Raw genomic sequence first — 144,179 nt, 5'->3', positions numbered from 1 at the left:
GTAAGATAATATAACAGTGCAAAATGCATTATTGCAATCCCCTTTTTTATATACTTGGCACTAACAGATAATGGCAGATAAGGATGAACTGACCCACCCAGTCTGCCCAGTTATCTTCCTTTCTGCCACTTTAGGCAGATGAACATATAAAATTACCCCATACTTTTTTTTTTATTTTTTACTTTATCTTTATTGATTTTCAAAATGTAATATTCAAGATAAACCTGATTAAGGAAACATTACAACTATAGCAAGGAAAAATTAAATCTGAAAATAAAATTGCAAAGAAAATAAGAAATCAGCAAGACACGTTGTAAATATTAGGCCACATTTATAGGAGAGATTCCAAAGCACACAGTAAAAAGGAAACATTTGGCCAATAAAAATAAATAGGCCAAACATATATCAAGTGCCAGCATTTAAAGTGACACCTGCAGACTTATTTTGTAAAATTCCTTCTAGCTGGATAGGATCATCCAAGATGTAGTTAACACTTGAAATCTAACAACACACCTGCAAGGTAACCTTAACTGAAAGGTGGCCTTTGTGTCAACACCCTCTGTTTTTTAATCAAAACAAGTTTACGAAGAACTTGGGTCTCCCTAAGTACATCAGGAAAAAATGGAAATCTTCTTCCCAAGGAAAAAAGATTCTCGTGTACGAAAAAAAAAAAAAAGACATAGAGTCCACTGACTATCACTTTTCCAAACATATACAACTAGTAGAGCTGCCCTCTGAAGAACAGACGCACCAGAGTCTTCAAGAAAACCAGAAAGATCAAATGAGGCATCATGAACATTTTTATCATCTTGAACATTTAGCAAAGCAGATTTACGTTCTACATCAGGAAGTTAATATACCTTAACATCCTCAGGCATCACCTCCTTGGAAACTCTAAGAAAGTCCAAATAGAACCATCTACGCATGTCTATAGGGGGTTCTAATGGATACCAAAGAACATTTTAAAAACACAAATTAAATCTTCTAAATTCCTGTGCAGCAATTGATTATCTTTAATTAAGGAAGCATTCGTATCAGAAATACTGGAACATTTAGTTCTAAGAGACCCCAGTTACGCATCATTTATTTGTTTATTTAACGCTTTTATATACCGACATTTGTTTGCACATCACATCGGTTTACAGTAAACCAGAAGAAATATGGAGGGAAATTACATGTTAATGATTTGAGTAACTATGTCTCAAAGCATTGCACAGAATGTTCATTAACTTGGTCTGATTACTCAGTGATTCCAGCACAGAAGCTATCCTGAAAGAAAGAGTTGACTCCAATTTAGTGATTGCTGTCAGTAAGGCTTCCAAAGTACTGGTATCAGGTTTAACATTACTAAACCACTCGGAGTAGATGTTAATACAGTATCTGAGACTTGAGATGAACTGTTCTCTAGGACAGTGGTTCACAACCTTTTCCCCATCGTGACACACCTGACAGGCCACGCTCACATGTGTGACACACTGCTCATTACAGTTCACGGCGGAAATAAAAAGTAAAGGTCCGGTAATTATTTTTATTGTTTAAAATGACACAAGGAAAAGATACGTATTCTGTCTGAACAGAAATTACATAAATAGTAAACTTCCCACACCAAAACAGCATCAATTTCCAGCACTTAACAGTAACCACCTTATTTAAGAAAAGGCAACACTGAAATATTACCCCAGGCCTTAAGACACCAACACACCTCCTATTAGAAAAATGGACCAAGCCAGGCTGCTATAGAGCCCTACACAGAAACAACACGCCAGCAGAGAACCTCACCTAAATCACATGTGCTGACCTTCACCTAACAAAGAATAAAGAGACCAAAATGCATAACTAGAAACATGCAGACAAAAACTCAATTGGAAACTGCAACAAGCCAGAGTCTCTGTATGCAGTGTAATAAAGGAAAAAAGAAACATTACCCATCCTTATAAAACAAATCAAGAAATATAAAATCAGTAGCAGTAAAACCATACTATCAAAAAGAATAGATTATTTCAAAACACTGATGAGTGGAATATCCAATAATTAAAAACTCATAAAAAAATTCTAGATACCAATAAAATATTTCAAAATAGCAGACACAAAGACCCAGTAATGAAAAATAAGGATACAAAAATGTTTTGCTCTGCATACCTGGGAACGTTTGATATCCAGGTGTCCTGAGATTGTTCTGAATTAGCAGGAGATGGGGTGGTTTGCTTGGAACTTTCTCCTCTCTCTCAGTCACATACCAGCTCTCTCTTTCACACTGGCTCTCAATTACACACCTATACACACATGCTCTCAGTCACTCACATATACACATGCTTTTTCTCTCACTTATATAGGCTCTTAATCACACATTTACACACATGCTGTCTATCTTTTCAGGCTTACACACACACACACAGCCTTTCAATCATACACATACATGCTGTCTTTTTCTCTCACACACAGACTCTCATTCACATGCTTACAAACATGCTCTCTCTCTTTCTCTCATTTCACACAGGCTCTCAATCACATACTCACATGCTCCCTCACCTAAACCAGCTCTCAATCACACACAGACACACATGCTCTCTCTTACATACACACATGCTCTTAATCATACCTACACATGATCTCTCTCACACACAAAGGATCTCAATCATACACACATACTCTTTCACACAAACAGGTTTTCAATCACAAACTTACACATACAGGTTCCCAATCGTAAATATACATTCATGCTCTCTCTCACAGGCAGGCTCTCAATCACAGACATACTCTCTTTCACATATACAGGCTCTCACTCACACACATGCTTGCTTTCTCATTCACTCTCCCTCCCCCCCCCCCCCCCCGGAACTAGCGGCAGCAGCAGCCTCCTCCCAACCCTAACCTCCTTCATTTTCAGTTCTCGTGGAGGAGGAGTCCCATCGGCCGCGGGGGTTGACGCTCTTCTTCATTTTCCTCTGAGCCGCGCTGCACATTCTTCAGACCGCGCCTCTCTTCTGTTCTTCGGGCTGAGTCTGACCACACTAGCATGGTCTCTTCTTCCCGCCTGCACGCACCCGCTGCTCACCACTTCCGCTTCCGGGCCGCGGGGAGGGGCGGGAAGAAGAGACCATGCCGGTGCCGCCACCTGATTTGCCGTGTTCCGCCCGGGCTGACAGCATTTTAAGCCCGGGCGGAGGAGGACCGGGGAGCAGCTGGGTCAGTGGGGGACCGGGAAGTGCGATGACACACCGGTTGAGAACCACTGCTCTAGGACCCTGAGAGGCAAAACTCAGAGCTGTAGATGGCTAGAAAAATGAAAGGCTTCTAGAGTCAATTGTGTAGATGAAGAGGAGGTTATCTGAGGCATAGATGGGGAGGATTTTACCCTTCCCTTCCTCTTCTTCCCCATTTGAGTTCCAAAGCCCCAAAACTAGGGAGGAGATATCCATAAAGGTGTTAAAGATGCACCCTTCTCTGGACCATCTCCAGCCACTCTATTTCCTTTCTTTGAGATATGGCCTCCAGAACTGAACACAGTACTCTCCAGATGAGGCCTCATCAATGATCTGTAAAGAGGCATGAATACCTCTTTTTTCCTACTGGTTATGCCTCTCTCTATGACCACCTCCTTAACACACAGTTTCCCTACCTTAAGATGATCTGACCCTATCACACCAAGATCCCTCTGGTTGGTATACATCAGCTCCTCCCCGCTTACTACATACTGCTCCTGTTGATTATTGCACTCCAAGTATATGACTCTGCACTTTTTTTGCATTGACTCTTAACTGCCGAACATTGTTTTCCCTTCCTCAAGCTTTCTTAGATCACTTTTCATTCTGTCTACTCCTTAAGGGGTGTCCACTCTGTTGCAGATCGTAATGCCATCTGCAAAGAGGCAAACTTTTACCTCTAATGCCTCCTTAATGTGACTAACAAAGATATTGAACAGAACTGGTGCTAAGACCGACCCCTTAGCTACTCCACTTATCACTCTTCTCTCCTCAGAGTGAATTCCATTTACCGTTATTATCATCATCAACATTGTCATTTCATTTATTCCACGCTTTTCCAACTAGAGGGCTTAAAGCATGTTGCAGCAGGTCAATATTTACATTCTTAATATCTCATGTAAATAACGGTTCAGTAGTCATCTCAAGGATATACAGGGATTATAGAAATAATGATAAACTTTTGTTTTATGCTTCACTGCCAAATGGCTCTCAAAGCATGTCACAACATGCATATTGCAGACAAAATCACAATTTAAAACAAAAAAAAAAAAAATCAAAACAAGATCCTACGCAAACTTTCCATCTTCTTCATGTAACCCTTTTTTGTTGGATATGCTTTATTCTAAGGGGCGGATTTTAAAAGTAGGCTGGATTTTAGTAGATACGCGCGGAGCCGCGCATATCTGCTAAAAACCTGGATCGGCGCGCGCAAGGCTATGGATTTTGTATAGCCGGCGCGCGCCGAGCCGCGCAGCCTACCCCCATTCCCTCCAAGGCCGCTCCGAAATCGGAGCGGCCTTGGAGGGAACTTTCCTTTGCCCTCCCCTCACCTTCCTCTCCCTTCCCCTACCTAACCCACCCGCCCGGCCCTGTCTAAACCCCCCCCCTTACCTTTGTCGGGGGATTTACGCCTCCCGGAGGGAGGCGTAAATCCCCGCGCGTCAGCGGGCCTCCTGCGCGCCGGGACGCGACCTGGGGGCTGGTCCGGAGGGCGCGGCCACGCCCTCGGGCCCGCCCCCGGAACGCTCCCGACACGCCCCGAAAACGCCGCGCGGTTCGGGCCCGCCCCCGACATGCCCCCCGACACGCCCCCTCCGAAAACCCCGGGACTTACGCGAGTCCCGGGGCTCTGCGCGCGCCGGTAGGCCTATGTAAAATAGGCTTACCGGCGCGCAGGGCCCTGCTCGCGTAAATCCGCCCGGTTTTGGGCGGATTTACGCGAGCAGGGCTCTGAAAATCCGCCCCTTGATGTCTTTGCTATTGGGAGGAAGGGTGACCTTCATTGCCTAGGTGGTGTAGTGAAATTCCTTTCCCTTGTGTGCCGCTGAAACTCCTCACTAGGATGGTGCTGCAGGGAACTGGCAGGACGCAGTATGGGTGTTCAAATTCAACTTTGCTATGATTTCTTCAGAACAAATGAGCGTCCAATCAAGTAGTTAACTGTTCCAAAGTTACAAGCTGTGCTCACACTGGGATATTTAAAATCTAAACATTTCTTTCTTTCCTCTGTGTCTCTGGTAATAATGTCTGGGATGATACTGGCCCCGCCGGATGGGAATGGCCTGTGTCTCATTTGGGCAAGGACCACTCTAGCCTTGACGGGAATCCCTTTAGTCCTGAAAAGTCATCCCTGAGGTTTCCAAGACCCCAGCCTGTGTCCTTTGTCCTAAGCGGTGGAGATCCAGTTGCGGGTCTCAAGGATCTTGTCTCTCCTCTCTGTGCTTTGCTCTTAGGGCTCCTCCTGATGTAACCTCCCCTGAGGAAAGGTCTGATGTTGGGAAAAAAACAGGAATTCTCAACTACCCAGCTTCTGTAAGAGGAAGGGCAGTAAAACTTCCTCACTGACAAAAAGGAAATAAAAAGCTTTCAAATCCCAAACTTCCTTTAAGGTGATGATTCACTGCAGCCTCTTCACTGACAGGGAAGGCACTCAGATCTTCTAATACCTGGCCTCCAGATCCGGGGCGTCTCCCTCACCAGACTGGACTAGAGTCTCACCTCAGTTAAAAAGAATCCAATAATCTTTTACTGTTTATAAACATCTCTTTAACAAAGATTCAGACTGTTTTTGTCTATGCCACCTCCACTGGGAGGCTGTTCCAAGCATCCACCACTCTCTGTAAAGAAATATGTCCTCAGATTACTCCTGTCTACCCCCTTTCACCCTCATCTCATGACCCCTCATTCTAGAGCCTCCTTCCGTTGAAAAAGGCTCACTTTCTATGCATGGAAACCTTTCATATAGTTGAATGTCTCTATCAGATCTCCCCTATTTTGCCTTTCCTCTAGGGTGCACATGTTTAGATATTTATGTCTATCCCCATATTCTTTAGAATGGAGATCTCTGTGCATTTTAGTAACCTCCCTCTGGACCGACTCCATCCTGTTTATATTCTTTAGAAGGTGCGGTCTCCAGAATTGTACACAGGAGAGAGGTCGCACCAAGATCTATACAGGGGCAATATCACCTCCCTTTTCTGCTGACCATTCCTCTCCCTGTGCAGCCAAGCATCTTTCTGGCTTTTACCATCACTTTATCCACCTGTTTTGCCACCTTAAGATAATCAGATACAATTATCTCCAGATCAAGAATTTCAACTCAGTACTGTATGTCTCCTTTGGGTTTTTGCATCCTAAATGCATTACTCTGCATTTTTTAGCACTAAATACTAACTGCTAGGACCCTAGACCATTCCTCGAGCTTCACTAGATCCTTCCTCATGTTTTCCACACCTTCTGGTGGCTATCCACCCTATTGCAGATTTTTGGTATCATTGGCAAAAAAGTCAAATTTTTTCTGACAATCCTTTTGCTATGTTGCTCATGAAAATGCTGAAAAGAACCAGTCCAAGAATCATTCCCTAAGCCACACTGCTAGTAACAGAGAAAACTCCATTTACCACTACCCTTTGTCACTTCCCACTCAGCCAGTTTCTAACGCGGTCAGCCACTCTAGGTCCCGTACCAAGGGTGTTCAATTTATTTATGGATCTCCCATGCGGAACCGTGTCAAAGGCCATCCAAGTACATTACATCTAGTGCTCCCTCTGGTCACCCAATCAAAGAAATTGATCAGATTTGTCTGACAAGATTTACCTCTGGCAAAACCCTGCTGCCTCTGCTCTTACAGTCCCTAAAGTTCCAAAAACTGCACCCTCCTCTGTTTTACCAGGGATTCCATTCAGCAGGGCTAAAGTCAGCCAGACAAAACTGTATCCAGCTGTCTAGGAACTTATCTGGATATATATTCATCAGCATAGCTGTGCCGCTGAATACCCTGGGTGAGTTAACCAGATAAGTCTTATCTGGCTAACCCACTTACAGGTGATTCACTAAGTAAAATGTGCAGCCAAGCCGCACATTTTACTTTCAGAAATTAGCGCCTATCCAAAGATAGGCATTAATTTCTGCCTGCACCGGGAAAGTGCACAGAAAAGCAGTAAAAACTGCTTTTCTGTGCACCCTCGGATTTAATATCATGGCGATATTAAGTCAGAGGTCCCAAAAGTTAAAAATAATAATTAAAAAAAATTTTTTTAATTGGCCCGCGGCTCGCGGGTTGAAAACCGGATGCTCAATTTTGCCGGTGTCCGGTTTCTGAACCCGTGGCTGTCAGTGGGCTTTAGAACCGACGCCGGCAAAATTGAGCGTCGGCTGTCAAACCCGCCGACAGCCGCCGCTCCTGTCCAAAAAGAGGCGCTAGGGACGTGCTAGTGTCCCTAGCGCCTCTTTTTACCATGGGCTCTAATTTAAATATTTTGTTTTAGTGAGTCACGCGCACAGGAGAGTGGCCTGTGCGTGCGCCAGCTCTCCCGCAAACTTTACTGTATCGGCCTGCATGCTGGGGGTTTTTTTTTTTCTTCTGAATATCTACTTCTAAATTATTGGTATAGGAAAAGCAGCACGAAAAGGTGGCAAGGAACAAGAGACATGCATACAGAGAGATACACACAGCTCACACATGTACTACACTGAAAGGTAAAGAGAGATTATAGACATATATGTACATAGGAAGAGAAAGAGGCACAGAATGTGAGGAAGAGAGACATCCATAAACTGAGAGACACGTAAATTTACATACGTACACAGCAAGGGAGATGCAACAGGGAAGACAGAGAGGTGGGCAGGCAGGCAGACAGGCAGACACCCACTCACACAAAGAGTATTTTAAGGATTCTCAGATCCAGATATTGGCAGAAGATTCTCCCTAGCTAACACCAACGTTTTGAGTACTGGTGGCTGATTTCTTGGCACTGTTGCTGCTATATAAATAGACCGAGCTGTAGGGACAGCCGCACACAGAGAGAAAAGTTTCTGGCTTATGTTCCTTGGAGCCAATGCTCGAAATGAACCTTTTTATATATATATATATATTTTTTTTAATCATTGCTATTATAGAGATTCTGCTCTACCTGCCTATGGGTTGTAGCTCCATCAGTTCCGATTGCTGGTTTGCTTTCACTCATAATTATTAATGATTGAGACATGAGAAGGTTGTACATAAGCAGTTGGTTGGCAAAGAGAGGACTAACACATGTTTTCCAAATGTGCTTCACCTACTAAGGATGATGGGATATGTAGTTTAGCAGATCGTTTTGTTTCACTGGAAGTGTAGCACAGAGACCAGGACCGAGGATGGTGAGACAATTGTTTCCTCACTTCCTTCTAGCTGAAGAGAGGCTGGGATTGGGTTTGCCTGCTCCCCATGGCCAAAGAGAGGTGCGCTAGGCCAGGACTAGGTCATGGCTAGTAGGAGTAGTGACTGGGGCTGACTAAGACTGCAGGGGTTCCTCCTCTTCTGAGAGATGTGGGCTGAGCCATCCTTAGTGTTTTGGTGGCGAGGAGAAAGCTGGATAAGGGCAGAGACCCAGTTGCTAAGGAAGGGGAGGCGAGGGATGCCATGAAGGAAAAAGGGGAACAGAGGAATGAAAAGAGAGGAGAGAAAAGCTGGGCAGTGACGCCCAATTAGAGAACAAAGATTTCTGATGTTTTATGAGCCCTAATGGCAATGTTTTGTTTTGTTTTTATTTTTTTAAGTCTGGAAGGTTCATCTTGCTCCTTTTGAGCTCCTAGGTCAGTCGGAAGACGGCTGAACTGGTGCCAGGAGCCTCCATTTACGACTACTGGGGGGATTTTGCCTTTTATTTCATATCCCCCTTCTCAATTCACTGAAGCCCAGCCATTGCTGGCGGCAATCCAGGGCCAGGAGCCATGCACTAGGGCTCCTTCTGGAAAGCTGCCACCATGGGCCCTAAATCCAGCCTGTAGCTGTCAGCGTTGCACACCGACTAGGACTCCCTGCAAGGGCCGATCCGGTAGCGGAAGATCTGACTGGGGAGGGCTCGTACCCAGATCCTCTGAATGGCATGTGTGCATCATGCCCGGCAGCTCAGTCACCACCATTCTCCATCTAATCTGTGCAAAAGTGAAAGATCCAGCCTGTCAGTCTGTCCTAAATTCTTGCGAGTAGCCGGTGAGCTGAGAAGTCTGATTGCATCACCCCATGCTTTCAGAAGCCTGCTCCTACCTTTCTGCAACCCCCCGGGTATCTGCTGCTGTCGTTTCACATCCCTCGGAAGTTTTGATCTCATCTTCGAAGATCCATCACAGTCATTCCTAAGGCAACTCTGAATCTTTAGCTCGTATGGTTTCCGTCACATCACTGCATGCTTACACTGGTGCTGTGGGTGAATAGGTGGACTGACTCCCACTTCGTGGAAATGAGGGTAAAGCGATAAGGAGAGGAGGACATTCATGAAAGATTGTGTTTTCTTTTTGTTTGCGTTTTTTTTAATTTAAATTTTTTATTGAATTTTTTGCAAAAGATACAATACTATATGCCTAGTTTTACAATAGATATTGCAATTACAGTGAACACGTGAAACATAATAGAAGTACATTGAATTATTTTTTTCCAGTAGAAAATCTCGGAATCTTTTTTACTGACAAGTTTGGAGTAATTCTTATTCTGAAGCCAAAGGTGGAATGTGACTGTAATTCCTAACCTCCCTCCTCCCGCCGCTGTCATCTTATCAATTTTGCATTTAATGTCAAGAAGTAACTGCTTGGACTTTGTATAATTTTCTCTCCTTAAACCTTTTTCATGTCTACTGAGTGGTGCCGTTCTTCTCAAACTCCCAAGCTGTGCAGAGTGAAGAGCGACCCAGACTTGTACATCACGATCAAGCCGGTTTGATTGAGCGTAAAATTACAAAGGTAATGGGATGCACCAATTGGGCTTAATTACCTTCCAAACCCCCAGCATCTCTTTCAAGCCAATCCTTTTATATCTGAATTTCTCAAATAATTGGGATAAGTCGCCATCTAATTTATTTTTTGGGGGCCTTTAACTTCACAGAATTATACCTGAGTTCAGAAAAATTAAAGAAAGAAGCCCTTATCTATTGTACTTACCATGGGCAATTATCTTCATTTTATCCATTCTTACGCTTGGAGGAGTGTCCTCCGTGGCTCCTTTACAGACAGAGATAATTTGAACTGTCTGAGAGTGAACTGTTAATCAGTCCATTGAGTCATGCAGTGATTAAAATCAACTTTCTGTTCCTCTTGTCACATTTTGGGTCTCAGCCAGTTTTTTTGTTAAACGAGATTCCTATGTCTCACTGAGTGAGTTCTGTGGCAGGGACCGGGGAATGTGTGCCACGGTATCTCGGTCTGTAATAGATGGGACACCTGGCTCCGTGCCATAAGGGACGAGCGAGGCAGCACTGGAGTTTTCTGCTGCTAGCCCCAATCATTCTGGCAACTTCTTAGTCTGAAAAATTCTGTAGGTGAGACCCTCCCTTACCCCCCCCCCCCATCCCAGAACTGGCTTACCTGCTCCTTATGACCTGGAGCCATGTTATTATCCTGATAGGGGGTACCTTGTCTTTCATGTCAGGAGGCTGAGGTCCTGGTTTCAGATAAAATGAGTCCCAGATGTAAAGAGGCCTTGCTAGAACTGGTACTGATAAAATAAGAACATAAGTGCTGTGCTGGATCAGACCAATGATCCATTGAGCCCAGCATCCTGTTTCCTACATTGGGACATTAAGAAGTACCTGGCATATCCTATTCCCTATTGCTCATTTCCTTAAGTCTACCTGACTAATAATTGATAATGGACTTGTTTTCCCAGGAACCTGTCCAAACCTTTTTTTAAACATAGCTGAACTACTAAGTCTTGTCCACATCCACCAGTAACAAATTCTACAGCTCGGTTGTGCATTCACGTGAGAATACTTCCTTCAATTTGTTTAAAATGTGCTACCAGTTAGCTTCATGGTGTGTCCCCTAGTACTTGTACTATTTGAAAACTATTCCCTGTTAACTTGTTCGACCCCACTATGATTATAAAATCATATCCCCTCGCAGCCATCTCCTTTCCAAGCCAAAGAGCCCTAACCTATTTAGCCTTTTTTCATACGGGAGTCAAATTATGTGATTTGGGGGAGTAAGAAATCATAAGCTTGCTAGGAGATTACATTATTTTAGTCCAGTTGACCATTTCCTTTCATCGCAAGTTTCCAATGCATGACGCCCAAGTCCATGTGTAATGCCAGCTGAAAGCTTTAGTCAGCAGAAGATCATCTTCCCAAGCGCCTTGCTAAGTTGGGGTATTTTCTCTTGGGGTTTATTATGAGATCCATATTCAGACACAGTCTGGGTAGAAAAGTTATCTAGATAAACTTATCCGGCTAACTTTGGAGGTATATTCAATAGCGCAACCGCACTATTGCATATAGCCGGCTAATTTTAGGATAGATCTTTGGCTTGAACAGGCTTAGCCTGCCAAATCATTCAGCTAACTCTGAATATCAGAGTTAGTTGGCTAACTCAACTCCTCCCAGTTATGTTCCGAGAGTGCGCCTCACTTATCCGGCTAAATTCCAGCTCCCTAACTTATTAGCTGGCTAGAATTTAGCCAGATGTGTGCTCAAATATCCAATTGGCCAGCTAACTTCTGAGTTAGCCAACTAAATGCTTTTGAATTATGGACCTTCTGATAGCCATCTTTTTTTTGGAAATAAACTTTTCCCAGATAATGAGTTCACAGCACTTCTTTTTGGAGCTTCATATCAATTCTTCTGACAACCTCCAAAGAACATTTAGGGCCTGATTCACTAAGCTTTTATTCCCCATAAACACAGATGAGAGGAAAGCCTTAAGGAGTCAAGTTTTTAATCTTGCACTAAATGTATATTACTGATAGATTCAACTCTAGCACGTGCTGCACTGCTGCTATGATCATTTTCAAACAGCCTGCAAAGCTGCAAACTATCAGGCCGATGCAATATCATGACATAAAAAACGTGCACACAAACTGTGCACACGTTTTCTGAATGTGTGCACATCCACCTCTCCTGGGCACTCGAAGCAATAGGCAAATGAGCGTTAAAAGGGACATGCAATGGATAATTTGTGCATCCCTAGCGCTCTGCATCAGGTGCCCAGGAGAGTGGCTGTGCATCCACAACAACCTGGCCAGAGCTCCCTCCCCACCCCCCAGCAGGGCTATTCCCAATTCTCAGTGAAAGGACCAATTCCCTTTCAGGACAGCGAATGGACCAGTCGGTAGTAAGTGAAGGAGTGAATAAATTAATATTAACTGCTCAACACCTAATATTATTTTATTTACTCCTTCAATTGGGCCAGAACTTGGAGATGCTGCTTTCTGTGGTTCCTCCTACTGTTATCACAATGACATTAATAGGAGGAATCACAGAAAGCAGGATTTTTTTCTTTGATGTTGAGCCCTTGAATGCAGCATGATTCTGCTTTCTGTGGTTCCTTCTATTTAGTATCGTGACGATACTAATAGGAAGAATCACAGAAAGCAGGATTTTTGTTTTCGTGAGCAGGCTTTCGTGAGCAGACAGGCGTTAAATTTGCCAGATTAAAATGGATACTTTGGCTGTGTGACAATTTTTGGCATTGCAGGGCAATAGCTAATATTAGCCTCATAAACATGGAATTTGCATGTGGTGAGTGCTATTAACTATGCACTCGATTGGACACGCTTTTTGGATGCGCTAATCCTTGCATTGCATTGGGCGTAAGTCTAGCGCATCCAAAATGCATGTCCAACCACATGTTAAGCAGCGTGCTGATCTGAGCGCCCGATATTGCATCGGCCTGTATGTGGATGGTTTTAATGTATGCATTTTGTCCATATTTTCAGAGGGAAATCACAGGGATATTTTCCTTTTGAAAATCTACATATAGCACATAAATTAAAAACACCTGCATGCTTTTCACCCACCTTATTTTATATAGATGGGCAAGGAGTGGGGTGGGAGAGGGGGAGGAAATAGCCTGTATACTTTTGAAAATTGTGAGCAAGCCTGTTATTTTCCTTCCTTGATCTAAAGATGCCCAAGGGAATGTGCCTATTTTTGAAAAGACATGCAAAAGTACCCACTTTGTGAACCCTACACTCCCTTTTAGCCACTTTTCCTGGGCAAATGGCTTTTAAAATTGCACTCCCCATGTCCAAACTCTAAACATCTGTTCTAGTAATAGAGACCAAATGAACAAAGCTGTAACATTCTTTTGCTAACATCGTGTGTTCTAAGATACTGATCTCTCTTTTCTCTTGTTCCCTTTCCTCTCCTGCTCGAGGCAGAGTTTTGCTTTGATGAAGAAGGCAGAGGTGGAAAATGTCTCTCCCTCCATTGTGCTCTTTTTAGTTTCTCTTGAAACATAAAAAAAGAAGAAATAATTGCCAGCTTACGCCATGCCAACTGTTCAATCATCTCCAATTCTTTTCACGTTGATCTCATCCCCAGGCCTGAAATGCAAGCCTAAGCTGGGTGCAGAGAGCACCAGGAAGAGTGCAGAATGCTCAACCAATGTCTGGTCCAATCTCTTTCCTAAAACACTGTGCAAACCCAGGTCTCTTCCTTACCACAGTGTCTCACAGGAAGGGAGACAATGGTGAGATTGTCCCCCCAGCAGTAGAGTAAACCCAGGGAATTTCTTTATGGGCCGAAAAGGGAGCTATAGTCCTGGCAAGTTTTTCTCTTGTTTGGAAACATGCTGAGCCCCTTTCTTTCCGTATCCACATTTTTTATCTCAATGGACTGTGTCAGTGGGTGATATTCCAGTTGCTAATTTTCAGCAACATGGTCAAGGATTTAAGGAGCATGAAGACTTGGGTCTACTTCAAGCCCAAGATGTGTCTTACTAAAGCAAGGTTGAAGTATATTCATGGAACTATGTGTGTGTGAAGCTCTATCTGCCTTTGTATGCCTTGCATCCGTGGATAAACAAAAAGCAGCTCTGCACTGAGATATCTTCATTCAAGACTTAAACCACCAGGACCAGGACTGAAGTAGGACTCATTCTGAACAGTTAGAACATGATGGAAAAGTTCTGGGCTGTGACTACACTGCAAAATTGCTCTGCAGTAGGCTATAATAGAAAACAGTAGAGATGTGCAGAGGCAAAGTATTAGTTTTGGTTCGTTCATTCATTTCATAGGCCATTCATACCATTTGTTTTTCATTGACGTCAATAAGGGAAGTAATCCTTAGATTCCAATGTAAAACAAATGGACTGGTGCCGAGGCCTGACCCAAGGCCAAGCCCATCACCAAGGCCTAGGCCTGATGTCAGATTTCATTGACAAGGCCTAGGCCTGTCACCAGTTGCCATTTTTAAGGCCTAAGCTTGACACCAGGGCCCAGCCTAAGGATAGGTTCCACTGTCAAGGCCCAACATCAGGGCCTAGCTGAGACCAGATCCTGTTGCCAGACCTGGACTAGGGTTAGGCCTGGTGCTGAGGCTAACTCCTGTTTCCCAGGCCCAAGCCCAAGACCAGGTCCCATCGCCTAGGCCTAGGCCTGAGGCCATGTCTGTCACTGAGGCCTGGGTCTAGGCCCAGGCCTGTACATAATTTCTTGTACACCGGACAGGGCAAATCAGAACACTTTGATTCAGAAACAGATTTCAAAATATAATTTATTCAGCTGTTTCAAGACAAGTGTTCTGGGAGATGCAATTGTGCCCACTATCTATACCAACTAGCATCTCAATAAATCGCTGCCCTGCTCTGACTTATATAATTAAAATCTAACATTCTCGAAGCTTCCAGAATGAATGACGTAACTGGCCAAAGACTTCCTTACAAAATATCTTAGGCCATTGTCATGACAATCTATCATGTATAGGAAATGCTTGTGAGGTCATGCTCCATTCAAATGTAAAAAATCATTCAATACTAATCTTTCCTGATACCATCCTCCCATCATCCAAGTTCCTGTATCACTCTGGCTTTGATGCAAGTATTCTCTTCTGTTCTTCTGTTGTTCTTCTTTGTTTATTGTAAATAACTCACAGTCTGGGTCTTGAATAGAGCTAGGTTTCAATTTTGTAGGTTGGCACCAGGGTTCATTCAACTTGGTTTCAGGTCATTGAAACCAGCATTTGCAAGATAAAGGCTTGCATCCTGATTTCCCTGCAGAACGAATATCCTTGCATTGTGAAGTAAATGTAGCCATTAAAATAGGCCTCTCCCTTGTTGTTGCCAGCAAATCTGTCCCAGAGATTCTCTTCAAGCCATGCTTCAGAAAGCACCCAGAGTTCATTCACCTCTGACAGGCTCCAATACAGCAAAGGCATCTGGGAGTTCTTGGTTTTCTGCTCAGCCTATTCTTCAGGCCCAAGGCCTAGGTCTCACATTGTTGTCTTCCATCCAATGTCCTCTTCAAATGATGCCATCTGCTGGAAGAATGCGCCTTGATGATGTCACTATAGCACCTCCCTCTCTAGTAGACAGTGTCATATTGATGTATGGCTGTACATTTCAATTGAGGTCTGGTAGTGCCAGAGGCCATTTTTGATAATAGTGAGCCCTAGCTGCTAATAGGACACACTATTTCCCGAAAACAAAAAATTCACAAATTTTTTGTTTTCAGAATTAAAAAATGTGGTTCGTTTGTCACATTTTTCATTTTTGTTTCAAGCAAATGCACATCCCTAGAAAACAAGTGATGTGTCCAGTGAGAACGGTTTGTGGTGTTGTAGTACTAATGCAGCCTGCCCTTGAGAGGAGAGATCTGAAAGGTGAGAGGTCACCTATCCTTCTGCTGCCACATAAGGACCCAGATCCCAAGGCAAGCTCAGGAGGGGTACATATTCTCAACCCCCCCTCCCCCATCAATCATTGGAGACTTAGCGCAGGTCCCTCAGGGAAAGATGACAGAAAAAAATATAAGAAGGTCATCAACTTTACTGCAACTTCTCAGCATCTTCTAATAAAAATATGGAACAGTGAGGAAGGACAAATGTGACAATAAAATGTAAATAGAATAACATTTGTTGCTGCTAAAACAGTGCAATGGTGTAGCCATAGGCTAGATCAGGGCTTTCCAAACCTGTCCTGAGGATGCCCATCTGTAGGTTCTCAGGATATCCACCATGAATATGCAGGGCGTAGATTTGCACAGTTTGGAAACCCGGTATCTCAGCATCAGCATTTATGTGATGTGCACCAGGTCTAGGCCTATGCTGAAGAACACGAGTTACAACATATTCATGGTCGATATCCTGAGGACTGGCTGCACTGTTCTTGCGACCTGGATTGTCCATTGTTGGAAACAGGATACTGGGCTTGGTGGACCTTTGGTCTGACCCAGTCTGGCAAGTCTTATGTTCCCAGGACAGGTTTGGGAAGCACTGGGTTAGACAATGGTTTTTTCATTTTTTGCCTCCTCAGCACTCCGGGTTCTTCTCCGGATTCCTTTTATTCCCATTGTTTGGCTTTCTTTGTTCACAGAAAATTCAGAGGAATCATTTTTTTTTTTCGTGAAAAAAAAAAAAAAAAGCGAAACAGGACAGAGCCTTCATTAAAAGGCCAGGGTAAAACTCAAAGTGCAGGAGGGCTTCTAAAGCAGGATAGTGCCTGGAATTCCTGGCTTAAGACTGTTAAGGCAGGGCTTCCCAATCCAGATGGGGGGGTCATAACATTTTCAGCTGGGGTCTCAAGTGCCTGAAATGGCAGCAGTCTTCAGGTGCCAGCAGCATTAGTGGCGGAAGGCATCACAGGACCTGTGAGCCAGCACGCGCTCACAGGCCCTGCAGTGGCTCCTCACTCGCATGAGTTTCCGTGGCAACAGGAAGTCCTGCGCGAGGAGGGATGGGGGCCGTTGTAGAGCCTATGAGTTTGTGCTGGCTCACAGGCCCCATGACGACTCTCATTACTAATGCAGCTGCTGCCACTTGCAGATCACCGTCGGGCTTGGGTCAGCCATGGTGTGGAGGGGAGGGCTATGTGCACGTGCTGCCACTGCTCTTCTCACCTGCCAGTGAAGCTAGCCAAGAGAAAAAATAATTGCCCCTGTCATCAGCCTGCCATCTCTTGCCACCATTTGTCACCCATCTTTGACATGGGCTCAAAGAAAAACATTGCTGCTGACCCTGGCCGGAGGGATGTTTGGAGAAGGGGAGGAATCAGAATCAGGAGGAGTTTGAGTGCTGTATCAGCTGAAGCGGGAACGGCTGCAGAGGTTGAGAGAGGGAGAATGACAGAAGAACAACTGGGGGAACGTAAGAGAGGAGCTGGGAAGTGAGAAGAGATCAACTGCAGGGATGAGAGAGAAGGATTGAAGGGGAGAAGGTGGAAAAGGGGATAAGAGTGAGGGAATGGGAGATGGCGCGACAGGATCAGTTGGGGTTGGGGATAAGGTCGGCTGGGGGGATGTGAAAAGAGCTGTAGGCATGGGGTGGGTAGGTGAGAGGAGAGGAGCTTGGGGATGTAAAAGAGGATCAGGTGGCGAGGAAGAGGTCAAGAGGTCTGCTGGAGGGGTGGAGGTTGAGAAAGGAGATAAGCTGGCATGCGGGGAGAGGGCCCACCACCCCTGCGAATTGGTTTTGATCAGCCTCTAGGATCATGTGAATTTTAAACAGGGTGGCATTACTAATGGATCGGGATGCCCTGTGTTAAGGTGATTTATATTGCTTCTCCAAGCACCCTCTGCTTTTTTTTTCTTTTTTCTTTTTTCTCTTCTCTCCCTTCCCCCCGTTCTGACACATTCTTGCATGCACATATGCATCTGACTCACATGGTTGTGGGCAATGGAATGACTTTCTGCAATCAACCTAAACAGAAATAGCCAATAGCGTTTCTTATAGCTTTTTCCCACGCCAGTCCCACAATGCCTGTTTCATACCAGCTTTGCTTGGCATGTCTATTATTTACTTATTTTTAGTTTTTTTGTTTTGTTTTTTTTGCCAGAATCATACCCTTTTGTTATTTGCTCTGGAATCCCTGGTTCCCTCCTGTGTGATTTAACAGGGCTCACAGCCTCCAGCCCAGATGGTCCTAACACAATTAAAGGTTTAGCTGAGCAGACGGAGAATGATGAAGTTTTCCTTCCCAGGCTTGGATGTTTAATCCCACTTAAAACCTGCTACACTTTGGCACTCACCTGTGTTTGCCATTAAAATACGATCTCTGCTCCAGATTTGCTGCTGGCCTCAGAACCCGGGAGGTTTGATACATGGAGGGTTTTGATTGAACATCCTTGGATGGCAGGCCGTTTATGAGTTAGATTTATTATTAGCAAATGCCGGAGTCATTGGTCGAGAACTGAGAGCAGTCATGAAACAGATCAGATAGTGCAGGCTGGGAAGAGTACTGGAGACAGGGGGTGAGAACAGTAGTGTGCAAGATTAATTACAGACAGAGATGCATGAGACACCAGTGTATGAGTGTACAAATAGCAGACACTAATCTATTTGGGTAGAGATGACCCACTTCCGACATTAATGGTACCAATGACCCAATATGTGAATGGTGCAGGCCAGCAAATTGGGTCTGTAAATATTCACCAACCTTATAAAGATTCTCTATCCAGCTACTTTATTGAGGTTGCTTAATTAGATTTTTGTTGACTTAGCACAATTGTGCTTTTTTTAAAATCTTTTATTGAGATCTGCTGCTATGGGTTTCTCAGGCAATCACAATTGGCCTATTTTGTGCAATAGAACCATGAGACTTAATTTGCAATTATCTAGGGATTTTTAATTTTTATTTTTTTTTACATGGCAGTTGCCTCCTGTTTCTTTTGGCTTCTAACCATTGGAGTGAAAGCCCTCGACCAGGGCCACAAATAACTGACAGCTCCTGCTGGAACTCAGAAAATGTGAACTGAGAGGCCCAATGTACTGAAGTGTACTAATACTTGTGCCCATGTTAACATGTGTTAAAAGTAGCGTCAGGGCCATCCTTCGAGGGGGGCGCTAAATAAAGGTGACCACTCACTGGGGGAGCCCTTCACTGCCGGGGGAGCCCCATCCCTAACAGTTTCCTACCTCCAGGGCACCACTGGCCCTGCACCCTCCTCAGATCAGCCTTGAGTACTGTTAGTGTGCACTCTAGTTCACATGTGTTCACGGCACTTTTAATATGTGTAAATTAGTCTGCAAGAGTTCTAATGCAAAACCCTATGTTAATGAGGTAATGGATGCAAAACTATATAAAACAGTTCATTATCTATGTTAAAATGTGCAAACGTTAGCACAGGGCTGTTAACACAAAGAGCTTAACTACACAGAGGTATAGTTAATGTATTGTACATGTCGTAAAAGCTTAACTTTAAAGCAAACCTCATTTGCATTTCATTAAAAAGGTTGTTCATGTAAGCTAATTAATGCATACATTTGGCCCCCTAAATGGAGTCACCTCCTCCTCAGTGGCTGCCAACTGATATCCTCAGCTCAGGTGGGAAAGGAGAAGCCGAAACCTGGCTGGGTCCTGAACTCCGATCTTCAGAACCGCGGAGTGGCTGGGGCGACCTCCCCGCTTATTTGCCTGTGATAACCTCTTAATGAGATTCACAGTTCTCTGTGGACGGTTTTAAGTTTTGTTGGTTTTTGCCTCTTGCTGACTTCCCGTTTAGAAACTGTACCGCATGTTGTTGTTGTTGTTGTTTTTTTTTTTCCACTTGAGAAACATTTTCGGGCCTAGTCACTCTTAAGAAGATGAATCCGAAATAGAAATATAACGTAAAATATCAATAGCAGGCACAGAGCACTAGGTAGCCACAGAAAAGTCCGTGGGAACGAGCACACAGTGTGTAAAGCTTTAATGGGGATTTTTCTCCACGTAAAAATAATAAAAAAAAATAAAAATGCATGCAGAATGTAATTAAAGGGGCATCCGCAGTGTGACCTGCGAGCTACGTAATTAAGAACCAGTCAAACGCTGAATGTGCAAATGCCCTGCTGCCCCAGCTCCCAGCGGCTCCAGCCATCTGTGCGGGCAGCAGCCTCGCCAAGCTTCCCTTTGCTTTCAAAGGGGATGAAGAACGATTAACACAGTAAGCGCAGCCTTTCTTAAAGAGCCAGAAGATGCCGAGAGAGAATTGTGAAGTCATTCGCCAAATGGGGGTCCCTGCAGCCAGCTGCAGGCAACAGGATGGGACTCGGAGGGAGGATCGAGAGGGCACCAGTACAGAGTAAACCCTGTAATGGTGTCCAATTAGAAGAGTGCCCGATGAAGAAGTTAGGAGTCAAAATAAAAGACGCCCCAGGAGAAGCGATTCCCCTCTCACCGCGAGAGAGAAAGGATTCTTCTGGGGAGCACCGCATGCCCTAGCAAGCAAGGTAATTATCAGCAGTTGCAGAATGAATTATTAAGACCTCCCTGGTGATATTCTTTTTTCATCCATTGCTGACAGTGGGAGTCCAGAGCAACGTCTAAGTAATATAATAAATAAGAACCCGAGAGACGCGAGCAGTTGGGCACAGGCAGGACTGGGAGAATCTTGCACCGGGGCAGTGCTGCTGACTTCTCCTCTGCTGCATCTGCAGTGCTGCTGCTAAAACTCGCCTTGCGTCCTCCTGAAGCCCCAGTCCTCTGCACACGAGCCTTCCCACCCACCCACCAGCCTTAGCCTTGGGCCATGCTCCTCGCCATAATACGTACGCGTTTGCCACCAGGACAGATAAGAAATAATCTCCGCATTTTTCATGCTGAAAATTCGTGATTGCTTTTTCTCGGTTCTTTTGTCTGGACCCAGAAATGCAAATTGCTCAGCCTGCTCTGGGGTTTCTTTGTTAGGATTTCTTTTGGATGGAGGGTCTTGAAAGCATCTCGATGATTTTGTTGGCTTGTTTGTTTGTTTCTTTTTGTGAGAGATGCCGATAAAAATGAAACAGTGTGGGGAGCTGGAGAGGATAGGCTGGAAATTCGTGTAGGCTTGTTTAATTAGAACTTCTGTTAATAGCCTGTAAGATTAATTTATACACTGCCTGGAAAGCTGCTGGGACCTTTAATGGATGCCTAATTAGACATTAATTAGACATTTGCATGAATTAAAATGGTTGCCAGGATGTGGGCAATTTTATTACAATAATGCAGAAATGGGAACTCACTGGAATGAATTCCGGATTTGCATAGGAGAAATGCTCTTTCTTTATTGCGGAGAAGGCGGGACGAGCATAATGAAAGGGCAGCTCCAGTGCAAGCCTTGCTTCCGAGCCCTTCTGCTACCTACCGCCCTTATCCAAGGAAGCTAAGCTGGGACCCACAGCACAGCACCGCCAGGGGTTTGACACCACAGCCTCCTACTCATAGTTCCAGGAATTTCTTTCTTTAAAAATATTTGTTAATCGCTTTACAGTTTTCAGTGGGATCGCCCGAAGAGGTGCCCAACATGAAAACGTCCCGACCTAGCACCTCCTGGATCACTGCCCCACGCGCGCTTTCCTGCCTGGTTTTAACATTTGTACGGGAGACTGCTTCCCTAGCTCTGCTCCTGGTCATAGGAGTCCTCTCTATTTCCCCACTGCCGAAGCTGATGTGGCAGACAACATTTTTTATTTTTGTAATTAATGGGTGCACCTTGGGCTTGAAAAGCCTGGGAAATACCGTGCTGTGCCATTGTACACAACTCTACCCGTGTCCCTGAATGCAAACCTGCCATGTCGCTGACCTTGGTCACATATATTTATTCCTCTTTGTGACCTGCTTCTGCTGACTCTGGTCACCAGGCCCACGACCCCCCTCTCCCCCCTCCCACACTCTCTCTTTCTTTCTCTCTCTGCTTTTGATTATAAGAAACATCATCATTATTATTATTATTATTATTTTTTTGGCTTTGGGTTGAACCAGAATTATCCGCATGCCTCATTTTCCGTAATTGCTAAATTGTTTGTATCACCAACAAAGGGAAGGGACAAAAATCAGCCAAGAAAATGGAACAGGTGCAAAAAAAAAATAGCCCCAAAAAGGAAAGAGGAACCGGTTTTAGCTTCCGCCCAGTCACTCTCATGATTGCAGTAGGAGCAAATTCCCAGTCTGATTACATCGACTGGATAATGGCGCCCTTTGTACTCTGAGCAAACATGATCATTATAATTATTATTATTTATTGGACGGCCTATAATCGCAACAGAAGTGTCTAGTCTCCTATTAGCCTCTTTTTATGCTGCTGTCTCCTATTCAATGCATGAAAATAAACCAGAGGGTTGATTAGCTTCATGCTTGGGTAATGCTTATTCGGTAACCGTCATGCATTCCTGCTGCCCGGGTCATGGGATTCACTATAATCGGTGTTCTCTTTTTAATCAAGGCCTGAATTAACCAAGAGAATCGTCTGTAGCCAAAGCTGCCTCTTGGCAGAGGGAGACGCAGGCCAGTTGGAGACACTGCTGAGGCCACCAGCTTGTTGGCTAGCAGGGGCTCAGACATCTGGTCTGAGAGCAGGAGGGCATCAGGGCACTTAAACGGATTAGTGAAGCAAGAACAGGCACCTGTGAATGTTTCTGTGTGTCCGGTGCTGTGGACATGTGTCAAACGTTTCGTCTGCGAGGTAAGTACGTGTTCGGGTCAGGCTACGAGCACACATGGGGGGAGGGGGCAGTTTTCCCACAGCCTGCCTAGCTGCAAACTCCGCAGGAACTTTATAACCGGTGCACTTTACCCACATTTTGAAAGATGAACTACCTGTGTTTCCATTTGGCACAGATGCAAGTGTTCCTGCTGTTCGTGTAGATAGATGAGTTGGAGGGGATGGAGAATGCTTTTATAACATGCTTTTATAACATGCTTTTATAACATGCATGCGGCTGCGCGCGCATGTTATAAAATCCGGCATAGATTTGTATGCATCGTGTTGCACGCACAAATCCACGCCCGTGCATACATCTTAAAATCCGGCCCTGTATGCCTAGCTTATTATCAGGGTGGATTTTTGGATGATTTTCAGACCAATAAAGTGGACCAATAGGTATATAAAATCAGAACAACTTTCAAGCCTATCCATGGTACAGAATTTCAACATGTAAGTCTTTGTGTGGAGATTAATGCTAGTACTTTATAAAGTGTTTACCGTATTTCTACTCCAAAGGTACACATGCATATTCCCAATGCAATAAAATGCATATGTTCTTTACCCCTTTTATAACTGTGTGTGTGTCTGTTTTATGTATGAAATATTTGTCAAACTGTATGAATAGACACCCAGAATTAAATGCATACCATTTTGAAAATACTTAATTGTGCAAGTACTACTCCAGTTCACCTAGATCCTCTAGCACTTCATCCTGAGCTCCCACCAATTCATCCAAGCCTCCTGCTCCAAAACTTCAGCAAACAGACAAGTCCGATTTCACTTGTATGTGTCAGATAGCAAGTGTGAAAGTGTATGAACAAGTTTGCTAATATATATGCATATACCTTTTACAGAAAACTTCTGAATCCCCTCACCCCCAGTGCTCCTAAACTGCCTCTCTCTTTTTGCCCAGTAAAATACATGCACAAATCTGAAAGTCTGTGCATACTCTCAAGGGCTATAAAATGACATATACAACCCTTTATGCCAATAGTTCTCAACCTTTTTTCTGTCGGGACACACCTGGCCACTCAGATGATTCTCACATGCGTGACACTGAACACAAGATCGTCACGGGGTTAAATGTAAACATATACTCTGTATCTACAGGAACTGCCCCGACCCCCCCCCCCAACAGTGGGTGCAGAACAGAACTAGGACATTCCATGTTCAATTTACCATTCAAAAAAGATATTTCTGGTGTGATCTCAGTAACAGCAACATAAACTCTTTCTCCTACCAGGCACAATAGCCCTCCTTATGAAAAAAACAGTAATTTACCACCAATGCATGTCCCATTGAGAAAACGCAACAAATGCCTACATGCTAGTAAAATACCTCACCTTGGTCACACACATAGAATCAACCTTCACCAAATATAGAAAGACCGCAAATTACAAATATGGAGACAGAAACTGGAATGGAAACCCCCCAAAAACCGCTCTGCATGCAGGGCAAAACTGGAGTAATGAAAATAGAAATATAGCACCTAACAGACTCTCAGGATCTGCAATAATGCACACAAACTAATCTGAATTATGGAATATACTCAAACAATAACAACCCTACCTATAAAAACGCAACACCACAAATATTTAACCAGGCCCTAAACACCAATACACCTCCTATTAGGAAAACAAAACAAGCCAAGCTGCTATAGATCCCTACATAGAAGCTTGCAGAACACCCGTACCTGGGTCACACACGCAGAACACAGAAGACCCTCACCAAATTCAGAATAAAGTGACCATCAAGTTAATGTTTTTGTTTTTTCATTGTTGCACTGCATACACTCAGTCTGGCTTCTTGCTGTTTCCAGTTCAATTTTTGACCCCACATTTCTATTTATACATTTCTCAAGAAATATAAAATAATAATTCTAAAACTAGAATAATAAATATAATAAATGTTTCAAAACAACTGATAAATAGAATAACATCCAATCATTAAAAACTCTCTAAACACCAATAACATATTTCAAACAGCAGACACATCACATAATACTCAATAATTAAAATGGCAGTCAGTCAAGAAAGATAAACTTAAAAAGCTACCTTAACTTACCCTCTCCAACAACTCTGCTACTTCTTTCCCTTGTAGGCCATTAGCACATACCAGAAGCAGCAATGGCTGCTGAAGCTCTGTCCTAATGCTCCTCTTCCTTAGGGTCCATGACTAATCTGTGACACACACACACACACACACACACACACACACACTTTCAGTCTCTCACACACCAGTCATCTCCCCGACCAGTCTCTCTCTGTCCTCTCTCTCTCTCTCTTTCACACACATACCAGTCACCTCCCTGACCAATCTCTCTATGTGCACGGAGCAGGAGAGAGACCTTGGGGTGATAGTGTCTAACGATCTGAAGTCGGTGAAACAAAGTGACAAGGCGATAGCTAAAGGCAGAAGAATGCTGGGCTGCATAGAGAGAGGAATATCGAGTAAGAAAAGGGAAGTAATTATCCCCTTGTACAGGTCCTTGGTGAAGCCTCACCTGGAGTACTGTACTCAGTTCTGGAGACTGTATCTCCGAAGGGACAGAGACAGGATGGAGGCGGTCCAGAGAAGGGCGACCAAAAAGGTGGATGGTCTTCATTGAATGACTTATGAGGAGAGATTGAAGAATCTAAATATGTATACCCTGGAGGAAAGGAGGAACAGGGGTGATAAGATGCAGACGTTCAGATACTTGAAAGGTTTTAATGATTCAAAGTCAATGACAAACCTTTTCCGTTGGAAAAAAATCAGCAGAACCAGGGGTCATGATTTAAAACTCCAGGGAGGAAGACTCAGAACCAATGTCAGGAAGTATTTCTTCACGGAGAGGGTGGTGGATGCCTTGAAGACCAAAACTGTGAAGGATTTCAAAGGGGTGTGGGATAAACACTGTGGATCCATAAAGCCTGGAGGATGGGAATGAAGAGAAGAGGTATGGGGGTGGCTTGTGGGAATGAAGGCTACTACCTGGTGATTAATACCTTTATTCAAGAAACATTCACACGGTTAATGCGACTCCAACTTTGCTCTATGCTTCAACGGCAAGAGGAAATGTGGAAAAGAGGATTTGCATTCAGGCAACAATCAACAAGGTAGCACAGTCTGGGTAAACAAATAAGCATGGGAGTAGCTTGCTTGTTGCGGCGGTTACTACCCCAAACCGATTAAGCCTGATACTTCGCTTTCAATGCATATCCAGTGTAGATCTCTGCTTCAACGGCAGGGGGGAATGAAGATAAGAGGATTTACATTCAGACAACAACCAACAAGGACTGAATTGCACATTCTGGGTAAACAAATAAGCATGGGAGTAGCTTGCTTGTTGTGGCAGTTACTACACCGAACCAATTAAGCCTGTTACTTCACTTTGAATGTATATCTAGCACAGCTCACTGCTTCAATGGCAGGGGAGAATGAAGAAATATGATTTACATCCAAATAACATTAAACAAGGCATTGATCTGAGCAGTATGAGTATACAAACATCAGGGTAATTTGCTCGATACAACGGTTACTAACCTCAAACATTAAGCCTTATACTTCACTTTGATGCAGCTCCAGCACTGCTCTCTGCATCAATGGCGGGGGTAGAAGGAAATTAGAATAAAAAAAGTTACCAATAAGGGCCCTGAACTCAGCGGTCGGAATAACAGATAAGTATGAGAAAATAAGTGTGAAAGTTTGCTGGGCAGACTGGATGGGCCTATTGGTCTTCTTCTGCTGTCATTTCTATGTTTCTATGTTATGTTTCTCTCTCACACACACCAGTCACCTCCCTGACCAATCTCTCTCTTTCACACACACACCAGTCACCTCCCTGACCAATCTCTCTCTTTCGCACACACCCACACACTAGTCACCTCCCTGACTAATCTCTCTCTCTCTCTCTCTCAAACATGCTTTCTCTCTTTTACTTACACACACAGTCTCAATCACACACATTCTCTTACACACTTACACACCTCCTGGCTCACTATCTCTGTCTCACTCACTCACCGCCATCCCCAGCACACTTGGCAGCTACAGCACAAGGCAGCTGGTATGCTGCTATTAAAGCAGAGTCATGACAGCCTGGGAACTGCAGCAGGAGTGACTCCTGCCTGGACCTGCCGTGGTAAGAAGGCAGCACTCAGCTATTTTCCTGTGCTATGGTCATCACGGTGCAGAGCAGTCAGCTGAGAATGTGGCCATGGGGATTTCCTGCCACGCGGCTGTCTGGGAAATCTGGTGATTAGCTGCCCTGGATCTGCAGCAGTAAAGGACTGCCTCAGAAAGGAGACAGAAGTGCTCCCATGATCGCGGGAGGTGGAGGGAGCCTTGGGATATGATTTCTGCAGTGGCAGCAGCAGCCTGGCCCTCTCTTCTTCCCGAGCGCCCGGTCAACATCACATCCTCTTCCAGGCTGCAAGGGTGGGAAGAAGAAAAGGCCATGAACACTGCTGCCTTTCCCCTCCAGGCTTGAATGTGCTGATAGCCCAGACAGGAATGGCAGCAGTTTTCGTTGAAGAACTGTGTGTGTCTCGCCAGGGTGAAGGAGAGGGAGGGAAGAGCAGTGGGAGACCAGGAAGTGTGCAACACACTTCCTGGTGCTTGGTGCTTGGCGACAGACTGGTGTGTCGTGATATGCCAGTTGAGAACCGCTGCTATATGCCACTTACACATGCATATGCTATTTTAATGAATAAAACCCTTTTGAAAATTCACTCTCTTACTGTCAGATTTCATCCAGATTATATCTTCCATTTTTGGGTTGCTAGATATGCACAGACGGTCAGAGGATCAAAGAGGTGGCTTGAGTGTCAGCGATAGATGCTCTCCCCCTATAGTGCAGGTAGAGCACTATGCAAAATCCGAACTCTGATTTCATCCTCAGATACGTAATGATTTACTCCAGTCTTTCAGATTTACAATACTGAAGGTTCTGTTTGGTCTTTGTGTGTTTGCTGTATTAGTCAATCTCCCTAAATTCAGTATTTGCACAGTGTGATGGACTCCTTTCCTCACTCCTCTGTGTTAGTCACACTTTATACTCAGGAATAATAATAATCATACTAGTCTGATTCATCAAAACATCAATTTCCTGCCTTTCCTGCTTCCTTATTGATCTTATCCTTTCATCTTTTCTTTTTTCAAATTATAACCTGTTTGTTAAGTCCTAGCACAATATGAAGAATATTGTTACAAGTAGATATACAAGTGCAATCATATTGGATAACAGTCTGAAAGACATTTCTTCTCCATTTTCCCATTTCTCTCACACTTGAATTCTTCACTTCTTGTAATTCTTTGCTACCTCACTGATCTAATCCTTTGCAGGTCCATATTCAGTAAATAGTCGCTGAATTTACCAGCATCCGTTTTCTTAACCTGCACACAGCCACGAGTTAGGAAAATGGACGCTGGTAAATTGAGGGTCCGTTTTCCTAACCTGGCCACCACCAAGACTTTTTGTTTTCATGTTGCTGCTTTTGTGGTTCCTCCTACTTAGTATTGTGACAATACTAAAAGTAGGAGGAATCACAGAAAGCAGGGTTTTTTGTTTTTTTAGTGAACTTTTGATGTGCGGCAAGACTTACACCAGCTCCAAGGCTGGTGTTAAATTTGCCATGTTAAAAAGTGCACATCCGGCGTATGGCAATTTTTTGCATTGGGGGTAATAGCTAGCTAATAGCCTAATTTACATGGCATTTATTTGTGATGAGCACTATTAGCTACATGTGAGTTTGAACAGGTGTTTTGGATGTGCTAATCCCCTTATTGCATTGGACGTTAGCCTAGTGTGTCCAAAATGGTTAAGCTGTGCACTAGCCTGGGATAAGAAAGTATATGTATTCCTGCATTACAAACATATGGGTATACTTTGGAGGCAGACAGTTTTGGAAAGCAGGCTGTAGGAGACCAGCAGTAGCAGTTCACAACAGCAGAAGATGCAAGGTGGTAAGGATTGAAATTTAGAAGGAAGTCAACAGTGATAATAAAACTTTAAACAATTATCTATGAAATTGAAATTTAAATCAATACTAATATCTAATCTTAAAATAAACACATAAACTTGAAAACAACTCAATATTCAACAGTATTGCCTAGGTTTAAATAAATATACATCATTGCAGTAAGGCTGTAGCAGCAGGTTCAGGCACTCAGAAGTGTTGCCCGACAGATTAGAGCAGTCCATGGATGCATGTTTTCAATGGCAGCAGCTGTCATGGATTTTGCATTAAAAGCCAGGCTTTCATATATCTTTTGAAATGGGAGTAGCTCATCTGGGAGAGATGAGAGAAAACAAGATTTATGCGCACAAAGCACAATTTGTTCACATAAAAAAATAAAAATCGTGGACAAAGCATGCTCTTTGCCATAAAACTTGTTTTCTGCACAGAAAACTTGATTTAAGCACAAATTCTGTTTTATGCACAAACATTCTGAGTACATGACCCCTCACACCATAAACTTCGGGTTCAGCGCCATAGACTACCATTAGCTAGAGTAACTTTACTCCAGTTCTGGCACAAGGTCAGCCTATGTGCCTCCCTGCATTTAGCATAATAACTAATGTTTTCATTAACATGGGATTTAAATGAAGGAGCACTAATTTGTGTCAAAGTTTTATTATGGTCCGTGCACACTTTTTTCTTTTTAATTTTGCAAAACTCATTGGTGCATCAGGAGTAAAATCTGAATACCAACCTATTATACTGTGGCTTAAGTTTGCACCTGAAGCAATGGAGGGTGATGTGACTTGACCAAGGTCACAGGGAGCAGCAGTGAGATGTGAACGCTGGCCTCCCTGGTCCTCAGCCTGCTCCTCTAACCACTAGGCTGCTATTCCACTCCCAAAGCAAGCTCGATTGTGATGCTCCATGGCATGTTTCCAATTTATCATCCAAACCCTGAAAATCTACGGAAATAAATAATAAATAGTAACAAAAAAAGACTTAATAGAGTTGTGCCTGGGGTGGCCAACTCCGGTCCTCCAGAGCCACAGACAGGTCTGGTTTTCAGGATATCCACAATGAATTTGCATGAGATAGATTTGCATGCGTCGCCTCCATTGTATGCAAATCTATCTCATGCATATTGATGGTCACATTCTGAAAACCTGGCCTGTTTGTCTTATCTTTAAAAATAGAAGGGAAAACACCTCAGAAAACAGAAGTAAGAGGCGACCATGCCCACATCTATGTACAATAATTGTTAATGGACTTGTCCTCTAGAAACTTGTCTAAACTTTTTTTTTTTTTTTTTAAATCCAGCTATTCTACTATCCTTGACCATGTCTTTGGGCAAAAAATTACTCAGTTTAAATCTGCTACCAGTTAGTTTCAATGAATATCTCCTAGTCCTAGCTCTGTTTGGAAATGGGTTTTACCCTATTAAATTTTAAATCTTAAGCCTGATTGTCCATCTTCAGCCTCCTTAACTAATTTTAACCATTGCTAGGAATAGTAGTAGTAGTAAATTGTTCCAAACCCCTTATAAACATCTATCAGAACTCCCTCTCAGTCATTTCGTATTCAAGCACAAGAGACCTAACCTGTTAAATCTAATCATAGGGGAGCTGTTCCATCCCATTTTTCATTTTCATTGCTCTTCTCTGCACCTTTTCTAATTCTGCTGGATCTTTTTTGAGTTGGGATGACCAAAACTGCATTCAGTCCTCCAAGCGTGGGTGCACCATGGATCTGTAGAGAGGCATTATGATATTCATAGTTTTGTAATGTATTCCTAACATTTATTTGCTTTTATTTTAATGCTGAGCTGAGGATTTCAATGTACTGTCCACAGTGACTTCAAGGTACTTTCCTGCATGATAACTCTTAATGCACTGTCCAGTATTGTATGCATATGGTTAGAATTATGTTCCCTGTGTGCATAACCTTGCATTTGTCCACATTTACATGTCATCTGCCATTTTGATGCTCAGTTTTCCAGTTGTGCAAGGACTTCCTGCAATTCCTCACAATGGACTGAATTTTCAAATGCATATATGTGTGTAAAATGCTATTTTACATGCAATTATAGGACTTTTGAAAATTTTCCTGGGGGTTGTACACATAAAAGTTTATGCAGAAGGAATTCCATGTGCACTTTTATGCATAACTTGAAAAAGGCATTCCCTGAGTTAGAGTTATGATGGGGAAACTATTTTTATGTGTACTTTCTAAAATTGAAAGTACTGTATGTGTATGAATGTATGTGTGAACATTTATACCTGATCCCATGCAGATGTAAATGTACACATGTATGCTGTGCAAGGTTTTGCATAAGTAGACTGATGTGCATTAGTCCACTTTGAAAATTTTGACTGAAGTTTCGTTTTTTTTGTATACATGTACTTCAGCCTTAAGTTATAAAATTGTGCTCAGTGAGTTTTATGTTTTAACTCCTATGAATAATTTGGGATCATCTCAGATTTGACCACCTTAGTCATTAGTCCCTTTCCCACATCATTATTGAATATGTGAAGCAAACTTGGCCCCAATATAGATCCATGGGGGCACTCCACTTTTGACTTCTTTCTACTGGGAAATTTGACCATTTAATCCTACTCATTGCTTCCTATCTTTCAGAATTCTGGATCAATACCACCAGGTCCTTGTAATTTGCTACTATTTAGTCTGTCAATTCATACTAACATCTCTCCAGATTCATAGTATTTTCTGCCATTCCTCTGAATCACCACTTACAAATAATGGTTCCACTATGGTTATCTCCCCAACAGGGCTGAATTTACAGGTGTCATGCCTTTAGGTAGGGGGAGTCTACTAGAAGATCTGGAAGAGTGGTACCCTTCCAAAGATCCCCACATAAAATGTTTCTCCTTTCTGTTGCAGAAGTGGCATCAGTTCTGGTTAGAAGAGTCACTTCTGGTTTGCAGATGTCAGTGCCCTCACAGACAGGTACTGTTATTTAAATGCATAGTCTACCTAATTGGAAATTCGCCCCATATTGTATTGTAACTCTGCTCAGAATTTTAGCTCTTGTTCTTCAACCAACCTTGATCTTTTTTTTCCATATTCTAGAATTCAATAATTATCTCATCTGAAGCTTTTGTGTTCTCCCTCTCCCAAACTGCGATAGTACTCCGCTGAAATTTAAATTCTCCACCTTGGAACAAAAAGCCTTACCTTTTAAATCATCCTCCTTCTTTTAAAATTACTTTGTTCTGAATTCCTGTGCTTATGAACTGGATACAGGGACCGAATGCTTGGGAAAAGAAAACAATAAGTAGACAATAATAATAAGAGTTGAAGTCTTGATAGAATACGTTGAAAGGCCCTGGCAAGTTTTGTTTGTGTGTGTGTGTGTGTAAGAGAAGTCCTGGAACAAAGGCTCAAGATAAGAGATAAGAAAGGATGGCTGTTCAGATAATCCTGATCTCCAAATGTGGATATCCATTGTTGGCTGAGGAATAGTAGGAAAGTATTCTTTGGTATCAAAGTTCTCAGTGGAGCTCAAAAACCAGTAGGAATTGCCCCCAGGTTAAACCATCTCTCTATGTAGTGTCCAAGCAGTGAGCATGACATGACAGAAACAGTGTAATAGCCATGACTGTCACTTTTATTTTTTGTAATCTGCTTTGGGGTCCACGATGTGAAGTGGGAGATCACACTTGAGTTCTAAATAAATAAGTATGCCTGCTCTTGTCTGGTCCAACACACAGGAGGCTAAACACACAATTTCTGTGGCCAGAAAACTTAGCCACAGTGTCGTCCTAATGAAAACCTTTTTATCTTCAACCTTGAAAACATGCGTAAGAACAAATATACATGAACATAGAAATGCAGAGCCACTAATGTGCAAGGCAGCACAATACTCATTTCTGTCATGTTTTTAAGGTTTTCTGAAGACACAGCAAAGCATTAGGCAGCTCATATATGGTTCTTGCTTAGATAAATGAGATGTATGAGGCTGCCAGTTGATGTTTACTTTAAGGGTTGAACTTGTAATCTTAAAGGAGAGCTGCCCTAAGAACAAGAGGAGTTTTAAATTAAGTTCTCATACTTTCTATTCTTCTTAAAAATTGCAGAAAAATTCTTCAAAAAAACACATTCGTATGACCAATGCTTATAACTTAAGACGAGGTCTGGAAAAAGACCACTTTTTCTACTATTAAGTAGACAATACCGTCTTTTATATGATGGTCATATGTTTGTTTCACAATGATGGGTCTATAAAGTACTGGTGAATTTTGAATTCCATTGTTTGATTGACTATTCATCCTTTGGTTTCATTTCCACTAGTGTCGTTCAAACCTTTTTTAAACCCAGCTGTACTAACTGCATTAACCACTTCCTCTGGCATTGAATTCCAGAGCTTAGTTATGTGTTGAGTGAAAAAGAATTTTCTCTGATTTGTTTTAAATGAGCTACTTGCTAATTTCTTGGAGTGCCCCCTAGTCCTTATATTATCTGAAAGAGTAAATAACTGATTCACATTTACCTGTTCAAGTCCTTTCATGATTTTGTAGACCTCTATCATATCCTCGCTCAGCCATCTCTTCTCCAAGCTGAACAGCCCTAACCTCTTTAGCCTTTCCTCATAGGGGAGCCGTTCCATCCCCTTTATCATTTTGGTTGCCCTTCTCTGTACCTTCTCCACTGCAGATATATCCTTTTTGAGATGCGGTGACCAGAATTGTACACAGTACTCAAGGTGCAGTCTCACCATGGAGCGATACAGAGGCATTATGACATTTTCCGTTTTATTCACCATTCCCTTCCTAATAATTCCTAACATTCTGTTTGCTTTTTTACTGCTGCAGCACTCTGAGTCGACAATTTCAATGTATTATAATATCCACTATGATGCCTAGATCATTTCCCTTGACCTCTTTCACCTCCCTTCCTTCTTTATTTCCTTGCTCCTGTCTCTGTGCTTCTTCCTCTCCCTTCCTTCATCTGTTTCTCTCACTCTTCCACTCTAGGACAAGGTTGGTATTTAATTATTTGGAGAGAGTGCCAAAAGGGTCAAGGCAAAATTAGGTTTCAAGACGTGTGGCAACTAAATTCACCTTTCACCGCTTGTGAAGGATGGGAGGGGGGTTAAGGAAGGGGAAGCCAAGGCAAGGATACTGTGAACTATCTCCAGAAACATTGCACTCAGTACCATTCTCCTGGTTGTTCACCATTTTATAAAATGACAAAATACCATCCTGAAATGTATCCCGTGTAGTTAATAGCCTTTGTGTTGCACTGCTAAGCGCTGTACTTGGTTTCCTTTCAGCCTCCTATTACACCAGTTGTCAGTTAGCAGCCAGTGATCCTTCTTCTGGGGAGTTGTGCTGTTTGAACGAATGTGGCTTCCTCGTATGCTTCTGATGATTGCCTCTTTGTTTTGAATTATTTAGCTGCCAGCATCAATCTCTTTTTCTTTCCATCATGAGCTGACTCCCAACTGTCCAGGCTTGAAAAGCTGAAAGTTCTATCTGTGGTCGCACAGTTTTCAGTCATCAGCAAGGGGGTGCGATCTCTCCCTGCCTTGCCATCAGAGGAACCTATCCAGAAATAACAGGTTTTCTTTTTTTTTTTTTTAAACCTACTTTGATCTTTTCTTGAGCCTCATTAAAGTAAGAATACATTTTTCCTTTCCATGTGAATGTATGATGCTAGAATTTACTACAGTCCTAACATAGGGATCAATAAGGGCATCCATGCAGCACTTACTGGAACCAAAACAGTTATATAAATGACCCATCCAAGATGCACCGAGTTCCTAGTATTCCTACCTCCATCTCCACCACATTTCCAATAGAAATTAGAGTTCACAGGCCAAATTGTTATCTTTCATGTTTTGAATTTTTATTTACATTGCTTAAAGGCACTCCAGTTGGCGATCTGGAAAGTGACTGATAAATGAATAGTTCCTTGTTTGTTGCAAGATGTCCAGAGTATAAAATACCATTCCAAATCAGGTAAACATTCAGTTCAATAATCAATCAAATGGTTTTAGAATGAGGCCTTATGTAATGTGGGGTAAATTTACAAAGGCCTAGGTACCTTTTATGAGAAGAAAACCAGCCATATCTAGGAAATTGGTATTTTTAGCACCTGAACATAGGCAGATTTTTGGTAGGGATGTGCATTCATTACATCTGTTTCACTGGGAACGCATGCACCTCACCGAATTTCTAGTACAGGTGGGAAAATAGATATTTAGGGATGAATTTTGAAAGCCCTATGTGTACCAAAGCTGGGAGGTACGTGCAGAAGTTGGGCTGGTGCGTGCGCCCTGCGTATTTTAAAAGGCACCCGCATACGCACGCATCTCCCAGTACGCACACACATAAGTCGAAAAAGGGGACATGGGTGTTCCAGGACTTTAACAGGAAATGTGCACTTACGTATTTACATGCACAAGTTGTCACAGGGGTTCCCTGCCGCGTACCTTTACTACTGCTATGAATGGCAAATAAGAAATAAAATAATAATTAAAAAAAGGCTAGTCAGCAGAGTTTTAAGGGTTGGTGTTAACAGGCTAAAAGGGAGGCTATTGAACTAGGGGGTTAGGAAGTCCTATCCTTTACCTGGGTGAGCTGGGAATGAACTTTGGAAACTGGGAATTGCAGCAGCACAGGTCCCTTATGAAATTCCCCCCACTTAGGCAGCAGAGGCAGCATTTCCGTACACATGCGCCCGTCCATATAAAATTGCGGGCACACATGTACATGCATTCAGACTATTTTATACCATGCGCATATATGCGTGTATGTTATAAAATGGGCACATTGGTGCAAGCTGGCATACGTGCGTACATATGTGCCTGCACAGCTATTTAAAAGTTACCGTCCCTGTGCATAACTCATTATTAAAAATACACGCATACTCTGTTTCCCACGTGTACTAAAAAGTCGGCAAGGTATGCACGTAATCACTGAAACAGATGTAACAAATGCACATCCTTACATGCTGGTATACACAAGTACATTGAATTTCCAAAAAAGTACGTGCATTGTAGACACGCTGCCAATGTGGCTAACTTACAATATAATATTGAAATGTGTACGGGTAGCCCCATTCTTTTCACTGTATAACAATCTGACATACAGGGTCTGATTTTCAAAGCAACTTACGCACCCCCCCCCCCCCCCCCATTTTATGCATGTAAGTGGTGCTTGGAAAAAAAACCCACCTGGCTCAGTGTACATAAAAGTGTGCACATAACCAGCTTTTGGAGTGGAGGAGCAACCTAGTGGTGAGAGCAGCATTTTAAGATCCAGGAAATCTAGGGTTTAAATTCTTCTTCCACACATATTTCTTGTCACCTTGGGCCAATTATTTCATCCTCCATTGCCTGAGGTGCAGCTTAGACTGTGTTAAGACCTTTTGGGCGTAGAAATAACTACAGTACCTGAGTTATAACTCTCCTTGTGCTCAGATTTGAAGAAGATGAATAATTAAAGCCAGATCCACACTTTTACACATGCGGGAATGGGCATTCCAGAGGGTCAAGTTGGGGCTGGGATATGATTTAGCGTGCACGCAAGTTACCATGTACAAGTTACACCCTGCTTGGAACAGGTGTGGAGACTTCCATGCAAGCCTGGCCAATTATAAAGGTTTTTCAAAGCAAGTTGGTGTGTCTACGTTTGTTTTGAAAATCCTTAGTAAGTCTGTACACGCAGACTTTGTGATTAAGAAGGTAGTTTGATAACTCCGTGCATAGTGTTTGAGAATCAGTTTATTTTATGTGCACTTAAAATTATGTTCATATCTTTGCAATTAGGCACCTACTGAAAATTTACCCTTATATGTAGGGAAGAAACTCTACATCAAATATGAATAGGGAGATTTCTTCTCAGTTTTTATTTTATTTTTCCTGTGAATTTCAATGTTATGACAAAAATTCAGTGGAAAACATGACTTTGTTTTAACCATCAGGAAAAAAATCAGTGGAAAGTCACTTTCCTCTGTTTTTGGTGGGGTTTTTTTGTTATAATATTGCAATTCCCAGGAAAAATAAAATAAAAACTGAAAACAAAGGTCCCTAAGTAAGAGGCTTCCATTACAAGCATTTTCCATCTATCAGAGACAAGAGATGCCATTAAAAAGAAAGTACATCCTGTAGGGATGAAACTGACACCCATCCCAAGAGTGAAGTAATCATCAGCTAGATGAAGTAACCACCAAGCCAGGGTCCATACGAAATATGGGAGGCCTATTAATAGCTTGCAACAATCAATGGGAACAAGAGGCTCCTATTTGTTTCCTTTGAATTATACATTCTCTCTTTTGTAATTCCACAACAGGAAAGAGCACAAATACTAACCAATTAGATGTAAAAAAAGAAAACAAACAACAACAAAAAATTCCAACAGTTATACATATCATCCATCCATCCATCCAATCCATTCTACAATGTTTGAGGCGAATAAAGCCACACCCAGCTCTGAAAGAAAAAGAAAAAAAAAGGGAAACATTGTCCTAACACCTAAACACCACAATCTAACGGAAGAGGAGAAAGGGTCAGATTGGTAAATGAGGAAACTGACAATTCTCCTGCCTTGTGCAGCAGGTGCTCTGCATCTGCTCCTTGCGTCATGTGACGGCACAGGAGAGAGAGGGAGACTATCACAGCACGTGGGCTAGGCTGGGAGATGTGGGTTTCGCTGTGAACTCAGCTGATGTGCTGGACTGGACTGGAGGGTTAAAATCCAGACAATTTCCAGACATTTTAGCCCTCCATCTGGCTTCCGGATGCTACTTTTACATTCCCTACTGTCTGGAGAAAACCCGGACAGTTGGCAACCCTAAGAAGAAACAATAGAGGTGGAATGAGACAGAGGTTTATAAAACCATGAGTGATGTAGAATAAGTTAATAGGGAACAGTTAGCTCCAAGCAGTCTTCCCTAATACTATTTGAAAGGGAAATAACTTGTAGCACATTTAAAACTTATGTAAGAAAGTCATTTTCCAGTCAACAGAAAATGAAGTTGAGAAATTTGTCGGGGGATATAGTCAAGACTAGAAGCATAGCTGGAGTTAAACAATGTTTTGACAAATTTCTGTAATGGGTTTTGGACATTTTCTGGAGGTCAGGTCCATTAACAAATATTAATTGGGGAGACCTGGGGATCACCGCCCTCTTACTGCTAGGAGTGAGCAACGGAGAATGAATCTCCTTATTAGGATCCGTTAGTACATTTATTTATTTATTTATTTGGCACTTTTATATACCAATATTCTTGTAAACAAGTTACAAATCACCTCGGTTTACATTCTAACAATAACCATTTGCACAAGGATGCATTACATTGAACAGGGATCTCAAAACTTGGAACCAACAAATGGGGATAACGGGTAGATAACTTGGTTAGAGTCTTAAAGCTGAAAAACATTTGATGGCATGTCCGTCCTTAGCAGCGGCTTGTTAGTGATGTGGATCAACTAACCACGCTGCCTGACATGAGCCCGAAAGGTCATCCGGGTTGGGCAAAGGCTTCTCAAGAAAAAAGTACATCTAAGTTGTCCAGATCGGCTGCCCTGACGGACAGGATGCTGGGCTCTATGGACCATTGATTTGATCCTATGTTTGCTCAAAATCTTCCCATTCCATTTGGTTTCTGCACAGCCAGTGTCTGGAAGGACTGTGCATTCTCCTTCCTCAGTGAACTCACTGTCTAGCTTTCTTTGTCTTCCCACATCTTCATGGTAAATAAAATGTAAGACATCGTTATTTTAAGCTATTCTTTTTTTTTTTTCAAATGCATAATGTTGTATATTACTGTTTTCCCTTTCTGGTAAATTTCAGTACATTTGTATTTCTTTCTACCACATTTGCATTTTATTTGAGATCCTCCTACTACTCTACAAGAAAGGGAGGCATTTAAATTGTTCAGTGACTTGCACAGAAAATGCAATGCTAAATTCCAGGCTCACAGCTGGCTAATGTCCGACTGAAGATGCCTTCTTCCAACACTCGGGTTGCATGGCTGTCGTAATTGTCGCCATCCCATATCCAATCCAGACACCAGCTTGTGCTCAGCACGAAGAACGGACAAGAAGGTTGCATTTGCAATCTACCCAGAAAAAAAAAAAAGCTCCAGCCATGGAAATACTTGCAATGCAAAGCACTTATGCTAGTTTCCCATTTTCTAAGAACCTCTTCTCCGGGTCAGAACAGAAGAAAGGCAGTGCCACGAAGCCTTATGGGTTTCAAAACACACATCAACCAAACAAAAGTATTCATACAGAGGCAGAATTGCATACTCAGAATCAAAACTGTAAACACAGACACATAATCCATTTACATAAGTAACCACTCAAGCTAACTAAATGGTGTACAATGCACATTGACAAGTCCATAGAAAATACAAACCTTTATACTGTAGCAAAACTAGACCTTTCTCCTACTCTCTTTCACAGGGTCCAATCTTCTCTCTTTCTCTCTCTTCCTGTCTCTCTATCCCTTTCATTATTTACCACTGTATTTTGTTTATTTATATATTTTTTTCTTTGTCTGCGCCAGCCTGTCTCTCTTGCTTTCCGTGTCTGATGCTCCATTTCCTCATTATCTGCTTAAAGTAGCTTTTCCTCTTGAGCACTTCCTGGATGGCCCTTGAATCTTTCTATTATACTTTACCTGTTTACTCCTTCGTGAGCCGAGTCTGTGTCTCTGACGGAAACTATTTACCTCCCATCCACCACTATGCACATCGCATACCCTCTCTGCACACTTCCTGAAGGCTCCTATATTTCTCGGTTCGTTGTTCTGTCGCTCTACACGTTTCTCTATTTTTCCATTTCAACTCGTAACATTCCCCCCCGCCCCGCCCCCACACAGCACACACTTATGTTCCCCATCTCATACCTGGCCAGGTCCCCATTTCCATTCTTATCCACAGACAATCTTTGCATCCTGGCTTCCTCCTCCGCCCACACACCCCTTTTCTCTCCCCATACAGGCCCTTTCTTCTACTCGCCATTTGCATCTATTCTCTCTCTCTCATCTCCATACACCCCTTTCCTCTTTAATGCTCTCACCATCCTTCCTTTTCTAATCGTTTGCCTTCCCTCTTCTCTGCATAGCATCCGGCCTCGCCCTTCTCTATACAAACAACACGAGGACATGTTCTTCTGGTGGATCTGAAAAGGTAAATTCTAAAAATAGCAACCTAATCCCACGGAGCTCCTTATCTGCTGCAGATTAAACATATTAGGCCTAGGAAACAGATGTTCCGCTCCAGACGAGGGAGATGATATTTTTACAGTGTTTTTCTGATATATCAATGTCTCCCACACTCCTTTGGGAAAGGGAATAGACTCCACAGAAGGCACTTTATATTGACTTGCAAATTCTGCAGCACCATCAGAATTGTTGAGAATATATTAAGTGGTTGGAGATACTCTGCTGGGATCTGCGGGTATTAGCAGTTATTTTATGTATTCATTTATTTCCATTTGATATTTCACCTTTTCCTAGGAGAGGCACAATGGGTGCCTCCCGCACTGAGGGCCTATGGGGAATGGTCAGCTAATGGTTGTGCAGTGGTTTTCAGCCCCCTATTCTGAGAATCAGTCTGCCAGCCTCCCTCCCAGTCTTCCTCATCTGTGCTTCTCCGGAATCCATGCTGCACACCTTACCCTGCGCATTGGGCATCCGCTTTACCCTCTATCTTGTGGCTTTGGATCCAACCTGGCTGTGCCCCTCGTTGATATTGTCAGGGTACCCATGTTGCATCTTTTTCCCTTTTACTAATATTTCCTTTAGATTCATGCCCCATCCTCCGATTCCACTGGCATTTTTTATAAACTGCACAGGATACCCCTCCTTTCTCCTCTTACTGGTTTCCCCTTTGATGCCCATTCTTTCCCTGGCCAAGCTGGCCAAAAGTTCTTTTTGGGCCGAACGAGCCGTCCGGCGCGAACGAGCCGGGAATCACGTGACGCCGGCGTCACTCAACGTGCCACCGACGTCACATGCTTCTCGCCAAGGATTGCAGAAATGGCGTCCTCACTCCTCGCTCCATCACCAGGGAGTTGTGGTAAGTCGGGGGGGGGGGGGGGGGGGGGGGGGGATTAAGGAGGGTGAGGGGGTTTATATTTTTATTTTGGCTCAACAATCGCGATTTCCCACATATCGAACATATCTATGTTCGATATGTGGGAAATCCGATCGTTTATGTCGAATCAATTTTTTAAGTAAAAAAAAAATATGAGTTGCGTTTTACTAATGCGGTTAATCCGAATGCACACCCCTAGTCTCTAGTGAATGCCATGGCTGCTTGGTTGCTGGTTAATTAGCAATGTTATTTGCTGATTTAGAGAGTTCTACAAGTGATTTATTGGGATTGATTGTCCAAGGCAGCAAAAAATACTTCACTTTTTTTTCTTTTTTTTTAGTTCAAACACTAGCTAGTGGCTATGAAACTCAATACTAGTTGTGCAGTTATATGTTTTAACCATTCTTACATGTGGGAATTACCACGCCTGATCAGATAAATGGAGATTAAATGCCCCCCCCCCCCCCCCCCCGAAAGACTTTGTAGCAGACTAACAAAATGTATGTAACCTTAGCCATTTAGAGCACCACTGTAGTGGTGAATCTCCAAGTATCTCTAGTTCTTTTTTACTCAGTTCTATTTTAATCTCTGTGTTCCCCTTTCTGCTTGTGATTCTCATTTTCTCTGTTTATCTTTCACAGTCTGTGTTTCTCTTTTGCTAGCAGTCTGTAAGTCCATTTATTCAGTTTATGTATGTGTGTTTGTCTTTCATTCTCTCTCTCTCTTGCTCTCTATTTCTCACTGTATTTTCAGTTTTGGAGGCAGAACAGTGCAATAGAATTTATTACCACATCTCTGTTACTGTACCTCCAGACCTGGGATAGACAGGTGAGAGTTATAGGAGCACAACAGACTTTAGGGTATGGTACAGGGGTGGCCAACTCTGGTCCTTGTGAGCCACAAATAGACCAGGTTTTCAGGAAATCCACAATGAGTATGCATGAGATAGATCTGCATACAATGGAGGCAGTGCATGCAAATCTATCTCATGCATATTCATGGTGAATATCCTGAAAACCTGGCCTGTTTGTGGCTCCTGAGGTCCAGAATTGGCCACCCCTGGTATAGTAGGTGTAAGGAACAGGGATGTTAGCTCTGTGAAGTGACTGGACAAATTAATATTTTGTAAAGATGTTTTCCAATAGTGTACAAAACCCACTTGTGGTGCAGATATGACTTCCATAGTCACTAATTCCTGGGAGTCAGCCATGAACTTATGTTTTGCAAAAAGATACATTATATTAGCAATTTCTACAAAGCCTTTTGTGATTTGTCATATGACTCTGCTAATGGTGACATGCTATTGGTGTTTACTTAATAACTGAGACTCCTAACACTTGCATTCTCAGTCAGGTGCCTGATTTTTTCTCTCTTTTCCTTTTTTTTTCTTTTTGCCCTGTTGTTTCTATCCATTTCCCCAGGTTTTTAGCTCATTTGGAACAGATCTATTTTGGGCTGCAGCACTACAGGCTTTAATTGCAACTGTCTGGGTTTCCCCCCGGTGATATATCCCCTTCTTTCTGATTTACCCTAATCATTACAGCAATGACCCTTGGCCAGGGGTCACAGACTGCAGCTTCCTCTGATTCCAGTAATGTGGACCCTGAGTCGGACCACTTCTCACTACAGCTGAGCCATGGCTGAAACCTCCTTCCTAAAGGCCTATAAATGGTAGCTGCTTCCACAGCATCCCCAGCCCTGGTTGGCCCAGGGAGCAGAGTCTTGTCCTGGGAAAAGGATCCCAGGTCCTCCACATGGCAGTAAATACAACAGTGCCTGCCACCAAGCTACTGGGCTGACCTCGGGTGCTTGATTTCTAAATGGAATTTTATCATTCTAGTATAAGGAACTTTATAGAAAATAGGATAGTTATTGCATGGTGAGTAACTCTCACATGTCACAGTGTCCTGTTGATGGGGTTCTTCCGCAGTGCTTTCTTCTCAAGCTGAATGGTTTGTGGCTGCTCTGACTTCTGTATTTTCTCAGGTTTGGCTGTTCTGAAAATTTGAGATGGAGCAAGTCACTATGGCAAGCACATAAGAAACAGTTCACATAGACGGTAAGAAATTAATGCCCACACTAAGAGGTCAATATCCTGTAACAGTGATAAATTCCACAGTGAATATTATTCAATACCCATTTATTACTCATGAAAACACTAATAGCTCTTTAAATTTTTAAACACTATCTTTGGAAAATGTTAACAGAAAAGAAGAGAAATGAAGCCTGACATGTTGGATGGTTCAGCACCCCTGCGCTCACGTCTTCTGTATCTAAGTTGGAATCACCTTTACTCACAATGTGCACATATTCTGAAGGTTTCAAAAGCAGATTTGGAGATGTTTAAAAACAATAACATGGAAGCAGATACCTGATGGAGCTTGATTCATCTAAATTTTTTGGCCTCTAGCCAATAATAATATTGTCATATTATTGTTACATTTTTTTGACAGAGTGAATATTTATATTATTATTTATTTGATATGCTTATAGTCTGCAATTCTGGAAAAATGCATTGTAAATTACAAAAGGCACACAATAAAATATACATAAACCTTTTATATAAATATACTTATATTATATTTATATTATATTATATATATATTATATATATAATATATATATTATATATATATATTATATTTATATAAATAATATACCTAAAATATACATAAAAATTTTAAACTGGCAGGCTTTCCCAGTTATTCTTCACTGTTAAATTACTATCTCCTTTTCTTCTGTTCCAAGTTGAAATATGTCCCTGTTTTATTGTAACTGCAATTTTCCCTTCTTTTAGCACTTGTTAATGTTTTTTATCACTTTATTGTTGTTCACTCCTTGTTATTTGTAAACCGGCATGATGCGATTCCCTTCGCGAATGCCGGTATAGAAAAGACTCAAATAAATAAATAAATAAATACCTAACATAAACTACTTATCAAAAGAAATTAAAATAGACAAACAGAAATTTCTAAAACTTAAGTATTAACTAGAGGATTCTGAAAAAGCTACGTGCACCAAAGCCAGGAGATACACGTGTGACTTGGCCTGGCATGCACCATGCAGATTTTAAAAACCACACAAGTATGCACATATCTCCTGGTACACGCACAAATCAAAAAGTTCAAAAAAGGGGCAGAGTGTGCATGTGGTCTGGGCCGGGCATGGGCATTCAGAGTCTGTAACCTGAAGTATGAGCATAAGAATTTATGTACGCAAGCGCACACCAGGATCTCCTACTGCATATCTGTACTTCTGCTATAGTAATAAAATAACAAAACTAGTCTAGTCAGTGGGGTTTTAGGAATCAGGGCTAATAGGGTAAAAGGGAGGCAAGTTAGCTGGGGGGGGGGGGGGGGTAGGCAGTCCTCTCCTTTACTGGGGTGAACTGGACATGAATGGGAAAACAGGTAATTGAGTCAGCATGCATATCTACTAAAATCCCCCCCCCCCACACTTATGCGATTGAGGCAGCATCTGTGTGCACATGCATCAATATAAAGTCATGTGCAAATGTATGCACATATAGCCAATTTTATAATAGGCACATATATGAGTGTATATACACATGTATGTTATAAAATTGCTGCATCCAATTGTGCAAGCCAGCAAACGTGCGCAGGTCTTAAAATTCACCTCTTGCTTTAAAAGAAACACGTTTAACAACTATGGATAAGCAGGGGAAAATGTTATAAACAAACTTCCTGAATTTCAAGTAACCCAACTCACTGAGAATCTCAAGGGGAATAGTGTTCCATAGCTCAGGGCTATACACAGAAATAAATTCAGTCTGGGTTAAATGTAATTTATACTCCACAATGGAAGGAACAGTAAGCAAATACTGTGACTGAGACCATAAGCTTTGCTTAGATATATACAATGAAACCTTGTCTTTCAAACAAAATAAATATACATATGGATAAAGGCAAGCCAGTTGATATGGTGTAACTGGATTTTCATAAAGTGTTTGACAAATTCCCTCAAGAGAGACTCTTGAGGAAAGTAAAAAGTCATGGGATAGGAGACAATGTCCTATTGTGGACTGAAAACTGGTTAAAAGATAGAAAACAGAGAATAGGGCTAAATGGTCAATTTTCTCAATGGAGAAAGGTGAATAATGGCATGCCACAGGGACATTGGGACCACTGCTTTTTAACATATTTATAAAAGACCTAGAGATGGGAAAATGAGTGAGGTGATCAGATTTGCTGATGATACAAAAGTATTCAAAGTTGTTAAATCACAAGAGGACTGTGAAAACTTGCAAGAGGACCTTGCAAAACTGGGAGACTGGGCATGCCAATGGCAAATGAAATTTAAAGTGTGTAAAATGATTATAAATTGTACTGTAGCTACACAACTCAAGGCTCCACAGTGGGAGTCACCTACCAGGTGACCAGTGGGAGTCACCTACCAGGAAAAGGATCTAGGCATCCTCACAAAAATCACCAACATCCTCCGCAGATTTCAACACCCTTCTCCATCCACCTCCCCTTCCCCCTCCCTCCAACCTTCCCCCACTTCACCCACCCTCCAAACCCTTGACCTGACTTCCGCTAAAGAAGTGGAATCTATTCTCAGAAAACTTAAACCAGCTTCCCACCCTTCAGACACCATTCCCACAAAATCCCTCCTCTCCATCCCGAACACTATATCCAAACCCATCGCAGACATCATAAACTCCTCCCTCTCTTCAGGCTCTGTCCCAGATGCTCTTAAACAAGCTATTGTCAAGCCCCTCCTAAAAAAACCAACACTAGACCCTAAAGACCCCGCTAACTTCCGCCCTATCTCTAACCTGCCCTTCCTATCCAAAATTATGGAAAAGATTGTAAACATCCAACTTACAGAATATCTAGAAAGCAACAACATTCTGCATCCAGCCCAATACGGCTTCCGTAAATACCTCAATACAGAAACCCTCCTGCTCTCCCTCACGGACCACTTACTCATAGGCATGGACCGAGGCAACTGTTACCTCCTCGCCCTACTCGACATCTCAGCTGCCTTTGATACCATCAACCATAACCTCCTCATCAACCGGCTATCCGAAATAGGCATCTCAGGCCTAGCCTACTATGGTTTAAATCCTACTTATCTAACAGAAAGTTCTCCGTCAAGATAGGAAACGCCAACTCCACACTCTATCCCTTGTCTCAAGGTGTCCCACAAGGCTCCTCCCTCTCCTCCACCCTTTTCAACATTTATCTCACACCTCTATGTCAGCTCCTCACAGACCTCGGCCTCAAATTCTACCTCTATGCAGATGACGTTCAAATCGTCATTCCCATTCACAACTCTCTCTCAGATGCCCTTGCCTTCTGGAAACACATGTCTTGCCAACATCAATGACTTCCTCACCAACATCCACCTCGCTCTAAACTCCTCCAAAACAGAGCTGCTCCTTATCTCTCCTCACCTCCCTCCCAAACCACCGATCTCCAACGATCCAGCTTTCAACGTCATAACACCCCAACCCACAGTAAGAGACCTTGGGGTTATCATAGATCAACAACTCAATCTCAAAAAACAGATCAACTCCATCCTCAAAGAAGGTTTCTTCAAGCTTCACATCCTGAAGAAACTCAGACCCCTCCTCCACTATCATGACTTCCGCACCGTCGTCCAAGCCACCCTTTCCTCAAAGCTGGACTACTGTAATGCCCTCTTCCTTGGCCTACCCTCCTCCACCACCAAGCCCTTACAAATGCTCCAGAATGCCATCGCCAGGGTCATCACCAACTCAAGGAAAGCTGATCACATTACCCCAATACTCAAAGAACTCCACTGGCTCCCCATCGCATCCCGAATTCTCTTCAAAATTCTAACCATAGTGCACAAGTCCATCCACTCGCCTCAATTCCAATTGGTTGGATGAACCCTTTCGTCCTATACGCACTGAATGACCCACTCGCACTGTCAACAAAGGCACCCTCTCCATTCCCCCTTTGAAAAAAGCCCACCTCTCCTCTACTAGGGACCGTGCACTATCCATTGCAGGCCCTAAACAATGGAACACCCTCCCTACCACTCTCAGGCTAGAGCCATGTTACGCCAAGTTCAGAAAAAACTTAAAACATGGCTCTTCCGACAAGCCTACCCTTGATTAAGTACACCGACTTCTGCAAGTATCTTGCCTACGCCTTGTATATTCCTGTAAATAGTCCGTTGCAGTTTTTATTTATTGCTTTAATTCCTCCACCTCCTGCTCTTTGTATACTCCTCCTTGTTCGCCCTCCCTGTTCATTGTAATTTCTACCTTTAAAGTTACATTGTAAACCGGTATGATGTATGCATACTAATACCGGTATATAAAAGTTTTTAAATAAATAAATAAATAAATAAATAAATAATATAGTGAAATAATCTGCTCAGTGTACGGCAGTGGCCAAGAAAGCAAATAGAATGCAAGGAATTATTAGGAAAGGAATGGAGAATAAAACAGAAAATATCATGATGCTTCTGGTCAGCACATCATGATGCTTCTGGTCAGCACATCTCAAAAAAGATATAGCAGAATTAGAAAAGGTACAGAGAAGGGCAACCAAAATGATAAAGGCAATGGAACGATTCCCCTATGAGGAAAGACTAAAGAGGTTAGAACTATTCAGCCTGGAGAAGAGATGACTGAGGGGATATATGATAGAGGTCTATAAAATAATGAGTAGATTGGAACTGGCAAATACAAATCAGTTGTTTACTCTTTCAAAAAGTGCAAAGGCTAGCGGAAATGCAATGAAGTTACTCAGTAATACATTTAAGACAAATAGGAGAAAACATATTGTTTTACTCAATGCATTATTAAACTCTGGATTCATTGCCAGAGGATGTAGTAAAAGTTGTTAGTGTAGTTGGGTTGAAAAATGATTTGGACAAGTTCCTAGAAGAAAAGTTAATAAACCATTATTAAGGTGGACTGTGGGATATCCACTGTTTATCCGTGGGATAAACAGCATGGAATCTATCAACCTTTTGGGATCCTGCCAGGTACTTGTGACCTGGATTGGACATTGTTGGAAACAGGATATTGGACCTTTGGTCTGACCCAGTATGGCAAATCTTATATTCTTTTTATCTTAGATGCTCCATTGAATCTGAACACTCTGCTCACAGGCATGCCAAACACCAGTTCAAATATATATGCAGCTTTTATTCACTGGAAGCACAGATATATGGTAAGATAAGGAGACTGCACTATAGGGAGAGGAGAATGTGCTGAGGGGAGGAAGAAGGACAGTGGTGGAAGAGGGATGGGGAGAGAAAGAGAAAGAAATTGTGGTGGAGGAGAAGGAGATTGTGCCAGTGGATGGGATTGAGGTGGCAAAGGAGAGGGTGATGAGGAGAGGGGAAGGAGAGTGGGGGTGGGATGAAGGAGATAATGCCAGCTGGGGGGCAAGAGGAGGGTATGCTGGGGAGAGAAGTAGAATGTACTGGGGGTGGATGGTAAAAGTATGCCAGGGTGGGAGACGGCAAGAAGGAGAGTGTACTAGGAGAGAAGAAGAGTATGCCAGTGGGTGGAAAATGTGTCAGAAGGGAGAAGGACAGTGTGCTGGGGGGGGGGAGGGAGGAGAGGAGAAAGAGAAGCACAATATGTTGGGAGAAGGAAAGGAGAGGGGAAGAAAAACAGAACATTAGGGGGAAAGGGGAACATCTTAGTGGGGAGAGGAGAGAATACCAGGGGGAAGGGGACAGGAACAAGCTTCTTGGTTGTTAACCACCTGTAAAAACTGGCAAGAAATGAACAACCAGTATCATTGGTGTGCACACAGGAACCAGAATCCATGTATTTTAGGCCAAAGAAGATGATTAATGGTAGGCTTTGAGTATTGGTATCAGTAAAAATCTGTCAGACTATCAGTGAAATTTATTTTGCAAGTCAGTAACACCAATGATACTGTGGTGGCTGGGGATATTGCTAGGATTCCGACAGAGATCCATTAATCTCAGAGTGATACAGGAGGTGTGTAGAAATAATCACTGTCCATTTTCTTTGTGCATAGGTTCTGCAGTGGTGCTGGCTGGCAGATAAGGTCATGGTATTAATATAATTTTGAAAAAAAAAAGCTATAGGTTTCATTCCTATTAAAACATTGCCTTCCATTTTCCAGGTGGATCACATCAAGTCAACACTCTCACAGAAATTGCATACAGCCCATATGCAAGTGCCTTGAATCAGTGGAAAATTTAAGGAAAAAAACATTTGGTCCACAATGAAAACAAGGCAGTTTCTCACATCAAATTCTGGGAAAGGTGTAATTGAATAATACAGAGAATGTTAGCATACAATGCATGCCTCATGCACTAGAAACTTATATAATCATGTAGCTTTCTTGGTCTTCCTGCTTTGAAGACCCCATGATATCATTATTCTTTAGGACTGGGATTTGGATTGAATCTTCCTTGATCACCAGTGCCAGGTGTTTGTTGACTGATTTGGAGTTTTTCATGCAGATCTGTTACAATACATGAATTTTTATGGCAACGTTTTCATGTTTGCATAGTGTATGACTGCACATGGATGCATGCATGCATGCATTTGCTTGAATATCAATAATCTCTGTATGCCTGTCTGCACCCTATGGGGTAGATTTTAAAAGGGTGCGTGCGGATGTACATGTGCGTGTGCTACCCGGGGCGTGCACATGTACACCCAATTTTATAACTTGAGCACGCAGGCACACGCAAGTTATAAAATTGAGGGTTGGCGTGTGCAAGGGGGTGCACAATTGTGCACCTTGCGCACGCTGAGTCCTCGCTGAGCCACGCTGCCTTCCCCCGTTCCCTTCCCCCCCACCCCACCTTCCCTTCCCCTACCTCCCCCACCCTTTCCCCCCTACCTTTTTCTTTTTTTGGTTTCTATTTCAAAACTTACTTCAGCCCTGGGGCTGAAGTAAGTTGCGCATGCCGGCTGACTGCCAGCGCACAATCCCAAGCACAGCAGCAAATGGCCGCTGTGCCTGAAGCCTTTGGCCCCTCCCCCACCCCGCCCCTTTTTCCAAGTCCCGGGACTTAGGCCCGGCGCGCATAGCCCTTTGAAAATCCAGCCCTAAGTGCAAAAAAACCCAAAAACAAAACAAAACAGAAATGGAAGGAAGGAACCTTTTATAGAGAGATAATGTCATATTGCCTCCAAACTTGAGACATGCCATTAAGTAATGTTAGGATGGATCTTGGACAGCCCAAGAGAAAAGCTAGGTAGTTGGTAAGAAATATGGTGATTAAAATTCTACTGAGGGACAATACAGTATAGTTGGATGAGAGGCAAATAGATAACATGGCAAATGTCTCCTTACCAGTGAGCATTGCTCAGCACCAATATTATAGTTAGCAATCCATGTGCATGTGTGTATGTGTGCCTAAGCACACACACACAAATACATGATTGTGATTGAAATTTATGGTGTGTTTATTTTGGGAGAGGATTGGAGTGAGGGGTGGGGACGTAGGAAAGGACAATGTTGTCTCTTATGTGTTGCTCTTCAACTTGAGACACCCCGGCATCAAGTAATATTAGGGTGGATCTTGGACAAGTCCCCCAAGAGAGGATCTGATGCACTTCATACATCAAGAATATAAGTAGAATAAAGGTGAAAATGACAAATCTAAACTGGAAATAAAATGAGTTAAGAGGACCTGCACCTCCTATCTGGAGTGTAGTCCTTGTCTCTTTGTCAAAAACATAGTTCCCAGTTCTGATTCAAATCTTGATAATAACTACATTTCTGTTCTCTGCCATGAAGGATCATGATGATTTGAAGGTTGTAGTACTGAGGTTAAGTGCTCCCTGCTTGCTGACACAAAGTACATTTTCTCTTTTCCTCTCCAGTTCTGCCTCTCACAGCATCTTTGGCACCACGAGAACACTTGGAGCTAAGCATTCCCAGTCACTGGGGCAGAGATCTCAGATTAGAGCGATCCCAGGGAATAAATAACGGGTATGTGCTGGACCCATCCCTACATTATCCCTGCTGTTTGTCACAGGGGCTGGAGCTTTCTGGCCAGTGATGAGTGGTATGAGGAGGGGGTGCTCCTGGGACCTACTTTTTTCATTATTTTATGAAAACAGAGTATTGTATCATGCAAAGCAGAGCAGCAAGTAACTCTTGTTATATAAAAACCATTCACACCAACAAAACAACATTCAAAACTACATTCATAACCCGTACAATAAAACATATAACCCCAATAAAACATACTTTTTCATTTGTATTTATGATTGGTAGAGTAAATGACTTTGGGAAGCTTTTAAATGTGGTAGATAAGTCTCACATGGCATGTTTAATGAATTATAATTTGTAAACATTTGTAATAAAAAGTATTTGGAATATTTTTTTCCCTTCAATTTTCCTGTTTTGCTACTATTGCACCCAGTGTAATAAGACAGACGTAAATAATGAGCATTATATTTCAGTGCACATTTTCTTAAGGCACTCGCTAAAAAAAAAAAAGCTAACTCCCTATTGTGGATTGGTAACTGGATAAAAGACAGGAAACAGGGTGCAGGACTAAATGGTCAGTTTTCCAAATGGAGAGAGGTCATTTTTGGAGTGCTCCAAGGGTTGTACTGGCACCTGTGCTATTTAGCATAATAAAAAAAATGATCTGGAAAAGGGAACAGTGAGTGGTGATCAAATTTGCAACTAACACAAAATTGTTTTGAGTCATTAAAGCAGCAGCAGATTGTGAGGAACTTTAGAAGGACCTTGTGAGACTAGGAGACTGCGCATCTTAATAGCAGATGCAATTTAATATGAACAAATGCAAAGTAATGCATGCAGGGAAAAATAATCCCAATTGTAGATACATGACGCTAGGTTCCATGGTAGGAGTCACCACCCAGGAAAAAGACTTCTGAGTTCTTGTGGTCAATGCCTTGAAATCTTCAGCTCAGTATGTGGCGGTGTTCAGAAAAGACAAATAGAATGTTAGGAATTATTTGGAAAGGAATAGAGGAAAAAACTGAGAATATCTTAATGCCATTGTACAGATCGAAGGTGCAACCACACCTTGAGTACTGTGTGCAGTTCTGGTTCCCCAATCTCAGAAAAGATACAGGTAGATTTTAAAAGCATTGCTCACGCAAAAATGGCCCCATACACACCTATGTGGGCCGTGCATGAGTGACACAAATTTTAAGAAGCTGGAAAGTACGCGTGTACATACTTGTGCGTGCATGAAGAATAAGGAGGCAGAAAAGGGCCAAGGCATGGGTGTTCCAGGGAGGGGCCAAGACTTATGCATGTAACCCCTGAATTTTGCAAGGCTGAACATGGCATGCGTAAATTTACTAGTGGTTCTGTGATGAGGCGAAAGTCTGGAGATTTTGGATCGGGGCAGGGGGGGGGGGGTGGGAGTGGAGGAGACAGAGAGATACAATCTGCCATTCTCTATATATCTTTCACTATAAGAGGGACACTTTCAACTCAGGGTGGGTTTTGAACAGGCAGTGTTACATTGGTCTGCCTAGGATGCAAGTATCTGTAGATCCTTCTTACACTGCTCCCCCCCCCCCCCCAAACCCACCCTGAGTTGAAAGTGCCCCTCTTACAGTGGGAGATATATATAGAGTGTCAGATTCTCTCTCTTTCTCTCTCTCTCCCTCCCCCCCCCCCCAATGGTCATTTGTGAGTACATGTGCAAAGACTCACCCATATGCGTGTTGGGGATATTTTAAATGATACATGTGCACTTGCATGCATGATATAAAATTAAGCATGATTTGCTCATGTGCCCATTATGTGCATTTATGGGTACATGTGCACTCCTTTTAAAATTTACCTGGAAAAGCATGGAAAATATATCAAATTACTAATTACATAAATAGAAGTTGTTTAACGGGGAAGAATCAACATGGTTATTGCAAAAGGAGGTCTTGACTTCCCAATTTGTTTGATTTTTTTGAAGGTGTAAATAAACATGCAGATAAAGGGGAGCCGGTTGATAGAGTGTATTTGGATTCTCAGAGGGCATTTGACAAAGCCCTTAATGAGAGACTCCTCCAGAAATTGGGAGTTCATGGGATCAGAGGCAGTGTGCTAGTGTGGATTGGTAAGTAGATAAAAGACAGGAAATGGAGGATAGGACTAAATGGTCAGCTTCTGAATGGAGAAAGGTCATTAGTGGAGTTTCCCAAGGGTCTGTATTGAAACTGCTATTTAGCAAACTCATGAATGATCTGGAAAAAGGAACAATAAGTGAGGAGATCAAATTTGTTCATGACACAAAATTGTTTTTGAGTTGTTAAAATGGCAGCGGATTGTGACGAACTGCAGAAGAACCTTGTGAGACCAGGAGACTGGGCTTCTAAATAGCAGAGGCAACATAATATGGACAAGTGCAAAGTAATGCAAGTAGGGAAACATAATCCCAACTACAGGTGCACAATGCTGGGTTCTGTGTTAGGAGTCACCACCCAGGAAAAAGACCTCAGAGTCCTTGTAGACAATCCTTTAAATCTTCAGTTCAGTGTGCAGCAGCAATCAAAAAGGCAAACAGAATGTTAGGAATTATTTGGGTAGGAACAGAGAACAAAACTGAGAATATCGTACTGCCTTTGTAGAGATCCATGGGGCAACCACACCTGAGTATTGTGGGCAGTTCTGACAACCCCATCTCAAAAAGGACATAGCAGAACATAGAAACAGTACAGAGAAAGGAGTTAAAAATGATAAAGGGGATGGAAAAGCTTCCTTATGAAGAAAGGCTAAACAGATTAGGGCTCTCTAGCTTGGAAAAGAGATGACTCAGGGGGTATATGATTGAGATTTATAAAATCATGAGTGGGGTGGAAGGGATAAATAGGAAATGGTTATTTACCCTTTCAAACAACACTAGGACTAGGAGACACTCTATGAACTAGCATTCAGCAGAATTAAAATAAATTATAGGAAGTATTTTTCATTTGGTGCACAATCAAGTGGAGGAATCTGATTGGTCAAGGCAACTATCATAGTGGGGTTCAAAAGAGGATTGGACAAGTTCCTAAAGGAAAAGTCCATAAACAGTTATTAGTCAGGTAGACTTAAGAAAGTCAGCGCTTATTCCTGAGAGTGAAAAAGATCAATGATTTGGCATCTGCCAGGTATTTGTGACCTGGACTGGCCACTGTTGGAGACAGGATGATGGGATCAATGGACATTGGTCTGACCCAGTATGGCATTTCTTATATTCTTATGATGCAATAAGTTAATAGAATGCAAATGCACTGGAAATTTTAAAAAGTGCACAAACCTGAAAATGTGAACAACAACAACAACAACAACAACAACAACAACAAAAGAACAGTGCACTTAAATCATGTTTGAAGTGCACAAGCCATGGTAGGAAAGTGATGAGTTAATACGGCCATGATCTAGTTCGGAGTCTTGTGTTGAGGATCAATGGCAGTATGAAAACATTAATCCTATGGATCCCATGGGCTAACGTGGTGCTAATATACACCTTAAAAGTCACGTGTTCAGTTTGATTAGAGACAAGAAAGTATTTCCTGAATCTTTGAGGTGAATCACTTTAAACTTCCACTTCCATCTGTCAATTCCATTTTCCATTAATCATGGCTGATCCTGTCATAACTCCCCAATGCTGATTTATGGAATAGGAATACTCGGGCCCAGCTACAGGGAATAGAGCCTGTGGGGATAAATTAATGTATAAATCGTGAACTATAATATATTGTCGCTGTTATAAAATAATATGTTGTTATGTTCTACAACTTTATTAAATTGAACCCCTTTTATGATATATTATGTAATGTCATAAAGGTGCTGTTCTGGTTTGCCTTTCATATTGTTTATGGTATATACTTTTCTTTGGACTCCACTTGTCTCAGTTAATAAAATGTGTCTGTGTTTTTGTGAGAAATGTAAACAGTTCAGATGCGAGATATCTGTCCTGTGGTGTATGACAGGCCACAAGATTACATCTCGGGCTGGACTGAATAAAATGTAATTGCATTGGTTCAATCTGCCTTCATTTGCAATCTCCAGTCCTACCTACTGTCAGCGTCCACGTGAGAGGAGAGTATTTGAAGTTATAGCAAATTACAGTAAGCGAATGTACATCTTTCATAAATTACAAACCTGCTATTTTAAGTCTGTAGAACCAATAGAAAGGCAGATAGGGTTAGGGAAGCAGATAAAATAGATGAAAGGCAAATTGCAGGCAAGAAATGTTAGCAGTCAGACAGTGAGCTCAGGGAAGGAACTGGTAGGAAATAGGATTGACATCAACTGAGAAGGAGTGGAGGAGTATCCTGGTAGTTAGAGCAGTGGGCTGAGAGAAGTAAGGAAGCCCATGGTTCAAATTCCACCACTGCTTCTTGTGACTTTGGCCAAGTCACATCACCCTCCATTGCCTCAGATACAAACTAAGCTTGATGTTACCCAGGTAGAGAGTCCATCAAGCTAGGTTGAGAGAACCTTGCCCAAATCTCATCTTGGAGTGAGTTTCCTCACTCCGAAGGCCAGCAAATCTTCACAAGAGACCACTGTTCTGTTCGTAGGTGTCACTTAGAATGTCAAAGTGGCCCCTAACCCCCTACACTCATACTGCACGGTCACGGCAGCTATCGCACAGCCTAACTCATTTGAAAGAGGTGTAGTTAAAATCGGCGTTACGGCTGTGCGATAGCTCTTTGCAGACAGGCTAACCCAGCCCACTCTCCGCCCCTAATTCCTCCTATTTTTGGAATTTGCATCGCACCATACGATATGGTGCGATCGCATGCGGTAAACACGTTTTCACATGCATTAAGGGCTTATCGCATGCGTTAAAGGCCTATCGCATGTAAAAACAGGGCTTTTCACATGCGATAAGCCCTTAACGCATGCGAAAACGCCTTACCGCATTTTGAAAAATGACCCCCTTAGAGCCTCATTTACTAAGTATTGTCCCGCAGTCACAGAATGAGAAAAAACCTTTAGTAAATCAGGCCCTTAGAGTGTGAGCTCTCTGGGGACAGGTAATACCTTCAATATCTGAATGCAATCCACTCTGAAGTGCCTGAAGAAAAAAAATCAAATAAATAAATAAGGTACCATACGTAGATGAACTGGACATTGGGATTACTATGGGAAATCAAAGAATATGGGTTTAAAAAGTGATTTCCGGTAGGCAATAGAATCCTTCCCCCAACACTGTGCAATTTTGACTTCATCAATTGTCACTAAAGATTGCTCACATACCATTCATATGTCGACTCCCACTTTCTGCCTCATAGTTTTTTCTCGTTCTCTTCCCTCCTCCCTCCAGTTCTCTTAATTTATTCTGCTTTGGTCTCACATTGGCTTTACTCCATTTGACACCTTTTTTTTGTCTCAATCTTCCCTTCTTCTTTTCCTTTTGTCGTTCCTCATCTCCCACCTCCTCTCCTCCTACTCCCATTTAGGTAAATAGTCGAGATCTAAAAGGGAGAATTGACCAGAGGTATGTTTTTGTTTTTTTTTTTTTAAATATCAGTGCAGAAATCATAATTTGTAAGATAAGAACAAAACCAATCTATACAGCTGCCGTGTTAGGAACAGCAGCTGTATAGACTGTGTGACTTTCTGCAACCTTCCTGCACTGCTTCGTCCTCTCTTGCCTGAGATTTACAAAGGGGAAGTGGGAGAGATACTGAGAGAACATCCCAATCTAGATTTTCCATTATTCAGTTTTAAAAGTAATGATTTTGGCTCTGCTGTGTATTGTATCCAATATCATAACATCTTTGCATCTCTGGACAGCTCCTTTTATTCACAGGAAGCTTGTCATAGAAATTATAACTCTACGGTGCAGCACTAACGCAGTGATAATAACTCTGAAGATGCAGTATAGCTGCAGTAATTATATAGCCCTCTTGCTACATGGCTGGTAACAGTAAAACTCCACAGATGCAGTAATGATAACTGTAGATGCTTTGCTAATAATTGCATGCCCACCTTCTTCATTAGCCAGCACACAATAAGATGATTGTGAGTGACACTTATAGCTACGACAAAGCAAATTGCAATATGTATGAGTAAGGCTCCATGAAAATGAGGCCAATATTATGGGCAGGGATGAGACTTCATTAAAAAAATTATAATGTGTCACTGCAGACATAAGTTTCTGGATCCATACGGCTAGGAAATGGGGACTCCTAGGTGGAGACTGGGTGTTTGTCATTTTTTCCCTCAATCTTAATCCAGATCTGATTAAAAAGAGTAAAGATAGCATAGGCACACTTGGCTCTATCAAGTGCAGTTACTGTAAGGGGCTGCCATTCTGAGGCACACCAGGTTGGATCACAAATGTTTTAATTCTGGTATCCAAGCCCAGGACTTTTCAGTACTCTTTTTCTTACCTCTAACTTTCTTGGAAACCTTCCAGATGTTGGCTTGTGTATAAAAATATAGCAATTTCTACAGAACCAAGATACTATTGTGGAAGGAATCACAAAATCTAAAGCAACAAATACAAATGACCAAATAAACTCTTTGCTTATGATCTTTATATATTAGAAGATGCAGAAGGAGAGATGTTTTCCCACGTTTAGCTGCTGTCTCTTTTCTGTGATGGAAGGATTTTCCCCCAGGACCTTAAATCCTTCACAGTTGAGTCATATTAATCAATAGCGACTGGACCTGTGTGAACTTTGTTGGACTATAATACTTTGGTAGATGTGACAAGCCACTGACACATGGGCTGTAAGATGACAATGCCCCCAAACATGATGGCAAACAGGATTTCAGTAATTGGTGCATTGCTCTTTCTCACTGACTTTCGGCACAGGAAGATTCTGAGTGACAGGGAAATGATAGAGTCAATTCTGTAACCTGTAAAAGGGTTGTGGGATAGGAGAACGGTTGCAATCAGGAATATGTGATTTTGTGTTTTTCTGCCTCAAAGCTCCATGGAAGAAGGAATGGTTGTGTGGATCCGTACATCAATGACAATCAGGACTTCTCCCTCAGCTCAGTACAAGCACTGAGCAAACAGTTATGTGTTGTGTTCTATGTATGTTTTTATGTATTTTGCAAATTTGTTTTATTATGAATGTTAATTGCAATCTGCAATGTGTTTGGAAGAATTGCAGAATATAATAATAAATAAATAAATAAACACAAGCAGAAATAAGAAAGGGAGGTTGGAGACATAACCTCCATTTTCTACCCAAAATATATTACCAAGATTTTGCAGTTCATGTTGGTGTCCCATCAAAATGCACTTTCGCTGGCTCACCAGTTTGGCTCTGTGGTGACAAACTACATGCTTTCTCTTGAAGTAAAGTTTTGAAGTGATAAGGGTAGCTGAGCTGTGGAATTAAGCAGATGGGGAAAGGAAGCAGTAGAGACTTACCATATATACAAGTTGAGAAATTAAACTCTTAAAATTCATCCTTAAAAACTAGATTGTCTTATCCATTGGCCAACCCACATTAGTTATACTGATAAATATCCCCGGTGGTGGACTTCTTCGTTCCCTCCTCTTCCCAATCCCATAATTCATCCGCTGCTATCAGGATGACGACAGGACATGCGGTTGCTAAGGTGCATCCTCCCTCCTCCCCCGTGGTGTCCTAGTGTGGCACTAAGATTCTTTATCTTTTACCTTTCTTTATCTTTTATTCAAATTTATTGATCGCTTACAATGAGACTAGGCAATGTACAAATAAAAACATGCATAAAATACCGATTATACATAACATCAACCTTTCAACAAAGGACAAGGACAATCAAAAACCAGATGGGAAATGCTTGAGGCCTGCTTAAACCACCATGTTTTTAGTAATGTCTTGAACGTTTCTAAACTGTCTGCTAGGTGTAACGACTCTGGAAAAGAGTTCCAGATAACAGGGGCCACAACAGAGAAAGCACAGTCTCTGGTGCTACACAACCTGGTGTACAGTGGTGAGGGTACATCCAGAAGGCCCCTTTGAGAGAAGCGAAGTTGTCATGTGGGGCAATACAAATGTAACAATGAAGTGCACCATGGAGTGACAGAGGCAGAAATCAGTTTGTAAATAGTGACTGCAACTTAGTTCTTAATCCGTTTGGAGATAGGTAGCTAGTGTAGGTCTATTAAGTACAGGTGTAATGTGAGCCTTTACTCCCTCCCCCTCTCAATCCCTTAACTCACCTGCTTACTGCTATCAGGACAATGGGACTTGCTTTTACTCAAGCTCATCCTTTCAGGGCCTGATTGGCACACTTAGAACCACATGGTTCAAAGTGCGACACTGTGATTCCCGCAAAGGAGGAGGGAAGATGCAACTGAACAACTGCAAGTCCATCATCCTGATAGCAGCGAGTGGAGAAGTTAAAGGATTTGGAGGAGTTGTGGGAGAGAAGCTATCCTACTGCCACACTGGGTCACTGTGGGAGAGGAGGGAAGATGCACGTGAGCAACCTCAAGTCCTGTCATCATCCTAATAACAGCAGGTGAGTTAAGACAGGGGGAGGGAGGGAAGCAGTCAAGTATCCAGAGATAGCCATGAGGAAGGGAAGGAGTCAAACATCCAGGGATAGCCATGGGGGAAGGAGAGAAGGCGTCAAGCATCCGGGGATAGCCATGGGGGTGGGAGGGAAGGAGTCAAGCATCCGGGGATAGCCATGGGGGTGGGAGGAAAGGAGTCAAGCATCCAGGGATAGTCATTATAATAATGACTCTCAGCAAAATGAGCTCTAAGAAGAAAAAGAGAGCATCGTACACTGCATTGCTTAAACTGAAGGTTATTGAATGTGCAAAGGAGGCCAATAATTGTGTAGCTGCAAGAGAATTTGATGTTAGTGAAAAATTCATCAGAGATTGGGAAAAAAATGAGGAAAAGCTGCAAAAAATGTTGAAGTCAAAGAAAGCCATAAGTTTCAAAATTGCACCTTTTGATGGAATGGAAAAGGATTTGAATGACTGGATAATGGAATGCAGACAGAATGGCTACATTGTGACTCACTCAAGCATTCGGATACAGGCACTTCCAATGGCAAAAGAAGAAAAGTATTCAGCGACTGAAGGTCTGGAAGAATTTACAGCATCGGCTGGTTTGTGTTCACGGTTCATGAACTGATATAGATTGTGCCTTCATCAGCACACAAAGATTTTGCAGAAACTGCCTAAAGAGCTTGATGAAAAGGTCTGTTCGTTCCATAAATTCATTATTCAGCAGAAAATAAAGAATCATTTTGATATGAATAACATTGGTAATATGGATGAAAAGCCGATGACATTTGATATGCCTTAAAATTGAATTGTAGCTGGTGTTGGAGAGAAGGCTGTACTTGCAAAAACAACTGGTCAGGAAAAGACCCATTTCATGGTGGTCCTTTCTTGCCTAGCAGAAGGCACAAAACTGCAGCCGGTGGTAATATTCAAGAGGAAAACATTGTCCAGGAACCTAAAAATTTCAGCAGGTGTAACTGTTCATGTTCACCCTAAAGGCTGGAAAGATGAGAAGGGAACAAAATTGCATCTGAGTTATGTGAGGGGTAGATGACCAGGTGTGGGGTTAAAAAAAAAATGCCTGTTGCTATTGGTGTGGGATATATTCTGCACATATCTAACACAGGATGTGAAGGATGATGCAAAGAAAATGGCAAACATGTCAGCAATGATTTCAGGAGGTCTGACATCAATGCTCCAGCTGTTAGATGTTTGTCCAAAAAAGCCTTTCAAGGACCAAGTGCATCATATGTGGCAACAATAGATGTGTTCTGGTCAAGCAAAGTTAATGAAAGGAGGGAACCTGATGAAACCAGACATTAATTTGGTAGTGAAATGGTTAGAGGATGCCTGGGATTCAATGCCTGTCTTCATAGATGGTGTCATTCCTGAAATGCAGCATAGGCAATGCTATGGATGGATCAGAAGATGACGCCATCTATGAAGACAAATACAAATCAGCATCAGATAATAATTCAACAGATGGTGATAGCGAAGACAACGTTTACGCCAATGACATCACCAATGAACAGTTCCACCATTTATTCAGACATTCTAATGATGAGGAATTGGACTTGGAATGAATGGAATGAGACACTGTATTCTTCATTTGATAAATAATTACAAGGGATTTTCTTAAGTTGTTAAATGAAAATGTTTCTTATGACAACTTTATTCGTCATTTAATAAATAAAAGAGATTTTCTAAAGTTGTTAAATGAAAATGCTCCTTATTATGATTTCACTTTGATTTCATGAGCCCACTAGGTTTTACCTTCAACTTATCCACAGATCACAGCAATTTTCTTAATTTTTTGGCCCAAAAAACACCCTTGACTTATCCATGAGATCAATTTATACACGAATATATATAGTAAGTAGTCAGCAAGGAGGGCTGTTACTGTGATGGGAAACGAGGAGCAGAAAACAAATTGTTTGTAAAGCTGGGAGAGAGTAGAAGGTGAGTGTGTGGTTAAAAGGGAGGGGAAAATGAATTTACTAGTGAAGTTTCAGGTCAGGCATCCCAACAGCATCCTTTCGAAAGGTAGTGACTGAATTTCTCCTTATCAATGACACTGACTGGACAGTTATCCAATGATAGTCTTCTTTCATGATGCAAAAGAATAGTACCCAAGAATTTCCTTAGCAAGCATAACACAATACGCTCTTGCTTAAAGCCATTAACCCAACTCTCTTCATCTCAATGGGAGTAACCCAACACCCTCTTTCTCAAGATTATTGATCCAGCTCTTTATTTTTTATATACGTCACTGTATTTTGTTTTGCTGTGGGAGGGATAGAGTTTTGTTAACTATTCACATTGCACTTTATTATTCTTGTTACCTTGGGATTTTGCGTCCTTCAGAAATAAGGTAGAACTCACCTTCTTTTCTGTAATAATGTATTAAAGTTACATTAGCATTTGATAATTTTAGTTTGGAAATTTGCATATAGATTGAACTGCACAAACAACCCGGTTCCATAATGAGACTGCTGTGCTTGCCATCAGATCTGGCTCTTTATTAAATGGTAGTGGGGGACCTTAGTTATTGTTACATCAATGAAACTCCATATTACAATCATTGACTAGGGACCATAGAGCTGTGTTCATGTGTGAACATGTGTATTCAAATATTCAATCATGTGTGCTGTTCAGTTAACTGAATGCACTTATTTATTGAAGGGAAATGCAGATGGAGAATCCCCCAATGTTCCAATAATCTTGAGAACCTATGCCCCTACCACCACCACCACCACAAAAAAAAAAAACCAAATTAATTCTAATTTTACTTTAATAAAAAGCATTCCTCGGGTATAGAATCATCAATCACAGCAACTTCATTAACATTTTAACGGGGAAGAACACAGATCCTCAGCAAAGGAAAAATCTTTTCAGTTCATATTCTGAAGTCCATAGCTGAGTGAATGTAGGTGAAATACACAGATGAAAAATGTTATAGAGGATACGCGTCCTTATCAGAAGCATAAGTAAGACCCCCCTCCCTCTGCCCCCTAAGGTGCAGAAATATCTCATTTTTCCCTCTGAGTCCCAAATTTAAGAAAAATGAGCTCTGACAAAAAAAAAAAATGCCTGGAGATCTCCCCACTCCACTGCACCATTTCTTTCTGGTGCTATTTATTATGCACTTGTAGAGATTGGAAGTTGGCATACTTTCAAGTTGCAAGGGGCTCCGAAGCACATTTATTTTAGGGCTAAGTCTCTGGAAATGTAAAGGATACCCATTTCATTAACACTACTAAATAACCTTCTAAAGCTGAGTTCTTCTCTGTAATAAAGGACGTTATTTACTGCTCTTTGATGCAATTCAAATTCGTGCTTACTGACAGTGAAACAATGAAACAATGAAACAAAAAGTTGTCTAGTGAGGTCCAAACCTTTCCCTGCTTATTCGGTCCAGGTCATCAAGGGCAGATTGAAACAGACCTGTCCTATCACAGTCAGGCTCCCTAACAAGTGTGAAAACAAGTGCATTTGGCCTTAGGATGTACACAGCAAAAGAAGCAATGCTTTACACAAATATGACATGAGATGGATGGCACGTTATAGATGACCTATTTTATTGAGGCATGAGCTTTCAAGGACAGAGTCCACTTCGTCAGATGCTTTGCACAAGCCATCTCCTCTTGTTCTTCTAAGCAGGGCCGGTGCTATCTGTTTTTCTGCCCTGTGCTGCTCCCCATTCTCCCCACAGATTCTAATGGAACCCTTCATGGGATTTTCTTTTTTTTTCCCCCTAAAATAACTTTTGATCTCTGAATACAGCGTATAGTTGTGCTGGGGTTAGAGTAAGGTTGTCAGGTTTCTAGTGAGCAGATCTGGAACACTTGTTCACAGTAGTGCCTGTAGTGATCAAGCAGTTCATGTGGGAGCTAGAGGGTTGTTGTCTCAATTGTCCTTTAGAAAAAAAATGGAAGCAATCTTCTTTCAAAATATACTTAAAATCAAACTCTTTAAATTTTATCACCACAAAATATTTCAAACCCAGATCAAAAGCCTCAGGGCTGGTGGGTATGCCCTGCATATAAGAGAATTATTATGCATCAGAATAAATAATGAAATCCAGAAACATCCAGCTGTTATCAACATTTAAACTCTGTGTGAGAGACATGTCCAGGTTAGAGACTTTGAACTGGGTCTTGGGATATTTTGAATTGATATTATTAACATTCTCTATCAGATAGTTTCCAATCTTTGCTGTCTCTGGCTTAAATAATATTCTGCTCAACATTTCTCTCTCTCTTTTTAAATGCTCTGTTCTTTCTGTTCACTTTCTGGTGTCATTTTTGCTCTTCTGTTTAAGTTCCCTCCCTTCTTTGTTTTTTTCTCTTCCGCCTCTTTCTGCTCTCATCTTCTGCTTCTCACCTTTCTTCTCTTCCTCCTTTTGTTCTCTTCAGATGTTTCCTGCCTGCTTGCCTTTCCCTTGTTCTCCTCATTTTTCATGTGGTCTCTCTTCCATTCTTTTCCCCACATTATCGTCCTGGATACCCCTCCCCCTATCCATCAAATCCAGACTTCTCTCCTTCTCCCCTCAACCATCATGGGTCTTTTCTCCCTTTCCCTCCAGTCTCCTTTCCTCCATCCTCATTCCTCTCTCACTCACTTTCCTCCCTGGCCAGGGTACAGTTCCCTGTTTCATTGACCTCACCCAGTCTTCTCTCTCTCAAGCCCTGGTCCTGTCTCTCTCTCCTTCCCTCCATTCTGTGCCCTTTACCCCTCTCCTTAATCGCCATGTCATCTCTCTCTCTCTCTCAATCCTTAGAATGTTCTCCACACATTCCCTCTGCTTGACCCCAGAAAGCTCATCCCATGTTTCCCTCCCAACCCTGGAAAACTCTCCCATCCACCTCCCACCTCTGGAAGGTTCTCCTCACATTCATCTCCTTCCCTTGAAAGCTCTTGAATGTAGATTGAGAAGACCATGGTGACTGGTGGGATTTAGGGAAGGGTCTGGGTTGAAATCTTGAATGTCGGTGTGGGTTCTACTGGATTTTAGGGTCAGCTGGTTGGGGGTTGTCGATGCTGATTTGTTATTATTTTATGTTTGATTATGTTTAACAATTAATGTGATTCTCTTTGTCCTTGTATTTCTTGAAAAATGTGGAATTAAATTGAATTAAGATCAGTTGCTTCTTGGCTGTATAATAAAGGGGTATAATGCCTTATTATTTGCACCCATTGGGGCGTGAAGCTGTTTGGGGCCCTGGCCATTAAAACTGGATTTTGTTCCTCCTGCCTCTCTCAGGACAGAGTTGGAAGAACAGGATTGGATGGAAATCCCATCACTGGTGGCGTTAGATTTGGTGTCGCTGGTGACTGCCATTCACTGCTATGAACCTTTTCTATATTCATGGGTTTCCTTATTCTGGCTGAGGGGTAGAGAGACCTGCAGGACCAGGACCATTCGGTCCAATTTTGACTTTCCGCTCTTTCTTTTCGTCATTGACGTAGCACTCAGAAATGTTCTCTTTGACGTTTGCTATTAACACCTTTTAAATTAAGCAAATTAATGCAGCAATTTAATAGCACCTCTCCTGTCTGGCACTTTCTAAATTTACTCTGACTGTCAACAGCAGTGGTCCCTGAGAGATCCGGGGTGGAAAGACAGAGCAGCAAACTGATCTCCTATTGATCAGAGGCTGGGGGGGGGGATGCGCAGACTCAAGGCAAAACCGCACACTCTCCATTTAATGTTTAATAATCCCCGAAAGATTTTCAGTCGCTGAGGACCCAATAATCTCATATTAAATGCATCTCATTTGGAAAAGTCTGTCGGAAGCTGGAGGATCTAAGCATGGAATCAATCTTCATTATTCAAATCCCCCCCCCCTCCCCCGGGGCAGATAAGGGGCTTTTTTTTTCAGGCAGGAGTTCAATCATCCAGGAAGGAGTCAAATCATTGAAAAAGGTGCTGTAAAATCCCTTAAGCTAAAGAACGCTGCAGAACCTCTAAGACATTCTTATTTATTTATTTTCCTGTAAGCAAGAAAGCCCAGAGCCTTCCCTCCCGGAGTGGCTCCTCACCAGGTTTTCTTCTGCTCCGTGCTACTTCCGATTAAAAAGAGAGCCGGCCACTCTCTGTGACACATGGCGACGGCTTGGCCGCCTTTATTCTGCCCGTGCAATTCTGTGCCTTCCACTTCTAAATGCCAGCGGATCGCTGGTGGGGGTGCGAGCTGAGGCCTCCAGGCAGCCCCCTAAGAGAAGCCAGGCAGCTGGCAGGAGAACAAGGAAGGTCGCAGAGGAGAAAGCAGGCACTTCGCCGTCCTGTTTTCTTCGCACAAAACTCCTTTTCCCCCCTGTCTTTCTGGGAGGCACGGGAGCTCGTTAGAGATTGTCACAGGTGGCCCGGGTGACATTTTCAAGCTATTCTCTGCCGTAGGCTTCACCTATTAATTCACAGGACCTCTTTTCCTTTGGCTGTGCTTTCCGTGCCATTGATGTAAAGGTTGCTGCAAAGGTGACCGCTGTCTATTAACAAAGGCTCGCAGCCTGGGAGAGGATTTCCCCGTTATTTTATTATCTCATTTCATTTGCAAACATTCTCTGTCCTCCCCCTCCCCCTCCTTAACTTCAAATCTTTCTGTTCCAAGCCACAAAATACGGAAGATTGACAGCATCCCAGGGTAATTGTGAAAAGGATCCTCCCATGCTGGAGGTTGGATCTGATTCATGGAAGCCTTTTTTTTTTGGACAGTTTATCAGGCCGATGCAATACCGTGCGCTCAGGCTAGCTCACCGGTTGATGTGCGTACATAACCCCTTATGCAATAAGGGGATTAGCATGTCCGAAACGCACGTCCACCTCAAACCAGTGCATAGCTAATAGCGCTCATCACATGTAAATGCCATGTTGATGAGGCCCTGAAGCAAAAAATAAATGTGCACCCGACACGCACATTTTTACTCTCAAAAAATAACGCCAGCCCCGGAGCTAGCATTAAGTCTTCAGGAGCCCCAAAAGTTAACAAAGAAGCAGAAAAAATACTGCTTTTCTGTAATTCCTCTGACGTCATATTTTGGCAACATTAAGTTGGAGGAACTGAAAAAAGGAGTAACGCGAAAAAAAAAGTCTTGATGGTAATCAGGTTAGGAAAACAGATACTCGTAAAATTCAGCGTCCGGTTTCCTAACCCGTGGACAGCCACTTGTCCTGGGTGCCCAATGCTGAGGAGGCACTAGGGACGCACAATTTCCCCTCGTGCCTCCTTTTTAATGCAGCGGCTCATTTGCCTACTGCAGCCCGCACCCAGGAGAGGTGGATGAGTGTGCCTTGAGGAAGTGGACACTCAGTCATGAGCGCCCATTTTTCACTCACCAATATTGCATCAGCCTGTAAGAGTTTCATATAGTTGTTTGGTTGCTGTTGTTTTAGGGCAACTGGGACTATAAAACCAGGAATGCTACAAGAGAGAATTAAAATTCAACAGTCTGTCACCTCCTCCATGGCTTGGAGTTCTCTGCTGCCCTTATGTGAGACCCTTCCCTGTCTGGCTGTGTAGCGTTGTATGGCAGCATGCAATTAAGCTCTTTACCTCCTAGCAGCACTAGGGACATGTTATTTGTTACATGGTGCTGTCACTATGGCCTTGTAAACTGAATGCTATTACATGACAGAATTCCCAGTTTGGACCTTCAGACTTTCATCTCAGCGCCTGGGAGTCCTCTACAGGTCGGATTTCTAGGGCAACTGATTTGCATGTACAACACGGCTGGTTTGCAAATCTGATTTGCATCTCATCTCAGCCGAGGGATCTCCCGCTGCTTGCAGACACTACTTGGGTGCTCAAATTCAGTCTCCCCACCCTCTGGCAGATAGAGATTAAAGAAACTTTATTGGCATGATCATTTGTACATGTGGTGGCAAAGTAATACATAAAGTAGTTGAAAAGAAATGAATAATAATACAAAGTGCAGAATTGGATATTAACAAAGACAATTCCCAGTTTTGGTGATGTTCAGTATTGTTCTCTCTATCTCTGGTCATATGATATTTCTGGCCTGGTGATGATACCATATATTTTTCTTCTATAACTGCTGTTTCTCCTCTTCCACCCTGGAAAGGAGTTTTTCCTTTTTATTCTTTTGTGGAAAGTCTTTCATTTTCTCGCCAGCTCTGGGAAATGTGCATCTCTTATATCTTTGTATTTTGTGCCATACAGGAGGAAAGGCATTTCAGTTTTTGTTGTTCTGCTTGTAGAGTCAGGCTTCTTGGGGTTTATTATGGTTACATATTCTATATTTGGTGAGGGTATGGCTTTTTTAATGTATATTTCCCAGGTGAGGCAAGTAGATTCTCTCTAGAGATTGATTCAGTCCAGCTTGTTATATTTTCCAATCTGTTCATCCTAATAGGAGGTGTTTTGGATTTATAACACCTGCAAAGCTACATTTTCCTAGGAAGGGTAGCTGCTGTTTGACTACAGGGATTTAGTGCTGCTTTGGTATGGCAGGTTTGGTACAAAGGTGTGGAAAGCAGCAAGAGGTGAGACAGTGGACGTGAAAAACTTTGTCATGTGACATGTGGGAATAGTGGAACAAAGGTAATCACCAATAAATGTTGATCAATATGAACTGCACAGAGTTTAGCATAAAAACTGTTAAACATGATATTTTAACATGCTGTTTTTAGTTTGCCTAGTAACAAGTAAAAATAGAGACAGGAAAGGCTGCTGTAGGCAGTTTGATAAGCTCAATTCCTAACTATCTGGGAGAGAGAGAGAGAGAGAGAGAGAGAGAGAGAGAGAGAGAGAGAATGAACCTCTAGGTTGCACACATAGTAGTCAACTATTTATATCACTATAAGAGGTCCAGCTAGTAACTCGAGGTGAGGTTTTGGTGGTGGTGTGGGGTTTTGGGGACAGTTTTACAAGTAGATTGAGACATACGAGCAGCACAGTACACCTCAGTGAAGATTTGATGTCAATTGGAGTGAGGAAAGTCTCACAAAGATGAGATTTCTAGTTCTACACTGTTCTCTTGCCCTAGCTTGATAGAACCCTGGTAGAGAGTCCATCAAGCTAGGGTGAGAGAACACAGTACAAATCTCAATTTTGTGAGACTTTCCTCATTCCAAATGACATCAAATCTTCACTGAGGTGTACTGTGCTGTAGGTATGTCTCTCTCTGCATGTAAAACTGTCCCCAGAACCCTAAACCACCACCAAAACCTCATCTCAAGTTACTAGCTGGCCCTCCTATAGTGATATAAATAGTTGACTACTATAAAGGCCTTATAAAGAATCTCTCTCTCTCTCTCTCCTTCCATGCCCCAGTGCAGTAATTCTAAAATTATCATACCCATGCCCCTTTTTCTTATTGTGGCATTATCCATGCGAAAAGTATGTGATTTTCATGAACATAGGCAGTAGGGGCCTGAATTTAGGTACTCAGCCTTTTTTTTTTTTTTTTTACTATTGGCATCACAGTGTCTGTTTGCAGAACTGGAAGTGCAGGGTTACAAGGGTTTTGTCTCATGCTGTATAGCTTTAAGTTATTGACAAAGCTCAGCCATCAGTCCCTCTACTAGGGCTGATACAATAAGAAAGGCATTGAAAACAGGTGCTCGTATTGAGCACCCATTTTCCTAATGCACACATAGTCACATCCCCTGGGCACCCAATGCAGTATTTAAATGATGGATTGCATAAAAAAGGACATGCTGAGGAGAATTGTGCATCCCTAGTGCTCAATGCATTGGACGCCCACAGTTGCACTGGGCACTCAGTACAAGCATCTGTTTTTATCCTGCTTCTTCTGGCTGATTTTGTTGAGGTTACTGAAGATGCCCATAACTAAGCACCCCTTGCTATGGGCATCTAAATTGTGCATCCAGAAGAATTTTATTTTTTTAAATCAAGCCAAAATACATTTATTTTTCAACACTACAAGCAGTAAATTGAAGTATCACAATGATACTAAGTAAGAGGAAGCATAGAGAACCCTGTTTTTTTTTTTTAATTTCTCATGAGCCCTTGACTCACAGATTGACTTTACGCCACCTCTGGGGCTGGAGTTAAATTTGCTACATTAAAATGTGTGCGTTGGGTGCCCAGTGATTTTCTGCATCGGGTGGGGGGAATAGCTAATAGATCATCTACATGGAATTTAGATGTGATGGGTGCTATTGGCTAGGCCTTTGCTTGGGCGCGTATTTTGGATGCGCTAATCTCCTTATTGCATCAGGTGCTAGTCTAGCGCATCCAAAATACATGTCCATCCAACCTGTGTGCTTGGGCACACTTTATTGCATTGGCCCCTCTGCCTCTCTTTCAGAGCTACAAACTCGATTCCATGTCTTGAGGAACACTGTGAACAAGCCCTGGTTGTTGTTTTTTTTAAATCTTCCCTTTCAAATAATTCTTTTGTTTTGTCAATACATATACATAACAGAAATGCTTCAAAGTTTTTGGCGTTAATTGGCTGCTGTGTTTTCTGTTTGTGTGACAGAGGGAAGACAAATGCAAGCTTTTCATTTCATCTCCCTGCCAAATTAGAGCTCCCATAGGGAAATAATCCCAAATAAAGAAAACTGCTCCAGCTCCTCCTGCAGACCTCCATCCCCATTTTATTTTCATGTCTTTTTTTACATTTTAATGGATCATTAAAAATCCAGAGAAGGTGAGGTGACTGTGAAGGAGAGTTGTTTATCTCTCACCTCGGTCACACAGGCAGAACAAAGACAGAACCTCACCAACTACTGATTTAAGTGACCACAAACTAGTGATAGAAATATGCAGACAGAAAAGTGAAATGGAAACCTCAAGAAGCCAGACTTTGCATGCAATACAACACCAGAGAAATAGAACCAGAAATACATTTTCTCCTCTGCTGTGCAAAATACAATGATATCAGAGATGCCCATTTCCCAAAACTAACAGAGAAAAATCAAAGACTTCCCAGAACAGAATGAGCAGGAAAAAAAACTCTGTATAATCCTGGGGGAAGAGGAGAAACAGCAGCTAGAGCAGAAAATATGTTGTAGCCTGCCACCAGGCCAGAAATGTAATCTAACTAGGTGCAATATAGAACAGCACCAGACACCTGGGAATCGTCCTCATTTTTGTACTCTCTGTACCCTGTAATTTCATTTTACTGTTATTAACACCGTTCTGTATTTTTTTTCTCTACTTTATTTCAAGTACTTTGTTTATTACTTGGGCAACACATGCATGCACATTGTCAGGCCAAAACGGTTTCCTGGATCTGAAGTCAAAGGCAGCTTTTGGGACAAGCAGTTCACCAAGGATACAGCAACTCTGGTCTAGATGCTTACAAGAAGCCCAGAAGAGGGAGGGATACCCAGAATCTGTTATTCTCATTAAGGGACCTATGGACTAAGAAGATGACCTTCAGCACTGTTTGTCAGCCAGACATATGGTGGGGTTTGAAATTTCTGTGTGCTGACCAGCCCTGAGATAGGCAGATAATGTTTTAATCAGATAATGTTTTATCCAGCTAGGTCAGCAATGGTGTTCTAGGGTGGAGCTGGTTATCTGGCTAACAGGCCGATACAGTACAGTGCGCTCCGGCAGAGCGCACTGCTAACCCGCGATTGGATGCGCGTTTTCGACATGCTAGCTATTACCCCTTATTCAGTAAGGGGTAATAGCGCGTTTTCAACGCGCGTCCAACCCCCCCAAACCTAATAGCGCCTGCAACATGCAAATGCATGTTGATGGCCCTATTAGGTATTCCCGCGTGATTCAATAAGTAAAATGTGCTGCCAAGCTGCACATTTTACTTTAAGAAATTAGCGCCTACCCAAAGGGAGGCGTTAATTTCTCTCGGCACCGGGGAAGTGCACAGAAAAGCAGTAAAAACTGTTTTTCTGTGCACCCTCCGACTTAATATCATGGCGATATTAAGTCGGAGGTCCCGAAAGTTAAAAAAAGTAAAAAAAAGAACCCGGCTGGTGGGTTGGAAACTGAACACTCAATTTTGCCGGCATCCGGTTTCCGAACCCGTGGCTGTCAGTGGGCTCGAGAACCGACGCCGGCAAAATTGAGCGTCAGCTGTCAAACCCACTGACAGCCGCTGCTCCTGTTCGAAAAGAGGCGCTAGGGATGCGCTAGTGTCCCTAGCACCTCTTTTTACCGCTGGCCCTCATTTAAATAAATTAAATTACTGTATCGCGCACACAGGAGAGTGTCCTGTGCGTGTGCTGGGAGAGCGGGCGCTGTATCGGCCTGTAAGTTAGCCAGAAAAATGCCAGTTTTCACTGTTATCCAGCTAACACTTGGGCCGATACAGTAAAATTCGTGGGAGAGCCAGCACTCTGAGGCGAGCACCCACTCTCGCAAAGCGCACCCAGGCCACTCTCTTGGGCACACATTCCAGTATGCAAATAAGGGCCCGTGGTAAAAGGAGGCACTAGGGACACTAGCACATCCCTAGCGCCTCCGTTTTGACAAGAGTGGTGGCTGTCAGCGGGTTTGACAGCTGACGCTCAATTTTACTAGCATCGGTTTTCAAACCCGCTGAAAGCCACGGGTTCGTAAAACGAACACCGGCATAATTGAGCATCCATCTTTCAACCCGCAGACCGCCGGCCGATTTAATTTTTTTTAAAAAACTTTTGATTTTTTTTTTAAATTTTGGGGCCTCCGACTTAATATCGCTATGAAATTAAGTCGGAGGGTGTACAGAAAAGCAGTTTTTTCTGCTTTTCTGTACAGTTTCTTGGTGCCGGCAGAAAATTAATGCCAGCCTTTGGGCAGGCGTTAATTTCTGAAAGTAAAATGTGCGGCTTGGCTGCACATTTTACTTTCTGTTTCGCGTGGGAATAACTAATAGGGCCATCAACATGCATTTGCATATTGCAGGCGTTATTAGTTTTGGGGGGTTGGCCACGCATTTTCGACGCACTATTACCCCTTACTGTATAAGGGGTTTAAAATAGCGCGTCGAAAACGCGCGGGCTAACAGTGCGTTCCGCCGGAGCACACTGTACTGTATTGGCCTGACTGCCAGATAACTTTAGGACTGGCAAAGAGCAGTCCTAAAGTTAGCCAGATAAAAATATCTGGTTAACTTTATAACCCAAACCACCAAGTGGAGAACACCAGCCACACAATCAGCACATCAAGGAAGGAATTAGTGAGGTGGTCTAGCAAATAAGTTCTCTTACAGGACCATAACCAAAGTTCAAAGGAAGCAGGAGAACTAACTTATTTCAAACACCTCAACAAGAGTTTCTTGTAGCTCAAAGTTCAATGAATACAATTCTGTCCTCCCGACATGTACATGTTTTGCTGAAACAGCTGTATGGGTAGGGTCACAGTGCTGCATGGGTCAGCAGGTCAAGATTACTGTCAAAGTATCTGTTAATAGAGTGTCAGAGCAACTGTGTGTCCCTCCTGATCCTTTGAACTCTGGATATGGTCCCATAAGGGGACTTATTTGCTATGACACCGCACTAGTTCCCTTCCTTAGGTTTATAACCCAACACCTCCCTGCAGCCCACAACCGGTCCCCTGGTATTAAGTACCAGGCTGAACATCATTACTGCAATCTCTTCCAGTGTTTCTCCACCACTGGTCTCTAGCAGCATTTCTGCCGGTTCATGGAAAGACAACGATTACAGGAGGAAACAAGAGCTGACCTGTGGCTGCACACACTGCACTGCATTCTGCATCTTAGCCAGAACAGACTTTTCCTACCCCTCTTCCCTGTGAATCTTTTAATTTATTAATTTATTTTTTTTACAGTTGGGGCTATTGCTGAGGCCCCATCCACAGGAGGGGAAGAGCTGCAACGGAGTTTTACTGAGCTAGCATAAGAGTAGTTAGGGTCTGCTCAGGGCCGGCGCGTCCATTAGGCGAACTTCGGCGGTCGCCCAGGACGCCGAGCCGTAGGGGGCGCCGAGGAGCCGCCACGTGGTGCCACAAGCGGGGCCTATCCCACTCAGGGCAAAGAGAAATAGAGACTGTGTGCTTCTCAGGGCCGCTGTACAGAAAAGAGAAAGAAGCAAGGGGGGAGGGGCATCACAGGGCCTGAGAGCAGAGCAGATGCTGATTCAGTCTCATGCAGGCTTGTTAATATTCAGCTTCTACTGCTCCCCTCCCAGAGATTAGACTAGCCCCAATTGAAAAAAAAAAAAAAAGTTCACAGGATGGGGGTATTAATTGTTGTAGTGGTGCTGGCTGGCTGATTGCCCTGGGGAGAGAGAGAAAGAGGGATTTCTCTTTTCAATAATCAGCTAAAGGCTGGCTGAGAGGGAGAGGACAATACTGGCTGGGAGAGAGAAGTGGGGGGAAAGAGGCAGAGGGCTTTTCTCTAATTTTTTTTAATAAGAGCAATTTTTTCTTTTATAAAACAGTTTTCTAAACCTGGCTAGATATCTTCTTAAAATGACCCAGACCCGCTGCAGGGCTGACCCATGAGATGAAAGACTTGGGGGGGACGGGGACTGAATATATCTTCCCCTGCTCCAGCTCATTAATTTTCTGAGGGAACCCCCCCCCCCAGCATCATAACCAGTCCATGTAGTTTAAGGAAGGTGGCTAGCCAGTCCCTGGCATACAAAAGGTTGAGAAACACTGAAAGTTTTCTGGAACAACCCATAATCTAGCAAGCCTTTAATATTAGTAGGGAGCTAGGTCCTTAGCTCATGAACCAGATCTTACATCTGATCTTAGCCACAAAGACGATGAAGAGCAATGTCTACAGTACCTAACATTTCATGCAGTGTTTCTCTTGTACTGCTTGTGTGTCTGCACTAGATCCTGTGCCTCAAGAGCCACAAACAGACCTGGTTTTCAGGCTATCCATAATGAATATTCATGAGATAAGATTTGATGCATTGTCTCCTTTGTATGCAAATCTCTCATGCATATTCATTATGGATAGCCTGAAAACCAGGCCTATTTGTGGACAGTGAGGACCGAAGCTGGTCACCCTTCCCCTAAGACCTCTTCCCAAGCAGTGTTCCCTCATGTGGTAAACAACAGGCTCTATACAGAGAAAGGTGAACACAACCCTCTCTCTATTCCCTCCTCAGTGCTCCCCATGCTACAAATTCCACAACAGTGTAAAGGCCAGGGAGTCTTTCCTGGGTCGACTTCTCTCTGGATGACATCCCGATGCACTGATCTCACTGCACCGCTCTGAGTTCTTTGAATGTGTTACCCTTCCCAAAGCACTGCCTTGCAGTGTCGGGCAGCTGGAAGGACAGCACCTATAAGAGTGCAGTGCTGCCCTCTAGGGGCTGCACAGGATGCAGCACACCTTGTAGGAAAGGAGCTCACCCCCAGCACTGCAGCCCCCTATGGGGACTGGGAAAATAACACCTCCCCTAGCACTGCAGCCAGACAGCAATTCTATTTCTAGCTGCTCACTTCTCACTTTTCTCCATCTTTCACACGCTCTAACACTAGTTGCTTCCTTCAGTGTCTCGGTTTCTCTCTCTATCTTTATTGCTGTATTTCCTATTGTATAATCATAGATATTGTTTTAATCACTTCTCCTCTCTTTGTATGCTTCTGTCTTTGCCCAGATCTTTCTTACCATGTCTCTTTCTCTCCCTCCCATTCTGTCCTTTTCTCTTACTCTGCCTCTCCCTTTGCTCTCCTCTTTCCCATGAAGACAGAAAAATAAATGACTTTTAACTCTTGCACCAAAATTTGGTGGAACATACCAGTTCATTAGATGCCAGCATCTGCTGTTAGTTTATACATCAGAAGCATTAGCCATGCCTGTGTGAGCAGTACTAACCTTTCTGAAGCTTATTAGTCACAACCAAAGTTCAGGTTATTGAAGGAAGGGGGGGGGGGGAGGGGGGAGAAAGCAAGCTACAATTACAGACCCACTGAGCTGAATCTTTGGAATTCACATTATGCTCTGCAAGCAATTAACTGGTTCCTCTGCAGTGCACTCTCATTCCCCTTACCTCTTTTGCATGACATTTTGTGGCTTATACAGTTATTCGCAAAAGAAAAGAAAATCCAACGCGTTATCATTTTAGGTCAGTGGCCTGTGCGTGTATCCAAGCGTCTTCATGTCCTGAAATCTGTGTCCTGGAGCTGAAACGAGAGGGCATTGTTTCAGTAGATCAGGATAGGAGGCTTAAAGGGAGCAGGCCCCGGAGTAAGATTAGAAAATATTTGTTCACTGAAAGGGGAGGGGGGATTCATGCAACGTCCTCTCAAGGGGTTGCTGGTGGTAAAACCTGGAACAGAGTTCTAGAGAGCTTGGGATCAGCACGGAAGATCCTTAGTTGTGAAGAAGTGAGGGCAAAGCCAGAAATCAACTATGGTTCATGACACTGCAAAAGGAAGCAAACTGGGCAGATTGGATGGGATGTATTGCCCCTTTCTGCCAACATATTCTGTTCTTCTGATGCACAGGCATATGCAAATGTAAAGAAAAAAAAAGAGATAAAATATTGACAGATAAAAGGAGAGAGAATGAGCGTGAAAGAGAAACTGAAAAAGTGTGAGAGAACTGCCTAATTATCTCTTTTAACATACATGATTCTGCGTCTGGCTGCACACATGATTTCCCAGGCTTGCTATTCTGGGAGTGAATGGTTGGACCACGTGCGCTCGCTCTGCCATATGTTATTGTATAATTAAGCTGAAGCTTTCTCTGAAGCTGTCCCCCAGCCCCCTCCAAGGGTCAGACGCTCACTTTAATCTCGCAGCCTGGGAGTTGGTGTAGACGCTACAGATCTTTTTCTTTCTAGGGGATCTGGGTTTTACACACTGAGAGCTGAATGGCACAGTAATTCAGAGGCAGGAAGGTGGCCGAACTCCACATGTAAAGCACAAGCTGGCACATCTTTGTTCTTTCCATTTCAGTTTTGTATTGCAAAGCCCCCTAGAGCCTGTCGAAAAGATTGGAATTGACTCCCCTTCTTGTGACACGAAGACAGGTGATCTGATCACACTGCTGTGAGGAAAAGGGAAGATAATGCAGGAATTGCAGCACGGTCCACGACGGCGGCACCGAATGCCCGCTTGTAGGCTGAATTCTGGGAAGGGGTGGGCAAAGACATCTTTGCCTTTCTTTTGTTTCTCACCTGTTTTCTTTTTTTTTTCTTTTTCTTGTTTGTTTCATTTATTTGAAACAAAACAAAATGAACCCCCCCTTCCAAAAATAAAACACAAACTTGGCTCTGTCCTCTGCAAAAAACATCCCCCCTCCCTGAAAAAAAATCCTCCTGAGCCCTTCCCAATTGCCTCCCAGCTGCCCCCAGACCCTCTTATCCCATGAAGTCTTTAAAATCTATTTAATTCTTAATGGGGAGGACGACCCATTCGGCACCATGATTACTTGCTTAGAATATAAGAAATTGCCTTGCTAGGTCAGACCAAGGTCCATCGAGCCCAGCATCCTGTCTCCAACAGTGTCCAGTCTGAGTCACAAGTATCTAGCAGATCCCAAAAAGTACATCTATTTCTTGTTACTCGCTCCTACTATGCTGGTTGACTTGACCATATCATCTGGCAGCAGAATGCACAGCTTGACAGTGCGCTGAGTGTCAAAGTACTTTCTGTGATTTGTTTTAAATCTGTAAGTTGTTTGTTTCATGGAGTATCCCCTTGTTTTAGTGTTATCTGAAAGGATAATTAACTGTCCTTTATTTATCCATTCTACCCACTCATGATTTTATACCCTGTCCCCTCTCAGTTTCTTTTCCAAGCTGCAGAGTGCTGAACTGTGTAGCCTCTCATCACAGGAGAGATGTTCCATCCCCTTTATCATCTGCACCTTTTCTAGTTCTGCTGTGTTTTTCTTGAGATGAGGTGACCAGAGCTGCACACTATATTCGAGGTGCATGGACTGATACAGGGGGGCCATATGATGTTTTCCATTTCATTCTCCATTCCTCTTCAGATCAATCCCAACATTCTATTTGATTTCTTGAGTGACACTGCTCACTGAGCTAACAATTTTAATGCAGCGCACATAAGGACTATGTGGTCCTTTTCTGGAGTGGTGACTCCCAATATGGACCCAGCATTGAGTACTTGTAGCTGGGATTATTTTTCCCTTTAAGTATCACTTTGCATTTTTCCCCATTAAATTTCATCTGAGATTCAGATGCCCAGTCTTCAGTTCCTTGCAAATCTATTACTGTTTTAACAACTTTGTCATCTGAAAATGTGATCACCTCACTCACAGTTCCCTTTTCCAGATCATAATGAATTTGTTAATCCATGTGGTACTCCACTGTTGACCTTTCTGCATTTGGAAAACTGATCATTTAGTCCTACTCTCTCTTTTTAACCAGTTACCAATCCAAGACAGGACAGTGCTTCCTATCCCATGACAGTTTGTAGTATCCTGAGAAGCCTCTCTGAAAATCCAAGCACACTCTATCAACTGCCTCCCCTTTACCTGCATCCCTTTTATTTACATACAATATGGCGCCCGCCTGAGTCAGGATGGTGCCTTTTTGTATAGAAGGAAATATTTAATAGAGCCGGCCTCAGGCTGCCAGGGTCATTTCAAATAGCAGCAGCAGGGCAGGAGCCATGGAGGATCTTCCAATCCTGCCCCTCTGCTGATAAGATAAAGAAAGCTGTTCAAGGCCCTGAGAAGAATTAGAAGTTCACATATGGTTATGCTGAATTCTTGCAAGCTGCTAATTAACAGCTGAAGTTTGAGACTCGGAATTGCAAAATCGAGGCACAAAGTAGAATCAGCAAAATAAGGGATCGATTTCTCTCCACTAAATATAGTCCAGGGGACCATCACAGGAATAGTTGTGAACCATGTATTCCCCTGAAGAAGCCTGCATGGCGAAACAGAGGCCTTTGTAGAGACCGAGTGAATACAGGATATAGAGAAATCGGGACAGGGATTACACAGGATACTGGAAAAACATCAGGACAGAGTCGATATAGGCCACAGATATAGCTGTGGAATCTGCATGAAGTAACAGAGAAATGCATGAGACTCTATACAGCACTTCTGAAAATATTTACAAAGAATCCTTTTCTTGTGGTTCAATTGTATCAATGCTGGTGCCTTTTATGTGGGTTTTTTTTTTTTTTTGCTTTTTACAAAGTAACTTTTTGAAGTCTAGTCGTATTGAAATTGCTTCCTTGAAAGCAATTTGTATACACTTTGGCAATAAATATGCTATGAATTCATAACATGGAAGAGATTTTAGAAGTGGTGTGAGTGAGGAATGATTGTCAATCAATATATGTTTGTGTTCTTGTGTCATTTTATCTTTTGATATTTTTGGATGTTTTGTAATAAAGCAATAACAAGTATTTTTCATATCAATTAAGATAGTGGTGGCGTTACTTACCTACAGTTATATACTGAAAACTTGGATGCAGTAAGGAAGAATAATTTATGATTTATTAACTTTTCTCAGATGCCCGAAGTTGCCCCTTCGGGCATCTGAGAAATGTTCAAGAGATGCTTAAGATTCTGGATGAAAGTGGGGGCAGATGGGGAGGCTCAACATCGTTGGATAGTTGAAACCTCTCCCAGTTCCTCAAGACATCACAGGAGAAGGAGGTTTCTTGGGCCACTCTGCTGGTAACATTTGCTCCGAAGCTGGACTAAGAGGAAATTCTTAGGCTTTCCTTCTGAAAGTGTGATGTGTTGTCCTAAAATAGGAGCATTCCCAGATGTTTGCAGGGCCATACAGTTAAAGTGGAAACAACATATTTCCATGTGCTCTGAGATGGTTTCCCTAGTGGTACAATGTCTTAGTAAGTTAACAGGGATAGCACACCCACAGCACTTAATGGTCTTTGTAAAAGGTATGCTTCCCCTTCTCTTCCAGAAGTTTCTTCTTCATACACATATTTGCTGTTTGAGTGTTATGGTGGTTGTGTCTGCTGAAGCATTATTTGAGGGGAGTAGGAGGAGGCTGAAAGGGCCATGTGGTTTTGCATGGATAAGCAGGTCTGGAGGCTCAGGGATCGAAGGTGAGTGGGAACCTCCAGCCTGCAGAAGCTCCTCAAGGAAGGTGCATTGGTTGGAGGGGACAAACTATCCTTGATCTCCTGGAGTAAATGATAAGTGACATGAGGATTTGCCAGGACTATATGGTATGCAAATGCTTCTAGCATCACTCACTCATTTCTGTCATACTTCAGGAGATCCCCAACCTGGGTGATTCTGGCTGAGATGAGCCTTCAGCAGACTGCGGGAAATTTGAGCATGTCACCAAGGAAGAGATGTAGCCCACCAGCTACTCCTCCTGCCTGTGATGGGCTAAGGTGTGAACCCTTTAGACCACTGTCAGATTGGTGATGCAGCTCTGGATCCAACAGGTGGCAGCTGACAGAAGATATTGGGGGGGGGGGGGGGGGGGAGGGGGGCAGAAGCAAGGAAGGGCTGTAATCAGGCAGGCAAGGGTTGGGGAGGGCTGAGTTCATTCACAGAGTGGAACACCAAGGCAGGGGCAGGTGGCAAGCAGAATGAGGTTAGAACAGTCAGAGTCAAAGCAAAAACTGGAATGGAAGGCAGTGAATATTCTGGTTCGGGGATAGCAGGACCTGTTGTGCAGGCAAGTTTGAAGTGAACTGGGCTTCCTTAAATGCTTAGAAAGTGCTTATGTCATCAAGCTGACTTCCTGTTTTCAGGCCATATAAAACTCAATACATCCTGGGCATGTCCCTAATCAGTTGCAGGATGCAGGGCAGAGCTAGAACACCAGAGGCCATGCTGGAAGGCTGTCAGGGAACTCCTGCCCAGAAGAAGTCTGAGCTAGAAATACTGGGGTCAGGACAATCAACCAATGCCAGAACATACTTGCCACTAAGGACCTTACCCTAAGGAAAGCAATTGATGCAGGCACATCCGTGACCTCAAGTGAGCTGACGCCTTTTCTTTGCGCTCATATTAATTGGCAGGGGCTATGGCTTTTGCAGTTGCCAGATGGACAGCAAGATATTTTAGAGTCTCACTAAGAAAGGCTGTGGGGAGCATGCCCACCTGTCTCTCTTTACGAAGAGCCCAGAACAGTTAGCCCAGATGATCTTTGCTAGGAATGCTGCAGAATAAATACATCTTTTCCCACCTTTCCTCATATTCTGTCTCTATGATGCATCATGCTCCCTCTCTGGCCATATGCTAATCTAGTTTAAAAACTCACTTTTGTGAAGCTGCTTTTAAATCCTAACCACTTCTCTACAATAAATACACTTAGCATAGACTCATTTGTCATGTACATTTGTCTTGACTAGAGTGTAAGCTCCACAGGGCAGGGACTATATCTAGTAGCACTCTAGATATATAATTAGTCCCTGTATGTAAAGGGGTAAAACCAGGACTGGATCAACCTGTTGGCAAACCTACCCCACAGGAGATTTTGTAGCTATGAGAAGTGGGGTGTGAGGGAAAGGGGTGGGAGAAGAGGGGGGAGATAGAGGGGGAACTGAGTCCTCTGATCACAAACCTGTTTGGAGGGAGCCCACAGCCAGTCAGGTTCTCAGGATATTCCCAATGAATATGCATGAGATACATTTGAATATGGTATACAAGTCCTGCAAAAGACCCATTTTCTCTTGTGAGAATTCCTGCAGGAAAATCCATCCCTCCTGTTGCCATGAGACCCTTTGATAATTTTTCTCAAGTGACATGGGCTTTGTGTCCTTAATCAGCTTTCTGACCTTCTTAAGTCGTTAGGGTTGCCTCTTTTTTTTTTTTTTTCTATGCACACCTCTGGCGCTACGTGCAGGGAAAGCGAGATCAGGGACCATAAATATCATGCGGATTAAAGGCGTTTTTCAAAAGATCATACACAACGATCAATGACTTCCTTTCATAAGGAGGTTATTGGGATTCACAGAGAGCTGAGCAACACCAAGCATTCCAGCTATGAGAAAAGCGAGACGGGAGGAGGGAAGGAAAAGAGGCAGAACTAGAAAGGTTGGAGAAAGAGATTCCAACCCTTGCACAAACATTCAGGTTCCCTGTGCACAGTATGGCGTGGCAGCCTCGCGGGTCTCTCAGTCCCATCACCACGTGCTGCTCACTGCGTGCTGCAGAATAACTCACTCGGGGCTTCCTTTTGTATACGTTTTCCTACCTTGGAGGGGAGGGATTTTGTAACCTTGGGCATAAAAGAGCCAGCAAACAAGTACACAAGGTATATCAATTTTCAAAGTGGGCTTTCAAAAATTATCCTGCCAAATCTACCCGCACAACAAGCTGCGCCCCTGCTAATGTACAGAGGGCAGGATGAATGAGAGGACTCAGTTGTTCTCTGAAAAAATATTATCAACAGAGGCTAGAAGTCTACTGAAAGCTACGCTTTGACTTATAAAACATGAAGTGATATGGGCCCATGGCATTTGAGAACAAAACTGGCGATGCATATTCTGCAGGGATGTGAATCGTTTTTTGACGATTTAAAATATCGTCCGATATATTTTAAATCGTCAAAAATCGTTAGGGCCACGATACAATACCAATTCCCCCGATTTATCGTTAAAAAATCGTAACTCGGGGGAAGGGGGAGGACAGGAAAACCGGCACACTAAAACCCCCTAAAACCCACCCCCGACCCTTTAAATTAAATCCCCCACCCTCCCGAACCCCCCCCCCCCAAATGCTTTAAATTACCTGGGGATCCAGCGGTGGTCCAGAACGGCGGCGGTCCGGAACGGCCCCCTCAATTGAATCCTGTTGTCTTCAGCCGGCGCCATTTTGCAAAATGGCCGCCGCAAAATGGCGGCGGCCATAGACAAAAATGATTCGACGCAGGAGGTCATTCCGGACCCCCGCTGGACTTTTGGCAAGTCTTGTGGGGGTCAGGAGGCCCCCCCAAGCTGGCCAAAAGTTCCTGGGAGTCCAGCGGGGTTCAGGAAGCGATTTCTTGCCACGAATCGTTTTCCGTACGGAAAATGGCGCCGGCAGGAGATCGACTGCAGGAGGTCGTTCAGCGGGGGTTCCGGACCGCCGCTGAACGACCTCCTGCAGTCGATCTCCTGCTGGCGCCATTTTCCGTACGGAAAACGATTCGCGGCAAGAAATCGCTTCCTGAACCCCGCTGGACTCCCAGAAACTTTTGGCCAGCTTGGGCGGGCCTCCTGACCCCCACAAGACTTGCCAAAAGTCCAGCGGGGGTCCGGAACGACCTCCTGCGTCGAATCGTTTTTGTCTATGGCTGCCGCCATTTTGCGGCGGCCATTTTGCAAAATGGCGCCGGCTGAAGACAACAGGATTCAATTGAGGGGGCCGTTCCGGACCGCCGCCGTTCTGGACCACCGCTGGATCCCCAGGTAATTTAAAGCATGGGGGGGGGGGGGGGTTCGGGAGGGTGGGGGATTTAATTTAAAGGGTCGGGGGTGGGTTTTAGGGGGTTTTAGTGTGTTGGCTCACGATTTTAACGATTTTCACGATAGTTTACACACCCAAACGGCAACAATACGATTCCCTCCCCCTCCCAGCCGAAATCGATCGTTAAGATGATCGAGGACATGATTCACATCTCTATTCTGCACTGGTCTTCACGTTCCCACCTTTTGGAGCTAGTCACATTGGAGAAGGTGAGAGCAGTTAGCTCAGCTCAGCAGTCCCTTCCTTTCCTTGTTCCCTGCTAGGCTTGTGGACTTCACCATGCAGGATGTGCCTGTCCACCAGTCTTCTTGCTTTTCCATGCAGGTTTAAGACCTGGCTGAGTTAGCCTTTTGGAATGACGCCCCCTGCCTTCTAGAGGGATTTGTTGAAACGCCAAAAAAATGGAATTGTGAGGGTTTTGGCGATTTATTTATGTATTTAGATTTATTTATTTAGATTTAGAATTATAGCTGGTTGTAGATAGTGTAAAGGGAATATTAGCCTATAATTAAGTTAGTTTGTGATTTTAAATGCCGTTTATTATATAGTGTATTATATGAGGTGATTTGTTAGAAACAACGAGCTAAGCATGTTATCACTTCTTAATCCATATGTGTGGAAACAGTTATGGGTGTTTTATATTATGTTATTATTATTTGTGATAGCTCCTATGTTCTATGGCTGTTTTATGTTGTAATAACTGAATTATATTACTGTTGGAAGCCACCTTGATTGTTTTCAGAAAGATGGGGCATAAATACTGGAAATAAAATAAAATGCAAAAGTCCTCCGTCGCCCCCCCGAGAATGCCTCTGCTCGGTCCAGGCAGACTTACATAGGAACGGGCCACACGCGTGTGAGTTTCCCCGCATGTCGGGCGGGCAGTTCTGTAAAAGGCTATTTCTGGCCGCAAAGCACGGTTTTATCCCCAGAAGTCCCTTTGAAAATGACCTTTCCCCGTGCACGTAACAAAACTCTGTGGACAATAAAAGACCTTAACTGGGACGTGTGTTGGGGGAGGAGATGTCCTGATATCTTCATTCTGCAGTGTGCAGCATAAGTGTGCAGGAAGAAATGTCGTATTAATATACCTGCTGAGCCAGGATTTCAAGCTTAAATAAACTAAATCCCCGAAGAACCACCGCGTTCACGCATGAAGCTAAATTTATAACTTGCTGACTTCCCTGCAGATGCTCGAAACTAGGTTATTCTCACACCCTGGCATTCTCGGAAAGTGACCTTAATGCAGCATTGCTCGCTTCTAATTCATTTGTGACCTCCTCCTCTTCCCCTTCATTCTGCCTCTCCCCCCCCTCGCTGTCTCTGTCAGTAACTGTCATTCGCTCTGAGCTCTCCCCCTCTCTCCTTGCTTCCTACTTTCTTTTCTCCCACCCCTTCTTCTCTTTCTCTACCCTACGTCTTCTCCTCTGCAGTCTGTCTCTCTCTTTCCCTTCCTTTTGCTCTGTTCCGGGATCTCTCTGCCTCCTCTTTTTATCTGCCTTCTCCCCTCTGGCTTTTTCTAGTTTCCTTCATTATTCCTCCATTTTGTTGAGAATTTGCATTAAAAAAAAAAAAGTGTCGCACACGGAAGAGAAATTGCACTCAGAGGAGCTGAAAAGGAGCAGCTGATATGTCTTCGGAAGTGGAGCAGGCCCTGGGGATATGCTTGGACGAGGGCAACCTGCTCTTCACAGCTCTCCGACTGAACCAGCCATCACCCCACCACAGTCTTATTCAAAATTCAGCTGCATTGTTATGACCGTATAATCCTGCTTCTTAAGTCACTACATCGGCTCCCCATCTGCTTCCACATACAGTCCAAGCTTCTCTTGTTCACCTATCAGTACCTTCACTCCCTCATTGCCTCTCCCTTTTCATCTCTCCCTATACCCCTCATTCATCAGGCACGTTGCTCTTGTCTGCACCCTTATCCTCCATCACTAACTCAGGGCTCCACATTTCCCATCTTCCTAAACTGGCCTATCATGGCCACTCTCCAGCCATATTCAAGTCCCACCTTAAAACCCACTTTTTTTGAGGTTGCTTTTATATCCTCTCCCTGATCATGGCTTTGTTGATTTTAACCATATTTCTATAAAACGTGTTAAGAAGCCTCATATTTGTCTTGTCTGTGGGCCTTGACTAATTTGCAAGCTCCAGGAAGCAGGAGGACCCTCTCTTATGTGCATCTGTACAATGCTGTGTATACCTAATAGCATTATATAAATGATAAATACTGCTACTCTGAAGGTCTTTAACAGACTGATGCTATTGACTTTACTATCCGGAGCCTAAGCTCATGACTAATCTAACTAGAAATTAACTCTTCACATAAATTGTCCCTGTGGCTGTCCTGATCAGAAGTTAATCCTGTTTACCTGATCAGAAAATAACTCTGGGGCAAATTAACCAAGATTGCCAGTTACACCAATCTGACCAGTCCTGGAAATAATGGAAACTAGAGAAAAGTCCTATTCAGTATAACCCTGCGATTATTATTTAAATTGCTAACCTAACAAGATACTAACTAGCTCAGAGGTTCTCAAATGTCCTTAAGGGCTGCAACTGAGTCAAGTTTTCAGAATATTCACATTGAAAATGCATGAGATCTAGTTGCATGCACTGTCTCCACTGTATGCAAAATAGATCTCATGCATATTCATTGTGGAAATCCCCAAAGCACAACCTGGTTGCAGTCCTGGAGAACTGCCCTAAACTAACCTAACCTAACCCAGGTGTGGCCAGCTCCAGTCCTCAAGAGCAACAAACAGGCCTGGTTTTTTGGATACCCACAATGAATACCCATGAGATAGATTTGCATACAGTGGAGACAGTGCATGCAACTAGATCTCATGCATATTCATTATCGGTAGCTTGAAAACCAGGCCTGTTTGTGGTTCTGGCCTAATCCTTCTGCCTAACTAGAAGCTAAAGGCCTGATTTATGACAGATCTCCTGCTTTATAAATAGGGACTTTCATTTTCAGTTTTATTTTATTTTGCTTGGGAATTTATCAGTGTTTATTGCAACAAGGAGAAATCATAGGGAAAAAATGACTCATTTTTTCTTGTTGTAATAAACACTAATAAATTCCAAGGAAAAATAAAATAAACATTGAAAACAAAAGGTCCTGATTTAGTGATCTACTGTATAAACCAGGCCATTACAGGTGCCCACTTTAATCGGGGGTCCAACCCTGGAGTGTGACCTCTTTGAATCATGAAAGATAGATTAAGGCAAGGACACTGCTTTCGTGGGAACCAGGGGCATGGGGAGAGCAAGTGACTTGCCAACTGGCTCCATGTCAGAAGGAACAAATCCATGCCTGGCTTTACTCCCAATGCATGCATGTAGTTGTAGTTTTGAGTTCACTAAGAAAAGCAGAACTACAAGCCCCAGCATGCATTAGAGTAAAAAAAAATCAGCACTTAAATAGCTTGTTCCTTTTTGACATGGAACCAACTGGCAAACATATGCCCAAGATAAGAAAGTCAGTGGTAGAGAGGACCTCTGAATCCTAAACCAAGATTTTATTCACTGGATCCTCTTTATTCCCTGAACATAGGGTTGTCAATTGGCTCCATCTTTTTTTTCAGGACAGGTTGATCCAGTCCTGGTTTGGCTTCCACTACCTGCAGGGAACTTATGGTTCTGCTTTTCTTGGCGACATCAATCGACAAATCAAGAACTGCACATCCCTGCAGGCCATGGGGTAAAACCAGGACTGGATCAGCCCCTCCTGGAAAGAAATGCGTCAAGTTGGCACTGGCAACCCTCCGTGAACCTAGACAAGTTTTTTTCCCCCCTCTCCGGTTCATGGAACAGGAGAAGCTCTGTCACTAACCTGATGTTTGCTGGCAGAGGATGTCCGGATCCGGGGATCTCCTAGCAGATCGAAGAAGTCCTAATCTGGGTGAGGTTCCTTAGGCTGGCACTGGCAGGGCTTTTTCTGGGTCCCAGTGCCGAGCATGCTGGCACAGCCCTGAGAGGGAGAGGGGAGCAGCCGGACGCCTTCCTCCGTGTGTGTGAGTGGCAGGAGCCCCTCCTCCCCCAGTGATCCCTGAGGCCAGCGCTGGTGCCGGGCATGCGATGGGCGCCCCGGCCTCCGCCTGAGATGGACTGCAGCCCGCGCGGGGGGCTCGCCTCGCCCCCTCTTCCCCTGCCCGATCCGCCTCGGTTCTTCTCCTAGGATCGCGGAGCGGGAGGAAGCGGGCGGAGCCTGCAGCAGGGCAGGGAACACCTCCCCCCCACCGGTGCCCGGCGAAAAGGGGCTGGAGTGACCGGGGAGGATTCGGCGGAGGACTGCGACAGCTCGGACACGGTGGTGTCGTCCCGCCCCCCTCCCCCCCCCGTACTAAAAACAATCGGGTCCCCAGAGGCAGAAGGCACCGGGAAAGGAGAAATCCCCCATCCCCCCCCCCCATCCCCCAAGTGCTGGGATGCGCCCCTGCTTTCCGGCCGTCGCAGGGAGGTGCGATGGGTCTGCCCCTGGGTCCGATCAGCAGGCGAGCGGGGCCACCGATCGCAGGGAGCCGCTCAGGTAGGACCGGGAGAGGCGGCTCCGATCCTGGGAGCCCTGCTCCTGTCTCCTAGAGGAGACTTTTGCGAGGAAAAAAAACCCGCCCTTCCGCCTGCTCGGGGCGCAGGAGCACCGCGACAGAAACGCTAAGCTGCAGCTCCCGAGTCCGCTCTCGCCTTCCTTTCCCTGGCACCGATGGCTTCCCCGAGATTGCTGGGGGGGGGGGGCTGAAATGACGGCGCCCCGGAGCTCCTGAGGGGATCCTGCGGAGGAGGAAGCCGCGGAGGTGCCCGCCCCGCGCAGCCTGGAGCCCGGGAGCTGAGATGTAAGCCCGCAGCGCGGACCTCTCTCTAAAGTTGGCCCGGAAGGCGGTAGGGGTTGCATGGAACTGGGGAGAGAGCCAGGTGCCCGGGGAGGGGAGAGACCTCCTCGGCTGGCTGGGGCTTGGTTATCCCCCCGGCTCCCGGCTGGTGTGGGGGGAGAGGTCCATCTTCTGCCTTGAGGGGAGCTGCCATTGCCCGAGCCGACGTCTGGAGTGAGAGGTCGGGGGGGGAGGGGGGGGGCTGCCACCGTCCAGGCCCTGCACCCGCTCTCGGCGACGGAAGAGTTGGCGGTGGCTACTGCTCGCCCCCTCCGCACCCGCAGATCGGATTTGCTGAGTCTGGGTCCTCCTCGCCCGCCCGTGGAAGGTACAGTACAGATCTCCCTTTGCCTCTGATTTTTCCAGCTGCAGCCTCTCAGGACTCAACCAGTTTGAAAGGCAAAGGGTTGGGGGCAGGGGGCGAGAAAAGATTGTGGCAAAGAAGGAGCCAGAGAGCCAGAAGGATCACAAACTAGAAACGGGGGTGGGGAGGGAATACAGGACGGAAAAGCAAGATCCAGGACGGCAGGGAGAAACAGAGAAATGCACGGAAGGAAAGAGAGATTAGACCGGGGAGAGAGGAGCGGACAAGGATGGGAAAGTAAAAAACAAAACAAAACAAAAACAAAAAAAACCCCAACCAATCAAAAAAAAAAAACAAACCCTCCTCAAAACCCCCGAGGAACAAGAGGAAAGGCAGTGGAGAAAAGGACAGGCGAGAGGGGGCAATCCAAGCCCATGGCAGCTTGTTCTGGGTGATTCGGGATATGCGACCCGTCCATGTGGCTTTAAATGCAGTAAGTGGGGTGCAGCTTTCCTTTGCGGGGGAGAAGACAGCGGAAAACTTGGACTCGTGCAGCTAAGAAACTCGAGGAGGTGGCAGGGCAGGTGTGCTGCATGCATGCACGGACTGGATGTGTGCAATGCATGCCATCAATTCAATTCCTATTTAGAGGCACAGAAATCGAGTCAGTGCCGGTGGTTTGCTCTGAAACCTACCAGGGAGACCACGAGAAGGCGTGAACCAGACAGAAATACCCGTTACTGAGGTTTGAGGACAAGTATGGGGTTTTTGGGGGTTTTTTTGGCAGAGCATTTTTTTGAGAATATCTTTTGCTTTTCAAAGCTGTGTTGCCACCGACCAGCAGCTTCTCCGGATCAGGTGCTTAGTAGAACGGTCCCCATGACACTTTCACTGCCGGAGAGCACAAATGATCATCTCCTCACAATCATCGGATCCCCCACCCCCACACAAACAGACACACACACACACACACTCACTCTCTCTCTCTCTCCTGCAAGGAATATCCTTAAGCACTGGTTACATGATTCGTTGCCTTCACGTTTCTTGGAGGTCTGGGCACTGGAAGTGTGTTTATGTGCTTATGCATGCATCTTCTCTGTAACGCAGCTTCAGCTATAGCGCTATGTAGCACCAGCTCTCTAGGGTGACAGGGCCACCGCACGGAATTTCTGTAACGTTTCGCCGTTGCTCTAGAGCCGCGTTATTATCTTTGTAAAGTTGCGCTATTTACGTCAGAGCCTATGCAGGTCCTTGATCCCTTCATGGTTACATTTTTCAGTTGATGTGAGTGAAGAGGCACAGACTGAATGGACTTACCTGGTTCCCCCCCAACTCCTTGGAGGGCATTTGCAAGCTCTGCCAAGCTATCTGTCTTGAATATTTCATTACGAGTGGAACATTTTTTTTTCTCAGTGCCTTTCACCGTTGTTGGAGGGAATTAATTTATGCTAATGTTTCAGCCGAATGAAAACAAAGGGATACAAGACCAACCTCGGGAGGATAAAAGGAATATCTCATGGCACCGTGCTGGCATTTAAAACATTGAGACTCTGAGGAGAATGGAAGACCGTGGCAGACTTCCCTACCCCTTTACCCAACAGGAGTTTTTCTTGCACCGGGCTGCTAAGCCTCTCTGGGGACTCCACAGTCAGTCCGGTTTCAGGATAGCCGCAATGAATATGCATTTATTTATTTATTTATTTATTTATATAAGGGATTTTTATATACTGCGGCACGTTTGGAACATCACCTCGGTTTACAGTAGAACATAATGCAGCAACGGGCTTTACATAAAACATGCATGGCATGAATGTGCATATAATGGACCTCCAGTGCATGCAAATACATGCCATGCATATTCATTGCGGCTATCCTGAAAAAGCGACTAGGGGAGGGGTCATCAGGACCAGTTTGGGAAGCCATGGAAAACGAGAAATATGATGGCAGACAAAGGACATAGGGTCAGTCTAGTATGCCATCCACACAGCTGTTCCACTCTGCAAGCCCTCAGAGATCTGGTGGGCTTTTCCCATGCTTTCTTGGTCTCCATCTCCTCAACTGGGAGGCTTTTCCATGCATCCACTGCCCTTTCTGCAAAGAATGTTTTCTTAGATTACTCCTCAGTCTACTCTCTTTCACACTCCTTTCAGAGTATACTTTCCCTTGAAGGAGACTCACCTACTGTGCACTGGTACCTCCCAGGCAGTCAGGTCCTCAGATACCTCAGTTACCTGCTTATCAAACACTGAGCAGCCTCCCACATTCATTCTGGTGCTATTCAAAGCTCTCAAATGCAAATGTCATTGCTTGATGAGGCCCATAGGAGCCTGGTGCTCAAAGTCAAACATTTGGTCTTCCTGGGAATTAATTCTATGGGTCCCACACCATATCTGATTCTTTCCTAACTGGGCTAATTTACTCTGGTGAGTAAATTCAAACCTATCAATTTACTGAGACTGCTGACATTTATCTGATTCCTATTCAATGTAGGATAAACTTTACTTGACGGGTTTGTAGTTGTGCTGCCATCATCTGGAAGGAGAATGCCTGATCTGGCAGGTGGAAGTCCATGTTGAGTATATTGACTGTAATATAATATATTACTGTAATATATGGCCAATTCCAGTCCTTAAGAGCCACAAACAGGCCTGGTTTTCAGGATATCCATAATGAATATACATGAGAGAGATTTGCATGCACTGCCTTCATTGTATCCAAATATATCTCATGCGTATTCATTGTTTGCAGCTTTTGAGGACCACAGTTGGCCAGCCCTGTCATATAGCACAGTTTGTGATTTTGTTTTGTCACTTCTCCAGGCTGGCTTGCCTATGGACTCTGTTGATACATCCCAGGGTTGGCAACCTGTAATCTTCAAGTGCCACAAATGAGCCTGGTATTATGAATAATCAAATAAGAGTTGTCATATACAAACATGACATAATTCTAGATATCCCCCCAAAACAGACCTCACTGTGACATTTGAAGAGCAGAATCCATGATTCCTGATCGTCTTTTCTCTGTTTCTGGCTCCTCACAGATTCCAGCAAAAAGGAGGAGGTGTGAGAGGGGGAAATGATGCTGAATTGTGTTTGCACACTTAAGGGCAGCAGGCCAGAGGAGGATGCAAGTTGCAATCTTGCAGGGGGTCCAATCACCTACATCTAAGCAGGCTTGGAGAAAAGGGATCCAAGGCAGAGGGAGGGGGAGTGGGGGATTTAACTTGGAAAGCACAAAGTCAGCCAATGTATACAAGTCAATAAGGCTTAGGCCCTGTGCAGTATTTCCTTTTCTTTAAGTCTCTGCCTTTGAATACATTTTTTTAATTTTGTAGACACAGAATGGGGGAAGAGTCTCACTAAATAAAACCCTGTGTGTAATATCTTGGGGATTGCAGCTGGAAACAGGGCTGGTGAAGATTTGAAACCTCTGTGCTAGCTTACACCACATGCTCTGAGCCTCTGCCCTTGTGCTACCCAAAAGTGTGTCCTGATCTTGTCATCCTCCCTTCCTTTCTCGGAAATGTCAGCAGCAACTGTTCATGAAAGAATCTCAGTGGGACCTGCTAACATTCAGTAAGCTTTCATTTTGTTAGAGGCCTATGAACTGAAGTTTAACATGCAGCATGCACAAAATATATGCGGCTATGCATAGAGGCCCCAGCAGGCACACTTGTTTGCAAACAAGGAGGAGCAGTAAAATGGGCTCCTGCATTTCTCCCAATAAGGCAATGGGCAGCAGAAACATCAGCGGAGGAGTAAGACAGGCCGTGATAGGGCTGCCAGTGAAAAGAGGGAGCCTGCTCGGGAGAAAATGGGAGCAGTCAGTGTGTGTGTGTGTGTGTGTGTGTGTGAGAGACAATCCATGACAAGCTCAGGGTAACTGGAAATCTGGGGATTTTTCTATCCTTATTTATAATTATTGGGTGTTTAATATGTCTGCTGTTTTGAAATATGTTATTGCTGTTTAAAACATTTGTAAAATTGTTATTGGATGTTTTTCTGATCATCAGTTCTTTGGAAATAGTCTTTTAGTAGTATGGTTTTACTATTATAATTGATTTATATTTCTTGATTTTATTGTTTAATGATTTATGAGGACTGGTGATTCTTCTGTTTTTGCCATTGTTGCATTGCATACAGAGTCTGGCTTGTTGCAATTTCCAGTTTAGTTTCTGTCTACATGTTTGTATTTATACTTTATGGTCTTTCTGTTCTATTTTTGGTGAGGGTCTGTCTATGTTCTGCATGTGTCACCAAGGTGGGGTAGCCTGTTAGTGTGTAGTTTCTGTGTAAGGATCTATTGCAGCCTGGCTTGTTCTGTTTTCCTAATTGGAGGTGTATTGATGTCTGGTCAATATTCCCTCAAAGTTTTGACACTTGGAACCCATATAGTTGACAGACTGTGTGTGCAAAAATGTTCTTTTTGTGCAACCTTTTAGAAGCCAAGTTCAAATTTGTGCACTATGAGCCAGTACAATGTAAATAATATTGGGATTTCTTGTGCATGCTCTGTTTTGCTGTGTGTGCACACATATGCGCATAGCTTAGAGGGAACAGTGGGCTTAGTATTACATTTGCAGTGTTGCCTTTTCATAGATAGGGCTATCCTTTTGAGTGCTGGCAGTTACTACTGTTTTGGTAAGAAGTTTACTATATCGTAATTGTAATTTAGTCTACTCGAGGCTTTCCAAAAGCCAAATCCACACCCAACATGTGCTATAGTAGGTCCAATACCATATCGGTTCCAACACGGTAACTTTTAAACAGCCACACGGGCTTACATGTACAGAGACATGGCCATTTTATAACATATGTACATATATGTGCGCATGATATAAAATAAGCTGACCACACGTATGTGTGCGCACAATTTTATAGGGAGGTGCACATCTGCATGCAAATGCCTTCTCTGCCACGTACGTGGGGGGAATTTTATAAAAGATGTGTGCTGCCATATTGTATTTCCCCAGTTCATCCAGTTCATGAATAGCACTTCCAAACCCCTCTAATTTTATAGCCACCCTTCCCCCCCTGTTAGCCCTGACCCTTAAAATCCTGCTGCCTGGCCTACATTTTTTTTATTTTACTACTTACTCATCCTCCATAGCGGAAGTACATTTTTGCAGCAGGGGATCCTGAAGTGCGCCTGTGTGCACAAGAATTTGCACACACATGTTTTGGCCAGGTCCCGACATGCCCAGGCCCTGCCTAGACCATGCCTATGCTCTGCCCCTTTTTAGAAACTGTTTGGAAACTTGCATGCACAGCGGGAAATATGCGCATCCAAGGACGGCTTATAAAATCCACTCGGTGCGCACCCTCCCGAACTTTTGTACGTATCTCCCGGATTTGGTGCCCACAGGGCTTTTAAAATCTACCCGCAACTGTCTTTTTTTGCAGGGTTTTCTGGGAGGCACCACAGCCGCGCATGTATTTCTGTGCAACAAAATTGTGCTGGCTACAGGGCTTGCGGGCACCATTTTTGCATAACTTGTAGGTAGGGCAAGAGCACCCAGGGATTTCTGCCCAGTTCAGGCATTTTGGACTTGCGGATGGAATTAAATAGGTTCAGGGGGTGTGTCAATTTTTAAAGTTTGGATCACCAGAGGGAGAAGGGCTTTATAAGGCAAGGAAAGGGGACCTAGGACAGTTTCTATTTTGTGCCGGTTATTGGAAAAACAACAATTCTGTGTTAATAAAACTGAACGAGGAAGGGGGGGGGGGGGGCAGCACAGTAATTGCTCACACAGGGCAGCAGAAAAGCTAGTACCGGCCCTGGTGTGCATGCTAACAGTGTTCAGATTAGGATTGCCAAAGGGCTCTGGATTTTTAGGATGGGTGGACCCTGATTTTAACACATTGCATGCAGGGGCTTGTAGTTCTGACTTCCCTATTGCATTCCCTTAAAAAAGCAAGATACAAGATCCTGCATGCATGAGGTACAACCAGGACTGGATCAGCCTGTCCTGAAAATCTGGAGCTAGTTGGCAACCCTAGTTCACATGCTCTGTGTGTACATACACAGTAATACTTAGTGCAGCATTCACATTACATTTTTACCAGCATGCAACCTGAATAGATCCCTTTGTCTTCTGCATTCACTGTTGGCTAAAGAAATGTCTGTCATTGCTATAAAACTCTTCTGATTCAATCATGTGTCTGTCTGTTAGGTTTGTGATGTAATTATTATATGTTTTTTAGACTGTGATCTGCGTAGAACAATTCATTGATTGTGGTGGAGCCTAAACATTTTAAATAGATAAATACAATAAATAAGTCTGCTACATCCCACAGTTAATTCCCTTCTTGGTGACTTTATAGAACTTTACGGTATGGGATGTTCGATTCCAATATATTATTTAAACAGAACAGAATTTAGTAGAATTTGTAATAATTAGGATTACCAGATGATTTCTAGTTTCAGGCCACCAGAGAAAGCTAATCCTCTTATTTACCATCCCCGTAGTTTAACCCATACCAGGATGAGAAATCATAAAACACCAATATTTTATAAGCTCCATTGGTTACCGGTTGAATGGCGTATTAAATACAAAATGGCAATGCTGAATATACGTTTTTGTCAAGCAGCTCCTTGCCATGGATTAATGCTATATTATGCCTTTATAACCCTACATGAACCTTGTGAGCATCACAGGGTGGTCTTCTCAACACTGCTTTAATTCAGCCGATCCAGTTAGTGGAGAGAGGGCTTTTTCCAGTTGCACCTCTGGAACACATTTCCATCCCAGCTGTGAGTTAGGTTATGTCCTAAGAACATTCAGAAACAATTGAAAACATATTTGTTTTTTTTACTGGCATTTCCTGAGTTTGTTTAATTATTGTATAATTTGTTTAATTATTGTATAATTAAACAAGCAGCAATTAGCGCATGCAGTAGAGTTGTGGACAATCTAGGCAGGATCTAGTGTGAGTCCAGTTTTTTGTTATTGTAAGTTTGTTTTATAATTTGATAATATATGTTGATGACGATGCATTGTTGTCTTATTGTATTTATTGTTTTTTAAATATATGTTGCCTTTGTTTTATTTTTTTTGAATTTTTTTTTATGTATGCTGCCTCAAGCAATGGACAATATGCAGCATATACAGTAAAAGGCAAATTTTAAAAGTCCTACTTCCACCAAATCTTAGTGATACATGCAGAAGTCAGGCTAGCACACGCTGTGCGGATTTTAAAAGGCATGCAAGTTTGCGCGTATCTCCCGGTACACTCACAATTCTTTTGCAAAAAGGGGGTGGGATGTGGGTGTGGTCTGTCTGGATGGGGCTGGACATTCCTACATTTCTCAATGAAATCTGTGTGTGAATACGTACACGCACAAGCGTGCACCCGGCTCCCCACCATGTAACTTTACTTCTGCTATGGATGGCATGTAAGTCCTGAAACAAAATAAACTAAAGAGGTTAGCAGGGTTTTGAAGGTTGGGGCTAACAGGGTAAAAGGTAAGCTAGTTAACTAAGGGGGTTAGGAAGTCCTTTCCTTTACCTGGGTGAACTGGGAACAAACTTGGGAAACTGGTAATTGCATTGGTGCACATCTCTACTAAAATCTCCCCACTTACACACACATGCATGTCTGTATAAACTTGTGCACACATGTATGCACGTACAGCCTATTTTATACTCTGCACACACTTATGCATTGAATATATGTTATAAAATGGCCGTGTCTATTGGTGCGAGCCGGCATATACACATACATATGCACCCATGCAGTTGTTTTAGTGTTACTGTGCCCATGTTTTATTTCAATAAATACTATGTGGTAGCCATGTAGAAGTAGCATATACTATAGTAAAACCTGGTATATAGAATTTACCATATAGTTTATACATATATGAAATATACTACTCTTCATGGTATAGTAGTAGTAAATAGTAATGATATTATGCTACCTTATGCTTATAGGTCATTAAGAAAGGCTAAAATAATCCTGATGTTAAACTTATTTACCACCTCACATCAAATCCCATATTTCTTTGGGAAAATCAGAACTAAGCATTCCTACATGCAATGGCAGAAAACAGGGATCCACTGAATCAGTAAATGGGGCAATTTTCAAATAGGTCCAGGGTGCTTGCAGGCCCATGGAGATTCCCTTTGAAAAATCAGAGCTGACCAGCTGTGCGGGTACAAAATCTACAACTCTAAATCATGTTTGGGGGATGTCAAAATGAAATCCCTGGGAGCTACCACCATCTCCACCTGCCCCAGCCCCATTGCTTTCTCAGCACAGGTAAAAGTACAGTGCTGGGGCCTTTAGCCACAAGGAGCCAGGGGGGAGCAAGTTTGAACTCTCAATTCTACCTGGGGAACTACTTCATTATCCAGCTTAAATCTTTCAAAAAATTGTTCTTAAAATGAAATCATCTGGCAGCCCAAGGTATAAGGTAATGTGTGCTTTCACTTCTTTAGTCTCCAGACAGCATGGTATCTGAGGGCAGTTAAACACTGGAAGACGTTTCCTAGAAAGAGGATGGAGGTGAGTTTGTAAGAAAAGGTCAGACAGACCTCCAGCCGGAATGGTGTAGGTAGAATGGATCCTGTCTGAAGGCAGGGGGAGCTTTTAGATGACCTCCTGAGGTCTCTTCCGGTTCTGCCTGCCTTTGATTCTCTTGTAGAACCACAATTATGATGTAGAAAATCTATAAAGGCGCATGAAACGTGCATCTATCCTGCTTACATCACAGGTTACAGCATGTGGAGCTATTTTTCTTAGATCAGGACAAATCACTTTTAGAGAATGACTTTCTTTTTACCCACTAATGAACTAATCTGGAAATGTCCAATGTTAACCGGGAGACGGGAGAGATTGGCAGATTGGTCGAAGGAGGTAGATCCTAAAGACTGAGGAATAATGACATCAGAGATCATTACAGAAGATAAGTCGGTAGATAAGCAGGTAGATGAATACTATAGAGGGCAGTTTGCCTAATTAGGACAGTGCAATCAATTTTTCCTCTTTGTTGAGTACAGGATTGATTGTCCCAGCAATGTACTTTTTAGACACTGTTGCTTTCCTCTGAGGGAAACTTTTCAATTGCAGACAAACCATCTGGTCTAATTTCTGTCACTAATACACAAGCTCCTTTCCAGCTAGTTATCTGCTGTTGGTTGATATTCCTGATATAATATTCATCTCTGGTTTTCAACCTGTGAGTCAGGATCTAAAAAAAAAGGGGGGGGGGGGGGCTGCAAAACACTTGCAAGTGGGTGATGAGATGAAGGGGATGGAAAAACACAAGACAGTAACTGCAGTGCACTCCTAAGCTTAAAGCATTACCTGTAAATATGAGGCATTTCAATTTTACAGCATTTCCCAAGACACTGTAGTGGGAATAAACAGTTGTAAAACTGCACTGTAAAAGAATTGTAATCTGTGCTGGATCCTGCAATATTATCATTGCTTGGATATCAAACAGGAAATAAATGTGAACAACTGGAACAGATAGATGCAGATTCAGTATCTATACCTTTCTATATGGAGATCTACAGATAGACATAGATGTAAGGTCAATAGATAAATAAATAGACGATAGATGCAGTATTAATAGACACTGTATGTTACTACTGCTGCTAATTCTGCTCCTACTGCACATTTCTATAACGTTACTAGGCATATGTCCTGAAATATAAAAGAGACAATCCCTGCTCAATGGAGCTTACAGGCTATTTGAAACACACAAACAACAGAATTCATTTTCTAGTAATCTTCTTCTTTGACGTCTGATGAACAAAGGTCACAAGGAGGGACGTAGGGGAGATAGTTAAGAGAGCAGAGTAGCATGGTAGATTTTGGTAGATTTATAAATTTATGGTAAATAGATACAAAGTAAACAGATGAATAAATAAGGAGGAATATAAATAGATGTAATTCTGTAGATAAATATTGTAGAAGAATATACAACAGTTAATAGATAGGGTGATGCAGTTATAGGTAAGTTAACCTTAGAACATGGATCCCATCTTCACAACTGAAGAAGGGACCCTGATGCTTTTGTAAGCTCCTGAACATCATTATCTTTGGATACATGTGATGGCCCAGAAAGTAAATGGTATCATGATGCATGGCAAAAAATCCACTTTTATCTGGGACCAGTACCACCATTAGCACTTTATTCCAAAGAGTTAGAAAGATGTTATACAGGTGAATATTAAAAGCCCGGCATACACCAAAACCAGGAGATATGTGCAGAAGTTGGATCAGTAGATTTTAAGAGCTGCCTGAGTATGCACGTACATGCCACTATGCACACAAATGAAAAGTTCCAAAAAAGGGGCGGGCATTGGGCATGACCTGGGCACCTTGAAATGTGCGCATAAATACTTTTGTGCACAGGCATGCGCCGGGGTCCCCATGCCACATCATTTTATTATTATTGTTAATGTTTTTATTATCTCATGCATGTATTATTTATGAATGTCCGAATTGTGAACCGCACTGAACTCTTGTTGTGGAAGTAGTGGTATAGAAATATGTAAATAAATAATTTACTTCTGCTGTGATAACAGAGTTACACGCATACTTTTATGCACACAGGCCTTTGGTTTACTTTCAAAAGCAGATTTATGTTAACAAACTGAGGTTTATGTGTGTAAATCCTTTAGAAAATTATCCCTGTACTATAGATAAAAACTTTGCATAGATACAAGACCTAGATGAACAGAGACACTATGCATATATTAAATAGATAATATAGTATCGATAGCTAGACTATTATAGACTTATTAATATTTTCAATTACATATTGGTGATAGATAAAGCATATGGGAAATTTGTAAGATACTTTGGATGGCTAGATCTTGTACTGCAGTTCAGAATAGGATACACAGGCAGATATCTGGGACAGCTCTTCCAGAGGTGAATATTATAAACCGGTTTTCCCTTTCCTTCTCACTGTCACATTCACTTTGGAGTTCACATTTGCAATATTTCAAATTCAGTGTAAGTTGACTCCCATTATGGGATATGATACCTAGGAAACAGCTACTGCTGTGACACTTATGACCAGATGTACTAAGTATTTTGTTTTTCATATATAGGAGATCATTTCAAAGGATTTACATACATAAACGTAGCATATATCACAGCAATTTTCAAAAGTTCATTTACGTGCATAAAACCTTTTAAAAATTCAGCCATATGGAGTGAATTTTCAAAAGAGTAACTTAGTAAAAGTAGCTGTTTTCAAAAGCCTATTTGCATGCATAAAGGAGAATTTTAAAAGCCGGGCACGTACCAAAATCGGGAGATGCTTGTGCCTGTTGGACATGTGCTTATGCACCATATTTTAAAAGCTGCCTACATGCGTGCACATCTCAATCTAACTCAAAAAGGGGTGTGGTGTGGGTGTGCGCCTCCTGGAGTAGGGCAAGAGATGTGCACATAAATACTTATGCACCTGGGATGTACACCTAGGTCCTCTGCCATGTAACTTCACTTCTGCTATGGAGGAGGTGTAACAACAACAACAAAAAAAACCACCACCAGCCATTTCTGAAGGGTTTAAAGGCTCTGGGATAACTGGGAGGACTGCACGCTGTTATGAAATAGCCATGTCCATGGTGTGCAATGACGCACATGTGCACCCCTTTAAAAGTTACCATCATAAAGTCCACTTACGTGCATGAATCCTTTTGAAAATTACATCCATAGATGGTTACTTTTAAAGGGGCACCTGGGTGCACATGTATTGGTGTACAGTGGCACACGCCCAGAGATGCGGCAGTTTTATGACATACACACACATATGTGTGTGCCTAATTTTGCATGTGAGTGCGCACTGTTGTGTAAAGTTAGGTTTGAGCCATGCAAGTAAGGGAATTTTAAAACAGGCGCACATCCATGCCATGACCAGCTTTATCAGTTTGTCCTCCAGTTCACCCAGTCTAGAGTTAGGTCCTCCAACCCTCCCCAGTTCTTTAGCCTGCACTCCCCTCAGTTACACCAGACCCCTTGAAACCCTCAGAGAATTCTGGATTTTTAAAAAAAAAATAATTTTATTTTCTATTTTCAAAATTTTCGCAATCATTCATAAACTATTCTTAATGAGAATTTGGTACATATTCTGAGACACCAATTTACATATATCCAGAAGAAAGGAGAATAGGCAAATTTCCCTCCAAATACACACCTAAATATAGGAATTACGGAGGCAAGAACAAATTGAACAAAAATTTAACATTTCCATATATATTAACATAAAGATAGGTGAGCAACCATCATTTGTTTCGCCGATCATTCAACAGGAGTTTCTTAGGGATGTCCCAATAAAAAATCCTTCAGTTGTTTGGGGTCAAAAAAGACATAATTATTCCCTTGGAATCTTATGCAGCATTTACATGGAAATTTTAAGACGTATCGGGCACCCATATTGATTACCCTTTGTTTCATAGTAAGGAATTCCTTCCTACGTTGCTGCATTACTTTGATTACATTAGGGTAGATCCACAATTTTGCTCCATAGAATAGGGCTAATCTATTCCTCAAGAACATTTTCAAGACATAATTGCGACCTGAAATGAACGCAAATGATATTAAACTTTCCCATGTTCAGATTAATCTCACTGGCATAATTATTTAAAATATATATGAAGGAAGTATTAAAGATACCAGAGATGGCGTTGCCTGTTTGCAGCAGAGCATACTACTTGCCTCAAGGTGTTCCTGAGGCTGCAGGAGAAAATATACCATCTATGGACATTTCTGAGATTTTGGAATTGTCTTTAGAAACAGAGTTGAAGGAAAGAAAAGCAATGTTAATATCATGGATTTTTTTTTTTAATTTACCCCTCCTCCATAGCAGAAGTAAACTTACATGGCACTGGACTTGGGTGTGGGCACCCATGTGCATGGGTACTTGCACAAACATCTCTTGGCCAAAGCCCTGAATGCCTATGCCCCGCCCACAACATGCCCCTTTTTTCTCCAGTGTGAGATGCGCGCACATGGGCACACATCCCCCACTTTATGAAATTGGGAGGACATGAACATGTGCTAGATGAGTGCTCATCTCCCGATTTCAGCACATGCATCTCTTTTAAAATTCACCTCATAGTGTCTATAGGGAAAATGTTTAGTTCATTCATACAGTCCTTTGGGGATGAATTTTCAAAGCCATTTGTGCTCATGCAATGTGATTTCTTGCATATACCTGGTGAATTAGAAAACTTCCTAGTTTTGTGTGCAAACATTGAGCCCACATCTCAGTTTTGCATATGGTTTTGGGCATGCAAAGAAAGGCATTTTGAGGGCGCAGTTTGGATTCATGTGCATGCTTTTGATTTTAAAAAGTATGAAGTGAATTTTAAAAGTCTGGCGTGTACCAAAATCAGGAGATACCCTCACAAGTAGAGCTTGGGCTTGGGCATGTCTACCGAATTTTAAAAGCTTCCCAGATGCTTGCATATCTCCCACAGCACATATCTCAAAAGTTTTCCAAAAGGAGTGGTGACTGGGTGTGGTCTGGATGAGACATGGGAGTTTTTTGGTGTGGCCAAGAGATGGGTGTGTAAATACTTAATGCACCCGGGCATGTGCCCAGATCCCCTGCTGAAGAGGTTAGGGCTGTTCAGCTTGGAGAAGAGACAGTTGAGGGGGGATATGATAGAGGTCTTTAAGATCATGAGAGGTCTTGAACAAGTAGATGTGAATTGGTTAGTTACACTTTCAAAAATAGAAGGACTAGGGGGCATTCCATGAAGTTAGCAAGTAGCACATTTAAGACTAATCAGAGAAAATTCTTTTTCACTCAATGCACAATAAAGCTCTGGAATTTGTTGCCAGAGGATGTGGTTAATGCAGTTAGTGTAGCTGAGTTTAAAAAAGGTTTGGATAAGTTCTTGGAGGAGAAGTCCATTAACGGCTATTAATCAAGGGAATAGCCACTGCTATTAATTGTGTCAGTGGCATGGGATCTTCTTAGTTTTTGGGTACTTGCCAGGTTCTTGTGGCCTGGTTTGGCCTCTGTTGGAAACAGGATGCTGGGCTTGACGGACCCTTGGTCTGACCCAGCATGGCAGTTTCTTATGTTCTTATGTTCTGCTATGGAGGAGGTGTAAGTGCTAACTGGAGGGAATGAAGGCTATTAAACTAGGGGGGTTTGGGGGACCTAGCTCTTAACTGGGTTAATTGGTGGAAAAACTGGTGAACCTGGCAATGATGTGGTCGCCCATCCCTTTTAAAATCCATTTATGTGCCCTCTTAAAATTAGGTGCACATGTATGCACAACCAGATTATTTTATAACATGCATTGCATATACGCATGCAAGTTATAAAATGACCATGTTTCTGGGTGCACGCTGACACACACGCACCAATGTGTGCCCATATGCTGGTTTGAAAGTTACCATCCCTGCATGTAAATCCACATGCACATGCACAAACTATACCATGCCAGGAGCAGGTATAGCTTTGGGTGAGGAAGTCTGTACACATACTTTGCAAGAGTTTTTTAGAAACAAAAGTTTGCCTGTATTTTTGCTTTGAAAATTTGTGAAAGCTTGTGTGTAAAAAGCACACAAGGACTTTCCTGTCTTTGAAAAATGACCTTCCCTGTGTCTTGTGAGCCCCTCTTCCAGTCATCTTCCGGGAAAGCTATTGCACGTCTCTGCCTTTTCCCTCAGTTTCTGACACCCTGGGTCTTCCTCCATCTCTCTCCCTTCCTGTTGTGTTTCTCATCCCTCTCCTCTCCCTTTCCCTGTCTTCCCTTGCCCCAGGATTATTTTTTAGAGTTATTCATTATTGATTCCATGCAAACTTTATACTGGAAGCTGCTACTCTGCATCTCGCACATTGCCACTCATTTCTGTAAAAGTGTTTCTGTCGGATTTTGACAGCCCTTCAAACCTAATTGCTTTTGCAGTAGCAACCAGTGGTGCCTGTTTACCATGTTATTTGTTTATTTATATTAGTTTCCAGGGTGAGATGGGGTAGTGTGTTTAATCTTAGCACTGTGCAGAGCCATAGCCAGGTAATTTGGCAGCTAAGGCCAAGTAAAAAGTGCAGCCCCCACCCTGTACATAACACATGACACCACAAACTAACAGACTCTACTAAAAAGTTGTGGTGTTTTTTTTAATTTTAAACATAACACTACTATTATGTGTAACCTATAAGTAGAGACAAGTGTGATCCTGGTCCCAAAAATGTGGCCCTTAAGTCTGTATGAATGCGATCCTTAACCTCTACCCAAATAATTAGTCATCTCTACCTTATTAAGCAGTAGGGGTTGAAAAGGGAGAGTGTGTCCTTAAGCCAGGATGATATCACACCTTTTTTGTTTGTATGGAATTATATGATTTATGATTACATTAAACTGTAAAGCAAACTTCCTCCACTAACAAGCGCATTATGATGCACCACAAAACCCTGCCAAAAACACTCTCAGAATCTTTATATCAAACCTGACGTACAACAACAGCATTAACACCCTGGACTCACCCAGCAATAATCTTAATGCAGGGCCTGTGGGTTCCAAATTTTCCTCTTCCCTTCCTCTTCCCTGCAAGACAAGAGCAGAGGAGCTGGATTAGGATGAAGAGTGGCTCTTTTCTTCTTTGCTCTGCCTGCTTCAGCCTCTGCTTCACCCAGCTCCTCTTCTGCTGGCTGCCCGGTAAAGAGAGGGGGTGGGAGACTGGGGCAAGAAGACGAAGAAGGCTGTTTTCTGCCAAGTGAGATTCCTTACACAAGTTAGACTGGGCAGAGGAGAGCAGACCAAAGAAGAGCTACTCTGCTCCCTAGCCCAGTCCCTTCCTTCTTGTTCTTTATCCCCCTCTGGGCTACAGAAGCAGCAGCATCATGTCACCCTTCCTATGGCCCAGGTCATGTTGGCTATAGGATAGCTACAGCTCTGACACTGCAGTTCACAAAATGGTGGGGGCCCTGTCAAGGCAGGCTAAATGTTCTCCTAGGAGAGGCCCAGAAAAAGAAACCTAAAAAAAAAAAAAAAAAGAGAAAGATACAAAGGTTTTGTAATTTTTTTTTAATGGGGTGGAGCGGTTAATGTACTTGCTATAGCATCACCAGCTGGGTCAAAATTAGAGGTTAGATGAAGGGAAAACACTAACTGGGTGAGGATCATGGGGTAAATACTGCTTTTCTGTGGTTCCTCCTACTTAGTATCAGGATGCACATGAAAAAAATGTTGCTAGTGGTCAGGTTAGGAAAATGGATGCCCATTAATTGAGCACCTGTTTTCCTAACCTGTGGCTGTGAGCAGGTTAGGAAAATGAATGCCCATTAATTGAGCATCCGTTTTCCTAACGGGCACACAGCCAGTTCTCCTGCGTGCCCAATACCATGGATCCACAATTAACCCTAGCGCATCCTTTTTAGAATGACCCCCCTCATTTAAATAATGCATCACATGCCCAGGAGAGGTGGCTGGGCATGCATTAGGAGAGCGGGCGTTCAGTCATGAGCGCCTGTTTTAAGCAAGTCAATATTGTATCAGTCTGAGTGAGCAGTAACTGAGAGGGTTAACATTCCACAACCCTCCCCTTCCAATGTTTGGGCTAAGAACTTTGCTATGTGGCTGCATGCTTTAGGTAAAAATCAATCAAATCTACTCTCTTGGGCTCTACACTATTCTCACAAGAACGTGACCAACAATTTAGAATGAGAGGAGCCCTAGGGAAATCTAAACCACCTATGTTATTAAATTCCTCCTCTAATGCAGAATCCTAGTACCTATATTGGTCTGGAAAAAAAACAAAACAACAGATGCCTTGTGGATTGTGATATCTTATTGGACCAACATGAGATTAGTCCATCAGTGTTGCAGTATACGAGCTTTGGAGGTAGCACTGGTCACAACTTCTGAAGAAGAAATCTATGTCTTCAACATTCATGTTCTACAATGTATCCCAAATTTATTGTCCTCCCATCAGCCGTTGACCTCTGCTCAACGGCTGATGGGAGGACAATAAAAGGGAACCACATAGGGGCAGGGTGAGAGCCTCAGCTTCAATAGTGTCTACAGTTAGGGAGAACCATCATAACTTGAGTTGTTGGTAATGCTCAACACACACAGAAACGTAGTCACAGAAAGTCTACCTGCTTCCAGTGGGAATGAAACAGAGAATACTTACTTGTCTGCATACTGTATCAAGGTGGTTGTGGAAACACAATTTAAATTAGCACATAAAGGTAAAACACTGACGAGGTCAAAGATCTTCCTGAAGGTCAATTAATAGCAAGCATGAGATTCAGCCTATAGGGGTTTTCAGGAATCATTATTCTGTAATTTAATTTGATTCTCATTCTTTGAGTATGGGGGGAAAAAAGCTTAGTGAATCAGGTGGAACTTGCCTCTGAAGAGGAAAGACCTACCTGAGGCAAAAGCTATAGAATTATAATTACAATGTTTGCCATTGAGAAAACATGTTGAAAGTATAGAATGGGGCTTACTAGAAAAGTAGGAAAAAGAACTTAATTTGACATTCAAGCCTATGAAAACATCAAGTGAAGTAGTCTTTAAAGAAGCTTATAAATTTGCTGTTTCTGTGATCAGAGCTACTGTTGTTTTTGTTTTTCTTTTTTATTAATGTAACTGGACTCTCTTAACTTCTTCCCTCTCCCAGCTCCATCTTTTGAGGTACCATGGAAAAACTGGTCTTCTATGTGCTGATATTAAGCATGTCTGTGAGAGCCCAGGTCTGTCCCAAGAGATGTATGTGCCAAAACCTGGCACCTTCCCTTGCCATCCTCTGTGCCAAGACAGGGTTGCTATTTGTGCCAACTGTCATTGACCGTCGGACAGTGGAGCTTAGACTGACTGATAACTTCATCACAGTGATTCGAAGGAAGGACTTTGCCAACATGACCAGCCTCCTTCACTTGACTCTTTCCAGAAACACCATAAGCCAAATCATGCCTTACACATTTGCAGATCTGAAGGGGTTGCGGGCTTTGCACCTGGACAGCAACAGGATCCTTAGCATCGGCAGCGATCACTTCAAAGGGCTGATGAACCTGCGCCACCTAATCCTGAGCAACAACCAACTTCAGCACATAGCTCCTGGCTCTTTTGATGACTTCATTGGAATCCTGGAAGACCTAGACCTCTCCTACAACAACCTGGCCAATATTCCCTGGGACATCATTGGGAAACTGAATAATGTCAATTCACTCAGCCTGGACCATAACCTGATTGACTATGTTCCTGAGGGAGTGTTTACCAACCTACTCAAATTAGCTCGGCTCGATATGACATCCAACAAGTTGAAAAAGATCCCGCCGGATCCACTGTTTTTGAGGATCCCAGTGTATGCCAAGTCAAAGGGATCTCCTTTGACTTCTTTGGTTCTCAGCTTTGGAGGTAACCCCCTGCACTGTAACTGTGAGCTACTGTGGCTTAGGCGCCTTACCAGGGAAGACGATTTGGAGACCTGTGCCTCTCCCCCTGATCTGTTGGGTAAATATTTCTGGACGATACCCGAGGAAGAATTTATCTGCGACCCTCCAGTTATCACCAGACATTCAGGTAAGGCATCAGTCATGGAAGGAGAAGAGGTTTTACTCAAGTGTAAAGCAATCGGAGACCCAGATCCCTCAATCCACTGGGTGTCACCAGAGGGAAAGGTAATCTCTAACTCATCCAGGACAATCTCGTATGATAATGGAACACTTGAAATTCTCATCACCACCATAAAGGACAGTGGTGAGTTTACCTGCATTGCCTCCAATGCAGCTGGAGATGCAACTGCCTCAGTGGAATTACACATCAGTCCTCTCCCTCATTTTGCTAACACAACTAATCATGTTAAACTTCCAGAGACAGGGCCCTCAGATATCCTCATCTCTGCCAAGTCTAGTTCCCCTGGCAGTGGGAATGAAACCAGCATTCAACAAGACAAGAAGGTGGTAGCAGCCATCATGACATCTTCCACGGCTCTCATTCAGTGGTATCCACAGAAGAATATCCCCGGTGTCCGTATGTACCAGATCCAATACAACAGCTCCTCTGATAATACCTTACTATACAGGTGAGTGGAAGTGCCTTAGTTACAATATAGTAATTGAGTTCCAATCAGAATAAACATTTATGCTGAGTCAAAGGTCAACCAACATTTATCAAATATAATTATGAAAAATTGACTTTATTATATAAAGCAAGAGAGATTAATGGAGAGGAATTCTTTGACACATAGAATGATGGAGGTGCATGCCAGTATTTAATAAAGAAAGAAATACACATGGTTTTGGCCACTAACTTGATTTGTGACATTAAATTGGAAGGATGTAAGTTGATTTACATCTCCAAAGGTGCTGAGGCAATGCTGGGCTCTGACAGGAAATAGAGATATGGCAAGGTGAAAAATGGGCAATCACACTAATGCAGCATAGAAAGAAATCTCCCACATAGCATGGTTCTTTTTTTTTTTTTTTTAACTTTAGTGCCAGAGTCATTGAATTTCAGTCAGGAAACTACAAATCCTGGGATTGGCAAGTTGGGAAAATTAGCAGCATGTAACAGGAAATGCTGAGCCATCAATCTCATGCACCAGAAGGGACCACCAAGAGTTTAGGTGAAGCTGGGTGTCCTCTTTTCTGGAGGACAAAGAATGAAATAGTAATTGGATGCATGGCTCAATAACTGATGCTGTTCTGTTTCACAACCCCTTCCCGGTATTAGTCAGAGTTTGTATCAGTAAGATGCTATTTATTTCTGCTTCGATAGCTAATTACTCGTGAATACCATAGCCGGGCTCTGTTTTGAATGTCTGCAGCTAGGGAGTGCAGAGCTCACCGGCATTTTTGACACTGGGTCAAAGGGGTGGGAAGGGGGCAGGGCTGGGGGTGGGATGGTGGTCCGGGGCGGGCCGGGGGCAGTCCCGAGTCCTCCGGCACAGCAGCCATGCCTGGGGATGGCGCGACGGCACCCGCAAGTTACTCCTGCCTCGGGCAGGCATAAAGAAGATTACAAAGGTGGGGGGGATTTAGGTAGGGTTGGGGGCGGTTTAGATAGGGGAAGGGAGGGGAAGGTGGGGGGGGGGGGGGAGCGAAAAGAAAGTTCCCTCCGAGGCCGCTCCGATTTCTGAGCGACCTCGGAGGGAACGGGGAAAGCCATCGGGGCTCCCCTAGGGCTCGGTGCACCCCCTTATGCGCACTGACCCCGGAGTTTATAAAATGCGTGCGGCAGCACGCGCATGCTATAAAATTGGGTGTACATTTGTGCGCGTGGGGTAGCGTGCACAAATGTACCCCACGCGCGCTGTTTTAAAAATCTGCCCTTATGTGCATAAGTTTTCTTCAAAAATTGTTCAACAGGTCCACAGGCTTTACACTTAGGCAAGCTACTGAACAGTGCCCCCCAGGGTAGGGGTGGGGAGTGAACTTACATAGCCATTTATATTCATAAAACAGGTGAAGGCATGTAAATGGCTTGTTATAAAAGGATGCACATAACCACATTTCATATATACTTTTATATGCACAAAAAAATAGGCATTCCAGTTGTCAGTGGGGGAGGAGGTATTTGACTATGTACTTTTGATTTTAACAGTTTTATCTTTGTTAGTTTGTGCATAATTTTCAAAATAAATGTATGATCATAGGATTTCTTTGAAGAACTTGTGCAGGTAGGCAGAGTACAAGGGCGGACCGGCCCACCAGGGGATTGGGCATCCCCTGGTGGGCCGGTCGCTCCAGTCACATGGTCTGCCATGCGTGGCCGTGACAGAGCCATGTTCGGCAGACCATGCGATGTGTCCTGGGCTGGCCTGGGTGGTGAATTCCCGGGCCGGTCGTCCTCGGGAATCCGCCGCTGGCAGAGTATAACTAATGTGGCTCATTATAAAATTACCCTCATTAAGGGTATGCACAAAATCAAGTTTATGAGTATACTTTTATGTGCAATTTTGTAACAAGTCATTTACATGCATAATAACTGTGATTTACACACATAACTGGTTTTGAAAATTTCCCCCAGAATGACTACATGACGATGTCCATAAGAATGGGTGGCTTATAAAAGCGAACCTGCCATTGAACCTATTCAGCAATTTTCTATATATCAGATGGCTTAATAGTCTAGGTGTTATAGCACTATTTAAGCATCTAACTTGGCATCACACTTAGGCATTCAATCTGACATTTAGTGTCAGGTGTACTACTAAGCATTTTTCTCATAGTCAAAAAATAAAAACCTTTAGCACATGTGGCCTTCAGACTGAGGTGGAGGCTAATGCTGATTGTGAAAAGCTTTTCTGTCTGCATAAGATTTATAGTCACCTAACATGATGCCTGAGCCCACTGCATGTCTTTGGAAATGCACCCCTTTGCACCTATGGAACAATTAAGAACATCTGGTCCTTAATTTCTAGTTTGCACTCATCACAGCAAAAGTCAAAATGGGGGCAGCCGATATAAAATAAATTGCCTTTCTTTGCACTGCACGCTTTGGTGGACAGAGCACATCCCACCAGTTCTTGGTAGGTCTCCCTTTGGTTTTAATTCCCATTCCTTGGCTTGTTGAAGGAATACTGTGCACAGAGTTCAGCTTTCATCAGTTGTTCAATAGTTACTAAGTGATTGCTCAGTCCAGGGGTAGACTGACAGTAATTTGGATCCCTGGGCAATAAGGGTCATTGGCACCTAACCACCCATCTGAGGCTAGGGGAAGAGTGCTGTGGGCCCTCAGGCACTGCCCTATTGCATGAATGGTCAGTCCACCCTAGCTTAGCTTTTTATGGAATGCCTGATAATTTAATTGATTAATCATTTTTTCTGTACATTTTGATCAAATATACCTGCAAATTGCAATTCCCAGTAGAGTCAATGACTCCAGTCCATATGCATCTTCTTTGTACTGTTTGTTCTGCTAAATGGACATTGGATAGGTAATATTTTTTTTAAAAAAGCACTTTCATATCTAAATTACAAGTTCTAAGGCAGATCACGTTGGTAACAAGGGAGAATCATTATTATTTGCTAACCTATCATGATATGAGCCATCAGTTTCAGTCTGATGCCCCCTACAAAGAAATCCACCCTACTGAAAACCTCAGACATGCCATGCCATGACAATTTCAGCAGAGATGTGAAATGTTGAGTGGACAGGAAGATGTAACTCCCCTCTCATTCCTTGGTGTTGCTCTCCTAGAGAAAACAAAGCATTGTGCATATGTGTAAATGTACTTTATGTGTCTGCATGCATGTGTCTTGTCTTGCAACATTTGACAAGCTATGCTTGCAAGTTTATTTGGTAATGGTAATGGTAAATTTATTGCTTATACCGATTTTCAAAACCATCAAAACAGTGTACAATGAAAAGCAGAAGCTTACATACAATAAAAATAATAATAATAAACCCTGAATTTAGCATAGCAAAATAGACACAGCAACCTAAAACTTACAAGCAGCACTAAATATATAATAACATATTATGATTATAATGCATACACATGGATGAGTATGTGTGTGAATCAGTGCATTTATAACACAACCTGTGAACATTCAGGGCAGTTTGTGGAATTCATGCTTGTGCATGGACAGGAAGACCTTACTTTCTGCTGCCTTTGCTGCTTTGTGGATCTAGATGGAGGATTTCAGTTTTCACCACTATCAAAAAAAAACCAAAATTCACCAGAAAATTACAATGCATCAAAGAATAAAAAGAGTACAAAGGCAAATCCAGAAAAGAGCACATCAAACTCAGTTTTGCTTCCAACTCAGTCTTCCACATAATTAATCTAGTTTGCCTTCAATTACAGCCAGCGCTGGGCACCTCCACTTTGAGTCGATCTCGTCTTCTCATTATCCTTTCCAAATATTTCAAGAAAAGGGAGGCCTCGTTAATCATAACAATTTTCTTGCGGAAGAGTGGATTCTGAGGAAGCAAACTGCATTAATTTAAATTACGGAGCTGCTCTTCGCTTGGATATAAGAACCCGTTAAACATCTCTTTTATGCTAATGTGTGTTTCTGAGATTAAAAAAAAAAAAAAAAAAAAAAAAGTCACAGCTGATTGTTTTGCTGGAGCCTCGAATGCGACATACAGGCGCGATCAGTCGTGCACATTGCAATGACTGGAGAGTCGTTTTCAATCAATTGGCTTCTCCCATGGCTTGCTTTCTAATTATAGGTCTGGATTTCCGCCTCTTCAGTGCTGAGCTCCACATATTCATGCAAGCAAGACAGCTGGATTCAAAGACGAAATAAATAAACAGCTAGATGGATACCTAAGAACAACCTCGGGCCCTGCAGAAGATCTCTAATGTGGCCCACGCAGGACCCTGGTTCCTCCTAGCTTTACATCTTCCCGGGATTCTTCTGCCGTTTCATTTGCCTTTTTTGCTGCTTTTCTTGCATTCTCCGGGAGCTGAAAGTTAATTGTTTTCTATTGCCTTCCATTTATAAGTTAGGACGGGTAATAAGGACAGCAGCATTGCCTCATACTGAGGGATTCATGGTTTTATTCCTTTTAACAATTACTAGAAGAAAGCAATCACAGTCTAAATGTGTGAAAGAGCTTAGGAGAGACAGTTGTTTCGGAATTGGAAATACTTTATTTGGTGAAAGAAAGTTGGAGGGGTTTTTTTTTTTGTGGCGCCATATGGTCTCCCTTAGTTATGGGGTCCTTCTGCTTTATCACATCCTACTGCTGGCACTCAGTGTAAAAAAAAAAAAAAAAAAATAAGCGAAATATTGCAGTTGGCAGCGAGGGACCAAGCGCCAAGCTTCATAAGCTGAAAGATTTGGCAAAGGAAACCAGGACTGATGGATTTAGCCATGGCTCCTTCAGAGTTAGCAGTCTGTTATAATGCATCGCTAGCCCCTTCTCCCCTTGTGTCCCCACTGTAAGGGTAGGGGGCTGAGGGGGCTTGCAGGTCTGTTCTAAGCAACAGGGAGGGAGATTACTTCTAGGCCCCTGAGGTTTACGCGCTGGGAGCCCGACAAATCAGTTTCCATACTCTGGATGGTGCTCCACAGTAAATGCTACCAACATGAAACGTCTTCGATTGTCAAGGTTTGGCAAACAGAACATTTACTCGGTGATGAATCTGCACATACATCCCCCACGTCATCAGGATTCCCTTGCTTCCTGAATGCAGGACCTCCTTAATGGCAGGTTGTGGGAGCCTCTACCCTCCTAGGACACCCCTTGAATTCCAGTGGCTGTGCTCTGTTTCTTGGCAGGGCAGTCTTCTCACCTTTCCCATGTGAATACCCACTCCCCTTCTCCCAGATGGTGCAGCCCCTAGTTACACCAAGGCTCAGAGCTGACTTGGGATGAATCAACCAATGGGACACTCTCAACATTTTGATATAAACCACTCATAAGCCAGGAGGAAGGGAGAAGGTCTTTCCCTCACAGATCTCATGAGCCAGGGAGTGGGTGGGGTGCAGGCAGTGCCGTTGCCGACTTCCCTGGCTCCAGTGGCCATGGGCTGCATCGGAGGGGGCAGCAGCACTGGCTTTTCTTTAACTCCCCCGTGGCTGCATCAGAAAGGTCACAGTGGCCTGATGACGTGACCAGGGCAGGTTCTCCACCTGTCCTTGCCTCCTCCTGTCATTGCACATTGGGCCCACAGAAGCCAGAACTTTGCTGCCAGGGTTAGGGCAACTGTGGGGCTGTGAGGCCCAGGACAAATGGACCCGATTCATTTCCCCCTAAGGATGATCCTGCACTGGCAGCTGGAGACAGGTTTTCCTCTCTGGCAAAACTCTTAACGAGTGAATTTTTAATCCGTGGCGCGCGGCCGGGCCTTTCACGTGCCGTGCGCATTTTAGAAGGGGCCCGGCCGCGCGCGCAACTCCTGTTATGTGCAGAAGTGCCGGGCCAAAGGAAAGGGGCAGTCCGGGGGCAGAGAGGGGCGGGGATTTAAGGCAGCGCGCTCAACTTGCTACTACTGCTCCTGTTGAGGAGCAAAAGGTATAAAAGAAACAGGGGTAGATAGGATAGGGATAGGGGGTAGGGAGGAGAGGGGAAGGGAGATTGGGGTGGGGGGTAGGGAAGGGGAAGGCCGTGATGTGTCGCCAGGCGAATTTGCAGAACTTTACCCTCCCCTTTGAGCGCACGGATTATAAAATCTGGCGCGCACGTGCATGTGGCCCGCTCGCTCACACGTGGACACATGTACGCACCTATGAAAATCTACCCCTATGAGCAAAAAGCTATCATCCACACTTGAGAAATGCTCACGTCCTCTGTGGCCTCTCTGTATTGGGGATGAGCATTAGTTTGAAGGAAATGGGATATTTTAGTATAGTTGTGTGGAAGGAATAAGAAGTGGTGCTGGCTTTGTCTGTAGTCACCGTTTCTAAGCGTACCGCTGGCAGGGTAGGAGTGACCAGGGACCGCTCGTGCCCTGCGAAGAAAGTAAACTCTGGTAAGAGGATTGGGGAAAGGGTTACAGGTTGATTTTTTTTCTCTGACATGCCCGGCATTTTTTCCATTTGTTTTTTTTTTTTTCCACTTTTGCTTATTTTTTTTCAATTTAAATAAACAAAAGAAATAAAGCAAATGAATGAAAAAATACAAATCCAAGATGACTGTGTATATATACAACTAGGGGCGGATTTTAAAAGGATTTATGCGCGTAACCGCTCCTGTGCGCGCCGAGCCTATTTTGCATAGGCGGTGCCAGCCTGGGGGCGTGGTCGAGGCCTCCGGACCAGCCCCCGGGTCGGGTGATGGCGCGCCAGCAGCCCGCTGGCGTGCGCAGATTTACGCCTACTTTCAGCAGGCGTAAATCTGCCAACAAAGGTGGGGGGGGGGGGGTTTAGATGGGGCCGGGGGGGTTGGGTTAGGTAGGGGAAGGGAGGGGAAGGTGCAGGGGGGGTTGGAAAGAAAGTTCCCTCCAAGGCCGCTCCGATTTCGGAGCGGCCTTGGAGGGAACAGGCAGTGCGCATGCGCACCCCCTTGCGCGCGCCGACCCCGGATTTTATAAGATACGCGTGGCTATGCGCGTATCTTATAAAATCCAGCGTACTTTTGTTCGCACCTGGTGCGCGAACAAAAGTACATGCTCGCATAAATTTATAAAATCTACCCCTATATGTCTATTTGCCAATTCAGTGTCTTAAGACTTCATGATGTTAGGATTTTTGAGAAGAAAAATATGGGAATGGAAAGCATATATTTACTTTGCCATCCTTACCTCTGCAAAACAAATGAGAGAAAGAGCCTAGAGACACCTGACCCAGGTCCACAGCTTCTCCCTGCACACAGCATCCATTGCTGCTAGGGGTGTGCACCAAACGTGTTTGTTATGTTTCATTTCTTTTCTTTTTTAAAATTTGTTTTCATTTGTTATTTTTTTCATTTCATCTATTTAAAATGAAACAGCAAATGAAAACAAATCAAACAGAAAAGAAAAATGACTCATTTGCCTGCTCCCTTCTCTTCTACCACCGCTGCCACCATTAGAGCTCCCCACAGCAATCTGCATTCTCTCAGACCCCATCTGTAGGTTAAGGCAGAAGAGCAATCCTCAGTGGCTCCTGCCCCGCTGGGTCCCTATCTCAAAACGGTGCTGGCTTTTCTTGAGGCTGATGCCGTTTTGTTGTGCAAAGTTATTTCTGTTCCTCCCACCATATTTTGAAAATGAAATGAAATGAAAACCAATTTTGTTTGTTTTTGTTTGGTTTTCAAAATGAGATGAAATGAACCTGCATCCCTATCCCCTGTCTCTAATCTATGCCTTTCTGCTTCAGACTGCAGAAAGAGAGAGACTGATTGCTCCTTGACCCACTACATCACAGGACTTTCTAGAAAACTCTAGGGATCTCTGCATTGTTCACAGCACTGTCCATGCTGGCAACTTCCTGAAGGGTTCTCTTACAAACAGGTCATACCAAGTCTTTATTTCTAAAAAAATATGTTCGGTTTAAAGGCACAGTTTATTTAGTGGGGAATCTAAGAGTTCCCTACAAATGTATCCATGCATTTCAGCTGGGTCTGTAATATCCAGACTGGGTGGGGCCTACCATGTTATATGTCTTATATGATTCTGTATTTGAGCATGGGTTCCGAACAGAGAAGAATATATTTTTTAAACCTAGCTATGACTCAGAATCAATTTGCTCATATTGTCTTAAAGTCAGAGAATGGGAGCTTTTATAACAAATTAGGTCTTTCATGCTGGTCCATTTCGATTCAACTCATGCCAGCTCCTTTATTACCTTTCTGCCTTCTTTTGCTCCCCAAAGCATTAGAATTGCTAAGAATTAGCGTGTCTATTACAAAACAACCTCAATGTTCCCAAGTCCCCCGATTTAATGAAAATGGCCCATTTTTCCTGAAGTACATTGTCCTGTTATGCTGAAGGCTGAATTAAGCAAAAGGAAAAATGAAATGTTCTGCAAACTAGTGCCACGGGTAATTCTACCAAATTACCATATAGGCAATAGGATTGTACAGCAAGTATTGATATAAAAGGGCTCCATAATTGGCATGTCAAGACTGTAATGGCGACAAAGCTTTTTAGCTGTCACCTTCTGCTAGTCCTAGGAAGCCCGCTGCAAGCCTCCAGTGGAAGAAGTGGAAAAGGTCCAGGCATAGCACTGCGTGCTGCCGCTGAACCTTCTGACAAACCATTCTTTCAGATGCCCTCCCCTCCCCCCCGTACCCCCACCAATTAGTAAATTACTGCAAGGGGACAGCTTCTCCCAGTTTTGGGGAATCTCAGTTTCCTGAAAAGGTCTGTGCAGTGACAGAAGTATGGCTGATCGTATTTCTACTATCACGCTTCAGCCAAGAAAAAAGATCACAAGCAGTTCTCAAAACTATGCACATCTAGTTCCAGGTCTGATTAATCTGGATGTGAGCTAGGCATGCTCGGTAACAAATAGATCATGGATAACCCACAGGCATAACATTTGTTGAACTGTAAAGTTTTGAAGCAGACATTTATATCATTGGTAGACCGTAACTGTCAGGGTATGATTAAAAAGAAATCCTGACTGTATTCAAATGGGCAACAGCAGAAGAGGTATCCAATGTGATATTAGTGGGTACCTAGTTCACATCTAGATTAATAAGTGGGAACTAGATAGACATTGGGGCAGATTTTAAAAGCCCTATGCGCGTAAATCCAGCTGGATTTCCGCGCGTAGAGGAGGTTGCGTGCGCTGAGCCTATTTTGCATAAGCCCAGCCACGCGCACAAAGCCCCAGGTCGCACGTATGTCCCAGGGCTTGAAAAAAGGGGCGAGCATGGGCAGTCTGGGGAAGGGGCGTGGCCAGAGGCCTCCATAGGGCCATTTGGCTGGCGCGCGCAACCTACGCCTACCCGGAGGCAGGCGCAACTTATAAAATAAAGGTTAGGGGGCATTTAGGTAGGGCTGGGGGGGGGGGCAGATTAGGTAGGGGAAGGGAGGGGAAGGTGGGGGGGGGGGGCAGAAGGAAAGTTCCCTCTGAGGCCGCTCCGATTTCGGAGAGGCCTCAGAGGGAATGGGGAAAGCCATCGGGGCTCCCCTAGGGCTTGGTGCACGCAAGGTGCACTAAGTGTGCATCCCCTTGCACGCACTGACCCCGGATTTTATAACATGCGTGCGGCTGCGCACACATGCTATAAAATCGGGCGTACATTTGTGCGTGCCCAGTTGTGTGCACAAATGTACACCTGCGCGTATGTCTTAAAATCCGGCCCTATGTGTGGCTTACCAGGATCAGCATTTGAAATGATAACTATCGCCCACTCACTGACCATGGCGGTTATTTTGAGACCATGCCAAGGGGCTAGGTCCTAGGCTTATAATTACTTGGGGAAGACAGTAATGCCTCTTAATAAATTTCAGTCCACCATGGACATGTTCAGACAATCCTGGATTTTCAGTTTCCAGCTCCAAGAATTCTGTTATTTGGAGACGCTTTGGGGGGGGAGCAAATATGGCTCATGGGTGGCATTGACTTAACAGGTCCACTCTCCCCCCCTTAGCCCCCTTTTTCTTTCCAGCCTCCACCAGTATCAGTAGGGGACGTTAGGAGGGCCAGGCAGGTAAATAAAGGAAGGTGAAGCATTTGCTCTGCCCTCCTTTTACTGAAGTAAGTCAGAGGGATTGCAATTTGAAGGACTGCAGTTTTGTGCTTGCCTGGATGTCATTGCTGGAAAGGGGCAAACAGGAAGTGGTATCAGTAAAATTACAAACACTTTTTGAACAAGGGGCTGGGCTGCTTTACCCTAAAAAGGCAAAACCAGCCAGGAGTTACTCAGCTGACACATAGCACCCAGGCTGCATGATGATCCTTGGGTGCCACTTAAAGTAGCAGGTTTGCAAGTTGTGGATAGTGGTAGGATTCACACCAGTCACTGGATGTAAAGAGAGGCATTTCAACTTCTCCTCGAGAGCCCTCCTAACCAATCAGGCTTTCAGGATATCCACAATAAATATGCATAAGATACATTTATGTTCCTGCTCATTACATTTGATATAATGCACATTTTTAACAATCTATATGGTTTACATAATAAATACATAATTCATATCAAATAGAACATAAAGCAAACATAAAATATAAAATCAAATCACAATATAAAAAAAACAAACAAATCTTAATTAAATAAATAACACCTGTAAAGCACTTTCATTTAAATATTAAAAACTTGAGAAAATAACCAGGAATTTACCTTTTTCTTAAATTTCAAGTAATCTAGTTTTAACTGAATCTCAGCTGGCAAGAGTTCCACAATAACAGATCTTGATAACCAAACAAAGTCAGTCTAGTTTGCTCTAACAGTATATCAGATGGCAATGGAAATCTCAAAAAGCCTTGATGGACAGAATGGAGAGATCTTGATGCATACAATGGAGGCAGTGCCTGCAATCTACCTCATGCATATTCATTGTGGATACTATAGCCTGAAAACCTGGTTGGCTAGGGGGTAATTGAGGGCAAGGTTGAAAAATGAAAACCCCTGTTGTAAACAGCTGTGGCTGCAAGGTTATACCCAGGTGCCACCAGGAAAGTGCCTAGAAGTGGGATTCACACTAGAGGCTGGCTCTGAGTACTGGGGAATACAAGGTGGTTCCCGGACACTGTGAAGTCAATGGACATTTGGACTTTTACAGAACTTGAGAGGTTTTGCTAGGCTGGCTTGGGACTCTTCCTTCTGGTTATTGTGTTTAATGTTTTGTTGCCAATAAAGCTGTGGCCCTGTTTTATTCCACACCTGTGTATATGACTGTGTTTGTGAAGGTGGTCACACCTTCAGGGGGAGGGGGTACTGCAGCTGCAGTTTGTATTCTGACAGCTGGACAACAAATACCAGAATGCTAATGGATGGAGATTTAATATTTATACTTTTTATTGACACAAACAAACAAAAAACCCATGAACCTCAAGTATCCAAGGTACATTATTCCTTCTGCACATCAAACAGCGCTGCACAGATCAAGTATGTTTACAATTTTCACCCCATAATCGGGCTGATACAGTAAAAATCGCGGGAGAGCGGGCGCTCGTCCGCTCTCCTGTGTGTGCGATTCAGTAAGTTAATTTATTTAAATTAGGGCCCGTGGTAAAAAGAGGCGCTAGGGACACTAGCGCAACCCTAACGCCTCTTTTTGGACAGGAGCGGCAGCTGTCAGCGAGTTTGACAGCCGACGCTCAATTTTGCCGGCATCGGTTCTCAAACCCGCTGACAGCCATTTGATCGGAAACCGGACGCTGGCAAAATTGAGCGTCCGGTTTTCAACCTGCGTGCCATGGGCCCATTTTAAATTTTTTATTTTTTTTATTTTTAACTTTTTTTAACTTTTGGGACCTCCGACTTAATATTGCCATGATATTAAGTCAGAGGAGAGGGTGCACCCCGCAATTGACAAGAGTTCAATTCAGAGTATTCCTCATGCCCCAGTTCAGGAATAAATTCTTATAACAGTATGGAATAGTGATCTCACTCTTTGTTTTCAACCTTTAGAACTATCTCTTCAAGAATTAGCAAACAACCAAACACCACAAGTAGGATGTTCATTAAACACTTGCATTTTCTCTATCTTGACAACCACAATAAAATAAAATAAAATAATCTTTCCTGGGACAGGGAAGTTTTCTACTTCTTGGAAAATGGGGCTTCAGGATAGTCCTGCTCTGATGATCATTTCACTTAAGGAGTTGTAGCAGTTTGTGGATTATTGCACAAGTACACACTTTAAAACTAATTTCTCTTAGCTTCTGTAATATTAGTCTATGTCCTGCTGGGTGACCTTAAATCACTTGCAGGAAGGAGAACACTGCAAAGTTAACTGGACTCAATGTGATCCGCTAACTGAGACCCACATATTTTTTTTTTATTTTTTTTGCTGTACTTTTAATTGTATACCAGGCAATATAATAAATTAGCAGAACCACGAGAGCCTGCTTGCTGAAATGAACTAATGAAACTACTTCCCCTTTCAGAATGATCCCTTCTTCCAGCAAAACTTTTCTCGTCAAGGATTTGGCGGCAGGCCGGGAGTACGATCTCTGTGTCCTGGCTGTTTACAATGATGGGATCACCTCCCTGACGGCAACCAGGGTTATTGGCTGTGTGCAGTTCACCACCGAGCAGGAATACAATCAGTGCCAGTCCATCCACACACAGTTCCTCGGGGGCACCATGATCATCATCATCGGAGGCATCATCGTGGCCTCAGTCCTGGTCTTCATCATCATCTTAATGATCAGGTACAAGGTCTACAACAGCCATGATGAGCAGCAGAAGGCAAAAGTTAGCAACGTCTACTCACAGACCAATGGCAATCAGCTCGGGTCTAGGTCCCAGTCCACCTCCAAGCTCCAAGATGGGCAGGAAGGACAGACAATGCAGAACTTGAAAAGATCTACCAAAGACTATGCGATGGTGGCTTTAACTGGTGACTCTGATAAAGTTTCTGTTACCCAGATTTCTGATATGAACATGGAGGAAATTCCCTCTCCAAGGAGAAGGCAGCAGTCAAGAACTCGTATAGACCTTCAGGGCAGTTCCCATCCATCCGTCAAAGACACCAAACTAGAAGAGCCAGGTAACATTATTTTCTCTCATCCCACACTTCATTATACCCATAAATCTGTCTCCTGCCTTTCTATTTATCCATAAATTTGTCTCGCTGCTCCTCTGCTTCTCCAGTTAACCATAAATCTGTCATTTTCTCAAGAAAATAGGACTCAGCAACAACACTGTTTTTATTATCAGTTATACAGCCTGGGAATTTCTAGGAACTTAAAAACAAAGGTCAAGTTGAAGGTGATACAAATAAATAATAAATAAAAAGGTATTTATTATTATTATTATTATTATTATTATTATTATATCCAAATGGACTAAAACAGAAACCCATGCTACTATATTAGGAACTTAGGAAAAAAAAACCCCAAGAGAAACATTGAAAAAAATATCATTACCCTTTAGGGCAGGGCTTCCCCATCCTATCCTGGGGAAAGCCCTGTTGGGTTTTCAGGATATCCACAATGAATATGCATGAGGTAAATTTGCATGCCACGGAGAGTCAGTAGATGCAAATTTATCTCATGCATATTCATTGTGGACATGCTGATAACTTGACTGGCTGACGGATCACCAGGATAGCTTTGGGAAGCCCTGCTCTAGGGAGAACTTCCCACATGACACAAGTTTTCATTAAGCTTGTCACGGGATTGCTTACAAATGCATAATCTCCCTAGGATTTCCAGTTTACGAGTTTGGAATGCAAAACTTTTTTTTTTTTTTGTTTATAATCCCAACCAGTTTTATTCTTGCGGACTATATGGGTAGTATATAATGTTGGGTCATCACCATGTCCATGAGTCAGTAGGGTTGCCACCTGGCTCCAGATGTTCAGGGCAGGCTGATCCAGGTATGGTTTTACCCTGTTGCCTGCATGAACTTGTAGTCTTGCATCTATTTGAAGGCATAAAGATAACTTGAGTGTGGTGGCTGCCAAAGGCAGGCTTTTGTTAGGGAAATCAAAAAGAGCACCAGAACTACAAGCTCTTGCAAGCCGCAAGACTGGATCGGCTTGTCCTGAAAATCTGGAGTCAGTTGGCAACCTTCTGGGTCAGGCTAGAGGCCTGCAGGACCAGTGCGATGGTACTATGTGCCCTAGGTGAACCTTCAGCCTTGCACCCCCCCCCCCACCCCAATTCATTTTCAGAACCTCAGGACCCCCCTTCCCTAAGATCTTGATAATTAAAAGCAACAATCATAATCACCCTACTACAACCCCTCCCAGAATTATCCTGTAAAAATGCACAATTGAACATTAGACTTTTAAATAGTAAGCTTTGTTTTGTTTTGGTTAATATAAGTGTGTTTCAGAAATCTCGTCAGTGTTTGAAAGATTCTGTGATTTTTGAAGGTAACCTGCAGATAAAATAAAAAAAAACACATCAATTTATCAATTAAAATAAATCCATACCACATAAGCTAAAGGTAGTCCCTGAAATGGCTGGCTGTGCTGATCTCGGATGTTTCCCCTTGTTATATAAAAAAAAGTCAAATTCTGGTGTCACCTCAGTAACAGTGACACAAACACCTTTCATTACCAAATCCTTTGTGATGTACACAAAACACTGCAGAAAAGATACAGCCCCTGCTTATTGTTGCTGAGGTGTTTCATGTTTCATTTTTGTGTTATGTTCTATGTTTATGGTTGTGACTCTGGTTTTGTTTGCAATTGTTTGTTTACTTTGCCTATTTGTAGTTTAAATGTTATTTTATCCATATTTTATTTGTAATTCGCTTAGCATGGCAGGTTCAATATAAGTAGATGATAAATATCTTAAATACATAATTAAACTCAGAATCAATATAACAAATCTGCCATGTTAAAACAGCGCTATTGTTTTGCTGTGACTCTAGCTACTCTTTGGTGATCCCCAAAAGCTGATACCCTGGGTGACTGCCTAATTTGCATTATGGTTAAGCCAGCCCTGGAGGCCTGATTCATTAAAGCTTTTCTGTCATTCTGTATCTATGGGGAAAGACCTTGATGAATTGGGCCTTGAGCTTCACGGTGTGGTACAATGAGGAATGATGCAACTCATCTTTCACAAGCCTCTTTCCTCTTAGAGGAGAAACCTCTCCACAGGTCGCTCTACCTTTCAGCATACATTTTCATCAGGGCCCTCCCCCTTACAGATTAGCTTTTACTGAAGGGGAGGCCCTCCCAGCCTCTCAAGGTTCAAAAATTTTAAACAGAACACAGGGAACTGAAAGCAGAAAATGCTTTACACTTTTTGCAGTTTTGAAGTCTGTTTTATGGTTTGGGGTTTCAGTGCTTTTTTCTTTAAAGAAACAAAGCTTTATTTATTTGCATTGGTTGTTTGTATATATATTATTTCCCAAGCCGTTCAACATGGACATTAAATTTTCAGGATAAACATGTACCTAGATAAAAACTAGAAACTGAAATATTTTCCCAAAATTGGAAAAGAAAAATTACCTTTTCCTGTGAATCTAGTACAAAATAATTGCTGTTGCTTTTTTAAAAAGTGCTTCTACAAATTGCTGTGCAATTCTCGTTTTTTTGGTGTTTTTTTTTTTATATGCCCAGACTCTCAGCTAGGTCAGCAGGTGAGAGAAAAGAAGGCGACCTCCGACTGGATGGATATCAAAATATGATGCTTCTCCAATGGGAAATGGCCTTCGGAACTCAAGGTACGTTGAAGTGACTTTTCTCTCCATTTGCTTGCAAGTTGAATCATCGTACTGTATTGAAAATTATTGTTTCCCTTAGTGAAGGTAGTATTCCTAAGATTTTTAGAATGCAGTGGTGACTCCAGTTTTGAAAAATAACACATTAGATCCAACTATATGCAGTAGTTTCTGCCCAGTGTCAAATTTACCATTTGTTGCAAACATTTTGGAAAAAGTTGTGACTAAACAAATATCAGAATTTGTGGAAGAATTGGACATTTTGGATGTAGTATAAGCTGGTTTCAGAAAGCATAGTTGTACAGAGACCATGCTGGTTGCTCTTATGGATGAGGTACTTCTAAGAGAGGATAAGGATGAATTGATGCTGCTGATATCATTAAATTTATTCAGCACATTTGATTTGATAATTCATAAGGTTCTGATTGCCTAGGGCCTGGAATCTGGACTTTGAGGTGCCGTCCTTAAGTGGGTGGCTGCTTTTTTGAAGGACCGTGCACAGTTAATAATCCAACAGTAGAAGGTCTCTACTTGTAGAGAAGTTGTACAAGGCATGCCACAGGGATTATCTGTGTCACCTCTTCTATTTTATTTGTTTCTGGCTCCAATTGGGAAGTTAATAAGATTTTTTTGTTTCATCCCATTTACTTATGCAGATGATATCCAGATACTGGCCCCGCTGGGAGGAAACAAATCAGTGGTTGCATGACAAATGAGTGAATTTCTATTATCACTGGCTTATTGGTTAAGAGAAAATGGATTGGTGTTGAATTCTAGTAAAACAGAATTGTTGAAATTAGGTACAGGATTGGAATTTTCTCATCCTACTTTAAAAGGAGTGAGGTTACTACCGGCAGAAGAGATAAAATTCTTGGGTGTAAAATTGGAATCAACTTTATCTTTGGAGAAACAGGTGGCATCTGTAGCAAGAACAGCATTTTGTAGAGTAAAATGAATCAGACAGTTGCAGCCTTTTTTGGCTTTGGGGACATTAAACAAGATAGCCTGTGCCCTCGCACTGTCACCTTTGGACTACTGCAATGCCAATTACTTGGGCTTACCAAGTGGGGTAACAAGAAGGTTGTAAGTGATCCAACATGCAGCAGTGTCGGTGGGGCTGGGTTGCGCAAGAAGTGTTCAGCATCCCCGCTGCTGGTAAGTTTGCATTGGTTGTCAGTCGCACAGAGGTGTGTTTTTAAAAATCTTTTTCTGGCTTTTAAAACGCTACATGGCTTGGGACCACTGCAATTGAAAGGCCAAATTCAGTGGAGTATCAGTGGGAGGGATCAAAGATCGAAACAAAAGCCTCAGCTGCAGTCGCCACCTGTGAAAGCGTTTAAAAAATTTAGTTACAAAAAAGATTTTTTTTTCTACAGCAATCCTGTAGTTGTGGAATGAGCTTCCTGGAGGGCTAAGAGAACAAGATCTTTTGAAATTTAAAAAACGTGGCTGATGAGCAGCAGCAGTAATTAAAGTGTATGGAAGGGGCTGTATAACAGGTTGAGCAGTAGCAATAAATAAAGTATATTGCAGGAGGTAGGCTAGGTTGTTAGGTGAGGTACACAACAAATACATTCTCAGCATTTTAAGTATTTCAATGTGTGCATATTTGTGTTCTGTTCTGTTTTAGTTTTATTTTAGCTGATTTTTATTATGATATTGATTGTTCATCACTTTGAGCAATTCTTAATCGGGAAGAGCGATTCATAAATGTCTTTAAATAAATAAATAAATATAAGAATAGGGTCATCCTCCACCCAGTGTTTGAAAATGAAGACTTATAGCGCTGGAGCTCAGTAGAGGCTGACTGAGCTGAAAGCCCAAAGAAGCAGAAAGATCGTGCTGGGCCAATACAATGGTGGGGAAACCACACTGAGCAAACCTGGGCTGTGCTATCAGTGCAATCTAAGAAGGCCAAAATTCCAACCTACACTTTTTCCTCCACTGCCTGAGAGGTCTGAGGAGAGAATAATTGAATGGAGTAAATTTCTCACGTCGCGTCTTGCTGAGTACCTTCCCGTGGTGACCTCATTGTTGTGAAACATCTAGATCAAACCTCAGCAATGCGACCACCACTACTAAAGCAGGAAAGGAAGCCAAGAGAGAAATTCATACTGTTTCCACGTTTCCCAGGATAAAAAGAGGCGCTCAACCTTGGCTTCAGCACTTGTGCTAATGAGAGTGCTAGCGATTAGTGCACTGCAGACCCTTCAGGTGAAGACAATGTCCTGGTAGAGCAGGAAACAACTACAGAAGCTAATGGAAAAAAAAAAAAACTAAGAGGAAGAGATACAGTTATGTGGACTCTAGCAGATAAACAGTAGAGAATGTATTGCTATTTTTATGACACAAATTCCATATTTAAATCAAGAGGGTTCACAAAGAGAGCAGAGCACAAGCTAGAAGATAGAGGTATATAATAAAGCCAGACATTGTGGTAAAGAAGAAAACACAAGAATGGCATGGCAATGGGAAGTAACTGTTCCATGTGATTATTCCTTACTATGTATGGAAAGAGAGAAGATTCTCAAGTACCAAAAGATCCAATCAGAGGCCAAGAAGATGTGACAGAAAAATACAGAAATATTCCAAATGCTATTGAGCGCCACAGGCCTAATTAATAAGAACTTCCACTGCACTTATTCATTCTAGCTCGATAGAATTCAACGGGCAAAACTCCAGCATCCACACACATGGCAAAAAATGCTCATTAGAGTCAGAAAACAATCTGCCAATGGCTTGGCAAGCTACAGATTACAATGAACTCCTGGTGTTTAAGTCCAGCATGCATCCAAATGTAAAAAAAACCCCAAAACATTCTTACCCATCTACACAATCTTTATTTAGCATCTTTTGCTCACAGCATTCATAGGAAAGTAGCCATAAACTTCTCCAGTACAAACACTATGCAGTCCTAAACCCCTGCACTGCTGTCGTGGCCTCACCATTTCTTAGACCCCTTCCGCATTGACCAATGAAGCTAGGTGTGCTTGCCACTGGAACTTCATCTGCCACACACAAGGGCTCCATCATTACATCCCCTATCCTGCATCCCAGCAGTCATGCCATAATAGAGAGGAATCTTTCTTCCTGTATCCTACCCCTGTAAGCACCGTCACCTTGTGTTGCGTCTGTTGGTCTCAGACGGCTTCAACCCTTGTGCCTCACCTTTTTCTCTGCTCTCCCCGCTAGCCTTGGGAAGATGGCTGCCGCCACGTCTGCAAGCTGCGTTCTCTGGCATCCCCGGAACGGCTATGGCAAAGCCTCACGCCATGTTTCTCCTAAGGGCCTCATAGGGTGCGCTGCACATGCCACCCACATCTTTATCCACGTCATGGCAGGAACCTCAGGGGCGTCCCCCTCGAGTGTCATCATGCCATCCGGGTATTTAGCCTACGCTTGTTTGCCAGCTTGTTGAGTTAGCAAGGATTGGACGCGTCCGGTCTAAGCTACTCTGCCGCTTCCTTGCTGCTGCTGGAAGTCCTCTCTGCCCTTCGGGGTTTACTCTAACCTGGGTACCAGCTCCTTGGGGGCCCTCTGCTTTCTTTTCAGGTGTCTTACTGGGATCAGGTACTCGCTCCTCAAGGGCCTGCTCTCCCTGCATCGGTGCCTGTTACCATCTACTTCTGCTTGGTGGAATCATCAACCTTACAGCTACCATCTAGTGAGTAATCTAATTCTCAGTCTGTCTCATCTACAGCTCTGCCGTGCTGGGAAGCCTACACCTGGAGCTCCCTATACCATCTTGGTGAGACGGGTTCCCTCTGCCGAGGGTCCCTGGACTGCTACCTCTGGATCAAATCACTACTGCCACCTCTGGTGGTATACAACAGCTGTACAATAAAAGACAAAACTGTGTTTGTGCATCCTGAGTCTAGCCCAGTACTGTGGCTCCCCAAGGGGCTCCTCCCCATGGGCGTGGTCATCTCCCAAAGTACCCAAGAATCCACTCAAACACCTCAAAACCATAACACCTTGTGTGCACAGCCATCATACATATTGACTGGCAGTGCCTTCTAGGCTAGGATGCCCTGCACGCTTCCTGCTGTCCCTGTTCTGACCAAGGATTCATGTAAGTACTGATGGAGATAATCAGGCAGAACACAGACAAGCGGACATATCTGGAAGCCTCTTCCTCTTCTTGCTCTTTCTCTACTGCCTGCTGCTTACAATCACCAGCGAGTACGGGATATCTCTCAGCTGTGCCTAGGAAGCACAAACAGATGGGGGGCCTTAAAACACTGGCAATGCACAGCCATATAAATGCGCAGTCACCAGGTGATCATATTCATTGCCCGTCTGAGACATGGGATGAGAGCCAGCGCCTTGGTTATAACCTCCAATCACTGCCCAGCTGCATTCTGTAACCAATCGCTTGAGACCAGGGCTGGGATGAAAAGGGTCATACTGGTGGGTCCTCCTGCCAACTCTGGTAGGTCTGGCATGTCCTGTCTCCCCTCTTTCTGTGTGAGAAGGGAAGGGTCCATTGTATGCTGCTAAAAGTAAATGTTTTCACTAGACTAATTCTTTGGACAGTGGACTGGCTGGACTCGAATCCACCGCAGGGTGTCTTTTTTTTATTTTTGGAAGTTTTTCAGGTAAACTGGGAAGCTGTGAAACAGCTGGTCCTGGTGCAGCCTTCCTTAGTTTTTGGGTACTTGCCAGGTTCTTATGGCCTGGATTGGCCACTGTTGGAAACAGGATGCTGGGCTTGATGGACCCTTGGTCTGACCCAGTATGGCAGGTTCTTATGTTCCTCCTGGATACTAGCAGGTGTGGTAAATTTCAGGGGCTCCAGCTTTGAAATCCTTTGTTGCTTGTGCAGACAGTTGCCATAAGATTTTGAGTCTGCACTGTTTAGCTGGGCAATATAGCGATGTGTCAAAGTGGGCTAAAGATGAAGCTTGCAGCAGTAATCTAGAGGGGTTCTCTGGTTAGAATCCTGCCTGCATTAATGCCTTGTGACTGGCAAGGCCCTGGATACGCAGTTAGAAAAAGAAACTTCCTCATTTACTCACAGAAGGCAAGTGAACCAAAGATGATGTATAGTTAAGAGCATGTTAGGATAAATAAATATATATTCTTTGGTATCCAGGGTATTATCATATATAGCAATGCTTAGAGTTGTTTCTTCTTAGAGTTGACCGTTAGATCACATTGGCAACACATGAGCTTATGTACAGGTGTTAGTTACAGGACATTAATGAATATTTAAATATAGAATGAAATACTTCCAATTGATTGCTTATTGTCATGTATAAGAATTAAATGTGTGACACTGGCTCAGAACAACTTTCTGATTTTGATGGAAACTTTTTTTTTTGTTTTTATCAGAGTTCATGCATCTGATATGAAATAAAGGAAGGAGGATTGCAACCAGTTTCTGGTTCTTATTTTTAAAAATATTTTTGTACAAATTCAGACAGTGTAATACAGAGCTAAGGGTTCGGGCCTGAAGAAGAATTTCATAATGGCCAGTTTTTATATGAGGTAAGGGTGCCTTGGAAACTGACAGAGGACCCAACAGCCTCCTTCCTACCCCTGCCTGGTAATTTTGTATGCCAGGGGTCCCCAATCCTTTCAAAGAAAGGACCACATAGGACATTTCAAACCATCAAGAGAGTTGGGGGGAGGGCAGGCGGGGGATGAGCTGTTCCTCCTTGGAGTTTTCGGAGGGGTGCCCACCTCAGAGTTTGCTGAGCAGTGGGTGGAGAGGGGCATATCTGGATGATCTGAAATACTGGAAAAGGGAATTGGGTTTCTAGGGGTGTGGCAGATAACATACTGGTAATAATATGTTTAGATTTCTTAGAAGTTGGCAACTCTGCCACATGTCTGAAAACCCTGCTCCCTGGCTTTCTCATTCCCTGCACCTGTCTTCCTGATGTGCATGCAACTGTGTGTGTGTGTGTGTGTGTGTGGTGCACCTCCTCCCCTCCTTCACTTTCATGCTCACCTCTCTCTATCCTCCCCTCAACCCTTTCTTTCACTTATCCCATTCACTCTCACCCTATTTATTTAGACATTTTATATACCTTCATTCCATGTATAGATCACAATGGTTTACAAAGTGACATTCATAATAATAACTTGACAAACAATGATTGGTTACAGGGGTGGTGTTCACAGACAGGCATTCATATTTATCAAATGAAATCATCTACTACGTATTAATAATTGATCTAGTACTTAGGGCAATGAGTACGGAATATTAGAGCAAAATGATAGTTTTCACACCTTAGCCAGAGGGTTCTTTTGAGAATCTTACATTCTCTCGTTTGGTTTATTCTACGTGATTCGAATATAATCTTTTGTCCTTCTTGTTTTTGTTGCTTTGTATATTCTGAAGTTTTAAGTTAGATTATATGCATTTTTGAATAGCCATGTTTTTAGCTCACATTTAAATCTCTTTCTATCTGGTAGAATACGTAGCGCCTCAGGCAGAGGATTCCAAAGTTTTGGAACCACTATGGAAAACAAAAGATCTCTTATTTGCATCAGATGTGTGCTCCGTATTGAGGAGATAGTTAACAGCCCTTTGTTTTGTGATTGTATGATTGTAGTGTTACTCCTAACAAGCTGGTGTTATCGGAATGAATGATGTTGAATATTATCATTAATACTTTATAGTAGATTCTGGCTTGTACTGGTAGCCAATGCAGTGACATCAGTGAGGATGTAATGTGATCATATTTCTTGGACCCTAATAGGAGTCTTGCTGCAGCATTTTGTAATAGTTGCAGTGGTTTTATGTGGCATGCTGGAAGACTTAATAGTAAGGAGTTGCAGTAGTCTAGGTTTGAGAAGATTAGAGTTTGCAATACAGTATGGAAGCCCTAAAAAGAAGAAGTTAATAATGGTTTCACCCGATGTAGTATTCCCAACTGTCTTGATTAATTTACTGATGTGCATTTTCATTGTGAGATTCTCATTTAGTTCTATACAAAATTACCCAGGTTAAGGGCAGGTGGTTTATCTATCCATGAGTTTCTGCTCAGCCATATGATTTGTTTTTTAGGTTTAATGTTAGTTAAAGCTGTAAAAGTTCTTGTTGTATTGCTTTCATAGAGGTAGAGAGCAGAGATGTGAATCGAAACTGGAATCGGTTCGGATTCACATTGTGTTTTTTTTCCATCCGGCCCGATCGCGGTTTTGTTTATCGGCTGCGCCCGAGCCGATAAACAAAAAACCCACCCCCGACCCTTTAAAACTAATCCCTTAGCTTCCCCCACCCTCCCGACCCCCCCAAAAACATTTTACAGGTACCTGGTGGTCCAGTGGGGGTCCCGGGAGCGATCTCCCGCTCTCGGACCGTCGGCTGCCACTAATAAAAATGGTGCTGATGGCCTTTGCCCTTACCATGTGACAGGGTATCCGTGCCATTGGCCGGCCCTGTCACATGGAGGGAGCACTGGATGGCCGGTGCCATCTTTAAAAATGGCGTGGGCCATCCAGTGCTCCTACCATGTGACAGGGGCCGGCCAATGGCATGGATACCCTGTCACATGGTAAGGGCAAAGGGCCATCGGCGCCATTTTGATTAGTGGCAGCCGATGGCCTGGGAATGGGAGATCACTTCCAGGACCCCCACTGGACCACCAGGTACCTGTAAAAAGTTTTTGGGGGGGGGGGGTCGGGAGGGTGGGGGAAGCTAAGGGATTAGTTTTAAAGGGTCGGGGTGGGTTTAGGGGTTATTTTTGTGTGCCATTTTTCCCACCCTTTCCCCAAACGATAAGAGAACCCCCATGAACAATATTGTGGGGTTTTCCTATTGTTTTGGGGGAGCCCCCGATTTCTGATGATTTTGAAAATATCGTACAATATTTTCAATCGTCTGAAGCCCGATTCACATCCCTATTAGAGAGTACCAAAGCTGTATTTTCAAATGATCTGGAGAGTGGGATGTAAAACTGTATGTCGTCAGCACACAAGAAAGTTATTCCTAGATTCGTCAGTAATTTACCTAGAGGGAAAATGTATCTATTGAATAGTGCTGCTGAGAATGTTGATCCTTGATGGACACCTGCATCACAGTGGAAAGTGTCAGATATATGATTGCCCAGTTTGACTTGGAATGATCTGTTGGATAGAAATGAAGAGAATCATTTGAGAACCCTGCCATCTATCCCAATGTTTATGGTCAACAGTGTCAAAGGCAGCCGTTAAGTCAATTAGTACAAGACAATGAGATTCATTTGCATCAAGCCCTCTTAAAACCTGAGCCCATAAGTGAAAGGAGTAATGTCTCAGTTGAGTGATGTTTCTAAATCCAAATTAATTTGGGGAGAGAATATTTTGATCTTCCAGGTGATTTACAAGCTGGGATTATACTGCTTTCTCAAGAACTTTTGCAAGAAATGACAAGTTGGATATTGGACAATAGTTATCCCAGTCAGCTCTACTAGTCTTATTTTTTTTAGGATCGGCATCATCACATCTTGTTTTAACCCATTTGGAACAGTTCCTCTGAGAGATTGTCTGAGTGATAACCCCATGTACTTGTTTCAAGGAACTGGCTGGAATGGTGTCCCATGGGTGCATGGTGGGATCAAAACTATTGAATTCACTACCTGAGACGTTTCCCTTGATACTGGAAAGAAAGAGATTCAAATGTGAACTGAAAACTTGGTTATTCAAGAACGCATATAACTTAACCAAAAAACAATTGCATGCAGAGTCTGCCATAACAGGGACAAAGATAATGATAAGTAACGAGAGATTATAAGTATCATAAGATAATGAATGTGAAATGTGTTGAAACAGAACCTCTGTACTTCCAGCCTAATGCCCTAGACCTTAGACAACATGTTCCAGAACACCAATGTAGATTTAGATATATACCTATTGTGTTGATAGTATGAATGTAACTTTTGTAAAACCATTGTGTTCTTCATTTGGAATGATAGTATATGAAATGTCTAAATAAATAATCTCCAGTTTTGTTACTCTGTCAAACGTGGACCACTTAATCATGCTATTCGAAACTTCACATGCTTTTGTTGGAGAACAGGTTGGGAATTGAGTTTTTAATTTATTGATTTGTCTAAGAGGGTGCTGGCACATTCATTGCAAGCAGCCTTTGTGAAGTTATAGTTTTTTGAGGTGTAAGAAGATGGGTCTTTAATTAAATGTTTAACAACCTTCACTCACTCTTCTCATTAACTCCCTTCCTTTTCCTTCCAACTTCATCCACATCCAGCCCCCTCCCTTCCCTCCCTCACTTACTGCCCTTGCACTGGCAGGACCTGGCCTTCCCCACCAGCAGTGGCATTCAGCAGCGTGGGTCTGGGGTCAGTTCTCCCACTGGCAGGACCTGGCCTTCCCCACCAGCAGTGGCATTCAGCAGCGTGGGTCTGGGGTCAGTTCTCCCACTGGCAGGACCTGGCCTTCCCCACCAGCAGTGGCATTCAGCAGCGTGGGTCTGGGGTCAGTTCTCCCACTGGCCTCCTTACCAGCAGCAGAGTCATTGAGTGGAACAGGTGCTGGAACCTCCTCTTCCACTGGTGGGACCTGGTCTCCTCAGCAGCAGAATCACTGAGTAGTGTGGGTCTCGGGGCTTCCTCTCCTGCTGGCAGTTCCAGCAGCATCATTGAGTGGCACAGGTCCTGGGACCTCCTTTCCCTGCCAGCCTAGCCTCTACAGCACCATGGGGATGGAGCTAGTATGTCAAGGTACTTGTGGGTGATATATAATAGAAAAAGTGGCAAGAAATGGCTCCACAAATCCTTTTTTTGCAACTTTTCCCAGAGACGTTTTCCAATTTCATTCCAGTGGGATTGGATGTAGTAAAAGGAAACAGTGTGGCATGGGACAGCTCCCAGGATTCTCTATGGGAGACAAATAAAATAAAATTACATTTTTTCCCTAGAAACATAAAGGGAGCACTGGCACAAAAGGGAAGCCAACCAGACTTACTCTTGCTGTGAGCTGCAGTGCAGAGGGAAAGGGGAAGTGAATAGGGATGTGAATCGTTTTAGGACGATTAAAATTATCGTCCGATAATTTTAATATCGTCTTAAACCGTTATGGAACACAATACAATAGAGATTCTAACGATTTATCGTTATAAATCATTAGAATCGTGAGCCGGCACACTAAAACCCCCTAAAACCCACCCCCGACCCTTTAAATTAAATCCCCCACCCTCCCGAACCCCCCCCCCAAATGACTTAAATAACCTGCGGGTCCAGCGGCGGTCCGGAACGGCAGCGGTCCGGAACGGGCTCCTGCTACTGAATCTTGTTGTCTTCAGCCGGCGCCATTTTCCAAAATGGCGCCAAAAAATGACGGCGGCCATAGACGAACACGATTGGACGGCAGGAGGTCCTTCCGGACCCCCGCTGGACTTTTGGCAAGTCTTGTGGGGTCAGGAGGCCCCCCCCAAGCTGGCCAAAAGTTCCTGGAGGTCCAGCGGGGGTCAGGGAGCGATTTCCCGCCGCGAATCGTTTTCGTACGGAAAATGGCGCCGGCAGGAGATCGACTGCAGGAGGTCGTTCAGCGAGGGTTCCGGCGCCTCGCTGAACGACCTCCTGCAGTCGATCTCCTGCCGGCGCCATTTTCGTACGAAAACGATTCGCGGCGGGAAATCGCTCCCTGACCCCCGCTGGACCTCCAGGAACTTTTGGCCAGCTTGGGGGGGGCCTCCTGACCCCCACAAGACTTGCCAAAAGTCCAGCGGGGGTCCGGAAGGACCTCCTGCCGTCCAATCGTGTTCGTCTATGGCCGCCGCCATTTTTCGGCGCCATTTTGGAAAATGGCGCCGGCTGAAGACAACAAGATTCAGTAGCAGGAGCCCGTTCCGGACCGCTGCCGTTCCGGACCGCCGCTGGACCCGCAGGTTATTTAAGTCATTTGGGGGGGGGGGGTTCGGGAGGGTGGGGGATTTAATTTAAAGGGTCGGGGGTGGGTTTTAGGGGGTTTTAATGTGCCGGTTTGCGATTTTACATTTTTTCGATTTTTTACGATTTTTCACGATTTTTCACGATATTTTACCCCCCCAAACGGCAACAATACGATTCCCTCCCCCTCCCAGCCGAAATCGATCGTTAAGACGATCGAGGACACGATTCACATCTCTAGAAGTGAACATGAGACGCATATGCAGTTGGTTGGGTGGAAGCAAACATCAGTGAGAGATGAAAGGAAGGCTCTCCTCGCCCCCCCCTTCCCCCCCATCTGAATACCTTTATTCAGGCTCTTGCTATTTGCTAATAACTTTTGGAGAGTTTAATAACCCAGTAAAGAGTAGCAGATTATCCCTTTTTATGACCACAGACATTCAGGAAAAAAAAAATGATATTTAGCTTTTTACCTCTGGGAGTCGAAAACCCGACAGGGTCCAAATTGCTTCCTGACTACCCCAGTCTGAAGATTTTGTTGCCTTTTCTACTCTTCCTCCTTCTGAGAACACTCACTGGCACCCACAACCTGACAACCCTTTCATATTAACATTACAAGCAGCACCTTCGTGGAATGCGGAAGCCCGGTTGTTGACGTGTCCCCTGCAAGCCATTCAATATTTGAATTAGTTAAGGTGAAGCGTGCTGGTACCTGGGATGTTCTCTAGTCCTGCCTGATGACAGGCAGGCATGCCAAGGCCTTCCATCCTCCCCTCCATTAAATACTGCCCCATTATATAATCAGTCTCCTCCCACTCTTCGCCCAACACGTGCACACACACAGACACACAGACACACAGACACACACACACACACACACATACACAGACACTCACACACATACACACACACACACACACACACACACTCACTCTCTCTCTCCCTTCATGTGAGATAAATGCTAGAGCACAAAGTCTTGTGCTGCTTTCTGAGCTTTAATAATTTATATAAAATAAATATATATATATTTTTTTTCTTTTTTGCTGCACCAGTCTGGGAAAAGGATCTTAGCTCTCCATCCTCTTATATACACCATGGAGGAGGTGAGGCAGTGCAAACAGACCTGGGCCTCTGCATGAAGCCAACTCTTTCTCCCTAGATCCCCCTGTCCCCAAACTAAACCCTCCAAGGAAGTTAGCTCAGTTGGGAGTAACAATTTTGACTGCTTTATTCTGTAATTTGATTTTAAATTTCGGTTGAACATGCAACTTTTCTTCCTTTAGGTAGGCTAGTACTAGTAGGAGTCCGGAGGGAGATTCCTTACTTTGAAATCTTATTGCTAGTGTCTAGGGGCACTAGGCAGGGAATATTTTCCTCCCTTAAATTATTTAATTAAGATTTTGTGCTTATAACCTACAAAGCAGGAAGATAAATTTGGCTGCACAATAGGAATTCATCCCTGCTTTGTTCATGTTCCTCTTGTTGATCAGGAAAGAATACCTCATGGCTTTTCTCCACTCATTCGTGCCTTGGTTCAAGGTCCCTTTCCGCCCCCTTCTGAATCATTCCTGCAAATGGAGAGATAGTTGCTTTTTATATAATTGGCTGTGATTCTCCTCGTCTCTCCATTGTGCTCCTTGCTTTTGCAATTTGCGGCTGGGAGAAGCTGCCACTGAGAGGGGGAACAGCCGCATTGTACATTAGCAATTTGCCCTGGTTTTCCAAGCCAGCGCAAAATGACATATGAGTGTATGGTTGTACCTATGAATCCTTGGCCAGGGTGACCTGTAGAAAGCAAAGGAAAGATAAACGTGTTTCTTCTTCTTCTTCTTTTTTTTACAGAGTTCCAGGCATCCCTTTATAAAAGAAACCGATCTGATCCAGCCCATCAGGGACCCTGAATCAACTCACTTATTAACCCGGCAATCAGCGAGAAAGCGTCCTCTTCCAGGCCGCTCCCCTGCCTGCCTGCAGTAATGAATTCTCCGGGGGGGGCAGCGCATTGCGCATCGGACCGTGCCAGGACCCCTCACCCCTTTCTCGGATTTGCTTTCTTGATGCTGGAGAAGAAAGAGCTGCAATGGACTTTAGTGCAGAGCGCGCTGAGCCGAGAGGCTGTGCGGGTGAGCGTCACGTGCCTGCTCCCTTCCCTCTGACCCTCCCTCCTTCCCTCCCGACAAAGCCTTTCCTTTCCACCCCAAATCGGTCTGTGAAACTGATTACCGACCGTGCCCATCCATCAACTGAGCGAAGAAGGACGGATCACACTAGGAACGGGGAGGGGGTGTTTGTTTGCAGGGATGAGTGACATAGGGAAGTAGACGACTGCCGCCAAGCAGGAGAAAGCCGGTTTTGCCCATCCAATAAGATTTATTTAAATACCCCCCCCCCCCCCGCGCGAGATCCCCGTTCCTATGGCCACGCTTTAGATCACGGGAGAAAGCGATGCACAGGGCACGGAGGAGCATCAGCGCCCAAATCCCAGGCTGGCCTTCCTTGCCCCGATTGGTTAATCTCCCTGTCTCTGATTTTGTTTCAGGTCCGTTTCCACGGAAACCCCGAGGACTGCTCTGCCTCCCATGGTCAGACTGATTGATTTTCTTTTGAGGATGAGACCCAGACCGAGGAGACGCCACCCGGCCCGAGCCACAGGGAATCCTCGGGTCTCTCTCTCTCTCTCTTTCCCACTGTACAAACGTAGGCCGCCAGGTCGCCTTCCCCGAAGTTCAGACTTTTGTATCACTCTCACCAGTGCTTTAAATCTTATAGTTTTGTATATGTAATTTTTTTCTAATGCATCTAGAATTTTATAATACAAATCCTAATAAAATAAATCATTTGGAAAAGAAGGGAGCGACCTGAAGAGTCGTGACATTCCTGCTCCACCAGGCTGCTCCGGTTCACAAGCAGCGCTGAGAAGAATTTGTCCTCTCATTAGGGCTGCTGAAGGTAGAAGCCTCACAATGGGGCAGCAACATGCAAGAAAGTAAAAAAAAAAGGTTTTATTGTAAAAGAAGGAAGCAAAAGATACAGAAGAGAAGTAGGACGAGCTTTCCAGGACGCAGGACCCAACAGTGCGGTTGTATAAATGAAAAAGGCCCTAGGAAAGCTGGCTCTTACAGGATAAGAGGACATTGCGTGGGGCCATGACGTCACAGGGAAAGAGCTCCTCTGACGTCACACACTGCAGATCTAAATGCCGGGTCGTTAAAGGGCACGGATGAGTTCGATCGCAGCTCAGACAGATTAACGTACGTCGGAGAGCAGGCAGCAGTGGGGGGGAAAAAGTTAAATATTGAACAATCCATTTCCTTAAACGGTCTTGGGCCCGATTCAAACCTTTAACTAATCTAATATTCTGATTCAAGGTTTTTACAGTTCATAAAATTTCAATCGACAGCCATAAAAAGGTTGTGAGGCCGTGGAGTTGTTTACCCTTCTCCGCGTTGATAAATGGGATATTGAAAAGTGATCTGAATGCTGAGCAGCTTGCAATGCCCAGCGAGCCATCTGTCTGCACTGGCGAGGGGATTCGTATGTGCTGAGGCAGGTTCGGGGGCACAATAAGATTTAGCACTGGAGGCAGAATATTCCTCTGCATTTGTTCAACCACTGAATTAAACAAAGGCGTGGGGAGGGAGAGTTGTAAAAATACCTACACGGGTCTGCGTCCCAGTTCCTACTGCTGGCAAAAGAGGCAGAGGAAACATAAGCGGCTGTTTTTAATGCAAATATTGTAATCCCCAGTGGAGGCTTGGAGTTTTGAAATCGTGAACTCTCCAGGCTTTGTGTGTGGGAGCTCATAAAAATATATGGCCATTTCAAGTTTTTATTAAAAAAAATAATAATTGCAGGGCTAACACTTCAAGTGAATGTATTTTAATTGTCGTTTCCCTGTAACAACAAAAAAAGATTATTATATCACAAAATAAGGAGTCAGAAGTGCCCAGAACCTGGAGGCGCATGCTTTTTTTTTTTTTTGCAGGCCCTTAATGCACAAGTTAGTTACTGAGCTGTCAGGGGCTCTGCCATTTGGAAACATTAAAATCGCTTCTCTTTCCCCAGCTCTGTGCATTGTCAGTTGCCTCCCCAGTAAAGCGCACGGCAGAGCTGAATATTCACACCCCAGCAGAACGGCGCGACTGCTCACAAGTTTCACATTTCTGTTCATTCGCGCCCAGACCACGGAATGTGGTGACTGGAAGTGTTAAAATCCAGGGTACAGGAACCTGATCACGTCCTCTCACCAACACTTTCTGTCTAACCCTGCCTGCTCGACTCTCAGGCGCCAACAACAACAACAAAAAAAGTCCTGTGTAGGTTGCACAGTGGTGGTTACCGTAGAATTTCAAGAAAGAAGAACAGAATCCTGGAGCTTTGAGCAGGGGGTGGCGAGAGAGCCATATATCTAAGCAGCACTCACAAATAACGCCCCACAGAGGGACCCAGAGAATATGCAAAAACCGCCAGGGAGTCCCTTTTCTCTACCCACATTGCAAGGTGGCACTGGCAGAGCCAGCCCACGCTTTGCCCACCCTTCCCAGCAGCTCCCTGTTTTGCATCCCCATCTTCTCCACTGGCACTGCACTGATCCTTGGCTCCAGCGCCCTCTTTATAAGTTGCTGATATCACATCTGAGCCTACCCCCCTACCCCCTGCCCTCCCCCAGCCCCATGTCAGTGTTATGAGGCCTCGCTCTTTGGTCTCATGGCTTACGATATTGGCAGGACCTCGAGGCGGTGCGCTGTGATTCCAAATTAGCTGCTTCCTTCTAAATGAAAGATTGGCCATCATCCGGTCTAATAAATACATCTTCATAAGTGTCTTCAAATGGTCTTGTGACAGAAGATAAAGGCAGGCAAGGCCTTGCAGGCACCATCTTTCTCTTCATTGTTGGGAGTAAGCTGAGGTATAATTCATTTGGTTGCACTGTTTGGAGAGAGGTTGGGTGGGTGATGCAAGAAGAAATATTATGCAAGACAATTCTGATATGTTTGTGCCTAGAAATCAAACTGCTGTCAGTGTTTACATTTCTGCAGCTTTCACACCAGTTTGTGATCCCGTATGTTAATGTTCTACATGAAAGCAATGTCTTGTTTTCTATGCCAAAGACACTCCATCAGACACAAAATCATACAAATTACCGAAAATATTCACACAATGCTAGGATGGTAAACAAAACCGGCAATATTTTAATTTATTTTAGGCTTGCTATAAATACTTAGTACATTCTGAAATTCATTTTTACTTATTTAACCAGGAGTTATTGCCGCATCACGCCAAGATGTACTGCAATAACCATGGCGCATGCCTCTGCTGGCTATTGGGGTGGGTGGGGGTGGCGGGGGCAATGTGGATATGAATGGGGATGTTTAGGGGCAGGCGAAAGCAGCAGATGGCTGAAAGTCTTCTCCTTCCACTGATGAAGCTAACCACGGTGGTCAGCAAGATCAAAAGGAGGTTTAACAGGGAGGCAGTTTTTAAAAGCCATTTACCCCGCCCCATACGCAGGTAATAGGACTCATGGAGGTCAACAATGTGTGGCTGTGGACCCAGAGATGGATTTAGGATTTTGGCGCCCCTAGGCACTGTTGGTGCTGTGATCCCCTTCTTCCTCCCCCTCCCCCAAGGTGGGAGAAGAGAGGGCAGAAGGTCTAAGGCACAGTCCCCCCTGGTTTCCTGCGGCAGCTCAGGGATAGAGCCTATATAGCAAAAATTAAAAAAAAAATTCTAAATCAAATTGGCAAACATTTCCATCCTTTATGTTACATTTTGAAACTAAAGTAGTTTTACACTATATTGATTAGTATAATTTATATTATTTCCATTGGAAGGTAGCAAATCTTCAGCTAGCCTGCTGTCACCCAGATTTCTGCTGCCCTAGGCACAGGCCGTGGACCCCATGGGAAAAGGAGGAGGGTTCAGTTGAGGGAAGCAACAAGGCGGGTGGTTTCGCAGTTTGAAAACTACATAATAGTTTTTGCAGAGAAAAAAGTAGCCACAGGCAATTTTCATTCAATGAGAAAACAGGTGCACACTTTCCTTGTGAGAATTTGTGCAAAGTCCACGGGATTTTGCAATGTCCCACAAACTCCCCCCCCCCTTAATGCACGGCAGTAAAGTAAGCCCATTTAGCTCAGCCCTTGCGGTTCAGCCAAGCTGAGCTCTGGCTATCACCAGCACCCGATGGTGAAAGAAATGTCCCGTCGGATTCAATAGGCCCACAGCGCCAACTCCATGCAAGCTCTGTCTCTCTGGATCGGTGTCAACGAAGGCCGCTGGAGGAATGGGAGTGCTTGTCTGAGGCTGGCGGAAAGGAAGGCATGTGATCAAATATTCACCCAAAAAATTGCATCCAGCTGCTCCTCTCCCTTCCCTTTTGCTATGCAATAACATGATGCAAATAGTTTTAATCACCCATTCAGAAAGCTCTGTCTCCATTTAGCATAAAGATGTTTAATATTTAATTCTTACCTGGAGAAAAATGGTCTTAAGTGTGTAAGCAGTCACCTGGGTAATTATCCTGACACTGACCTTCCTTGTTCTCTCCCTTGCACTTGCGACAAAGCCAGGGTCTCGCAGGAGAGATTTTGACTTGAAGCTCAGTTAGCGAAACTACCTGGAATGGCAGATACATATGTCAGGAAGCACTTGGCATGATTCCACATGAGTTGGCTTTCCAATATGTACCCAGGAGCATTCAGTGTCATTATTGGGTTTCCATCAGATACAGAAATCGTTCAACACGGTTTTATGTGTTCTCTGTGTTACTGATAAAGAATGCATTACACAACAGGGCAACATGAAGGAGAAGGTGACAGCATTTGGCATGCCCAGTTTGTACCACCCTGGCAAGGGTATATCCCAAATGCCAGCCATAGATATTTGATTGCTTGCAGCCTATCACGCCAAGTTTATTTCTCTTTTCTCCCCTTCTTTGTTCTCTACAATCCTGGAGAGATGAACATTAAGATCCCATACTTAATCTAACACCGTGCCAGATCAAGCCCGTGCGAGGCAATGATGAGAAGGTGAGCTATCATCCACCTCCTCCCTGTGGGGGAGGGGAGGGAGAGGATAGGGCTCAAATCTTCCCCTCAGTCATTCCCACACATCCCCCCCCCCCCCCCCCCACACACACATCTAAGTCACAGCGCTGGCTACGATGGCATGAGAACAGAAGATGAGGAAAAATCAGCACGGGGCCTTCCCCAGCACTCCAGCCTTCTTTCCACAAAAGCTTCCCACTGCCAGGCAAACCCACGTGAGGGGGGAGGGGCACTGCGAAGCCCGTCAGTGCTAAAGGGCTGTGGAAGGTCCTGCACTGCTGCCATCGGAGCCAGCACTGCTTGAGAAGAGAGACGGCTGCGTGGCAGCAGAGTTGGATTTAGACATAGGCACCCTCTACCTCCAGCTCCTCCTCCTCGCCCCCTTTACCTGTGTCTTTACCTGTTCTCTCCCTGCCTGTGCCTTAGAGGTAGTACAGGGAAGGGAGGGTCCTGTACAATACAGAAACCTTCCAATGCTGTCCCATTGAGAGAAGACCATATCTGTCCTTCTGCCCCGTTCACACCTAAGGGGGTCTATTTACTAAAGCGCTTTGTCAATAACCCAAGCATTAATGTGCATAAAACATGTTAATGTCTTATTATGTTATATTGGTTTTGTTATTTAATGCACTTTAGCATATTAGTCTGCATTAAAGTTGATGCTCACAGCATGGTCTAATGCAAAAAATATTTTTAATGAGCTATGTTGCATGCATGAAAGCAACTCATTAATATCAAAATGATAATAGTGGGGGGAATCCAAGGGTTGAATCGGGGCCTTAGAGAGCCCTTGATCAGGATGTTAGAGGAGTGTGGGAGATCGAGCCACCAGTGGGGTTTGAAGTCTTGGATGGGGGTGAATGAGGGCTGCCAGGAGTGTAGGGAGGTGGGAGCGTGGGGGGATCATGATTTTACTATGACTCACATCAGGCCTTGTATTGCTGCCACTGGTCACATTGATGGACTGCTGGTGGTAGTAATGTATGAGCCTTATCTAGCTCACAAAATTACTTACAGGTCTTTATTCAATAAAGGTTTTTCCGTAGGAACATAACAACTGAAAGAAGAAAAGCTGTTTTAGAATAAGACCCATGATACCAGGTTTACCAAAGGATTTTTGCCTCTTTAATAATCTGGCATTAAAATGGGCTGTTAATGCAGGCAGTTGATTTTAAGACAGTTTAGTAAATATAGCCCAAGTCCATTCCCATGTAAGTCCATTGGCAGCGAAGGAACAGCACAGATAGATAGACTTAGGCACTTAAGACCGTCCATCTGCACTTAGACCTGCCAACACAGTGAAGTACAACGTGGATGGATGGACTTATATGCCAAACTAGCTTGAGGAGAGATTTAAAGGTATTTCAAGCTACATTTAGCCATGATGTTACAGACTCACAAAGAATGCATTTGGAACTTCTCTGTACTCTAGAAAGGAGTATGCCTTTCAAAGCTTGTTTTTGCCTGTGTTAAGCTGTGCTGGAGCAGATTGGAACCAGGCCCTGTTTCCCTTCTAGGCTAGAACATTACCAGGTTGCTAGAGCAAGGGTTCTCAGCCCAGTCCTTGGGACACAGCCATCCAATTAGATTTTCAGGATACCCACAATGAATATGCATGAGATAGATTTGCATATGATGTAGGCAGGACATGCAAATGTATCTCATGCATATTTATTGTTGGTATTCTGCAAACCCGACTAACTGGGTGTATTCCAAGGACTGGACTGAGACCCCCTGAGCTAGAGAGCCAGTAGTCCAGACCATGACAGGCACCTTTCCTTGCTATCTTTGCCTACCTTCTTTTGGACAAACTGGGAATGTGTGTTTACCCTTCAGCTGGTTCTTGGGGTGGAGCAATGGGAAGGTTACATTACTATTTTGTAGAGAGCTTTTCTCCTACCAAACAGTATAGTTCTAGCAGCAGTGACTTTGTAGACATTCAATTTGCATATGTATGACACTAATTTACATGGATGCTTAATTTGTATTGCATGATCAAATGTGCACACTGAGGGGGTCATTTTCAAAAGCATCTACACGTGTAAATGAAACCACTATTGGATCAATTTTCAAAAGCCATTTTAAAGTTCATTTGTGGGTAAATCCTATGGAGAATTCAATGGCATATATTGTAGCAATTTTCAAAAGTCCACTTACACAAAAAAACCAAAACAAAACAAAACAGGGGTGGGTAAGAGTATGGGGCAGGGGTGTGGCCTGCTTGTTGCAGCGGTTGCTACCCCTAATTGAGCTGGATGTTCACTGGGATGCAGATCCGGCGCTGCTCTCTATATTGGTGGTGGGGTGGAGGGGAATTAGGGCTGGAGGGTACTGGAAGCCAATAGTAACAGGTGGGAGAGAGAAAAAGGAAAAAAAAAAAAGGATAAAGTGCGTAGCTTGCTGGGCAGACTGGATGGGCCGTTTGGTCTTCTTCTGCCGTCATTTCTATGTTTCTATGTATTTATATGTGTAAAACCCTGTTTTAAAATTGGGCCCTTAGTTTCTTGGAAGCTTGACCTGTTTTGGGGAGTGGGTAGGAGTCACCAGTGATGGGACCTGGGTGGCTTTGCAAGTCTGTTTTTATGGAATTATACATTTTTCTGTATAAGATTTCAACCTTAGGAGTATGGCGGGAATACTGGCATTCCTGTTTTAAGAGGCACATGGTGGGTATTACTGCGAATTTACCATGGATCACCACCGGGGAAGCCTGCAGAGAGGCAGCGGAGGAAGGATCAACTCCATGGGTCTTTCTGCAGTCTACTTTATGTGACTGTGCTCCCCTACACTGAGTATCCCCCATCAGCCATTTACACCCAGGCTGTAGATGGGGCACACCTGCTCCAGAGAGAAAAAGGGGAGAGGTGCTGGGGGTGGAGAAACAGAAATAACTGGCACAGACGTAAACCCTAGCCCCTTTATCACTCCGTGCTTAATTTTTCTTGTTGCTTCACCCTCATCAATGTTCCCGGCTTGCACTGAACGGCAGAGACAGGCAGGTAGTAGCTTGTCTTGTCAATGTGAAAAGTGGCGCCGCCGACAGTTCTCATCTTCCTGACTGACTTATATCTGTCTGGAACCGGTAATTACGCCCTGCATTCTAGCAGGCGCCCTGCTCTGAGGGAGCTCAAAGGCGGGCAGGAGCTCGTTTATGTTTTCAGCTCCAGTAGAGTAGAATCGGTTACCAGATGTCTTGAAGACTTTGCCTTGTATTTCATTATGTTAAGTAGTTATTAAAAGGTCGTCTAAGCTTGTATGTGTTTGCAGCCTTGAAATGCAGTTAACCTCGGGGAGGCAATGGTTGTTTGCTGCACAGTGTTGTCATTTTTATAGTGATTTATCATTTTATTTGGAAGTTAATACATTTTAACATTTCGTGTTCATCCCGCTCCAGCGTTTCCATGTGGGCTGCTGCCTCTCACCCAAGAACATGTGGGCAAACCGGGCCCTGACGCATACTGCTCTGATCTATCTGTTTAAAAGTTCTTCCAAACTGCCTTCCTGAACTGGAAGGATCTCCCAAGGCGCTGTTCAATAAGTATGAAAAACACACATAAGCAGCAAAGATACGAAGACAAAATAAATAAAAACACAAGTCTGACCTCCAACATAGAGCAAATATATTCCATGCTTCTATAACAATGCCAGGTCACTCATACACGGGAGTCCAAGACCACCACCCATGTCAATACATTGCAGTTAAGAAATGTATTAAATATATAAATACCTCTCTCCTCAGCAATAGGAAAAAGCCATGTTGTGACCTTCTTGTGTTATAACAGATAATTGAACTCTTACTTGATCTCAAGAGGAAGCCCATTCCACAATGTAGGTGCTACTATAGAGAAGGCCTTTGACCTAATTTGTACACTGCTTGCCTCCTTAAATGCGAGACCATTGACTCCACAGCAAAGTAATAGTTCATTCCAGTTCAATTTATTGAATAACTAGAAAACTATTACTCCTTGTGTCCCGAAATGTCAGAGACAAGGATCTTAAGCTGAGTTTGTGTAGCAACTGGGAAGCAATGAAGAGCATCAGCATCCTTGGACAAGCCACTGCATTCTGAGCTACCTGAAGCCTCTGAGTGAGCCTCTAACAGGGGGCAACCCGTAGGCTATTATGATAGTACAGATAAACCACCTAGCAGGGGGGCTCACAGACTTAAAAGAATTTCATGTCCCGAAAAGGACACAATTTGCCAACTACTCACAACTTCAGAAAAGCAATCTGAACCATTGTAGCGCACAGGTTTCCGAACTAAACTCAGAGTCCAAATGCC

The 144,179-nt window shown here is 43.5% G+C and overlaps 1 protein-coding gene and 1 long non-coding RNA gene across 4 annotated transcripts; one reads left to right on the top strand and one right to left on the bottom strand.

Annotated features, from left to right (window-relative positions):
- Positions 1-37,712: 37,712 nt before the first annotated feature.
- LOC115073252 lies at positions 37,713-86,197 on the bottom strand. Of its 3 annotated transcripts, none has more exons than XR_003851958.1 (4): positions 86,065-86,196; positions 57,695-57,822; positions 42,445-42,547; positions 37,713-38,567 (listed from the first exon to the last, which is right to left on the bottom strand). It is a non-coding gene; the product is annotated as an uncharacterized LOC115073252 (long non-coding RNA). The 3 variants fall into 3 exon arrangements; XR_003851957.1 differs by lacking the exon at positions 57,695-57,822 and adding an exon at positions 74,854-74,986 and having other exon boundaries at positions 86,065-86,194; XR_003851956.1 differs by lacking the exon at positions 57,695-57,822 and having other exon boundaries at positions 86,065-86,197.
- A 332-nt stretch (positions 86,198-86,529) lies between these two features.
- On the top strand, positions 86,530-135,885 carry LOC115073251 (leucine-rich repeat and fibronectin type III domain-containing protein 1-like protein). Its single transcript, XM_029571537.1, has 6 exons — positions 86,530-87,428; positions 105,011-106,414; positions 118,776-119,380; positions 121,910-122,013; positions 134,691-134,971; positions 135,388-135,885. The coding sequence occupies exons 2-4, from the start codon at positions 105,030-105,032 to the stop codon at positions 121,975-121,977; spliced, it is 2,058 nt and encodes a 685-aa protein (XP_029427397.1). The 5' UTR covers positions 86,530-87,428; positions 105,011-105,029; the 3' UTR covers positions 121,978-122,013; positions 134,691-134,971; positions 135,388-135,885.
- Positions 135,886-144,179: the final 8,294 nt, after the last annotated feature.

The sequence above is a fragment of the Rhinatrema bivittatum genome, chromosome 11, assembly GCF_901001135.1.
Source record: "Rhinatrema bivittatum chromosome 11, aRhiBiv1.1, whole genome shotgun sequence".
NCBI lineage: Eukaryota > Metazoa > Chordata > Amphibia > Gymnophiona > Rhinatrematidae > Rhinatrema > Rhinatrema bivittatum.
Note: the sequence above shows the minus strand (reverse complement) of the source record. Positions and strands in the feature narration are given on the sequence as shown.

Coding starts and splice junctions, on each gene's coding strand:
- LOC115073251 (XM_029571537.1), top strand. CDS start 105,030: ATGGAAAAACTGGTCTTCTATGTGCTGATATTAAGCATGTCTGTGAGA. Junction 106,415..118,775: donor GATAATACCTTACTATACAG/GTGAGTGGAAGT, acceptor TTCCCCTTTCAG/AATGATCCCTTCTTCCAGCA. Junction 119,381..121,909: donor CACCAAACTAGAAGAGCCAG/GTAACATTATTT, acceptor TTATATGCCCAG/ACTCTCAGCTAGGTCAGCAG.